Raw genomic sequence first — 121,896 nt, forward strand, 5'->3', positions numbered from 1 at the left:
ATCGTATTAGTTATCTACCAGTAGTCTGGTACGCGCTACCATCTCCTGTCAACTGGCACGTCATAATGATCATTTCTGGAGGAAAGTCTTAGAATTATAAAAAAAAAAAATTAACTAACTAATAACTAACTAACTAATTTGTTGATACAGACGTTTATGCGTCTTTTCTTGTCCCTTTTGTAAACTTGGTCGTAGTGATAATGCCTTCATGGAAACTTCTCGGTAAAGAGTGAAACGTGGACATGACTCTCGACAACGGCTCTAACGATTTTCCTAGAAATTTGAAAGTTGCTGTATATCATTGGTAAAAGAATTACCAGCTCGTTGGCCACACTGGGAAAACTCTAGTTTGACCTTTATTATTTTTCAAAGTATAAAAAGAAATTAAATTTTGCTAGAGAAATAGAAAATATTTTTCTTGAACTGACCACACGCCATCGGGTATTTCCGCATGTTCAATTCTTTGATAAAGTCTAGTAAGAATAAAGTCTAGTAGATTTAGACATTTGCTTTACCAGGTTTGTTTGTTGTTGTTGTTTTTATTAAAAGGGGGGGGGGGGGGTTGGGCGGGGGTAAAAAGATGTTCCAATCTTTTTTCAAAATCTAATATTCATTAGTTATTAATATCAAAATAATCGCTCTGTAAGTTGTATGAGGGAGGTATTTTCTTTTTTGTTTTCAAGTATTATTTAAAAATGTTTTTCTTGGTAGCACTGCAGAGTTAAACTTTCCACGTTCTCTCATTGAAGCTCAAAAGGGATTACATTAACTCCTTCACTCTATGACCTCAAACTTGTTTCAAAATAAATAGACGAAGAACTAGCTGCGATAAAAGAAGGTTGAGATGAAGAACACTGCCACACATTGGGTTAGGGTTAAAGATAGAGCTCAATACTTTTTTTTTTTAATTTCAAATGTGACGTTCTATTTAGCGTCCTTGACATTGACAATTAAAATCAAATTACCAATCACTTACTTATTGTGTCAAATTTCGTACAAGCCGAAACCCCCACCCCCTCCAATTAAGACCTCCTTCCGCTTTCGTTGTAAAATGAGAGAATGTCCTTGAATGGAACAATTTGAAAATAAAATGGTTCCTGCCAACTGAAGAGTTCTACTCGTAAATCGGTCAGCTGTGGATTCGGTTTTATAGTCTTGTTGTTTTTTCTTAAGTTTTATTTTCTGTCCTCCCTTCAGCACACACCCACACACACACACACACATCGCTCCAAGACCGCTTTGCTACGGCTTGGCTAACTTACAAGGGGGCTCCCAGATATCCCTTCCTCAGTGGGACAGCATCCATGGCGCGAGGGTGGTTCAATGAAACCGGGCACACAACCATTAGGGACTCACAACCAGTGACGTATCAACCATCGCTAGAGGTCTTTTTTTTTTTATAACGTTCAAGTCCATAGCTCGTGCCCAGTTGGAGATGCACTTTGTACAATCCGATTTAAAACTACTCGCATTGGAATGTCTTTTGGTCAATATACAGACTACACGATTTTTGTCGCATTAAATTTGTTTTATTGGGAGGGGATTGGGGAGAGGCCCAACAACATATTTTTCGAACCCGGGCCCACGGGTAAAATGTTACGCCACTGCCTTTCCCCGCAAGTCCACAGAAGAGATTGGACCAGAGCTAACTGAGCATGTTGTAAGTATGAAAGCTGCACTTTATAATGCATACATCTTGCTCACTTCCACACCAAGTCTCTCATTTCAGCTTTTTTATTTATTTATTTTAAAAAAATCGAATAAATCTATTGCTATCGTTTTGATACGTTGAAAATGTTACAACAAATATTGATAGAACTGATAATAGTCAGCTCATGCGTGGGCATCAATAGACTAGATGTCTTCAACTGAATTTTTTCATAAGAATGTCTCTAAGAGAATATCTTCAGATACATGTTTTTTACAGAATGTCCTCAGATGAATGTCTTTAATGGAAAAGTTTCAGAAAAATGTCTTAATTTGAATGTCTTCATATGAATGGCTTTAACGGAATGTTTTCAGATAAATGTTTGTATCGGGATATCTTCAGATAAATGCACTTTACATAAAATCAAATACATGTCTTTACGGAATATCTTCAGATGACTGTCTTTGACGCAATGTCCTCGGAAGAATGTCTTTAAAATTGAATATCTTCAAGTCGTTTTTAGCCAAATGCATTTAACGAAATATTTTCAATAGAATGTCTTTAAATGTCTTTAAATGTCTTAAAACGAAAAGCACATGAAATACTTGTGTGATAGAGGACATTTAAAATTAATACTATTTGATAACTTTTTGAAAGTATCGAATATTTTATTGACCTGTTCAACAACACGTATAATACAGTTGAAGAATCAACAAGAACACGTGACTGGTACAAAGCAGTCACGTGTAACTTCCAAAACTATTTTTTATATCTTGTCTTGTCTTAAAAATGACAGACGTTCTTGAAAGAAAAAAACAACTCTTATTTGGGTTTAAAGTCTGCTAAGTCATTGACTTTCCTAGCTGATTCAGGCAATCCATTCTATACTCTAGTGACACAAGGGAAGAAAAAACACTTGTATGTATTTGTTCCAGCATATGGAATAAGAAAAATGCTTTGAACTTTGTGTCCAATTCCTTTTTCCTGCCAAAACATTACTTGAAATCTGACTTCTTTCATCTAGTCTTTTCTTCTGTTGCGGATTTCCACGATCAATGCTCAATTCTAAACAGTGTCAAAGACATTAGATTAAAAGATCATTAAGTAAAATAAGTAAAGTTCCGCTTTCAGACCTTGTGGTCTATAGTACAGATGATGTAAAGGTCATCTGATTCTGTGGCCTACGGTTAACGAGGGTGTCATGTGGCCAGCACAACGACCAACCGCCTTTACTTTTCCCCAACTAATGTCAGGTACTCATTAGAGCTGGATGGACTCAGAGGCGCCCAAGGATCCCGAAACAAAAATACCAGTCTTCACCAGGATTCGAACCCGGGACCCCCGGCTCAGCCACCGCGCCTCATTGCTGCCATCTAAATTATATACAAGTGGTTAGTGCAATCAGAAAAAGAGTAGAAATTTTAAGTTCCCCTTACAGACCTTGCGCTCTATGGGGTAAAGGTCAACTGTTTCTGTGGCTCGCGGTTAACGAGGGTGTCATTTTGGCTAGCTCAGCTACCAACCGCCTTTACGTTTTCCCCAACTAAACAATGTCAGGTTAGAGTTGGGTGGAACCAGAGGCTCCGTAAAGATCCCGGAAGTAAAAATCTCTCAGTCTTCACCAGGATTCGTACCCGGGACTCCCGGTTCGGAATCCAAGCGCTTTACTACTCATCCACCGCGTCTCCATCGTAAAGGTAAAACATAGAAATGAAACAGCTTTTAAAAACTTCCTAGTTTCTGCACACCGGATACACCAGATAGCTAGTTTTTAATAGTTATCCCCCCAAAATGAAAATCTATACATTTTAGTTAAGAAATGTTTTTTTACGCGGTGTCCATAAATAGAATGTGTTTCTTCGTACACAATAAAAGATTTTGAAGTATTTTCCTTATTGCTTTTAGCACCACTGATAAGATATGCGATATTTGTTTTATAAATGGATTTGGCTTAAGTCTATCCCTTATCAATAAATTACATGGCGTTTGAAATAAGATTATTAAAAACATGCATAGTTACAATTATATTTTACACTTAAAGTAAATATAAATGTGTTACTTAACTATAAGGTACACGTTTGTTTTTGAATGACTTATGTTATTACAAATAATCAGTGCTGTGGCTTATGACGTTTTGGGGGAGGGTATTTTCACATTCCAGAGTGACCTTTCCATTGCTGGGGGAAAGCCTGAGTGGTAAATTTAGATGTTGACCGTATCCAAAGGGCTGGCACACCATGACAATTTGGGGTCAGGTTAACATTAAACGTAGAGGTGGATGAGTGGTAAGGCGTTTGGCTTCCCGGTTAGAGTTCAAATCTCGGGGAAGACTGGGATTTTGAATTTGAGTTCACCTAACCATAATGGGTACCTGGCATTATACTAATAAAGGCTGTTAGCCGTGAGTGAACAGTTGGCTATAGAAACCATAGCTAAGGATCGAAAAATCTGAAAAGTGGTACTTTTTACTTACTGTCAATAAATATAGCAAAATCGGAGAATGGAAATGATTTAAAAGAGAATCGAGTGACAGAGAAATGTAAAAAAAAAACAAAGAAATGATAATCGATTTTCGTAGGGAAAAGAAGGAACATGAAATTGTTTCTGTAGCTGGAGAGACCATTGAAATTGTGCAAACCTTTAAATACCTTGGTACTCTCCTAGACAAAAAACTAAATTTTACTGCAAATACTGATTATATCAGCAAAAAAGGGCAGCAAAAATTACGATTACTAAGAAAACTGTCCTCTTTTAGTGTTAGCGAAAAGGCCTTGGCTATGTTTTATCACGCTCATATCTGCAACATTTTAAGTTTCAATATCACTGCCTGGAATGGCAATCTGATCATTAAAAATAAGAATAAACTTTATAGAATCCTAAATGCTGCTGGTAAAATCATTGGTAAAAAACAAACCCCATTAGGGCAGTTGTTTGAGACAAACATCTATAAAAAAGCTAACAAGATCCTCGAAATAAAGAATCACCCTTTGTGTCAGGATTTTGTGATTTTTTCATCACAAAAGAGACACAAGACACCGATAGCAAAGACAAACAGACACAAACACTCTTTCGTTCCCCTGGCAATCAAATCATTAAATAAGAACAATCTGATATAAACTTTGTCTCATGTAAATTATGAGTGCGTCTGGTGTGAATGTACACTTTGGTTTCTTATAGTTATAATGTTTTTGGTTTGATGTAATGCACAAATTGTAAGACAAATTTCCATACGGACAATAAAGATTATTATTATTATTATTATTATTATTATTATTATTATTATTATTATTATTATCAACACAAAAGTTGTCGACATAATGAAAGAAAACTAAAACAAAGAAGACAACTAGAACAAAGAAGATTACTCGAACATATAAAAGAAAGAAGTAGAACAAACAAAAGAAGTTGCAAGTCTTTATTTTAAAAAAAAAATTAATTAGAGTAACTAGGCCTAGTCCCAAGACTGTGTACGCCTTCAAGCTCCATTCCCTCTTGGTTTCTTACATTACCTCAAGCTCGTGTCTTCTGAGTTTGTTGAAGTCTATGGCCACATAAAAGCGCATCCATTCCCTCTGAACCAGGCGTGACGTCAAGTTTCCAGAGACCGTCCAAGAAAGGTAATCCGGCCTCAATTGTCCTCCACGCCTTCTCTCCCCTACTTCCGACATCTCTTGCTACAGTGCACATTTAGAGGAATATAGCACTATCAGATTACAAGGTGACCTCAAAAAAACAAAAAAAGTTTTTATGACAATGTCACCTGGTTCCAAGACCGCCACCATTTTGAAAATATTAATTTTTCTCTGGTTTTATATAAAAATGTTGAATGACTTTACGACCAACTATTTATAAAGCCTTGAAATCTATTTTTACCTTTCTAAAAAGTTCATCTAGCGGCAATCTAGCCTAGTGAGTGTGCGTGTGTGTGTAATGTGTTTTTGTGTGTGCTGTCCAAAGTGTTGTGTGTTGTAGATGTAGTTGAAAACCAAACATATGAGTCTGTATTACAAATCATGTATTCGTGCTCATTCCTTCCAAACATATACAGCTAAATCACGTAGAGACTTGCTAACAGTTTCAAGGCTTTAATTACCCAGTGGCCTCCATGACTGAGGGAGGGAGTGATGGTTGAGTGATAAAACGCTTGACTTCTGAACCGACCAGTCTCGGGTTTGAATCTTGGTGAAGGCTGGGATTTCGAATTTTGGTTTTTTAGGTCGTGCCTGAGTCCACCAAGCTCTATGTTGGTAGTTGTGCAGGTCACAGAAGACCCAGTGGCGTACCTAGGGTGGGAGGAGGAAGGAGGAGAATTTAAAAACTTGAGGGGGCCCCCAAATAAGTGTTTTTACATTAAATATTATATATATATATATATATTTTACTTTAACTTAATTGGTGTAATTGTCCACGCCATCGGCAGTCGAGAACCGTTTCCAGGTTTTAGGTTCTGCCGATGAAGTAGCAAGCTAAATATAGGAATTGTAAAATTACAAATGTTACTTTGGTCAAAATTTGATTTCTTTCGTTTAAATTAGCAGTTTATTATTGTTGTTTTTATTAAGAAGCGATTCCTCTTTTGAAGTTTAAAATTAAATTGAATCGTTGGTTCCATTTCCATTTAAGTTATGACAATTATGGAGCTTCTACGAGAGTGCTAATATAAATACAAAAGTTATACCCCAAGGGCGATTATTACATTCCTGGTGTATACTAAGGCGGATGTATTTTTAAAATGGTGCCATGCTAATAAATATTAGCTGATGAGGTTCTGTCTTTATTCTTTATATTGGTCGATATGGTCTAATTACCTTGTAAGAAACCTGTAGGCGCGTGATGACACCAAGGTCGCTACATAACAAAACATGTGGATCACACGTGTCCTTGTAATGGCGAACTGTGAATACATTGTTCCGTTAGCTGAAAGCGTGATGTCACGTGCGGTCACCTGGGGTTTGATAGGATCAAACACTTTTTCAAAGAAGTGAGAGGGGAGGTAACTAGGTGAACATTCAGGACACCTCAATAGCTTAACTCTTTCTCTCCGTAATTATTTACCACATTCTGGTGGAATCAACGCTGGTATCGTCAGTTAGGAGAGAAAGAGTTAACAACCTTGCGGGATTTAGAAACGCTCTACGGCGTGCATTGTGGTAAATAACACTGTACCACTGGAAAGCAGCATAATATTTTGGAATCTTCTGTGCGGTAACAGGCTTAGTAACCTGCATGATTACGAAACACCCTTGGAAGTGCATTATGGGAGAATGCTGACCTCCTTCAGTAGTAGAACGACTATAAATCATCTCGTAGAAAACGAGAAATAAGCCTGGGCTCTTGTAAACCTTAACATCAACAGCAATGAAACTGTTCTTCCATGGATTTCAGCACACATTGAATTAGAAGGCAATGAAAAAGCAGACATACTGACCCAAGATGGTAGATCAAACAATTTAAAATCTCTCTTTATCCAGAAGAAATGATGAAAATAATAGAGTGTAGAATTAATGAGAATTGGACCAGCTCACATCCCAATTACAAGAAAAAGGACGCCTATATAAGCTATCTCGACATGACCAACGCATACCCTAATTTTTAGGCTCAGAGCCGGACACTACAGAATGAGACAACATATGCTCCGGAAGCTTAAAGTCTGCTCTTGTAGAGCACCATCAGAGAATGCAGACCATGTCCTTACTATATCGAGGCCCGAACATTACTCTGGCCTCAAAACCCTCCTATAGAGCAAAAACTATACGGAGAACTGACTGATCTGGAAACCATTGCGCGGTTCATCTCAGATATAGGATTACTGATCTGAACTCTCCGACATGTGAAATGAGAACGAAGAAGAAGAACGGCAAGTACCGATACAGTTTGGGATCAGTAGCGTCGCAGGTTCTGGTTGTAGTACTGAAAGCCGCAAGCTGCTAAAGGTTCATAAGCTTCTGATTTTTCCTCGGGGTTGTCTCCCGAAACCTTCCCGATGTTTGGGTTCATCCGCAAGGCAGCGAAGATTTGAATTCAGAGTTTACCTAACGAGCTTCTCCTACCAGAAGCTTGCTGGTTAAGGCGCGAGTTAGTCGCCCTTGTCCCTTCTCCTGTCATTGGTAACAGTTCCGCCGGGTTCAATATCAGAACCGTACGAGAAGTCCAGGAGTTGGTTGTCAGAGGTTGAGACGCATGCTATTGGATGTATTTTAGGGTCCATAGATAACGGTGCCCTTTAAGCCAGTATCACTTCTGGCGATACCAATAACCAATTGGGAGAATAAAGGGGTAACAAAAGTAGATTGATATTAAACTACCTTTTATTTGGAGAACTACTGTGAATCAAAATGCTTCACAAGTCACATGCACCGGCACTGTACTATAGTTCCTAAGCCCCATCCATCCCCCCCCCCCCACACACACACCTTCTGGAGGACTTAATTGTGAGCGACTTATGCAATCACTTGAAATAGAATGACGTTGCTTATCATTTTCATATAGTTGATGTTCCAAAGAAAAAATTGTCTTACATGGCGGCAAATCCGTAAATAGCTTTTTGGAGTATCCTGTGTGCAGAATAAAGGACGTGCTGATGAGCTATGTTGTTGTTTTTTTTTCAAGTTAAATTATCTGTAAGTCATGTACAAAGGCCGCCGGATACACATTTGAGACCAAAAGACAATCCGCTGCCGAGGAAAGACGTAGACGTCGAAACGAAAATCTAAATCGACCACTGGCGAACAATGGTTATGCCTGCGCTAGTTGTGGCGAAATATGTAGGTCACAATGGGGCTGCGTAGCCACGGCAAATACTGCATTCGTCATTAATCTTTAAACTCGAAGACCAGCCTTATTATTACTATTATCTATTGGGCAGGTGATGGGCAGATGATGTGTAGATCTGTTTCTGTATTCCACGGTTAACGAGGATGTCATTTGGCCAGCACAACGACCAACCGCCTTTACTTTTCCCAACTTTCAGGTACCAATCAGAGTTAGGTGGACGCTCTAAAAATCCCAAAATTTAAAATCATTGCACTGGGATTCGAATGTGAGACTCCTTGATCTGGAAGCAAAGCGCTTTATCACTCAGCCACCACGACCTACACCACCCTTACACGAAGAATGTACTGACCTACAAATTATAATAATTTTTAACGCTTTTCCGATTTAATCTATTTGATTATTAGCACCTTTGATTCAGCATGTTTCCCTTTGGCGTCCTGATTCCGACTGGTCTATTTAACACATTCATTCTAAATGTCTAGTCGAGTCAGGTCATCCGTTGAATCGTGACACAAATAAAAGACGTATATATCATTCTATCTATACTAAGCAAGCCTTCACGTCTGTGCTAAACACACTCTCTGTTCTGGAAGTGTGTATGCAATATAGACAGTTAAGTCGTAAATGTTGTCTGTGCTTGAACATAAATATAATATTTATTTATTACTTTACAGTGCATAGGTCAAAAGTTCTGTGTGAACTTTGAATTTCGTAGGACGGATGTTCGAAACGATGTCCAGAAAGTCAAACGGAGGAAAAGATAACCATTTACTGTAAGTTTATAAATAGGTTATAAATAGGTTACCTATAGGTTAAATATAGGTTATATATATTCTTCTTCTGGTATTATGTAAAATGGTAAAGTAATCCTTTCGGCCCAAGCGATCTTTAGGGCAGTTGGCAGATGATGTGATGTCAAGGTTATCTGTTTCTATGGCCAACTCTTAATAAGGATGTCATGTGGCCAGCACAACGACCAACCGCTTTACTTTACCCCACTTAAGTCACGTTCCCGTTAGAGGTGGGTGGACTGGGCATCCTTAAAATTCCAACATTCAAAATCGTCCTCTTCACCGAGATGTGAACCCTGGACCTGTCTGTTCGGAAGCCAAGTGCTTTACCACTCTGCCACCAGGCCCCCTCTGCTAAAATGTAGGATATAACTGCGAGTTAAAAATAACTATAGCCTACTGTTTGTTGTTTTTATACAAACATCTGGTTGATGTGTAGATAAAATAACCAATTCGTCTGTTAGTAAGAGCAGTTTTACTGAGATTAAAAGTCTATATGATCAGACCAGGTCTAGGACTTAGAAGAATCTAGTTGTAAAACCAATATAAGACTCATGCCATTTCGTAGTATTTTCTAGACAATGAGATTTTATCCCTAATGACATCACCGGCTTTAAATACCAATCTTGGAACCACACACAATTCATCACAGGATGACAAACACGGCTTTTTCTTTCCAAACACATGTTTGTAAGTAGCCCATAACTAGATTTCGATTAGGACTTTCAGGACTTTAGGACTTATATACTATAGCTCATATACTATAGCTCATATACTATAGCTCATATACTATAGCTCATATACTATAGCTCATATACTATAGCTCATATACTTATAGCTCATATACTATAGCTCATATACTTATAGCTCATATACTAAAGCTCATATACTATAGCTCATATACTATAGCTCATATACTTATAGCTCATATACTTATAGCTCATATACTATAGCTCATATACTATAGCTCATATACTATAGCTCATATACTTATAGCTCATATACTATAGCTCATATACTATAGCTCATATACTATAGCTCATATACAATAGCTCATATACTATAGCTCATATACTATAGCTCATATACTATAGCTCATATACTATTATATGGCTGAGTGGTAAAGCGCTTGGCTTCATAATCAAGCGTCTCGGGCTCGAATCTCGGTAAAAGCTGGGATTTCGGATTTGGGATTTATAGGACCTCCCTTATCCCAATTAACCGTTAGCCAAAGAAACATAATCTGCCCTATATATATTCCCAAGGTCTAAAAGGGGTACGTTACGTTTCAATATACTATTTTTCTTTAGATAGTAAAAAAAAAACTAGGTCACTTGGAGAATTTCGTTTCAGAAAACTCAATAGTTTTCCTCATTGCTCAACGCTCATATCATTACTATCCTTTACCTACAGTGATAAATCGTGGACAGGAACGCAGCACCACTATTCTATGCTTTTAGGGAGCTGGAGGCTTGGAGCGTAGATGAATCTTTAGGTCTACTACATAGGATTACATATTTGCCTCAAGTATCAATATTGTTAGCAACAATGTTAATAATTTTACTTTTCAAATATTAGAAATGTTCAAATATGTCGAGAAAAAACTCTAAATAACCAACTGTTTTTATTATGTATATTCGATGTTTAGGAAGTCTTGATAAGCTACGTTTGAACAGTTATATTTTCATTTATTTGCACACTTCAGCACAGAAGAATCCAAATTTCTAATTTGTTCCTTTTGTAACTCAATTTATTTTTAGTGAAGTTCAGCGTCCTTGACATTGTTTATCCTAAAACATCTCCATAAAGGACTTTTAAAAGAAAAAGGAAAATAACTAAGCATGTATTTCCATATTTCTTTTTTCAATATAAAACAATATTAATACCACTATACCACTTTATTGATTCATTAGCTGTCATCGACAATAAATAATATATAATAATGAATAAATAATAATAATAATGAATAATATATATTATATAATAATGAATATTAATAATAAAGAATATTGTGCGAAATTTCAACTTGATTCGAGAAAGGAAAATGTAAGAAAATGCAGTGGCGTCGCTAGGGATTTGGGGCCGGGGTTCTTGACAACTTTAAGAACCCCTCCATTTTGACTTTGATATCATGACATGAGATAATATTTCATATTTAATGTAAAACAAATTTCGGACACTCTTTTGGGGGCCACTCTCTAGTGGGGGACGGGGGGATCTTCACATTTGGACACCCCCTCTCCATCATTCTAGCTACGCCACTGGGCCTATGCCTAAAAATATTCCTGTAGGAAGGTTTGCTTTGTGTGGACTATGCAGTTGAATTTTTAGATTTTTTACTATTTTTATCAACGCTTTACACCAATTAAACTTAAAAACAGCATTACGTATAGATGAAAAAAAAGTAGTTTCTTTTCTTAGTAACATCGTGTAACTACAGACGTTTTGCAAAGAACCGCAAATCTTTATGGATCATGTTATCAGGTCTTGGCTATTGACCTTGCTGACCCGTGACTATTTTGGACTCGTGGACCTAAAGTCTACTTCATTGTGTCTGCAAATCAATTAGTCATGCTTTAAATCAATTTAGAACCGCTATAGTGCATGTCTTTAGTAGCGCTAAAAAAAAGGTTCATTCATTAGAAACTACTATTTTCAAACTAATTTAATCAGCAGTTTTTATGTATATCAATAAATTGGCACTTTATTCTAGATTCATATGGCTAATGTATAATAGATGGGAAAGTTAAAGCGATTGGTTATTGTACTTGACATACAACTCCATCGTAGCTATCAGATGCCATGTTGACCGCTAGTTTGAAAAAGTAATATTACTCGCTTTGTAAATAATTTGTGCTTTGTCAGCATTAGATGTGGAAAAATATATAGGTCACAACTGGGTATTCGCATTCGTGAGAAGCACTGCACCCATCATTAATATTCGGAATTGAAGACATTGTCATTGACAAAAAAAAAATATTGCATATTTTCTTTAATTGCATTATAAACCAAAATATTTCACTTTCACATTCATTTTTATTTCACGGACATCTATGTTTTTAAATTCTATCTGACATCTATAACATTTACTTCTATCTGACTGACATCTATGTCTTTAAATTCTATTTGACATCTATGACATTCACTTCTATCTGACTGACATCTATGTCTTTAAATTCTATCTGACATCTTTGACATTCACTTCTATATGTCTGTCTTTAAATTCTGACATCTATGACATTTACTTTTATCTGGTTGTCTTTAAATTGTATTTGACATCTATGACATTCTCTTTTATCTGACTGACAGCTGTCTTTTAATTCTATCTGACTGACTTCTTTGACATTTAAGTCGGTGACATCTAAGTCGTTTGTGCTGTCAATTTAGTTGATTTAGTTTGAAAAAAATAAAAACTTCACTAAATCCAGTGAGTAAAAGTACTCTGTTCTATAGATACATATGTTGTGGTTGTTATCAGTCCCAAGTTAATCGTACACACCATTGTTATCGGTACAAGTGTATTTCAAGGCACGGGTTTACTGATGTCTCCAACTCACTGCACAACATGCCTGTGCCTGGTCAAGCTCCTAATCTTCATAAGTGCAGCGATAATGTCCCGATATTTCTATTATCTCCAGCCACGACGATCGTCTTTGTGATTTGTGAATTATGACTACAGTATTAAGTATATTTGCCAAGATCATATAGCTATGATCATAGGAGTTATGTCTTGTGAATAGTTTTCAATAGTCGTTGGTAGACGTCGATTATCATTTCTAGAAATCTATTAATATCATTAAAGTTTATGGGTTGCATTATCTTAGACGACCTTATAATGAAACAGATGTTGAGCTATCTTTTGTCTGCCATGGCTATAGCAAAATTATTAGGCTGCAGCTAGGTCTGCATAATCAGGTAAATGTATGCACTCTTCCCTAATTTTTGAACTCAACTATTATAAGTTACTTTTGAGGCCTTATTATTACAAATCTTCAAATCGAAGATAAACATTGAAATGTAAAATTATATAGGCTACACTTTCGTCCCCTTTAACATATGAAGTAAATATAATCGGACAGAACTTAGATTTAGACGAAAAGAACAAATTCAGTTGAAATTAGGACAAATTAGGCGCTTACATTCAAGGTTCAAGTTCTGTTAATGAATGCCAAAATTACAGTTAAGGTCTAGTCTTTTTCTGCAAAGGTTTCTGTCAAACTTGTTTGACGCTGGTTTATTAAAAGCCATTGCCTAATTGAGGCCACATAGAAATATGGACTTGGTTAAATCTGCCTAAAACTAGGTTTTCAATCCCGAGAACAAATTCTAGTATATTCACTAGGGTATCAACCCAAAGGGGGATATAGTGGCTGAGCGATAAAGCGCTTGGCTTCCGAACCTGGATCGCGGGTTCGAGTCCTAGTGAAGACTGTGATTTTTAATTCCGGGATCTTTGGGCTCTTCTGAGTTCACCCAGCTCTAATAGGCACATGACATTATTTGGGGAAAAGTAAAGGTGGTTGGTCGTTGTGATAGCCACGTGACACCCTCGTTAACCGTAGGCCACAGAAACAGATGACCTTTACATCATCTGCCTTTACCTTTACATCATCTGCCTTTGCCTTTACATCATCTGCCTTTACCTTTACGTCATCTGCCTTTACCTTTACATCATCTGCCTTTACCTTTACATCATCTGCCTTTACCTTTACATCATCTGCCTTTACCTTTACATCATCTGCCTTTACCTTTACGTCATCTGCCTTTACCTTTACATCATCTGCCTTTACCTTTACATCGTCTGCCTTTACCTTTACATCATCTGCCTTTACCTTTACATCATCTGCCTTTACCTTTACATCATCTGCCTTTGCCTTTACGTCATCTGCATTTACATCATCTGCCTTTACATCATCTGCCTTTACCTTTACATCATCTGCCCCATAGATCGCAAGTTCTGAAAGGGGAACTTTACTCTATTAGCCCAAAGCATTTCGAACAGCAACTGAACACTTCAAATAGCTGAGTGACTTATTTATTTATTTATTTGGTTTTAATTATAGTACATGCGTACACTTATAATGAACGCAAATGTTACTATTATAGACTAGTGACACTGTAGACGCAATGGTACCAAGTTCAAATCTTTTTATACAAAGCTTATATCAACTTACTTTGGCTGTCTGGTACAAATTTCAACACATTATTTCTCCCTTATCCATTATTGTATGAAAATTAAACTTTGCACAATTATTCATTAATGAAGACAATAAAAAACGTAACCAATTAGTCAATTAATTACTTGTATTTAATTATTTTGTTTGAAACATTCATATATATCCATATATATATATATATATGTGTGTGTGTGTGTGGCTAAATATGTTGGCTTTAGTCCCCCCTTAGATAATTGTAGACGTTATTTCTCCCACACCCATTCTCTGATCAAGTTGAAACTTCAAACAATTATTTATTGTACCTAACGAAATATGAAACCATTAAAAAAAGATACCAATCAGTCAATTAATTATCGGTAAATAACTATTTTGTTTGGTATTGGAAAGGGAAATATCTTCTACATTATTGTGTGGAGTTCTTCCCATTGTTTTTTTTTTTTTTTTAAATACATTATATGGACCTACCATATCGTCCGCAAGTGGTTGTAGCTATTAGATCTACGTAGGCCAATTAATTGTCTTTCTCAAAAGAAACATTGCCAACTGTTACATTTTATTGCACGAATTGAACTTAACTCTTTGATAAGAAGCTCTTGTCTGGATATTACGATAAATGAGAGTAAGTAAAATCTGTTAAGCTCCATGGTCTAGTTCAACAAATAAAGATGTAATCAGTTCAACGATAAGCGTATCATTCCATTAAGCTTTCAAGTTATCTATGATGGCTACTTCATTAATGCACATTTGTAATTGTACTAATAGTTAAACTATGCTTTGTCTGCGTCTATGATGGCTACTTCATTAATGCACATGTGTAATTGTACTAATAGTTAAACTATGCTTTGTCTGCGTCGGATGTGGCTAAAATTTGCAGGTCGAAACTTGGTCACGTGAACTTTTGTCCTGTAATCATGCTTTTGAGGTTTAGAGGGTCACGTGGTGGGATTTTGAATTTCGAGATTTTTAAGACACCCCTGAGTACACCCAACTCTAATAGGTACCTGAAATAGTTGGGGAAAGTAAAGGCGGTTGGTCATTGTATTGGCCACATGACACCCTCGTTAACCGTCGGACATATAATCAGATGACCTTTACATCATCTGCAATATAGATTGCAAGGTCTGGCTTATGTTTACTTTAAAAACATAACGTATCAATACTGCCTTTAGTTCTGTACACATGATACACCAAAAAGATAGTTATTTTTAGTTTTTTTCCGCCATTGAAAATCCTCGGTAGCAGGATCGTTTTACATCTTTCCGATGTTCCTTCAAACTTGAAGATAATCTACTTACTAGTCCAAACCTCCCGCAGGACGACAGGGGATGGCATCTGGCAGGGTAAAAACCCAGGACCATCGAGAACTCCGAACGACAGTCCAGCTCGTACCGCACGACCAGGCAACCTTCCGATTGTCTGCTTAGGTTTTTTAATGGCTGTTGACACTTTAGGGATAATATGCTACAGTTTTTTTTTTCCTGTTAGCATGCCTAATGTTATATACACATAATTATTTTGTTTAATTATCATTATTTGATCTTTAACTTTATAACGACGTAAGACTAATCACTCATGAATGACGACTTATTGAAAATCCATGGAAAAGGACTTGATCTGGTGGTCGTGTGTCAAATAGATCTGCTTGGTCGACTCGCCCTTGACATTCAACTACGTACGTTTTGTGACGCACAAACTTTATTGTTCGAAATCTAGGAATCTAAAAAAAAAAAAAAAACTTGCATGTCGAACAAACGTCTTAACGTACACGGGAAAAAAACAGGTCGATGCGATACTTGGCCTTTTTTTTTTCTGGAGGTGTGTCCAGGGGGTGTGTCTTTGAGAGAGAGAGAGAGAGAGAGAGAGAAAAAAAAAGTAGGTGAAATAATTTACGTTTTCTGTATTCGAACGCAAGAGAGTAGTGGTTTAATAGAGTTATAGTTCCTTAGGTGTAAGAAAAACGAATTCCAGTAATGAAATACCAGAAATATATTTTAAATGTTTAACATGAAGACATTGTCTATAACAAAGAAGTAGGCCTTATAATAGTGTTGTATTCGATCTGGACTGTCTTCATGGTCCCGGGTTCGAACCCTGCCCACCTTCATCCCCCGCCGTCCGAGGGAGGTTTGGACTGAGGGGGGGGAGGCATAATCTTCAATTCTGAAATATAGCCGAAATGTGCAAGTAGAAGAACAAAATGTTCTATAGTAAGTCTCCATGAAGGAAGGCTGACTTGTTAGCCACTTAGCTATATAAGTATTTACAAATATAAAACTATATAGTGTAAAAAAAAACAAACTATAGTTTAATTATTTTTTTAACGAACGACCTTTTATATGATTCTATTTTGTTACAAACGAAAGAACTTAGAACATTTGATTCCGCAGTGCTAAATAGTTCACACGAAACTATCTGATATAGTTGACTATAAATAGCTCATCAACATTTTCTTCTGTACATCGGATACACCAGAAAGTTTGTTTCTATTTATAGTTTTTACCCGCCATGAATGGAACTCTCCACTACACGAGAATGAGATTGCGAAGGTGGAGATACATAGTAACAAATAGCCAAGCAATAAGTCAACTAAAAAGTCTACTGACTTCTATAGTTATACCAGTATGTTGCTAGGCTTCTTTTTTCATCATAAATCCTTCGTACTAAAAGTTTTTGTCTTAAACATATATTGACCTTACTGCGCAGTGGTGCGTATCGTCATGTCACACCTACGACGACGGTCAATGTTCTCATAAGCTAGGACGGGAGGGGTATTTTCGTATATTTTACTTACATTCTTTAAAGTATGTATATCCCCATCTATACCGTAAAGCTTTACTAAACCGAGATTATACCACTAAAATTCTGAATGACCTTTTATATATACTTAAAGTACTATTATATTGCTTCGACCAAAAGTATGAGTATCAATGCAATATCTTGTAAAAGTCCAAAATACTAAAATACAGTAGGCCCCTATAAACCAAAGTGTGGGTATCAATGCAATATTTAACAAATGTCCAAAATACTAAAATACAGTATAGACCTAAAGTGTGGGTATCAATTCAATATCTAACAAATGTCCAAAATACTAAAATACAGTATAGACCTAAAGTGTGGATATCAATGCAATATCTAACAAATGTCCAAAATTCTATAGGTTTACTATACAATAGACCCAAAAGTGTGAACATCAAGTCAATCAAATCAATAGCTAAAAAATGCTATACTATAGCATAGAGTATAGACCCGAAGTGTGGGTATCAATGCAATATGTAGTAAATGTCCAAAATACTAAAATATTGCATAGACCCAATGTGTGGGTATCAATGCAATAGCTAACAAATGTCCAAAATACTATAGGCATACTATATTATAGACCCAAAGTGTGGGTATCAAATCAATAGCTAAAAAATACTATACTATAGCATAGAGTATAGACCCAAAGTGTGAGTATCAATGCAAGAGCTAGTAAAGGTCTAAATACTAAAATACATCATAAACCCAAAGAGTAGGTTCCAATGTTTAACAATGAGAACCACTTCAGTCTGCCTTCATTCTGAGCCACCTCAGTAACCTCCCGGTATCCTCTGTCTTATCGCTGCCTCATTTCATGCTTCAGTGATTGGAGCCGCAGTAACTTGACCTTAAACAGAAAGGAGTTTGTCCTTGTTCAACAACTTCATATCTCGAACTACCAATGAGATAGTCGATTGCACATCGCTGAGAGATATCTTTCAACAGAGCCACTTCCCGCGATGTCATAGTCATCGATGACCTTTCTAGTTCGCAATACAGTGATAGATACACGAGTCTAGGAGTCAGTGCTCAAAAGTAATCCAGTTCAAAGCCTAATTCACATTGGGAAGGATTTAACAGTGCATTCGAATATAAACGGATTATCAATTCTAATTGTTTCAATTAGTTTCTCTGTACAAGAAAAAAAAATTTGATTTTTTTTTTCCTTAAGGAAAAGTAGATTTTCAAATTGCATGTACTTCATTGAAGAGTGTGCATCTTTAAATTTAAAATTTCATTATTAAGGTAGAGTTTTTTTTTTAAACACATTTTTTTTTTTGCAAAGGCAGATAACTTCTTAGTTTTCACCATAGACATAAATAGATGTAGACTGGCCGATGAAAGAGTTTTATGAAACGAAAATTTGTGACTTGCAATTTTGTGTACTTTATTATACAGCAGTGTAGTTTTGTTTAATCTCTAAGACTGAAGATCATGCAACTTTTCAGAATTCGGAAATCCGACAACAATAGATATACATGTTTTCAAGTTACATGAAGTTATTTCCTTTTTCCAGTCTCTATTTATGTATGTCTATGGTTTTCTCATTTCTTTATAAAGATAGATAACATCTAAGTTTAGGGTAACGTGGGGCAAAAAGCCCCCCCCTAATCTTCTATGGCCTGTACAAGCTAGCTTATTAATATAATTTTATCTTAAATTTGGTTTTCAATTAGTGTTATATGTCTAATTTACAAATTAGTTTTTAAAATAATTTTATTTCAATGTATCTAAAAATTATTGCATGAAATTAAAAAAAATTTTTTAGGGACATTTTACCCCCACACTTGGGGCGTTACTGTTCAAAAGTAGTTGACGTCTTTATTGATGCAAACGAGGCATGTTTATAATCAGGGTTCTAGGGTAATTCAAATGTCTTATTTAAATTGTAAGCAGTCAAAAAGGAACCAAGGTGGATAAAAATAGTAAAAAGTACAAGCTTCCCTTTCAGACCTTGCGATCTATAGGGCAATTAAATGATGTAAAGGTCATCTGTTTCTGTGGCCCGCGATAAACGAGGATGTCATTTGATCAGTAAAACGACCAACCGCCTTTACTTTTCCCCAATTAATGACAGGTACCCATTAGACTCGGAGGCGCTCAAGATCCCGAAATTAAAAATCCCTGTCTTTTCCAGGATTCGAACCCGGGACCATTGGCGAAGCACTTAACTACTCAGCCACCGCGTCTCCGGGTAAAAATGACGCATCTTATATTAGATCAGTGCCGTACTCTAGTAAGGTATTTTTGTGCAAACCCCAACCCTCATCAAGCTTTAATAGAAATAATTAATAAAAGATAAAAGCATGTCATATTGGTTAAAAAAAAATTATAATATTTGTAATAATAATCTCATGTACCTTATTTTTTTGTACTTAGGCCCAATATGCATATTTTGTTCAAATATTATACTGTATTTTGAAATGTAGATGCCTCATTTAAGGGTGAAGCGCTTGGCAGCCGCACAGCCTTGCGCAGTCGTAAATCCGGCCTTGTATTAGATTCATTAGAATTAGATACATGACTAATGCATTGTCTCCGAGTAGAAAATTACGGTAGAGTGCACTATTTTACATATCTACGCAGTTCCAACTCCAATACCTTCAGTATTTGTCAAATGTGACGCAGACTATGTTAGAACATTAGTTCTTTCCATTAAAACTCAAAACTTGTGTTATTGAAGTGTTTTGGCCTAGTCTACTAAATATGTCAATGGTACACCTTCTAAGCATTGTCTTCACAGGTGCCATTACCTTTATGTTCTTGTGTTACTCTGTTCAGGCTGGGGATACGGGACCATCATATCATACCCTACTTAAGCGACTAAACCCACCTGACAGAAATGATTAGAATGGTCAAACTAGCTCCAATTTTCTAAAAATCCCTTTGCATTTTTTTTTTCTGTGTGTGGAGCTAACTGGTGTGGTGGACAATTTTAGGGTATGTGACGTTGTTTCCCGCCTCGCCGTTGTTAAATCCATAAAGAGGACACGTTTAGGCGGAACAAAACTATCTGTCGACTTCTTCAGTACTGGGTACACTGTACCTTGTTGTGAAGATCAACCATGCCGTTTCTCATTAGGGCAAGGTTTTGCATTTCAGACAAGGGCCTTGGTGAAAATTAACCTCTCATCCCTAGTTTATATGTCACGGAGACACCTTTATTTATTATATTTAGTGCCCATCTATGTATTAGTAGAGTTTGGGTAAGCCTATATAATAAAAAAAAACTGGGAATAACCGCAGGCAAGTTCAGCAATTTTATATGCAATTACTACTTCACTAAATCTAGCATCCAAATATGGAACACAAAGACAATAGTTTTTTCCCCCAAAGTACTGAAGTAGGAATATAAATAGAGCCATCCCTAAATAATTGGAGGCCCCAAATGAAGTAGAAAATACAAGTAAACAGTGAAAAAAACACACCAAAATTACGTATTTTATTAAAAACACAGTGTACTAGTGTAGCCTACTTTAACAATAATATTGAGGACAAGTTTGTCTATTTCTTCTCTAAAATAGGCCCATTGTTTTCAGTCTTGTGCGAGATCCCACCAATCTGAGGTCCTAGGCGGCCGCCTAGTTTGTCTATGGCACAACGATAATAATTGTTCAGCAAAGTTTAACTCTAATCTTCTGTGAGGCTCCTTCATACGAATGATTAGTCATCTCAGCTGATTTAGTGTTTTTTCGACTTTTAAATAACGTCCCTTTTCAGAGGCGTTACCTGCTATGCAGTCACGGTGTCACCCTGTGGAGAGTTAGCTCATGGTTTCACCCCTTTGGCATATCCACCGTCTCAACTGCTTGAACAGTGGGCATTTATTTTGCAGGTCGATATCAATTGAACCGATAAGCACAAAGTTAAATTAAGTTAATTTTAATCCCTTGAAGCTTGACTCGCGTAATTACACCTCGTTTGTCAAGTGTGTAGGAAAAAATATAGGCCTACATGAATGTAACAATATAGGCCTACAGAAGTCTAGTTAATGTGGCAAACTAGCGAGATAATGACATCAGTATGATAAATTGTGTAGTTTCATAGCTTAATTATCTAATCGTAACTAGTCAGAGAGTAGAGCTTTTAAAGAAGCCTAATTTTTTAATGCGACGGCCAGAAATTTTGGTTATAGGCCTATGTATCGTATCATCGTATGAATAGGACATATCTAACAGATAGGTCAAAATGCTACAACTAATGATAGAGTGTGCTTATAAGATTATATTTAGATCTATTAGAGACTCATGTGAATACCATATAATAATTTGCACAGTTTTGGTAGTCTTTATAGATTCTAGAACTAGTTTTTAATTAGAAAATTGTTCTATTTGTTTGTTTGTTTGATAAAACAATGCTTAATTTTTTCTCCAGATATTACTCTTGGCATGATAACCAACATTTTGAGCAATGTAAAATAAATAAAATGTATTAAAGTCTAGATCTTATTGTCGACACAGAAGTCATTTGGAGACTATTTTTAATTACAAAAAAAATATTTGAAAATGGCCAAAAAGAAAGAAAAAGCAGCTGATAAAGTCAAATTTCGAAAACCGGATTCGAAAAATGATTTGAAAAATAATGACAAAAATGCGAATGCTATTGATAGGAGCGACGATGAAGAGTCTATTTTACAGTCTCAAATAAAGAAAACCATATCACAGACATTTCATGTTCCAGATGGCGGGTAAGTAGATCTTATAGGCCTATAGAATCTAGGCTTAAACTACTTTTAAAAAAAAAAAAAAAGCAGTGCAGTGTAGACGTAGATCTATATACATACATACTTTACATAGGTCTAGATCGATCATCAATGCACTTAAACTTGAACTATTGAATTTTAGTGCGGAACCAATATTTACCAATATTTATATTCATTGCCTTTTTATTTATATTATTAGATTCTATATTATAGAGTAGATAGTAGATACTCACTTGAGACCAAAAGAAAATCTGCTGCTAAGGGCAGACGTAGATGGCGGAAAAAAATCTAAAACAACCACCGGTGGACTTTGGTTATGCCTGCGCTAGATGTGGCAAAATATGTAGGTCACAGCTGGGGCTGCATAGTAGCATAGCATCGTGAAATACTGCATTCCTTATTAATTTTCCGACCCGAAGAATAGCCTTATTATTATTATTTTAGCTACAGTGTCTACAGATAGATCTAGATGTACATAAATCAGATCATTTTTTATAGTCTAAATAAATACAGTTTTTTTTTCTACTTAATATCAGCATTAATTTTTAACTTTCAGTTTGAAAGGAACTTTGTTTGTAAGGGAAACAAATTGGATTATAGAAAAAGGGAAAGAGTTTTGCTTTTAACTTTTAATGAGAATATTACTGAATAATATGATTATTTACATATGAAAACTGACCTTGACATTCTCATGTTTCAGTTATGGTTGGGTGATAGTACTGAGTGGACTTATCATAAGTTTTATTGTTGATGGAGTCACTTATACATTTGGTGTCTTTCTGGGCAAGTTTGAGGAGGCCTTTCAGCAGCCTAAAAGTGTGATAGCATTAGCAAGCTCATTACAAGTTGGAGTATATCTTATGGTTGGTAAGTTATGATTTAAGATGTAAATGTTAACAAATCTTAACTTTCATATGTAGGGTAAAGTAGAGTATCTTTTATAATGCAAGTGAAGTCAAATATAGGGATTAACATGGATATCAAGTAATAACCATGGATCCACAAGAGTAGCATTAGAAAACAACTTTTTTTTGTCCCAGCATTATAATATAGAAATTTGAATCAACAATTTTTAGTGAGAAAGACTATAAAGAGTACTAATTTTGGAATTGGGCTATGAGTGTTGGAGTTAATGCTTTTGAAACAAAGAAAATAAACTACCTTTTACAAATAATTGTTTGCAATTGTATGTGAAGCTAGCTTTATGTCATGAATTTGTAAATTTTGAAGTTTTATTTTAAAGAATTGTGATATGAACAGGCCAGATATAGATCAGTTTTTTTTTGTTTTTTTTTACATTTATCATTTTAATCACACAATTTTTGAATACTTATTTTCTATAATATTTAGTTAGTTTCATGGATTTTGTTAATTTGGGCATCCTGCTATCTTGCCAGTTAACACCAAGTGTTAACATTTTTTTTTTCTTCATGGCCCTCTGTGACAGGTGGGGAAATGTGACGTGTGTTTGGCACGTTTTATGTCTAGGGGATGATTATTTTTAAAGCTATCACACCCCCCACTTATCAGCATATGAATCGGGAGCAGACACGCAACGAGACAAAGCAATGAAAGATAGATACAAAAGTTAAAATAAAGGATATTTATTTACATAAATATACATATAATAATAAAAAGGGGGAGGGTTTGCATCTATCTCTGGTATATTCTATGTTTAATCATCACTCTTGCACATAATAAGAGAGTATGTCACTTTGTCCTCTGACTTAGCTGGTTGTCCTGTTGATGTCGTAGCTGGCTGGGTCCTGGCTTGAGGTTCTGCAGCTGGAGGTGGCGCTCTAGCGGATAGAGGGACGCCGGCGATATAGCTCTTGTGGAGTCTCAGTCCCAAGTTCTAGTATCTGTAGTGGGCACAGTATGGCGGGTGGCCGGATACCGTGGGCACAAGGTTACTGCGGGCAGAGCTGATCTGCCGTGGGCAGTGTGAGTAACAGGATATGTCCAGTGAGTTGCAGAGGGTTGGCGTAGCTATGACGTCTCGCACAGATCTGACTCTATAGGGACGTCGCGCCTAATAGCTTGACAGGTGGGCTGTCGAATAGGCGGGCAATGCCGATAGCGCCAAGTAGTAGAGTTGGGTAGATCTCAGTAGGCAAATGCAGCGCTGAATAGCACTAAGCACAACTGCAGGTAAATGGATCGTTGATCCAGTAACTAGGCAATAGGTGATTCTTGATAGCAACTAGGCAAGTGCAGCGCTGATTAGCACTAAGCACATAGATAGGCCAGTAGGCAAATAGGCAGGTAAGTGATCCGATAAATAGGCAGACACCTGAGGGAGGCTGCGGATAAATAAAGACAAGTTAGGACATGTCTCTCATGCATCTTATCGATGCCCTCGACTGAGGTGCATTCGTCAGATTGGTAAAATTGCTTTAGAGCATAATTGGGAGAAGATGACAAATGGGGTTTGGAATAATAGATGGCTGATAGTAGCAATATAAAAATGTACATAAAAGGGAAAGTAATAATATAAAAATGTACATAGCAGGGGAAATAATAATCTCAAATAAACACCACAGGTGGATAGAGAAAGAAAAGGGGGGGGGGTGAGTTGGGCGGTGGTCAGTGACCGAGACGCTTTGTTTGCATATGACCGTGGGTCGAGAACAATGGGGTGCGCTTGAATGGTGTGTCCGTTCAAGCGGCGCAACTCTCATAAGAGTAAAATGAGTAAAGGGGAGATAATCCATTACAGGGAAGATAATTCATATCTCTTTTCTAGACGCAGTATCAGTGCGCTAGTAAGATTATCAAGGCTGTCAACCGAGATAAAAGAAATAAAATAAGATGTACAAATATATACATGGTTGCATCAACGATCAATTGAGCAACGTAGCCTTAATAGATTAATGCAATACATAAATAAATACATAGCACAAGTTTATGTTTTCTACTTACGCCAGTGAGAAATACACAATGCACTAATTAAATATAAATGAACTAAGCAAAATACACATGATAAAATCCAATGGAAATATACACAGAGTAATTAAGATGGACTTGTGATTAAGTTCGGCTTACCACCAGGTATTCCTCTAGGAGAGAGAATAAGTGATATAGTCCAGACTCGATAGCTCAGCTCGTATGAGAATGAAAAAGGGTCTGGCCCGATTTAATTTACTTTATATATGCCTGGGAAATGTGGGCGGACACAGGAAACGTCCTAGGCTAAGAATTAGCTTACACGTGGGTGAAGTCCGACAAGCGACGCACCTTGGTGTATCACGCGGTATGTTGACCCGTGTAATCTCTTAGATCAAAGAGAGACGTGAGAGAAAGGGGGGGGGGGAGAAGGATTAGTTTGCATTCAAACCAAGGCGGTGTCAACCGCGACCGTCCTTCAGACATCCGGCGGGCAAGACAAAAGAGATTGGGTGTTTACCTTTCCCCGATCAAGGGCAGATAAATGAAAGGACGCGCCTTGGCTATCTCCAAGGTGGTCAACTAAGTCTAGCCTGGAGCGGAAAAGGTGGCGCGGGTGAAGAAATTGGGGTTAGGACGGGGAAATAATTGAAATAAAATAAATAAATAAGGAAAAATAATAATTAATGCTGTGATAATTTAGAGTGACTCTGACAGCGAGTTTTTGACTTGTCACATACGCCGCCGCCAAGATGGATCTATCGCAGAAAGATCCATAAAGTGCGAGCAGACTGATGTCACTCTAACTTTAAGATCAGTTGTTATCACAGCATTAGAAAAAAAATCTGGAAAAATAAAGGGGTAGCCATGCCAGGAGGAGAGTCTGTCCAAGTCTGTCCGTGGTCTACTTTCCGTCCCTGATTATGTAGTCACCTGGGTGAAACATGTGGGGCTGCGGGGGAGAGTAGATTGGGCGATTGGATGGGTTATATTTCCTTCCTGGGGCGGATTGGGGAGGGTGATTGGGGCTTAGGCGGGGTGCCCAAGGCACGTGTGCTCGTTGGGGCTTACTTCCGAAGCCGTTGTGAGGCGCTTCTTCACGAGAGTAAGTAGTCAGCTTACCTCGGTATCGTCTGACACGATCAATGTCAGGGAAGAGTGGCCTGATAAAGAATGTGGAGTTCTGCCGGAGAACGTCCCCACGAGTGCGATAATCTGGCTTACATCGTGGCTTCCTGACATGGTCAATGCCAGGGGAAGGTCGATATTGAACGGTGGCTGAGGTGCCATGGTGAGAAGTGTTTTCACGGGCGCGAGGGTTCGGCTTATCTCGTGACTTCCTGACACTATCAATGCCATAGGGAGGTTGACTTGGAATGGTGGCTGAGGAGCCATGGAGAGGAGTGAGTCCACGAGAGCAAGGGTTAATCTTACCTCGGGACATTCTGACACAGTCAATGTCAGAGGAATGTTGCTTAATTTTGGCTGAGTAGCCTGGGTCAAGTAGACCCTTATGAGTGCGCGGGCACACTTTAACTCGTGACTTCCTAGCAGTGTCAATGCCAGGGCAAAGTGGTTTGAGCTTGGCTGATGAGTCGGGACTAGGCGTATTAGTGTGGCGACCAGGGCTTCCAACCGGCTGGTTGCTGCCACGTTTCTGCTTCGTCGATCTACCGACGGGCAGAGAAAAGTATGGCTTGTTGACTTCTCCAAGAGGGACATATTTGGAGCCTAGAATGAAGTCATATACTGGCGTGTCCATGACGGCGGCGTCGATGGTGCCATGTACGTATCTGCACTCCACGTGCACCCTCGCGACAGGTAGAACCTGCGGAGGAGTGCCACGGTCTATAGACTGGATTGTCACTGTTCCACCAGTGAGATCCGATGGGTCAATCAGCGCCCTATTGATTACCGCGCCAAACGAACAACCTGAGTCGTATAGGCCCAAGACTTCAACACCGTTGGCCATAATGTTCTCTACTCCCGGAGGAGAGGAGATGGGGTGAGGTAGAACTGGTGGGAGTTCCGGTTGGCCGAGATCAAAGGCAGTAGGTTGAGGAGCCACGGCCATCGTGGAGACGAAGTATGTGTCCTCCTCCGGTTGGTCAGAAGGATCGATCGCGGAGGGTTGAGAGACTGGCGTCACCGTAGATAGGGTCCGTGGGGCCTGCTGCTGCCGTTGTGGAGTGGGTCTACTGTCACGCGCGCCATGACGTGAGTCACGCTGAGAGTAGTTAGCCTGGTTATAGCGAGACAGGTGGTTGGGGCGGTTACTGTGGTTATTAGGGGCTGATTGCCGGCCTGGTGCCTGGTTGTGCTGGGGGGTTTTAGGAGCAAGGTTGGATCGAGCAGGAGAAGTTGGTTGGTCTGTTTGCTGGTCTGTCGCGGTTGCTTTACCTTTTAAGTCCTTTCGGGCGTTCAAGTACCGGTCAGCGGCGGAAGCTATGTCAGCGGGTGCAGTTGCTTGTTGCTCCTTGACATAAACTCTGACCTCTGGGGACATGCATTCTAACAGCTGCTCAGAGAGTACGAGGCATGCTAGGCCATCAAAAGTCTCTGGCAATTGGCTGAGAGCGTGCCACCTGATAAGGTACTTGTCCAGCCTTTCGCAGAGGTTGCCGTAGGTCTCTCTGCGTTCGAGGCGGGAACTTCTGAACTTTTTGTGGTAGGCCTCGGCGGTCAACTCGAACTGGACGAGTAGCGCCTGCTTGAGGGCTGGGTAGTCCTCTCGCCGGCCGGAGGGAAGGTTGGAGTAAACCTCGTAGGCTTTGCCTCGGAGGCATTGGGATAGCCGGAAGCACCATTTCTCCTCTGGCAGACCGTAGAAGCGTGCTACTTCCTCAAAGCGGACAAGATAAACTTCGATGTTCTCTGTCTTGTCGTCGAAGTGCTCCATGGGCATGTGGGGTAGACCGTTCAAGGAACTTTGAAAGGATGCTGGGCTAGCCGGGCGAGACTCGGAAGAAGCCTGGCGGGCGGCCTCGTTCTCTTTGTCCGCGGCTATCTTTTCTCTCGCCGTTATTTGTTGCTCTCTTTCTCGCTCTGTGACTTCTCTTTCTTTAGCTATAGCTATTTCCGCTTCCTTTCTTTCTCTTTCTTTAGCTATAGCTATTTCATTATCCTTTTCCTTCATTGCTAGCTCATGCTCCCTTGCTAATCTTCGTTCTTCCTTTTCGTCTTCCTTTCTTTTTTCTTCCTTTTCGTCTTCCTTTCTTTTTTCTTCCTTTTCGTCTTCCTTTCTTTTTTCTTCTTCTCTTTTATGTGCCTCAAATTGTGCTCTCACGTATTCTTTCCGTTCTGCCTCATCGTCAAATAAGGTGGCTGCGAAATCCTTCAATTCAGCTATTTTCTGCTTCAGGTCAGAGTCCGCTTTCGAGCGTGTGCCGCTGGCCATAATGATGAGGGGTGGGTAATGAGAGGTACTAGGATGGTGGAAGGGCAGATAGAATGGATAATAGGATTGAGCTAGAATTAAAAAAAGTGGGTTAGTGAGAGTGAGTCGCTGGATATAGGAAAGAGTGTAAAAGGAATGTGGTGTCTGCCTACGTTAATCACAAAATTCCTGCAAGAAAATATTACACATGAAATGCAATAATAATAAGTAAATAAAATATGACAGAAGTGACACTCTTGATAATGCGAAGTGATGATACTTGTAAATAATTTTTAGAAACAATATTGATATGAAATTTAGTTATTGCTGCCTGTTCGTGCCTGCTGTACTAATGGGTTAAATCCACGGACGGGCTCGCCAAAATGTGACAGGTGGGGAAATGTGACGTGTGTTTGGCACGTTTTATGTCTAGGGGATGATTATTTTTAAAGCTATCACACCCCCCACTTATCAGCATATGAATCGGGAGCAGACACGCAACGAGACAAAGCAATGAAAGATAGATACAAAAGTTAAAATAAAGGATATCTATTTACATAAATATACATATAATAATAAAAAGGGGGAGGGTTTGCATCTATCTCTGGTATATTCTATGTTTAATCATCACTCTTGCACATAATAAGAGAGTATGTCACTTTGTCCTCTGACTTAGCTGGTTGTCCTGTTGATGTCGTAGCTGGCTGGGTCCTGGCTTGAGGTTCTGCAGCTGGAGGTGGCGCTCTAGCGGATAGAGGGACGCCGGCGATATAGCTCTTGTGGAGTCTCAGTCCCAAGTTCTAGTATCTGTAGTGGGCACAGTATGGCGGGTGGCCGGATACCGTGGGCACAAGGTTACTGCGGGCAGAGCTGATCTGCCGTGGGCAGTGTGAGTAACAGGATATGTCCAGTGAGTTGCAGAGGGTTGGCGTAGCTATGACGTCTCGCACAGATCTGACTCTATAGGGACGTCGCGCCTAATAGCTTGACAGGTGGGCTGTCGAATAGGCGGGCAATGCCGATAGCGCCAAGTAGTAGAGTTGGGTAGATCTCAGTAGGCAAATGCAGCGCTGAATAGCACTAAGCACAACTGCAGGTAAATGGATCGTTGATCCAGTAACTAGGCAATAGGTGATTCTTGATAGCAACTAGGCAAGTGCAGCGCTGATTAGCACTAAGCACATAGATAGGCCAGTAGGCAAATAGGCAGGTAAGTGATCCGATAAATAGGCAGACACCTGAGGGAGGCTGCGGATAAATAAAGACAAGTTAGGACATGTCTCTCATGCATCTTATCGATGCCCTCGACTGAGGTGCATTCGTCAGATTGGTAAAATTGCTTTAGAGCATAATTGGGAGAAGATGACAAATGGGGTTTGGAATAATAGATGGCTGATAGTAGCAATATAAAAATGTACATAAAAGGGAAAGTAATAATATAAAAATGTACATAGCAGGGGAAATAATAATCTCAAATAAACACCACAGGTGGATAGAGAAAGAAAAGGGGGGGGGGGGGTGAGTTGGGCGGTGGTCAGTGACCGAGACGCTTTGTTTGCATATGACCGTGGGTCGAGAACAATGGGGTGCGCTTGAATGGTGTGTCCGTTCAAGCGGCGCAACTCTCATAAGAGTAAAATGAGTAAAGGGGAGATAATCCATTACAGGGAAGATAATTCATATCTCTTTTCTAGACGCAGTATCAGTGCGCTAGTAAGATTATCAAGGCTGTCAACCGAGATAAAAGAAATAAAATAAGATGTACAAATATATACATGGTTGCATCAACGATCAATTGAGCAACGTAGCCTTAATAGATTAATGCAATACATAAATAAATACATAGCACAAGTTTATGTTTTCTACTTACGCCAGTGAGAAATACACAATGCACTAATTAAATATAAATGAACTAAGCAAAATACACATGATAAAATCCAATGGAAATATACACAGAGTAATTAAGATGGACTTGTGATTAAGTTCGGCTTACCACCAGGTATTCCTCTAGGAGAGAGAATAAGTGATATAGTCCAGACTCGATAGCTCAGCTCGTATGAGAATGAAAAAGGGTCTGGCCCGATTTAATTTACTTTATATATGCCTGGGAAATGTGGGCGGACACAGGAAACGTCCTAGGCTAAGAATTAGCTTACACGTGGGTGAAGTCCGACAAGCGACGCACCTTGGTGTATCACGCGGTATGTTGACCCGTGTAATCTCTTAGATCAAAGAGAGACGTGAGAGAAAGGGGGGGGGGAGAAGGATTAGTTTGCATTCAAACCAAGGCGGTGTCAACCGCGACCGTCCTTCAGACATCCGGCGGGCAAGACAAAAGAGATTGGGTGTTTACCTTTCCCCGATCAAGGGCAGATAAATGAAAGGACGCGCCTTGGCTATCTCCAAGGTGGTCAACTAAGTCTAGCCTGGAGCGGAAAAGGTGGCGCGGGTGAAGAAATTGGGGTTAGGACGGGGAAATAATTGAAATAAAATAAATAAATAAGGAAAAATAATAATTAATGCTGTGATAATTTAGAGTGACTCTGACAGCGAGTTTTTGACTTGTCACACCCTCCAGTTTATCATTAATTGTCATTTTGTCTTTTTTTTTTTTGGCCATTGGCTATAGATCATGCATGTTAGAGTCAATAAGACTTAAAGTTCTTCTCAGACTTTTAATGAAGCAGTTATTTCATTAATCTACATATTTTTGCTTTCCTACATGTTTCACCAACTGGGCAGTCAGAGTATAAGGTCCATTTGTTTTTTTTTGTAGCAAGATCTATTGTTTTCATAGACCAAATGATATGTCCCCTTAGAGACCTTACACTCTCTGGTCTTATATTGTAAAGTTAATCTGAAATTTAACAAAGGCTGTCATGATGGCAACATATTTACTAACTACCTTTATTTTTCCCATATAATTAGAATTGCATGAATTCAGGGACATTGAAAATATTTAATGGGATTCAAACTTGTAATGCCTTAGTCAAGAAGCCAAGTACCTTACTTGGCCACCATGCCCCCAATTGATGTTTAGACTGTCAAAAAAAAACTTTTACATAGGACAAAAATCATAAGAACCTTATATAACAGATGTGTGTGTTAAATAATGTGGAACAATATTTCTGATTAATACATTGACAGGTCCTATAGTGAGTGTGCTAACAAATAGGTTTGGCTGTCGTCCAGTCATCATTGTCGGGTCACTGATAGCTAGCGCTGCATTCATTGGTAGTGCCTTCAGTAACAATGTCACCACACTTATAGTTGTATATGGTTTTATTGGAGGTAAGTTCAACTTTATGCATGTTTTTACTTGTATACCTCACTATATATCAGCTTTGAAGGAATGTAAATGTTACATTGAATTTCAAGCTATTCATTTTTATCAGTACATTTATCATTATATATATTTTTTGCACAGACTAGCCTGAATTACTCAGTTAAGTTCTTTATAACATGCTTCGAATTATTTAAAAAATGTAACATTGATATTTAACAATAAATATATTTTAATCAGCAAGCTATCAAAGTCTGAGACTCAGTTAAGAACTTTGTAGTTATGTCACTGAAAAAAATATGAGTTTATTGGCATTATACATAGTTTAGCAAACAGCTTTTAGATTATTATTGCCACAAACCACCTCTATATATGTGTTGCCTTTGATGGTTGTGAAGGCTCATTGTCTAGAGGTTGGACCAGAGTGCACTGATCATGTCATTGGTTGAAAAATGTAGTTTTATTTAATTATTATTCTCCAATAATAAGATTATTTTACTTTATTAGCTATTATTTCTCTGTATAGAATCATGATTATTTCTATTGTTAATAAAATGATATTCTCATATTTCAGGTTTTGGTTTTGGTATGATGTACCTTCCATCTGTTGTGGCAGTCAGTATTTATTTTGAAAGTAAAAGAGCTTTGGCTACTGGAATCTGTGTGTGTGGCTCTGGAATAGGCACATTTGTCTTGGCCCCTGTCTCTGAGCTTCTCTTGAATGAATACAACTGGAGCTGGGCGCTGCTCATTCTCGGAGCCATCATCCTAAATGGTGTTGTGTTTGGAGGGTTAGTGCGCCCCCTGGAACTTATTCCCAGCACTAAGATAATAACTCAAGAGAATGGAGATGCCTCTAAAGGAAAAAAGAAGAAATCTGTGGAGGACTCTAAAGAACTTGTGCCCTTGATCACTGTGACAGATGACAAAGAGGAGACCACTGTCATGTTCAAAAATGCTGCAAAGGACACTTCTAAAATCAATCCAGCAGAACCTGTGGATACTGATACCCCACTGAATGTAAAGGTAATAATTTTTTATTTTACCTGTTACCTTTCATTTTTGGATACTGATCTCCTCCATGTTTGCTCTGGTCTACCTGCCTTTCTCCTCCCCTGTTGGTTCCAGTCTAGAACCTGTTTTTGGCAATGTTTTTCTGCTGCTCACCTCTTGATACACTCTTTGAGTTGTTGTTTTTAACTCCAGAATTGTTGAAAAATTATTTTCTCCTATTACTTTTATAAAAGCTTATATATTTTATTTATATATATTACTATGAAATGTGTAACAAGAAATATTCTGTTTGTTATATGCTGGAAAGGACACTTATAAAATATAAGAATTATGTTTCACCCTTACTTTCTTAGGAGGCAGAATTTACATTACACAAAAACTTAATTTTGTTGTAAGTTAATTTATGTATGTAAACAAAATAATATTTATGTTTTAAAAATGTATTTTTACATATTCATACCAAAGCAAATATTAACATTAGAGCTTTGAAATGTTCACACTTGGTGTCTGACATACAAAACAACAATAATTAATAAATGTAAAGCCTAGTGCTGAAACAATGAACGATATGTGATATGTATGTAGACACCATTTGTTTAATATCTAGTAGTGATTAAGGGGCATTGGTTTAAAATTATCTGCTAACTATTAATTCAGTACATGGTGTTATGGTTACTGCCAGTTTGGCAATGGTCATTTTGATGCTAGGAATTTTGCCAGTGTTTTAACTTTTAGAAAACACAAAACTTTTTCTAATTAACATCTTTTTTTTTATATCATAGAAAACTACCTGAACATTTAAAAGAAAGAGGAAAACAAATTCCTTTTTTAAAAACATAAGACAAAGTTTAAATGTTTATCAAATAAATAGAGCCATGTTAGCTTCATACCCAAGAATATATTGAATGGACAATGTATGTAAACAATTGACATGAAGTAATGATATAATGTTACAACAAACTATAATTCTAAATCTGATGGAAAAATGTTTACACAAAAATATACATAATTTGAACAGAAACATACTTACAAAACAGAAACATATATTAATCTTTTGCAAGACATATTTAAATGAATTATAAGATATGTCTACAATATTTAGGGTAAAAACTTTGCAAGACATATTTAAATTACATATAAGATATGTCTACAATATTTAGTGCATCACTTATAATTATGGAGGTAAAATTTAATCTAGTTGCTGGTATGTCTAGACAATGTTTATACATTAAATCAATTTATTTTTTAGTTTTACTAAACTTAAGAAATAAACAAATTGAGTTGTTTGATTCAATTAACTGTTACTTTTTATTCTAGAATGATGATGGCAAAAACAATCGAAAAAACTCAGCACCTAGTGTTACTATAGAGATGGATGAAATCATGCCCAGAATGAGATCCAATACATTTGACGTCTCCCAGCCACAGCAGTCATCGGATTCTGCTGAGCCAATTAGCAAGTCTCAAACTGGCCTGAACAAATCTCTCACATCTGGGCTGAACAAGTCGCACAACTCTGGCATCAACAAATCTCACATGAGCATTCATTCCAACAAGAGCCAGTCTCATGCTCCCTTAGGTATGCATGGCAGTTGTTTTGTACTTTTTTAATTATCTCAGTGGTTCTCAAACTTTATTTGAATCAGTGTCTTTATTTGTAGTGACCTATGAAATTATAAAATAGAAGCATTTAAACTGTGTCACAGATGTCTTGGATGACACAATGACAAATTTTGTCTGAAAACACTTGTAAGGATTTATGATATAAAACAAAAGTGACTCAGTCTTTGATAAAACAATGACAGTTTTTGTCAGAAAACACTTATTTTCATATTCTATTCATATTCTACCAATATTGAGGGCATGTTGACTTTGATAAAGTGCTTGGCTTCCAATCAAGGGCACCTGGGTTTGAATTCAGGTGAAGACTTGGTTTTTTAATTAGATTTTCAGGGAGATCCGGAGCTACCCAACTTTAATGGGTACCTTACACTAGTTGGGAAAAGAAAAGGCTGTGGGTCATTGACAACCTTCATTTATCATTGAACATAGAAACAGATGAATTTTACATCATCTGCCCTATAGATTGCAAGGTTTGAAAATGGTACTTTACTTTACTACCAATGTTGTAGAGTTTTGTCACATATGTATTGATTTCATATGATCACTGTTCCATAGGTTTGGCTTTTGTCAGTATGTCTGATGTTCAGTTAAACAAAATCCGTGATGAAGTTCATTTACCAATAGCTAGAAAGGACATTCACCTGGCTGGTTCACTAGCAGAACCTGAATGGGATTACTCCAAATCACCAGAAGGACAACAGCCACTGGACCTTGTTGTACAGAGTATTGAGTAAGTGTAGACATAAGTAGAGGGGTCACACCATTAGTAAGTTTAGCCATCAATAGATAAGTCACATCATTAGTAACTTAAGTCATCAATAGATGAGCCACACTATTAGTAAGTTTAGCCATCAATAGATAAGTCACATCATTAGTAACTTAAGTCATCAATAGATGAGCCACACTATTAGTAAGTTTAGACATCAATAGATGAGTCACATCATTAGTAACTTAAGTCATCAGTAGATAAGTCTCATCATTTGTAAGCTTAGACATCAGTAGATAAGTCACATCATTAGTAAACTTAGACATCAACAGATAAGTCACATCATTAGTAAGCTTAGACATCAATAGATGTCACATCATTAGTAAGCTTAGACATCAATAGATAAGTCACATCATTAGTAAGTTTAGACATCAATAGATAAGTCACATCATTAGTAAGTTTAGGCATTGCTGGATGATTGACCTCATCAGTAAGCTAAGCCATCATTAAATGAGTTACTTCATTTGAAAACACATTGCAGACATAAACTAAATTGAAATGGAAAATTTCTCTTCCAAGCCTATTATTGGACAGAAAAGTTTTAGCAAAGGCAAAGTTACTTTTACTTTTGTTTGAAGTTAATAGGTCAGAGATCTGAAATACAGTTTTATAACAAGATTCCTTATGAAAAAAAGTTTTGTTTTTTCTAAAATTCATATGAATTGAATATAATGGCAAATTTTTAAGTTCTCCCTTTCACTTCATGTCATCTTCATCCTTATTCTGCTGAACCTTTGGGGCACCACACATGATAAGTTGACCATCTTTACTTTTCTTTGCTTTGACTAGATTCTTTTTCTGGTGCTGGCCCATCCATTCTTTGATGTTGTCTTCCCATTGCTTTTTCTGTCTGCCTCATCTTTTTCCTGGAATTGTTCTCTGCAGGAAGGTCTTTGCGAGCCCTTTGAACATCATGATATGGCCATGCAGTTTATGTTTGCACTTTTTTACAGTGGTCCTGTTTCAAATTTTCTCATTTGTTATGTGGTCTTTGTAGATGATATGTAGGATCTTTCTGGAGCATCTTGATTCTATGGCTAGGATCCTCTTCTCTGATTCTGCAGTTAGCATCCAAGATTCAGAAGCATGCAAATAATGTTGCCATGACTAAGAAGTACATCAGTCAGACTTTCCAGATTGTCTTGAGCTTTGCTGCTGTGGACTGTGCAGTTCTAGCCAGTAGTTCAGGTTTAATTCCTAGGTCTGAAACAATAGTCTCGAGATATTTAAAACTTCCTACTCTTGCCAGTTTTTTTGCCTCCCAATTTGTAAATTTTAAATCCATGTTTGATATTGGTTATAATGTTTGTTTTTTTACATTGATTTGCATTCCAAAAGTTTCGAAAGTCTTGCCTATGTGCATCACCTAGTCAGTCAGTTCTTCCTGTTCCTGCCTCACCATGTATGTCATCTGCAAGCACTCGTTTACTTTTCTTAAAACTTAAATTTAAGACTTTATTTTTGAATTTTTTAAAAAGCATTTCCACTTGTAATAGTTCTGCTCTTTAACATTATGTGTAATATCTATTCTGTTCTGATTTTATTTCTTTAGGTCTTTGTCCAGTGTAGGTTCCAGAAAAGGTATATGGGCCTGTTTGCCAGACTCTGCAAGGGAGACAATTGAAGAAATGCTTAGTCTCAGTATTCTAAAGGTTTGGATTTGTTATAATTTGTTTAGTACCTGTATATTTTGTTTTCATTACTTTTAGCAGAAAAAAAGGAAATTTCTTTTTAGATCATATAATTATTTTTAGCCTATTCTAGCTTGTACTCTTGAGTGTTCATTCTATTCTCTTATTTATTAAAGAACCATATAGAGATTAAATTTAGGAATAATACAGTAGTATCATAATTATTACTAATCATATATAGTAGCATCAACAATTGTTATGATTAGGCAAACCATAATTAAAAAACCTGAACAAAATATTTGATCTGTATATTTGAAAATGTAGCATGAATGTCCTAATTCTTTATATATGAAGATCTTGTAAATAACTGTTCAGTATAAATAATACAGGGGCGTAGTGGCTGAATGGTTAAGCGCTTGCCTTCTGAAGCTGGAGGTCCTGGGTTGGTTCAAATCTCGGTGAGGACTGGGATTTTGAATTTCAGGATTTTTAGGTAGCCACTGAGTCTATCCAACTCTAATGAGTACCTGACTTTAGTTAGGGAAAGTAAAGGCGATTGGTAGTTGTGCTGGCCACAACACCCTGCGTGTTAACAGTTGGCCAAAGAAACAAATAGCCTTAACATCATCTCCCCTATAGACTGCATGGTCTGAAAGGGAAACTTTACTCTTTTACTTTATAAATAATCAAGTTTAATGGAAGACAGTTTGTCTTTAGAAAGAGTTGAACATGTTTTCATTGTTAGTACTAAATTAATTAAGCATTAAGTCTGTTCCTCTATTCCAGGGGTTCTCAACCTGTGGGTCGTGATCTCCTTGGGGGTCGATTGACCATTTGCCAGGGGTCACCTAAGACCATCGAAAATATGGATTGGTATTGTCTACTCTTCTATTGCTGTATGAGTGTTTGGGGGGGGGGTCGCGGCAGAGTGGGGGGATTGTAAAAAGGGTCGCCGAGCTTAAAAGGTTGAGAACCGCTGCTCTATTCATATATGTAATATATTCCAAGTAGTAATAAAGCTGTTTCATAATGTAGTAGGCAATCTTTTCCATTGTGTTGGTGGACTGGAAGCTCAATACATTGTGTCAGGCAGATGTACTAGCAGTTTTATCTTATGTAAATTGTACTACAATTAATAAGTTATTTTATTTTCAATGCAGTAAGTTACATTGTTTAGTAGAACTCTTAACAGGACAAGCGCTACTGGTTTGTACTGGCTGGCAATTTTAGTTGTATGATTGGATTCTATGTGCCTTTTGTGTATGTCCCAGAGAGAGCTACTTTACTAGGGATTGAGAAGGAACAGGCAGCATTTCTTTTATCAATCATTGGTAAGTAAAAATACATTGTGATATCCATCATTGGTTAATAAAATACATTGTGACTTTACAATTAAACAATTTTTTTTTTTCACATTGAGTGAGAACTACAAAGTCAAACATTTGTGTTAGTTTACTAATGGATACTGAAGTAAAGCAAAATATGATATGAAGTTTCATTTGCATTTCTTATAAATCTGACTACATTTACTATTTCATATAAATCACTGCTTTTATTTTCTGCAGTGACATTACCTATTATTTTTAGATAAAAATCTCCTTTGGTTCAATCTAGTCCTTGAATAATTTTTAGCTACATCTAAACATGATGACCCAGTGCCGCAATGGGATTGAACAGGTTAATATTTAAATATTACATTATATGCTGTTTTTATAAAGGCATGTGTTCATTATGGTTTCATGTTTACGAGCCCTTCATTCTATTTATTTTCAGGTATAACCAATCTAGTTGGTCGAGTACTTACTGGGATAGTCATAACCTTCTCAAGGATAGATCCCATCTTGGTGACCATTGTGGCTTTAATAATCTGTGGTATTATGACCATTGTGTGCCCTTTCTGTTACAGCTTTGGAGCTTTGGCTGCAGTCTCTGCCATATTTGGTCTTGGAGTTGGTAAGAAATTCATAATGGAGAGTTCTTAGTTGTTTTGTTTTTTCTTTACATCTCTTAACCCCTTAAAAGTGATTTAGAGGCATTTTTTGGGGGGTTTGAAACTTTTGTTTAATTTAAATAAGGCACCTTGTAAAAGTTGATTATATAAAATGTACTTTTTGTTAGGGCTGAACCAGTTGATCTTATAAGTTGTAGCTTTGCAAATAGACTAGTCAGGATTTTTTAAAAGCATTTTTGTAACAAAGTAAAATACACCTAAATAATGTAATTATATACAAGTATGATTTATTTTATTGAGCCATTATGGTGTAAAAAAAATTAGTAAAAATTAGTAATTAATCAATCATGTGCTATTACAAAAAAAATTGTAAAAGAAATCTTTTTACAGATGTCACATTTCTGAAAAATTAGAGCTGTCTGAATAAACCAGGAAAACTATGAAATTAAAACCAAATTTGAATATTTAACTTCATTTATTGCACTGATATGCCAGAGTGAGAAATCTTTTCTGAATTTAGACAATATAGCTTTATTTAAATATGTCTTAAATCAAATGTAAAATAAAATGAAAGGCTACTGTCAAAATGTTTGATTACAATGCTTAAACATCAGATCCTCAGAAAATATTGTTATTTTATTTCTACAGCTGCCTACATCTCAATGTGCTCTATTCTTTTGTGTGAATTGCTGGGAGTCAACAAACTGACTAATGCCTTTGGTTTTGTCATTCTCTTTAGAGGTATCGCCTGTATCATTGGTCCACCTATGGCAGGTGTGTATAACCTTTACAAAAAATATGGTTTCTGTCAGTATCAGATTATAAAAGTTTGTGGATTCCATTTTTTTTTAAATTGCTTTTGTAATGTGCATCTTTAATGCTATAGTGCTCAGTGTACTATGGATCAACTACTTCTGTACTATGGATCAACTACTTCTGTAGACATATGGGGGAAAGGAGGTATATGGGAGAGTGTCTGTGTGCTCCCTTTAGATTCTCAGCTAGAGTTCAGGATTCAAACTCATGCCCCCTTTATAGGTAGCCTAGTGGGTTTTACCACTCCTCAAGTTTTTTTTTATTAATTGCTTTTGTATAGTGCATCTTTCATCTATCCCATGCTCAGTGCGATATGGTCCAAACACTTTTCTGAACATGTGGTGCAGGTGGTATTTGGGATAAGTGTTCCATGCTATTCACATCCCATATTTAAAAATGCTTATAAAATTTAATTCTCTATTGCAAAGTAGTAAAATTAGAAAATATTTTATTGAGTCAGTCCTAACTGGAACTATCATAGGTTGAGTATATAATAATTTGTTTCAATTAATTTTTTTAAGGTGCTATCATTGACAGTACAGGAGTGTTTGATGAGGCTTTCTTTGTGGGCGGTGCCTTCATAGTATTAGGAGGTCTGTGGCACCTAATGCTGTATGCCCCCTGTTACAGAAAGAAATCTGAAGATTAATAGTGACATTTTTAGTCAATTGTGATTCAGTTCATCTGTGATGCAAGAAATGACAGATACACATAGACAAACATTTTAATGACATTGGAGTTGATAGAAATATAATCAACATAAATCTATGTTTGACTTGGAACTACAAAGGATCCTGATTTGTTTTAGTTCCTTGGCATTGTTTACTTGGGTTTATAGAGGTATTAGATATCAGTGCCAGCCAGCGATGTGATGTGGAAGGGCCTGAGAACCATTGAGTGATTCAATAGGAAACTGCAGGTTAATTTTGATGAGTGATTCAAATTCAATAAGAAATAGTGTATGAACAGTTTAAATATGGTGAGTGATTCAATAAGAAATAGTCTTAGTACAGATAAAGTGTGATGAGTGATTCAATAAGCAATACAGTTAAAATGGGATAAGTGATTCAATAAAAAAAAATACTCTTTAAGTTACAGTTTAAATTGACTTATGTATTAGTTCTGAAAAGTCTGGTGTGTGCTAACACACGGGGGATGGGAATGTGGGAGTTAAAAAAAAACTACTGCCAGAAATAAAATTATAGATTTTATGCCAGAAAAAAAGTGCTAAATTCTACTGCCAGAAATAAAATGCTAAATTCTACTGCCATGGAATTGAATCATCAGACTTCATGTTTGCTTTATGTTTGTTTTTGACTACATTCTTGGGTATTCTTTGATTGCTTAAAAAAAGACTTTTTGAACTCATTCTTAGTGTACTTGAAGTGTTGATTTTTTTTTTATTTTAAATTATCTGTAACTACTATAAATATCCTTTTAAAAAAATGTGTAATTTGTTTTCTTTCTTCATCAGCTTTTTTTTTTTTTCGTTAGAAGTAAAGCTATTTTTATATCAGCTGTGTATGAAATGTTGGCTAAAATGTGAAATCAGGACTTTTGAATGATGCACTGTATAAGCAAATTTTCTAGTAAACAATTTATTTTGACTTGTGTAAAATATGTTGAGAACATTTCTAGAAGCTTAAAAAATTGAAAAATCATAATAAATGACAAATCTTATTGATTTTATAATGGAAAGAAATAGTGTCCAGGGAAGCAACATTCTAGCCATAGACTGAAAAACTTTTTAACTGGTGTACACTACCTGAATTCAAAATTATTTTTCTCTAACCTACCTTACTTCAGTGAGCAGAAAGTCTTGAGCTACTTTTGTATGATTATCAAATGGTGAAGTTAATAAAAAAAAATGTGTAACATTGATGGGGATCGATTCCATTGTCCAAGGAAACTTAGTGCTGAGTCAATCTGACACTTATATGCTAACGTACATACAGATATCTTACATTATATCCTACATTATAACTATTTGAATTAGCTAGTAAGTGAATAATGACCTTTATAGGTCCGAGTTTAGCAGCTGTAATGGTCTATTAAGAAAGGACAAAATTGGAAATCCTTTTCTGGTATGAGAAACAAAGAACAAAAGCAAGTTTCAAAAGCTTTATATCAACCCAATCAAAAATGTAAATTTGACTTGGATTCTGTTAACTTCATGGATGAGTGTGATGTCACTGTTGTAAATATTAAACTTCATTTCCTCAGTTGATGTCATTTGTATATTGTTGTAGCTTGTGCTTGAAAATATAAATATTTATGTCTTAAAGAGTGGCGGTGTATCAGAAGCAACTTAAAGAAAAGGTGAGATTATACTGTAATAGAAAGATAACAATAATGCAGTGAATATGTTTTTTTTTGTCTTTCAGATGTTTTAAGTGCCTTTGATGAATTATTTCATTCATGTCTATATCTGAATGAGACATGTTGTTTTATTATATGTTTAAATGTTATTAATTAGATTTATCAAACATTTTGAAAATGTGCAGTATTGATTACTGTAATTCAGGTCAAATATCTTAGAATGTTTCACTGGCTCAGATCAACTTACACTTACATTAGTTAATTGTTAAAGTTTTTTGTCATGTATGTACTAAGCTACCCCAAGTCAATTATTTTGTCTTGGTTAATGCCTGGTCACAATTTATAATCACTGTCTTACATTCCACATTGGATGTCCACATATGACTGCACAGTTACATTTCTTTTGTTTTTTACATACCGGTACCAAATTTTAATGTATATTTTTTGTGAGTAATATTTTTGTTTGCAACTGTTAGTGATGGTGTGTTTGTTTTTGAATACTTTTGTATTCAATTATGGGTAGTTGTTGCTATTTTTCTTTTGTTTTTTTTAAAAATAGATTAGAATTAATAATGATGGTTTAAAGTGTGAAAAAAAAATGTTTATAAAGAATATTATCACAATGAAGTAGTTAGAACTAGCTACAGTTTTGGGTTTAGGTAATATGCATTTGACATCTTTTTTATGATCATTCTTGTAAAAAATTAATACGGTTGTTTTAAATCACATGTTTATGGCTCAAGTGGAACCCAATGTGATATGCTGTTGAGAGATTATATGAACTGCTCATTTAATCACATATGTATGTGGTGACTCATATGCATGTATATTTTATATGTATTCCTATTGAGACCAGTGTATGCTGGTGTTAAATTCAAATCATTTCATTTCCAAGTATTATCAACATATTTTATGATGTTTATAGTTTCAATTAAGATCCATGTAAGATATATATTCATAGGCTATAATTATACATATTTTTTGTAAGTTACAGCACTGATCAATATAAACAATGAAGAGAGCCAATCCACTAACATGAACTGCCAAAGATAGATAAAATCCTAAATAAAGTTTTTCTTTTTATACAAAGATTCACTCTATATCAAAATAAAATTGGTATTTTATTTATTGTTTGTTTTTAATACTATAAAAATGTTGTCATTGAAAGAAATGTTTGTGTGTAAATATAGATGTAAGAAGCATCACATCACATATTCTAAATAGGTGGAAAACAATATAGTATTATGAAATAATTATTTCCTCAACACTAGAATTTGTAATGTACAACTGAATTTTATTAAACATTAAAAACAAATACATTTTCTACAATGAAAACAACTTTATTAATCAATTTATTGTGTAAAAGGGCATGCATGGATGAACATGGCGACTCTAGATAAACGTGTTGTCAGGAAAAATAAAACAAAATAAATCTTATTGATTATTATGTATAATTACTTATTAATTACTACCATAGTGCTTATTATCTTAAAGATTACTTTCAATGTTTGAAAAAACAGATAACAATCAGATGTAATTAAAATTAGCACTCATACATTACAAAAGTGGAGAGTACAGATTCACCATTCATCCCTTTGTCCATGTAGTTCATAATCTTGGATTTTCTCTGACTCAATGTCTTTATACCCACACATAAGTCAGCACTGCAAGGGTGTCTATCTGCAGCTGTGTAGATTAGGCCAGATCAAACCATGGTTGACAGCTTTAAAAGCCAGATGTGGCATTATTAATTTCTCGCCTTCACTACTATAATGCCATTCTAAATCATTAGTCTAATCTGCAGCAAATAGTTCTACGCAAAACACCATTCTGCTACTTCTTACCTGAGTGCACTGCATTGACTTCCTGTGAAAGCAAGAATCGACTACAAGTTAGCCACACTTTGTCATCAGTACATCTACAACAAAGAAAAGCCTTCATACGTTAGAGAACTAATCATTAATAGGTCCCTCAGAAACCTTGCGCTCGATGGACTTAACACTTGTGCAGTATGTTCTCCTAAACAATAAAGGCTTGCATGCTTTTTCCAATTATTTGTAACTCACTACTTTTAAGAAAAACATTAATACCTAGATCTGTGTGTTAAAAACTGATTTAGATTAGTTTGCCATTTTAACTATGGTACTTATTTGTTTTGTTAAAAGCGCCTTAAGCCTACATTATTATAACTTGCACAGAGAGCTGTTGTGACTTTTATACTTAGATTAATTATTAGAAGTCTTAGCTATGACTTCTCTCATTAAAGAAGAAATCAGCTCTTGAATGCACAGGCAGATCTGTATATTTATTCTGTTAAATAAAATAGAAAAACTTCTTGAAAGCTTTCATCTATGTCTTAATAAATTTATTGAATAAAATAACTATAATTGGTTTGTTTTGTAATATGCCTGGTCATGCAGTTTGCGCGCTGGACTGTCGTTTGGATTTATCGATCGTCCCGGGTTCAAACCCTGCCCGCTCACATCCCTTGTCGTCCTGCTGGAGGTTTGGACTAGGAAGTAAACTATCTTCAACATCCGAAACATGTAAAACATTTTACAAACAAAACATTTTACAAATAACTATAATTGTACTAAAATGGCATTACTTTTCACAAAAGATATATCCTACACAAAATGCAAGATGGCTTTTAAATATATTTCTTCAGCAGATAACTTCCTGCCCTCTTACCTATATAATTCTCTTGTTTCTTAATCAATTGCATATAGTCACCTCTTTGTACATCTATAACTCTGTGATTACTTTTTATTACCATTCTTAAATAAATACAGTTATGTCACTCTAACAAATAATCTAATTAATAATCAACTACTGCTAATAACTATACTTATTGTTACAATTATGTTTTTTAACAGCACTACGGAAATTAAATAATCATTATTATTAGTCATTATGGATCTTATTTGCAATTGATACTGACTTTAATACTTTTGATATGAAAATTATGATTGTGTTTAAAGAATAGGCTACAGTTGCTAGCTTTAAAGTGTTCAAGAAGTGAAGAACAATGAAAGGTGTGTAGTTTTTATTAATTAAATTTATTAAAATATGCTCTTTTAGATCTTGGCACTTCTGGCCAAGGAGATGTAGTGGCTGAGTGGTAAAGTGCTTAGCTTCCAAACCAAGGGATCTCGGGTGTGAATCGCAGCAAAGACTGGGATTTTTAATTTCTGGATTTTAGGACAAATCTCTAATGGGTACCTGAAATTTATTTGTTGGGGAAAGTAAAGGTGGTTGGTCGTTGTACAATTCACAGACAATCATAAGCCATCTGCCTTAAAAAGATCGAGATTATCTTTACATCATCTGCCCTATTTATCGCAAGGTCTGAAAGTGATACTACTTGTCCCACTAGTGATGCTCATGCACCTTGACTATAGAAATGGAAGAGAAATTATTTTATAACACGTACAAAGTTGTTCCTTTATCTTATATTATATATTAGGCCTACAGTGTAAAATTTATATAATATAATAATCTTCATAAATCCCCAAACAGACTATGATTTGACAACTTATACAAAAACAGGTAGGCCTATAATATACGCCTCCCTTTCTGCTTTATGGTCGAGAACCCAGACTGCCCATAGACATAGATTATAGCCCATTTGTAATTTATTTTACTGACTATTGGGAGTGTGACGTTACTTTCATACTGGGCTAACCAGATGCCTAGATCTAATTATTATGAATTATCTTGACGATATATGAAAGTAGGTTGATACAAATTTGCATTATTTCTAATTTAATGGCTAATTATATAAATTACAAAACTATTTTGTGCCACATTTAAAATTGCTAGAGCTGCACAAATATGCTAGACCTAAACGTCCTCTGTAATCTCTATAATAATACTCCAGCTGCTACTAGACTACTTCTATGAACGCGTTTTTTTTAAGTGAAAATGGGTCAAATAATAATTGCGTCTGTTAATTATGTCCTATTACACTCAACCTGTTGATCTATTTCGAAATGTTGAAGATTACATTAATAGATTAAATTCCATTTAGACTGTATCACTAATTAAGTCTGGTTATACTGGTTATTCGATTGCCGCATTGGCACTAGATCTAGCTCTAAGTATTTTTACATATTTTATTAACATTGTACTTTCTTAAGCTCTAGTGTCTACATTTGTTAATGAAGTATTATTTTTTTATTATCAACAATGTATAATGGAGATAATGTTATCAGTTATGCTACTAACATTAATATTAGTCCAATTTTAGGTCTATATAATAGTTAGATCTTTGATTTTCATAATTTAGGCCAACAACCATGAACTCTGAACTAAATCAGGTGGCCTTGACTGAACTAGACTCGACCACTGACCTACAAATTAAAATGAAAACTAACATTCGCTCTATCATTAAAAATATTTTAAACTTAAAAAAAAAATCGATCTATGTCCTAGATGATGCCTAGATCTATTTCTTAATCTAAGCAATTTAATTTAAAAAGCAATAAATTGGATTTATTTTAAACAGTTACATTTGTCCCTATATGCCCTAGTGCACGACTACGCAAAGATAATACATATATACTATATACAGGCCCTAGAAAATAGATATAGTTTAAGTTTAAGGTAGCTAGGCCTACTGACACGAATCTTTATAATATGCCTAATATGGTAATGGGTCTATCGAATTTAAATTATCAACGAAATTTGAATGGATATCTTAGCATTTCAATTGGGTTATAGGCCTATATCGGAGCGCTCGCCAAACGTCCTCATTGACTGTTTAGGCTGCCTGGTCGTACCGAATGTTCGCTGAATCGTTTAGTCGTCTCGGGTTCAAATCCTGCCCGCTGCCGTCTCCGGTGTACAGTAGGAGGTTTGCGCTATAATAGGATGTAGTAGATTATCTTCAACTATGAAGAAACATCAATAACATTTGAGCAAATGAGCAAGATTGATTGACGATTGACGCCATACTTATTAGCGCCATAGAAAAAAAAATCTAGATTTAATTCATAGTCTAAAAAGAAAAATTAACTCGGCTCACAATCGCGAGCTACAGAATATAGAATAGTGTAGTTCACATCCAGATAAAGATCTAATCTCAAATTTAGATTTTGTATAGGCCTAAATTAATTTAGATCAAATGTATACGTCATTGTGATAAACTGTAATATTAAATAATAATTAAATTTATTTTTCAGGTAAAATTTAAAAAAAAAGATAGCCTATCTAGATTCTAGATCTTAAAGAGTCCATTAATAAATTCTGGTTATGGTTGGAAAATGAAGCGTAACACTGACATAGACTACAATTGACAGAAAATCTGGCTTTGCTGGAAATGGATGTGAAAAGAATCGAAAAGCACGAAATTGTTAATGAAAATCAGATAAAGTTCAATCATAAAAGTAAAAAGCTTGGTGACGGTGACAGTAAAGATGTTTCAGGAATTACAGACTTTGACACCACAGTCGAAGAAGCAAGATCAACATTTTATGAAAAATATTCTCCAGCAGCACCAGACGGAGGTTGGGCTTGGGTTGTTTGTTTAGGTGAGCTCATGACTGTGTCATATATTATATAATTAATCATTAGTCATTTGTGTCATGACATGAGGGTAAATCAGTAAATGTGAGATAAGTCATGATAACTCTACACATTCATCACATTGCAATCACATAGTATAGTATAGTCAAAATATAGATCTATACAGTATACAGTATACTTCTATACAATAGTCAATATTAATATATTTTAGATCTAGACAGACCTTGCTTTAGACTTATGAGTCTTATCTTTAGATCTAGTCTAGACTCTCTAGATTTATTATTCATAGACTCTAATTTATGAATTAGATCTAGATATCATTTTCTTTGTCTGCCTGAATTATATAATATTTTCGATATGTTAATTATGATTTTAACTTTTTTTCTAATGAATGATTCAGGGTTTGTATGTAGAATCTAGCTTTGATAACTGGGTAATGTCAGTAATGTTGAATCTAGATCTCTAGCTAGTCATAATTTAGTAATTAGATCTAGATCTATATTCATTATATTGTTTCTAATATGAATATCTGTAAGTAAGTGTAAGATCTTCTTATATAATACAGACGTTACTTCAAAAAAGAAGATGATTACGTCCTACGCGTCATGCATTCAGTCTACAAGGTCAATGATTTATAAAGGAATCAACATCTACTCTACAGACTACAATTTTTTTTTGTTTCACAAGTTTCTTACAATTTCATGTCAGACAATGTTTCTCTGATCTTTTATATTCAAAGTGACTTGAACTTACTTGAAGCTTATCTGAATCTAATTATATTGTCTAGCAAATGGTTGAACATTTCTATATAACTGCTTTTTTAAACAGTGTTACATAAATGTTAAATTAAGCTTTGCATTAAAGGTATCTCACTTTCTTAGGCCCCTTACTAAAAGAGATGAAAAAACAAAAAACTACCTAGTTTTAAAGAGAAGACCTTGATTCCTTTATAAATCATTGACCTTGTAGACTGATGATCTTTAACACCTTCAGCCCATTAGACCAGGTGAAAGTGAAATTCAACTTTTTAAAGTGCAAATTAATAATTATTAAAATAATTTAGGTCATCATCATCACAGCTAAGACTGCGTGGCTTTGTGAAACACTGTACTCCTTAAATCTTTGGACTCGAAGACAAGCCTTATATCATCATCAAACTCCATTTGAGTGAGAGCCAGAGAGGCTCATGTGCTCCCAGACTCTGCAGGCTTTTTCGGACTCGTCCCATCAGTCAAATTGTTCCATTTCTATCATTAGGATTTTTGTCAGAGCATGATGGAAACTCAAAGGCTGTTCTGTATGTGTTGTTGGTATTGTTAGCCCTCTGTGGTGGGCCAAAGAATCAGCAACAGTTTGTCAGTCACTCCTATGTTAACAGGGTGCCATAGTGTTGGGTTATGCCTTGTGAGGCCATGATGACAGTGTCAATATGGGGGTGGGGGGCATAGTCCAGGGCTTTGCAAAGCCTGTAGTATAGGTTTTGAGTCAGTATGGTGTTTTGGTATCATAATTTAATTATATAAATAATAATACAAGATAAATGCTGTTAACTATCATATCATCATATTTTCAAGGTTCTTTTATTGTTAACTTCATACTGGATGGAACTATGTTTTCTTTTGGTATACTGATGTTGGCTTTACTTGATGACCTTGGCTATGACAAGTACATGACTGCTTGGATAGGCAGTGCACAAATGGGACTTTCTATGGCTATGGGTAAGTAAATCGCATACCTAATATGTAAAGTAGAATGTAACGAGTATCGGAGTATGCTACGGGGGATGGTAGCAGGCAGGATATGAACCTGGGACCATCAAGACATCCGAATAACAGTCCAGCACTTTTACCACATAACCAGGCAGCCACACATGAGTCATGCTTACATCTGTTTTAAAGAAAAAGCTATATGTTGCCATGTGTGAGAAAGAAATTTCTCCCTTTTTCTTATCTGTTAACAGTAAAGTTCCCTTTTCAGACCTTGTAGCAGGGCAGATGATGTTAAGGTAATTTGATTCTTTGACAATGGTCAATGAGCAGGGTGTCATGTGGCCAGCACAATCCCCAACTAAAGTCAGGTACCCATTAAAGTTGGGTGGACTCAGGAATGCCCTTAAAATCCCAAAACTAAAAATCCCAGTCTTCAACAAGATTCGAACCCAGGACCTCAAGTTTGAAATTCAAGCGCTTAATCACTTAGCCACCCCTCCACGATTTGTTAACAGTACATCAACATATAAGAAATTCTTCTTTTTACTCATTATCAATATTAATGGGTTTAAATAACCAGTCCTATATCTGACCTCCAGTAGTTCACAAATCAAGCATGTTACCAGGGGTATCAAAATTGGTACTGACATTACCATTCAATCCGGTCCACAAAATACATGTCACATGATAGGTATCCATTAATACTTATCCTTTTAATGTGTAAAGTTTGATAATGCATTGAAAAATGAATACATGGGTTTTATTTAACATCTTTTATTGTATTTCTGTAGGCTGGTAATCATCATGTTCAACCCCTTTACTACGGAAATAAAAATCAAAAGCAAACAATTTTTCAGTTAGTCTTTAATAATAGAGAATATTCTAAAAATCTTTTTGTGGGCTACTGAGTATTCGTCCTATTGGCCATAAAGCACCCCTGCAGTTCTACATACAGTTTTTCTTTCAAAAGGGGTTCTAGGGAGCTATAGTATCTTGATAAGCACCTTGATAAAAGTGTGCAGGTTAAGTAAGAAGTAAACATACCAATTGAAATAACTCGATACAGATAAAAAAACAAGTGAATATATTGACAATGATGATATTTCTTTACCACCAGGTCCTGTGATCAGTTTAATTCTACAGTATTTCTCTATACGTCAAGTAACAATGGTTGGAACTGTCATAGCCTCTACTGGGTTCATTACCAGTGCTTTCGCTCCAAATATTTATGTTCTTATTTTCACATACGGAGTTGTTGGTGGTTAAGTATATTTAGTTTACTTGAATATTCACTTGGAGTATTTTAAAAAATTACAAACATTAATTTTGTCTTTTTTTTCTCTCTTTCAATTGTTTAGACTTCACATGGTATTTTACTTTCTTTATTAAGGTGTTGGAATTGGAATGGTGTTCCTGCCAGCCATTATTGTAGTTGGTCTTTACTTCAACAAGAAGAGAGCTATAGCTACAGGAATAGCTACCAGTGGATCAGGTATTTTTCTAGATTCTCATATATGACTCATATAATCTCAGTGAGATGCTTAAAACTAGATTGCATCCACAAAAAGAAACTCATGCTGCACACTATTTCCCAGGATTTCAAACAGAAAACATCCCCGACTTCTATTAGTACTATTAAAACAAAAGTCACTTTGCATCAGACTTAAATCAGACACACTTTCCTCATTACTAAACTCCAACTAACTAATTTCAAACTTAAACATTCTCGCTTCCCATATCATCATCATCACTCCTTTGAGTTCCTCATGGAACATAGGGCCTCGACAAAAACACGCCACTCTCCACGGTCTCTTGCTAGCTTTTTGATGGTGTCCCAGCTCTTCCCGGTCTTCTCTGCTTCTTCAAGTACACTGCGTCGCCATGTTCTTTTTGGTCTTCCTCTGCGTCTTGTTCCCTGGGGGTTCCACTCTTAAGGCCTGCCTCGCTCTGTTGCTGGTACGTTTTCTAAGGGTGTGACCAATCCATCTCCACTTCCTCTCTAAGATCTGTACTTCTATATTTTTCTGTCCACTCATCTCCCACAGTTTGGTGTTTTCTACTTTGTCATACCAGTGTATTTTTTAGGATATTTCTCAGGCATCTGTTGATGAAGGTCTGTATTTTTTTTGTTGGTGCTTCAGTTGTTCTCCATGTTTCAGAACCATACAGTAGGACAGCCTTTACATTAGAGTTAAAGATTCTTAGTTTAGTCTTGTTTGAGATGTAAGGAGATTTCCAGGTTGGTTTTAGCTGTGTAAATGTCTGACGTGCTAGATTTATACAGCGTTTAATGTCTTCATCTGTTCCACCTGATATACTGACTACACTCCCAAGGTATATAAAATTTTCTACTTGGCCTATTGTCTGAGAATCCAATACTATGTCTCCACTTTGTTTATTGTTTACTTTAAGTACTTTAGTTTTTTGGTGGTTTATTTTGAGGCCTACTCTTTTTCCTACTTCACTTAAAGCTGTGACCTTTTCTTGCATATCCTGTAGTCTGTGTGATAATAGGGCTATGTCATCAGCGAATTCCAGATCTTCCAGCTTTTGTGTGAGAGTCCATTGGATTCCTTTCCCTGCGTTAGAGTAGGCTTCTTTTGTGACCCAATCCAGTACTAGAAGGAACAGGAGTGGTGAAAGAAGACATCCCTGTTTGACTCCTGTTGTGACTTGAAATTCCTCTGACAGCTTGCCACAGTGGGTTACTTGGCAGGTGAAACCATCATAAAGGTTCTTGATTATGGTTATTATTTTATTGGGGATCCCATAATGTCTCATTACAGTCCAGATAGATTCTCTGTCGACACTATCAAAAGCTTTTTCAAAGTCAACAAAAGTTGCATAGAGAGGAGATTGCCATTCGACACATTGTTCTACAATTATCCTGAGTGTAGCTATTTGGTCAGCACAAGATCTCCCTTTTCTGAATCCGGCCTGTTCTTCCCTTAGGTGTTCATCACATGCTCCCTTTATTCTGTTTAGTAGGATTCCGCTTCCCATATGATCATAGTTTACAATTCTTTTATTTATTCATCTATTTATAATGTTTTTATTTCACATGTTTTGGATGTTCCTTTAAAATTGAAGATCATTAATAATAATTATGATAATTTAATTTATAGATCACTGTTAACTCTTTCTCTCCGTAATTATTTACCACATTCTGGTGGAATCAATGCTGGTATCGTCAGTTAGGAGAGAAAAAGTTATTAAACAAAATGTAGGCTTAAGGCATAAACACAAGAGCTAAAATGACAAACTAATCTAAAAAAAGTTTTAAACAGATAGGTCTTAATGTTTTTCTTGAATGTGGTGAAGCATGTTGTCTGTCTGAGATCAATGGGGAGTGAGTTCCAAACCTTTGGTCCATGCACTTAAAAAGCAAACAGGCTGTAGCTTTTGAGCGAGAAATGTGGAACCACTAGAAGCTTTGAATGCTGGGCTCTCTGGTGTACATATGTTGTGATCAGTTCGCTAAGGTAGATACAGTGATGACAAAGTGTACAATGGTGACTGTTCCTTAAAAATTGATGATCATTACATGCTAGTTCAAACCATTGAGATAACAGTTTAGAGCGCATAATACACAACCACTATTTCTGTTCCGGTGACAAGATGTTTGTATATGCATTGGTGAAACACATGGTTGAACTTGAATTTGACTTGGTGTGGGTTTATTTAGAGTTGATGTATATTGTTATTTGTATTGCCTCTCTTTCAAACAGTAACACATGGGTTGGTTAAGCTTCACACTTAAATCCACAGAACAACAACACTATAGCCTAAACCCAAAAATAAAAAAAAAAATTAGAAATCAGTAATAAATACAAACACAACTGACAAGAAGGAAACAGAAGTTACTGAAAAAAGCTGAACTAAGACTGTCCTCTATATGCCACATTAAGTATATAACCTTTCTTAAAATATTCTCTCCTATTGGCTAGTCTGACCTATTTACAAGGTTTTGACCTTACATGTCCCAAAACTTCTCAGATATTTTTTCCTTAATGCAAAGTTAGAGTTTTTACAATGTGCATACCAAAGGGAAACGGGTTGATAATGCATTCCTTTATACTTTAAATCATGCCTACAAACATCTTGACTGATCCAAGACATATGGAAAGAAGGTGTTTTTAATTGTTTTTTATCAGCGTTCAGTGCTTTGCAAATTCATATTCTTATTGAAAACACTAAAACTATTAACAGGAGCCCACAAATAATGCTATGAGCCAATACATTTTTGACACAGAGGTTCAGGTAAACTACACAACATCTTATTTACTTATATTTACCACATGGGTGTCCCTAAGGGCAGTGACATCTCCACTATGGTACATTGTATACACTAAAGATTTTTCGTAACAAAGTTTACAGAAGACACAGCTCTCCTTACCCTGCTTTCAGTGACTTCAGACATAACTAATGACGTAAATCAGAGAAACATTGAGAAATACTGTAATGAAAATCTTTCAATAATAAATGTGAAGAAACATGATAAACAACTTAAGTAAGGAATATAAGGAAAACTGAATTGTTTCAGTAGCTGGAGAGAACATTGAAATAGTCCAGACTTTAAAATACTTTGGTTCTATCTTTGATGATGAATTAAATTTCAATGCAAACACAGAGTATATCACCAAATAAGAGCATCAAAGATTAAGACTAGTAAGGACAATGTCCCCATTTAGTGTTAGCAAAATGCATTGTTAATTCTTACCATTTTACCATCACAGAGAAAAACAGACATCATAGCTCTTTTGTTCCCTTGGCATTTAATTGTTAAATAAAAGCCAGTTTCACTTGTAATGTTACAGTAATACTGATATGAATGGACATTTCTTTTGATATCATTGTAACATTTTGTTATTTGTAATGCACAATCTTTTTGTAGCACACATTTCATCAAGGATAAGAAAGATATATTAATATTTTTATTATCAACGTATGTATTAATACTACTTGATGGAAGGATTGTGTTTGCATTGATTATTTTGTATTTTTTCCAGGTGTTGGGACTTTTGTGTATGCCTATGTTACGAACCTCTTACTAAATTACTTCAGTTGGCGGGGCACAGTGCTCATTCATGGTGGACTTATCTTGAATTGTCTGGTGTGTGCTATGTGTTTTAGGCCACTTTCATTAATGAAAAAAGTTTGGAGAGTAAGTAAGACTAATGAATATGTACATTTTAGTACTAATTAAAAACCACATCCGTGGGTAGATCTTTTACAATAACATGATTTCAAACCAGGAAAATATGCCTAGCATAAGTAATTAATTGTGGTGGCTTAAGAAGTAGAGTAGACTATTTCTCACTTCAGATCCTAGTGGAAACAAGAATTTAAGAATTTTAATTTTTTTTTACTCCAACAGATGTCTATATAGGAATATTCCTTGGAGCAATAGAGATGCTATTATATTCTTAGATTTCAATGATCATACTCTAAATATTAACTCTGCTTTCCTGCCATGGAGATAATTAAAAGTATAAATCAATAATTGTTACTTAGTCTGCAAAATGATACTGTCATAATTCACAATTTTATCTACTTCTGAATCAGGAAAAAAATTTAAAAATCATTGAGGTTTGATTTATTGCTTGTTCAGGTGGTACCATGACAAATTGAATTAAAAATAAATCACTGAACTAGACAATGTAAAGGGGTATTAGCAAGAATCCATGTTCTTTTTGGGTATTTAACATTCACAACTTGGCTTGATTTAAATCTCATTGTGTAGCTTATATTAGGAGTCAAATCCAAGTTAGGCAAGCAGTCTGTGACACTCTGCTATACATACCACATTTATAGTATATGAACAAGTTAAAAGAAGCTATATACAACCAGCTGAATCTTTGCATGTTTTAAGTTGTTTTTTTTTAATGCATTTTTTGGTAAAATAGACATAAATAGTATGTTTAAGAAAATAAATACATATTTAACCCTTAAAGTGCTGAGCTGCTTTACAATGAGTGCATACAAAATGGAATTACAATGCTGATGTTTAGACGCTAAAGTACCACACGCGTTTTAAGGGTTAAAAAAATCAAGGTCCTATTCAGTGACACAGAAGATGATTTTGAATAATAATAATAATAAAGCACAAAGTAAAACATGAGAAACAGAGCATTGTCTTTAATTTTATGTCATGTCACTTTTATTTCTGTCTATAATTTTTTTTTTTGAACAGTCTCAACAAGAGTGTAACACAATAGATGCAACAGCATGCTCTATCTCAAAACCACTTATAGATGAGAATTACTCTAACACTTGTAAAGATTTGTCCAACCGTAGCACTAAAACTGACCATGTCGGCACACTTACTAGTCCTTGTCACAACCATGATTCAGAGAACAAGGATGAGGGGCTGTCAGACAACCAGGATAAAATACTATCTGATCATTTGCAAAAGGAACTTACTGACCTGGGAGATAAAAAGCTTAAAGTTAAGGAACCTTGTGAACTAGGCATGGATGAATATGATGTGAGTGCCAGTACTTACCCAATAGATTCGGAGAGTAAAATGAAAGATCAACATATTGAATCTCGTATCCTCAACACTGTAAAACCAGATTCTTCTTTATTGAAACATATACATTCAGAAAACAAGGATGTCATATGCTTGCCTTTAGCTGACCACGCTTCAGCCAAGCGCTATCAGAGTTTAGACTACCTACAGCTGATAGGCAGCTGCTCTGAAGACAAATCTGTTGCAATGTTGCCTAAACATTGCGCTCAAAGTGAGCCAGAGTTGAATGGCCAGTTAGGTTTCTGTCAAGAAACATTCATGCCTCAGCCTGGTTTGAGAGACCTATCAACAACTATTACACATGAGACTGTTGGGGACTGTCATGAAGTTTGTCCTGGTTCGGCCAGTATTTCTAAGGCATTGACGAGGACACCAAACAGGAACTTATCACTTTTGAAACTGATGACCAACAAAGTATTTCTATTGTTACTCCTAACATTTTCTATGTGGACAGGTCTGTATATAGTGTTAATATTCTCAATCTAGACTGTGTTGATATCCTATAAGTTTACAAAGTTTACTACCTTATATGTATTTATTGTTTCTATACATATATATATATATATATACATATATATATATATATATATACATATATATATATATATATACATATATATATATATATCATATACATCAATGATTCTTCCACTTAGAGCTGATGAAAAAATACAAAAATTTAACCTGTTGTTACTTAATGTGCATGTGAAAAAATAAGCCCTGTTAACAAGAGATGAACTCTATTTTTCCAAAACAATATTTTTTCGCAGTTTTGTCCCAACATGTATTCATAAAGCCAACAAAGGAATGTTTAATAGTCCAAAATTATACTTCTTTTTTTAACACTGAATTACCCTCTTATTTTTTTTGGGCGCCTAATTTTCGTATTCTCCAGTTTGTATGTTTGATTTAGCTGTTTTCATGTCTTTCCACCTAACAATGTCTGGTCTTCGATTAAAAACTGATATAATACAATATTTTAGAATCTTTCTTCATTTCTAAAAGTATTATTGAAATAGTGTACACAATCAATGATGAAGTAAAGTATTGCTTTGATGATTTATAAGCTATGCTGTTATTTTTCTTTTAATGTTAACCTTTAAATGAATCATAGGTTACTTTGATAATAATTAATAATAATAATTATAGCTTTTATATAGCGCATAGGTTACTTTGATAATAATTAATAATAATAATTATAGCTTTTATATAGCGTATAGGTTACTTTGATAATAATTAATAATAATAATTATAGCTTTTATATAGCGCTACATTCATGTATATAGCATGCTCAAAGCGCTTTAGTCCAATCTCATTTATGGACCATTTGTTTTTAATTTTATATCCAAAATTCTTCAATATGTTTACATTTTATAGAACATGATTTTAAACACCTTTTTAAAAATTGATTTTGTATAGTGTAATTTTCTTGCTTATTATTATAGCATGCTCAGTGCACAATAGTCCAATGGGTATCAGGGTTTCTTTGCTGCCTTTAGGTGCTCAGCAATCACAACTTAGCTTGATTCAGGTTTCAAACTCCTTGATAGGTGGCCAAGTGGTTTAAGCCTCTCAGAAACACATCCCACTGATATGTTAATGTTTAAACTTTTTCCTTAAATAGGGTATAATTTTTAAAATAGAATTTCTAGTTTTTACTTGTCAAAATTATTTTGAAAACTGTACACTTACTATTATCTATCATTAATCATGTTCACAGCAATTAACTGACTTTGTTTTTCTTATAACTAAGTCTTTCAGCATGGGCTATATTTTTTTGTAAGTCAGACTGATATTCTCACTAGCATGAAGCCAATTGACCCAAATTTCATGATCATGTATTTGTTGTCCAGTATTACAATACAGTTTCAAATGCTTTAAAGTTGATTGATTTTATTGCACATCTCACCCACAGCACAATCTATCACACTGACCTATCTACCTGACTTGGCAGTGTCTCTTCACATTCAACAGTCAGATGCTGCATTTCTTATCTCTATCATTGGAATAGCTAATGTTTTGGGGCGTCTCTTAGCTGGTAAGATGCTTTTGTTTTTGCTTGCTACATGTTTCTGACCTTACTAAAGTGTTCAGTGCATTCCAAAAACTAGCACTGTTAATATTTTGCATGCTAATACTTTTATTGTATATCTTCTTTACTATATTTAAGACATTCTGAAGCAATAAAAAGCAATAAATACATAATACTATCATATATTGTTATGACACATTTTTTTAGATTGATTATTTGAAGCTTGCAAGTGGACAAAGATTTTACAGTCAGGACACATCTTACCTTAGACTGACAGTTTATACAAATTTTACCATAGACTGACAGTTTATACAAATCTTACCTTAGACTGACAGTTTATACAAATCTTACCTTAGACTGACAGTTTATACAAATCTTACCTTAGACTGACAGCTTATATAAATCTTACCTTAGACTGACAGTTTACACGCATCTTACCTTAGACTGACAGTTTATACAAATCTTACCTTAGACTGACAGTTTATACAAATCTTACCTTAGACTGACAGCTTATATAAATCTTACCTTAGACTGACAGTTTACACACATCTTACCTTAGACTGACAGTTTATACAAATCTTACCTTAGACTGACAGTTTATACAAATCTTATCTTAGACTGACAGCTTATATAAATCTTACCTTAGACTGACAGTTTACACACATCTTACCTTAGACTGACAGTTTACACACATCTTACCTTAGACTGACAGTTTTTATACAACTTACCTTAGACTGACAGTTTATACACATCTTAAATAAGCTTAGATGGACAGTTCTCTTACAAAACAAAGTAATAAAAAGAATTCAAAATATATTTTGAATCTTATTAAAAGTCCAGTAGCTATTTAACTGTCATTGTCCATTATTTGGATCCTGATTGTGACTAATTTCCTATAATACATTTATGAGAATTAGTTTTAGACAGTATTATTACAAGTAATTTAAATTAAAAATGGTACAGCTAATTTAAATATACTATTTTATAGTTATTGTTATCATCACTACTATCCCACTTTGTATGTTACCAGGTTTTGTGACAGATTGTTTCCATGTGCCAAGTGTTTGGCTGTATTTTGCTGCTCTGGCTCTGGCTTCTGGTATCAATCTAATCATCTCCTTCACCCCATTCTTATCTCACACATTGCCAGTGCTTCAGATGTGTTCTGCCATTTTTGGTTTGTGTATGGGTAAGTTTGTATATGTTCTTGATCAAGTTGGACCTTTTCAGAATGTTGATTGCTAATAAAGTTGATTTTTTGTTTTAATGCTTGACTACCATACAGTCATAGGTTTGAATTCTGACAGAGGCTGGAGTTTGAGGAATCAAAATATTTCTTGCAAAGTTTTAGAGAGTAAAGGCTTTCATCGCTGCTTTGTAGGCAGGTGCATTGCCATGGTGGAATCCTACCTATGAAATCTGTTAAAGAAAACTTTAAGCAGATATTTCTTGTAATACCAGTTAGCAGCCTCTGGTTTCTTGAGGTTTAGAAGCTCAGCAGAAATAATGCCTTTTTGGCTTTTGAAGCACTGGGCCTTAACCAAGTAAACCAGTCCCAAACATTGGGCTGTATCTTATTTCTTCAGGGTTGAAAATATAAGCTTTATCAAAGCCTTGAAATGTTTAAAACACTTAATTTTTAATTTAATTTTTTTTGTAATGAATATTAAGTCATGGACTTAATTAGAAAAATTAAAGTAAAGTTCCCCTTTCAGATGTTAAGGTCATCTGTTTCTTTGGCCAATGGTTAATGAGCAGAATGTCATGGGGCCAGCATATGACCAACTGCCTTTACTTTTCCCAACTAATGTCATGTACCCATTAGAGTTGGGTGGACTCAGGGGCACCCTAAAAATCCAGAAATTCGAAATCCCAGTCTTCACAGAGATTCTGCCCCAGGTTTGAAAGCCAAGTGCTTAACCACTCAACTTTAATTAATACAAAGTCATGGACTTAGTGAAGCATATGCTTTAAGCCTAATTAACATTTCTAAATTTCTTGGTCATGCTTTAAGCCTAATTAACATTTCTAAATTTCTTGGTCCATAAACAAATAAAAATCTGTTGAGTAATATAGATAAAGTTTGGCTGTCTGAGAATGCAATAAAAAAAAACAACTATTGACTAAAGCAAGTAATATCATTCCTAGTTTTATAAATTGTGAATCACTTCCATGAATGTTGACTTCTTTCTTTCTACCAGCTGTAGCTGTCTCCATGAGGACTATAGTACTAGCAGACCAACTGGGTATTGAAGCATTGACTGTTTCCTTTGGAGTTGTAGCAATGTTTCAAGGTGTGGCTTTTAGTCTGGACCCACCCATTGCAGGTAGATAATATTACACTATTAGCTTCATGGATAGAATGACTGAGTCATTGCTGGGAAACAAAGTGTGAAGGATTGCAAATGTAATAACTTATAATTCAAAATGATTTTTTTTAGTACCTTCCTGTAAACAGTTAGCTTTCAATATTTTAAAAATTATGCTGGCAACGTTGGTGACTTAAAAAATAAACAAAAATTTTTTCATAAAAATATCTCTAAATTTAACATGCACTTGGCCTTTGTAGTGCGAATGTTAGATGGGGCAGGCTTATACTCTTATTTCTGATGCAGCCTTCAAAGCATTGTTACAATTCTCATTAGTGTATTGTATACTGCATTCCTCACTAATCTTCAAACTCGAAGACAAGCCTTATTATTGTATCAGACAATAATTTCACAATATTGTAAATATACTATAGTTTTAGGAGGCGCGGTGGTTGAGAAGTAAAGCGCTTGGCTTCTGAACCAGTGGTCCTGGGTTCGAATCCTGGAAAATTTCGGGATCTTTGGGCGTCTCTGAGTCCACCCAGCTCTAATGGGTACCTGACATTAGTTAAGGAAAAGTAAAGGCGGTTGGTCATTGTGCTGGCCACATGACACCCTCGTAAACCGTAAGCCACAGAATCAGATGACCTTTTACATCATCTGCCCTATAGACCACAAGGTCTGAAAGGGGAACTTTTACTACAGTTTTACTGTTACAGCAGCTTTAAACACATCCAACCATTTTACAAGCTGTAAGTAGCTTCTTCAGCTCTTTTGCAGCCATTGCGAAATAGTGTAATGTTTTATTTTCAGAGTGTTGTTTATGTTAAGTTGTGGTAGTGAGGTCTGCTCTACTACAAAATACCTTTATATTAGCTTTTTTTTAAAAAAAAAAAAAGATCGACCAGATTCTAATTACTTGTGTATTTTATGCCTCCATAGGTCAGCTGATTGAGGACTTGGATTCCTTCCGTCCTCCATTTGTGATGGCCTCGCTGATGTATGCGGTGTCTGCTGCTGCTGTTCTGGTGGTTGGTTGTCTTAGTTGTAGACAGTCACACCGGAGAAAGGAAGAAGCAGCCTTCCTGTCAGGGCCCAGTGAATGTTGACCTGACACATATTGGTTTTTCATCTATTGACGTTTTGACTGTGATTTGTTGTAGAAATATCTGGCATAACAGATTTTTTTAGATATAAGGTGACATACCAAAGTAGAAATTTCAATCTTGTCACATAGACTTGAGGTAATAAAGATCAGATTATAATGATCATTTGTTCTACCTCTAGTCAAAACTACCGTGGTAAAGAAACTCAACTAACTTGGGTGATGGCATTTTAAAATACAAAGAACTCTCATGAATGTTATTCCAAAACTAAAGTAGATATGCACTTGAGGACTCATTTTTAAATATAGGTATTTATTGGGATATCGCTAATAGGTTTTAGGAGGAAGCATATTGTGTTGTTCTTGGTTTTAAGTCATTTATAAACCAGGATTTCATGTTACACAATCTAAATCACTTTGATTCCAGGAACCCATGTTATACAATTGAAATCACTTAGATCCTGGGATTCAATGTTATACAATTAAAATCACTTAGATCCCAAGATCCCATGTTATACAATCTAAGTCACTTTGATCCCAATACATTTTAAAGTTAACTTGGTGTAGTTATGAATTCCATGTGAATGAATTTTTTCTTTTGACTTTCTGCCTTTGCTTCAACTGAAAACATAACAGAGAATTTCTTAGGATATACTATTATTGGCTATTATTTGGTAGCATATAGGCTGAGATGTCAAACATTTGGCTTCCCAACCGACTCCCCTGAGTCCTAATGCAAACCTGACATATTTTGTGAAAGTAAAGGCTGTTAGTCATTGTACTAACTATACATCATCTATCCCCATAGATTGCAATGTCTGAATGGGTTACTTTACCCATAGTATTATTTGTGCATTAACTAATGCAATTTAAGAGTATCTTTTAGACTTCAAAGTTTCACTTACATTTTTAGAGCTTTTCTCTAAACAAAAAAAAATCAAGACATTAAAAGTCAGGTAAATTAATAGGATCGAAAGTGCAATGAAGCTGTGAAGCATTCTCACTTGTTTTAAGAGCTAGTCAGCAGATGTTATAGTTCAGGTGAATGATTGATACATGACTGATAACATTTTATTGACCATGTGATATGTTCAAGTTTTATATTATTATTTTTTGTTTGTTTTTTTAAAGTTATATTTTCTGTGGGTTTTTTTTTCCCACATCATTGTTAAAAGTTTTTTCAACTTGTGACAAGAAATTAAATGGCAATTTAAACATGATTGTGAATTTATATCATAAATTGGTTACACATTTCGTTGTTAAATATTATTTTAAGGATAAAATAGATCACCTCAGTTTATGTTTTATTAAAATTAAATCTACTACTGTCAACAAACAGTACATGACTATCCATTCAGTACTTAAATTAAATATATATAAATTTTACATAGTAAGACAAACATGCTGTGTATACAAAGAGGCCAACTTACTTTGGCTGCATGATTAACATGTAACAAGAAGTATTACAAGAAATGTATCATGAATTTTTGATGTTATGAATTTCACCTAGATGGCTGTTGTCTTGGTTTACAGCTTCTTTTAGGATGCACTTGTTTAATTGGAATAAATATGGCAGCTGCCTTCTTTTAAAGTGTCTGAAGAGACATTGATTCTTGTTGAATTATAAATTGTGGTCATGTTTTGTAAGTCTCATTTTTTTTTATTTAAGTTTTGTTCCAACAGCAATTATAATGACATTTGTTACCTTCCTTGACACTTTGTATTTGACATTATAATGATGTTTGTTACCTTTCTTGACACTTTCTATTTGACATTATAATGATGTTTGTTACCTTCCTTGACACTTTGTATTTGACATTATAATGATGTTTGTTACCTTCCTTGACACTTTGTATTTGACATTATTATGATGTTTGTTACCTTCCTTGACACTTTGTATTTGACATTATAATGATGTTTGTTACCTTCCTTGACACTTTGTATTTGACATTATAAAGATGTTTGTTACCCTCCTTGACACTTTGTATTTGACATTATAATGATGTTTGTTACCTTCCTTGACACTTTGTATTTGACATTATAATGATGTTTGTTACCTACCTTGACACTTTGTATTTGACATTATAATGATGTTTGTTACCTTCCTTGACACTTTGTATTTGACATTATAATGATGTTTGTTACCTTCCTTGACACTTTGTATTTGACATTATAATGATGTTTGTTACCTACCTTGACACTTTGTATTTGACATTATAATGATGTTTGTTACCTTCCTTGACACTTTGTATTTGACATTATAATGATGTTTGTTACCTTCCTTGACACTTTGTATTTGACATTATAATGATGTTTGTTACCCTCCTTGACACTTTGTATTTGATATTATAATGATGTTTGTTACCTTCCTTGACACTTTGTATTTGACATTATAATGATGTTTGTTACCTTCCTTGACACTTTGTATTTGACATTATAATGATGTTTGTTACCTTCCTTGACACTTTGTATTTGACATTATAATGATGTTTGTTACCTTTCTTGACACTTTGTATTTGACATTATAATGATGTTTGTTACCTTCCTTGACACTTTGTATTTGACATTATAATGATGTTTGTTACCTTCCTTGACACTTTGTATTTGACATTATAATGATGTTTGTTACCTTTCTTGACACTTTGTATTTGACATTATAATGATGTTTGTTACCTTCCTTGACACTTTGTATTTGACATTATAATGATGTTTGTTACCTTCCTTGACACTTTGTATTTGACATTATAATGATGTTTGTATACATTCGCCTTTTTTTCCCTCCTATAACAAAATATGAGTTCATTCTGAACAGTCTAAATTTGACAAAATCATAACTGTAATCTCTAATTAAAAGCCTGTTCAAACCAGATTTTCATTTGTTATTTGTGTGAAGCCAAATTAAGTTTTAGATCTAAGAGATGAAATCCGTATGAACCAGTGTCATTCAGCATTGTCAAACAGCTTTCTTAAAATATGAACCTTACTTACAAGTCTGTCATTGTCAAACATGTAAATACAATATAGTTTGAAAAAAGCATTAGAGCAAGTAGAGTGTGTTGTGACTTGCAACTGCAACAAGCTTGTGACTAGCAAACTTTTGTTGTAGGGTGTACAAATTAGTATTTCCTTAACATTTGCTTCTCTTTCTTTTAGGTACATGTTAGTTACATCGACATATCTATATAAACATAATTACATAACCTATTCATGTTAGGCAATTTTCCATTATGTTGCCAAAAAGGAAATGCTGAAATACTAAAAGTAATGTCTTTGATTTCGATGATTAAGGATGAGTGCAGTGTTTCACATGATTATGCAAGCCCAATTGTGACCTGCATATTTTTTTCGCACATAGTGCAGGCAAAGCTGTTTGCTGGCAGAATTTCTATTGCACACAAAAATCACATAACATTTTGTTGTCTTGTAGATTAAATAAATTAATATTTAGCTGTGTTATTTTCTTCACAAATCCTAAGATTACATGGTTTTGAGATGATGTCATAAAAGTTCAAACAAGTCAATGTCCAGAATATTACAATTAGAATAGTGACTTGTTTCATTTTGATGAGATTTGCTTCATGATATCAATAATGGCCATTTTGTAATGAGCACTGAAGCTACTACACAATAGTGGCCAAGCCAAATCACTAAGTTGCCTGTAAAGGTTTTTTGAATGCTGATGACATTATTATATTTAAAACTGACTTAGGAAGTCTTTAGAACATATTGAAGCTCTATACCTATAGGTTGAGTTAGATATAAACTTTCAGAATATTTTGAAAAAAAAAAACTATCCCGAGCAGTGACAAATCTAGCAGCCACCAGAAAGCCAGCTGGTACATCTGACCACTATGACTGTCACTTCCACATTCACCATTACCTCCTCCCCCCATTTTGACTGTTGTCATAAAGAAAGGTAAAGGAATATTTTGAAAACTCATTCTACATCACAATTCAGTATCACTAGCTGTCATTCTGTTTTTGTTGCTTTTCTCCTAATGTAAACTAGAAATAAAATAGATTATTGTACTTTCAAGTGAAAAATATCACTCAAAAGGTTTTCTTTTTAAAAAAAAAAAAATTTATGCAAACTTGAAATTATTTTTTTTTAAACAAATGTGTATATGGACAAGTCATTCCAAGAAGGTGATTAAATCTGAAGCTGTACTAACTCCAGAGTTTAATTGTTCAACTTAACTTGTATTTACTGTACACACAAGAGTATTGAAAGGACAGACAAATGACACACTAAGTCATGAAATTGATGGTTCCTGTTGATTCAACTGTTTATTTGAAATGAGAATAAAACAATAAACACAAAAATATGTTGGCCTGCACCAACAGACTTCATCCATTGGCTATAAATGACATGATGTACACGCTGCTCTATGTACACAACCTGATCCTAGAGAATGAACATTTCTAGATGGAGCTAGTGAAGTCTTTAGAGACCACATAAAAACTAATGTTGCAGACAAATGAAACATCTTTCACTGGTTTTTAATGTGGATTGGAAAATGAGGCTATGAACACCATAGTGTTAAAGATATACAAGCTGTGTGGACATCCTCAATGTCCAACCATGACATTGGTGGACAGTAGCTAAGATGGCACAGTGCACTGAACTATGTTACTAACGATTCTGATGCTAACAGAAATACATTGAACTATGGCCAGTTTCTTACGGTCAGACAATGAGAAATCATACTAAAGGATGTTTGATTATAGTGTTTTTAAAAGTACAACTAATAACTTATTTGTATATTTATATTTTTTAAAGTATAAACCATATAGTACAAAGACTATAGAAATTGCAAAATATGAACTAATAAAACATCTTAGTACCAGAGAAAACTTGTTAAAAACATTCATTTTTCTTCACTATTTTATGAAGCAAAAAATATCTACACCATCCTTACATTAGATCTAGAGGGTCACATTGAATTCACACAATTTTCATCCAGTGGCACAAAAAAACAAAACATTTATTCCACTCACAAAACAGTTAAGACTTTTGGTCCACCATTGCTAGACATTAAACACAAGCCTCTACAGTTTCACACTCAACACATGAACCGCACTTCAAACAAAGTTAATATTTAGCATCTGTGTTTTGCTTGCAAAAAATATTTATCAGATATTTTAATAATAGAAGGATAAAAAAAAATATTTTTAAAATGTAATGCTATTTCCATCATGAAAACAAAACAAAATCTATCACAAAATCTTGGAAAATAGAAATGCTCTTGGGCTGAACGCACTGCTAGTTTGAAAGATCTTGGAGAACCCAGACACATCACATCCAAGTTTTTATCTGACACATTCATGGCTTTGGTGTTCTCTGGGTTTAGGAGACAATGCTAGATGGAAGTTGGATATTAAGGTCTCGAGCAACCTTTACCTAAACACAAAGAGAGAAAAAATTATTTTGATGAAATTAATAAACATTGACATTAGGATTGAACAATATTAGTTTAGTTTACATGTGTCTTTGACCTCTGTGAACATGGACCAAAAAAGATTCACATTCCCTTAACATATATTCTAACTTTATACTAAAATATGAAAGCAAGCCACTTAGTATGCCTGAAAGTTATTTTATTAATTTTTTGTTCCATGGAAAGGTGTGCCAATTGGGTATGTTAGACTAATGTGTCAAATACTATACACCCCATCCCACCTACAAAGATAAAAAAAAATATAATAAATCTGCAACTTAAAAAGGACATGTAGAAAAAAAATTATTCATCATTAATCAGTTGTTTAAGAGCAAATGTTATTAAGCATGTAGGTTACTGCTACATCTTCACTGCCACACAACTTAAAGCCTTCTCTCAAAGATCTTACTCAAGAACATGTTTAATACAAACACATAGTATGATTAATTTGCTTCAAACTTCTATAAAAAATATAGACCCGGCACCTGTATATCAGTAACAGAGATGCCTTCAACACAAAACTTTGCTACAGGATTAGGTTTAGATTTATTAAGGACTTATTATACACCTTCAATAAAAAAGTTTTAGAATGAAAGAAAGTTTAGTGATTGGGATAAGTTGACAATTAATACATTACTAAAAGTAATGATGATAATGAGAACTCAATAGATTTTTTTTAAAACATTGATCATTCATTGCACTGAAACTTCACTGGATTTCATACACAATTTGATAACTGAAAATTTGCTTTACTAAGGAGAAAAAAAAATACTATTTAAAAAACAAAGCCTATATAAGGTCTAATGGTATTACTTTGGATCAGTCATGTATGTATATGTATGACTGACCTAGACATAATAAATCTGTGTGATTAGAAATATTTTTACCAATTGTTTTTGCCTAGCTTTTAGCTTTTTCAATGCGAATGATCCTATTACTGGTCTGGACCAGTTGTGAAAGGGAAGGGGGAGCGAAGAAGAGTGTATCTTTGTGAATGTTTACATGATCGTTTTTTAAATGCATTAAAAAATGTTCACTCAGGGCTCTAGTCCTCAAGGGGACTAGATCAGCTTATATCACCACATCTGTCAAGTACAGTTCCCTTGTTCAAGATACCAACTAACTAACTGGTTAATTTTTTTTTTTATTGATTCTTGTGTTGTCAGGTAAAAGATAATCGTGCAAAATTTCCGCTTAATCTGAGATTGGGTGTGGGAGAAATAACGTGTTATAACTTTATACCATAAAGAAAGAGTTAGTTGATATAAACTTTGTAAAAATGTGATACCCTTGGATAGAGGTATGTGGCTGAATATCAAAACCTCTTAGTTATCCATTAAGAGTTTGAATCCCAAATCCAGATGACCTGTGTTGGCTGAGCACTTAAAGGCAGCACCTTCTAGATTTCCCCTTCCCCACCTGGTAGACTAAAGAGATTGGAGCATAACAATCTTACCCTATGAACATGCTTTAAGCATAAAAGTTGGGTTATTAAAAAAAGGCCCTCAACTTGATCTAAAAATACTTTTAAAATTGTCCCACTAACATTGACCATGAATATAATCAGGAAACATCTACAAGTAAACGCTAAATTTGTAAAATGTAGTCTACATAAACAAGATCAACAAGTGCATTTAAATTAATTTTTTAAAAATTATGGATTAATCTTTAATTATTATTTTTTAAACCAAGTGTAAGTTGTTTTTGTTTTTCAATTTGAAAGTCATTTTTTATTGCTTTTAAGTCATTACAAGATAATTTTTACTGTATTAGTTTTTTTTTTCACTTCTATGTTAATGTTGAGTTCCATTTTCTAACTGGTATTCAAAAGTGTCAATCGATACTACTATCTCATGAATTCATATATGTTTGGGTTGTCATGCCAATTTTCCATTTTGATCCAAGTCAACACCAATTAATTCAGGACAGCAGCTGTCAAAATAGAAGAAAAGCGTGGATGCATTTATTGTGTAATAAAACAAAACATACCTGGACTTCTGCAGCCTCCATTAAAGAAAACAAATGTGCCATTTCTCCTTCAGAGTTGGATAATTCAATGGCTTTCTTGAAGGCTTTCACAGCTTCTGGTAAGTTGCCTCTGTACACAACATATACATCACACTTGTAAACATCATTTGAAAAATCATTTCTACCACTACAATTCACAACTTCAATACAAAGTTAACGAGAACTCACCTCTGAACCTCAATAGTTCCCCTAATTTCATAAGCATACTGACAAGTTGGATCTATTCTGAGCGCTTCGTTCAGTAACTCCAATGTCTTATCTACTTTGCCATCCCACTGCAGCATCATTAGCCTGAAAAAGAAAACACCATCAGCAGAACTTCAATAGTGAGGTGACAATGGTTTTATTACTGACATGAACTAGTGCAATTGAAACCTAGTGGGGAATAGATTTCTTAATTATGTGAGCTTAACGCTTCAGAGTCACAATACAAAACAAACTTATCTTGATAAGCAATGAATTTGTAAGAATTAGATTAACTAATGTTATTTCTATTATTTGTCATTATCTGATTTTTGCCTTTGCATGTTTCTATGCTATATAAACATATTATGTGCATTTTATCTTATCTTATATAATACAGACGTTACTTCATGCATATTAACCAATGACTTAACCAATGATTTTCCTGGCTAGCTAAGGCAACCCATTCCATTTTAACCCAACTCCTTCTCATATAAAAATAGTTTTTCATGAAAAGATTATATATATATCTATATATAATAATGTATAATGTATATAATAATGTAATAATGAATATAATACAGCTCCAGATAAATTTCTGCCACTATCTTCATTTCAACGCTCAGTTCAGAGGGGGTGAAGGATCTAACATCTTTGTAGTGTGTCTTATTTCTCCTGTGGTCAAGGGCATCTTGGTTCTGTGTAAGTCTCTCCAATTGTCATGTCTTGCCCATCTGTTTGGCATATGCATCCAAATCTCTGCGCTATGTATTGCTTGGCTGTCTCTTTTTCCTTTGGAGTGCCAGGTGAGAGTTTGTCTTGTGTTGGATGAAGGCTTGTGAAGGAAGTGACCCAGACATGTCTAACCGCAAGACCCCGCACAGAATTTAGAAGCCCTTTACGACTGGCAGAAATTTTTATACAGTATGCCTTTATGATACTAGAGCCTGTTTTACTGCTTTAGTTCCATTTTAATTGTAAGTTACTAAACAAGAAAACAAAGTTCTTGTATTTATGCAATCTTTGCTATGACTATTGTAATGACATCAATGGCATGTTTATGAAATGTCCCTTACCCTCTGTGAACTACATTGTTAGCATTGCGTGGTTGAACATCCTGAGCCTTCTTGAAATATTTCTCTGCTTCCTCAAACTTTCCTTGATCGCTCAAAGCCTACCAGATGAAAAGTTATCAGGCAAGATGAATACAATAAGTAAGCAGGAAAATTGAAAAACAATGTAGCAAACATGTTAATGTCAATAGCAAGCATTAAAACAAGAACGTAAATGTAATCAGTAGACCTTGCTTTACTGGATGCATTTAAAAGAATAAAACAATTTTTAAAACGGAAATATAATTTGTATTGTAAAATAAGGTCAGTCTTTAATTCCGAACATTTAGAATGAGTTTAGTATTTCTCATGACCACACAAACCCAGTTGCGATCTGCATATTTTGCCACATCAGATGTAGTCAAAGCCAAAGTTTTCTTTTCGGTGTTTGCGCCAGTCTTTGGGCAAGGGCTCTGAGGCTATCTGCTGCCCTCTGAGCGGGTCAATAGCACCTGATGCTCACACTTAGAATTACGTATTTTATTCAATGGAAAAAGTAAATTTGAAATTGACTTACCTGAGCATACAGGATCAAAGCATCACTACAATCTGGAAACTTTTCAATTGTTTTCTCAAACCCAGTTTTAGCATCAGAAAGACAGGAAAGGTTTTCACTGACTATTGCCTTTCGGTGGACTGAAATGAATCAAGCAGTCACTAGATTACAGTTAAGAACATAAGAAATTCATATAGAAATTGTTAAAACAAGATTTAGTTACATACCCTGAATCTCTTGATAAGTTTTTTTTATATATTTTTCACAATAAGGTAAAGAAAAAAAAAAGAAAGGGATTTTTTTTAAATGAAACAAAAAAGTGTTTCCACAGTAAAATACAAAAGTTTTATTTACTTTAAATTGTAAACAAAATGTGATGGAGAGGGTAAGGTAAAGTTTAAAATATCTTTCCCAAATGTAGTTTGCACAAGTAATTAGAATGAGGCATCAGGTTTTACTAAAGCTTACACTTATGTAAATCTAATTTAAATTCAAAACTAAACAAAAGACTAATCAATAAAAGCACTTATCAAATTTCAAACATATGAAAGAAAAAAAAAGTATTTTCAGATTGAAAGCCTTGCACTTACTTGCATAGTATTTCTGCACATAGGAAGTGGGAAAGTTGGGGGACAGTTTGATACTCCTGTCAAACTTAGCAATAGCTTCATCAATTTTCTCTAGCTGAAGAAGTTGCTGAAATGAATACAGTTACGATCAGTCACATTGTTTTATTTAGTAACAGCGGATTGGAATCCCCAACAAGAAAGCAGGAACACCAAAATACCTTATAATAAGAGGTCAGCCATTGCCACATGTAACTTAATTTCAATTGTTTAGAAAAATAAAAAAAATATTCAAAAAGAGACAGTAATATATTAATCTTCTAGATCTCAAGTGAAATATGTGGTGGCTTCATTTGATTGGCCAGCTAGTGCAAATAACTTGGAGGCTGATAGACCATCTAAACTTTGCAGTTGACCTGGCTCTTCCCTCCCACACCCAACAAAATATGCATAAAAGATTAAGTGTTGCAGACACCTAGAATGGTTCTTGCATTAATCAGAGGGATGAGCAAGGTGCTCTACAACAAGGTATCCAATGGCAGACCATCAAAGTCCAAGGCCATGTGCACAACTACCAAGATAAGGCTCTTCAACACCATAGTGAATCCAAGACTACAGTATGGAGCAGAACTGGAGAACTGCAGTTACCACCACGGTAAAATTCAAGACATTCATCACCCATTCTTGACTCAGAAAGACTTATAAGACCAATATTAAAGAACTGAGGCAAAAGAACAAAGCAGCAGCCCATTTTAGAAAATATTCTATATAGACCCAAGCCTGCACCCAACATCACAAGCCCAAACTTGAAACCTCCACAGAAAGAGAGAACAGTTTAGAAATATATGGCACTGAGATATGGGCAAGACATGGGGACGATTGGAGAGACTAGCAAACTAGTTGGTGGTCTATGGCCCAAAAGGGACTTCAGGCAGAGATGAAATCATGATATACTATTAAGGCTTCCGCGCAGTGTTGATTCTTGGAAATATATCTAGTGTAGATCTACATCTGACTGGAAGTAATGCGTAACTCAAATTACTTCAGTAACACCGGCGAGAGGCCGAAACAATCAAATATGTAGTCGACGCTGATGTTGTTCTACAAATATATTTAATAATCAAGAAGGGAATCGTCCGATGTCAGCTATGTCCGTAAATCTGTATCTATTCTACTGCTCTACAAGAAGCGTCTTCCTTTTAGCGTCACTTAAGAGCGTTCTTGTTTTTTAACACACTTTACGTCATCGTCGCTAAGTAAAACTTTACCCTATTCCCGAAACAAATAACTAATTCCAAATCATGTCATAACAATACACAAACTGAAACAAGAATTCTGTCAATGCCAACAATAAACCAAGCTAGTGCATTTATTGAGAAGTCCCAGCCACCTAAAATTATATTCTAAGATTTAACTGGTCTGGCTAAGTAAGGGTTGTGACTTATAACATAAAAAGAACTACAGTAGCAGATAAGGATATCAGGATTCTAGGAAGACAGGGCACTAAAAAGTAACAGAGACTTTGTCTCTGTCTAGTTACATAAGACTGCCAATAAAACAAAGACATTGGCTTATATTTAGAATGCCAACACAAAAACTTAACACAATATGTTAAATCTGGCATTTTACAATTTGATATTTGAGGAATAAAGTGCTCTCAGCCTCTGTATACTACAGCTTATTCAATCCCATTCATAGCAAATTTACATTTAATACTGTTATACTTCAGTGGTAAATATTGCTCTAGTAGAGAATTGTGGATTTGTGCTTACATCAGATTAATTAAATACATCAGCTTAAGCACTATCTATTAACTTAAATCAATTATAGAATATATAAATCATATATGCTATAGGTGATAAATTAAAAATCAGAAAGCTGGGCTTTTGCCTTAGCTTAATTAACATAGATAGCTATTTATATTTTCCCCAACTTTTTTTTTAATATGTAGAAGTGCTATATATACAAATATAAATGTAAAATGAAAAAAAAACCTGGCCATGATGATGGTAGACATCAGAATTTTCAGGATCCAATTTTTCAGCTTTATCAAAATATGCCAGGGCTTCTTCCGATGTCTCTCGCTGAATACGTAGGCTTCCAGCTCGGATGAATGCTGTGGCCCGCAGCTGAAACAAAAAATTTGCCAAGTTAATTAAGAGGACCAAGAGAAAAAGAAAAGACTAAATTGACATAAAGTCTCTCCCAAAAACAGAAGAAATGAATTTGCAAATTACAGTATCCTGATCTTAGATCACAAATCAAAATATATAGCCTGAATTTAGTTATAAAAACTTTTTTTTTTTTACATTTGTGGATTTACTTCTTTTAAATGAAAGTTTGGTATAATAAATGTCTAAATATTAATCTAAGAGTTAACTTTCATTTACATTAAATGTAGTTGAAATATTAGACCAAATTATGGTACCAATAATTACTATCACAATGATAAACTTTACAAAAACACCACCAAGATTACCCCTACAAACACAAAACCAAATAATTTGGATTCACACCACTGACATAGACTTACAGTTTTATCTGCCTGCTCCATATTGGCTGCACGTTCAAGATCTGCAAGAGCATCGTTAGTCACGCCTTGCAACAAGCGCATTGTCCCACGGAGAAGCAGTGCCTCAGAAACATGATTTGAAGTGGCCTCATTTTTCAGCTCCTCATCACAAAGTCCTATTATTTTGTCATATTCGTGTTTTACCAGGCACTCTTTAGCTCTATCAAATGCACTAAAAGAATAAATACAGCAAGGTCTTCAGTTAATAGATTTGAAAAGTTTTCTTAACACCAAGACTTTATAATAAAATGACAAATAAATGTTATGGATGTTATGGAGACTGTGTCTGTGTTGCCTGAGGATTTCTGAAGTAACTAACTTGAATCATAATAGAATCAATGCAAATGAGTTTATAAAATAGGGTAAAGGCCTGATGAAAAAGAGGAGTTGAGTTGCGACAAGAGACAGAATGCCCTACATCGAAAATTTAAAAAAAATGAAGTGAGTTTTATTTTATTAGTTTTATTTCAAATCCTTTGACACGCTGACAAATTTGTGTTTTTACATGTATTTACATTGAAATTGAGAGCTGTGTATAATTGTCAATTAAAGTTCAAGTTTATTTTGTTTTTCAAGATTTTTGTGTCAATTTATGTATACACCTTCAAATAATCTTCTATATTCAATAAGACAAGTTAGACTGAATTGTTTAGTCAATCTACAATGATATTGCACTCAGGACACTTTTGTATAAAATTTTGCAACAAACTAAAAGTCAATCATCAATAAGAATTTTTCTATTAACTTATAATGTTAACCTTTTATTTGTGGATTTATATTTAGATTTTGCATTTTATGGCACAATTAAGGCCATGCTGTGCCCTTATCTGTGGGTTTACTTTAGAAAACTGGTAATCAGTTGAACATTATTATCAAGATAATTATAAATTAATTTTTTAACTTTCCTTAAAAATGAAGACTATCAGCAGGGGATGTCAGTGGGCAGAGTTGAATTCAGAACCTTTGTGATCACAGTCCAAAGCGCATACCACATTAACAAGTAGGGTTGCTAGTCTTGTTAAAATATCTAACCTGCCCTTAGCTACATCTATTAAAGCAAACCTGCCTACCTAAAAAAGTCCATATATGTAATACTGATGGTCAAAATGTGTATTTTGGCAGCAGAATGTGTAACACGTGTGATCGAACATTTTATATATATATATATATATTTACATTTTAAAAGCAAAATAACATTTTTATATCTAGATATATATTGTTATAAACTTGGTGGTGGCACAGAGAGGGGTAGTGGTGTGAGTGTAGTCAGCCGACGCAAATCGCCCCAGGCCAGCGCTAGACGAGCGGTCAACCGTGATGAGTTACGACTGTCAGCCGAGACGAGTGTCAACACGGCAGTTCGGGAAGGATCGACGGCGGTCCGGGAAGGATCGACGTCGTGAACAGAGCTCAGGAGCGTCACGAGAGTTGTAGTCATCTGACCACCTAGAAACGTCGAGCGGCGTTCTGTCCGGTTCGAGAAGGCCAGTAGGGACCCTATATAAGAGCGGAGGTGACGCAGTCAAGACGGGTTGAGAAAGCGGGTTCACGACAGGAGTTCAGAACACGGTCGACTACAGCACAGTTCAACGGTGTGGTTCTGTACGGAGCATTACGACGGTTCAGTGCTGTCAAGTACAGTTGAGACGAACGGCGTCTTGATCTTGGTCTGTGATCGAGTCCGACACAACGAGCCCAAGTGTGTGAAGTCAGTCCTGAACTGTTGAACCCAGTGCAAGCCCGGAACGAGACGGAGAGGCCAGTGCAAGACTTGATACGGCGGAACGGTGTTATCGGAGAGATATTTGTTATCGCAGAGCTATTTGTACTGTTCTACGTGCTGCCAATTGTACAGTATTGCAGACATGCCTACCCCCAAGACCCAGAATGTGGAACACTCAGGTTGAAAATGTGGAATTTTGAGCCCCAATGTGGAACATAAACGCGTTTGTTAGCAATACTGTATGCAATATAAATAAAACTTCAATTATATTACTTTAAAAACAACAATAGCATGCTTCTTATAAATTAGATGTAAATATTATAATTAAAAGTAAGAAAACCTTTAATTCATAATTATGTCCTTTGTTTGAAATCAATAGTTCTTAACTCCTAAATGATGAATTCTAACTAAAATGTATTCTAATGACCTAGACTCAAATGTTACTATATCTATTTTTATTTGTTACTACTAGATATAAATCTACTGACTAGATCTAGATTATTCTAGATCTACTTGATTATCTATCCTTTTCTAGGGCTCTACTCTAATCACTCTAATAACCCTAGATGTTGTCTCTAGTTCTAGATCTAACTAAAATAATTTAAGAGTCTACTAGTGACTTACCTAGTCTAGACCTACATCTAATAAGTCCTAATAAGTCTAAGAACACAGATTATAAAAATAATATTATAGATTATAGATCTAAATTCTAAATATTAATGTCTAGTCAGTCTAGATCTATACTAATCTATAGACTTATTCAACTTATTGAGAACTAGATCTAAATAAATAGTAAATTTATTACATAATAAACTAGAATCTAATCTATCACCTTCTAAGTCTATTTCTAGACAGATCTCTAGAGATTTAGCAGAAGTGCTAGTCCTACTTTTACTTTTAGATATAGATCTAGAAACTAAACTAATAATTAATTTAGACTATAAGATGTAATAATACTAATAAGTAGAATAGTAGATCTAACTGTAGCCTTATTTAGGCCTTAGCCTTACTGTGTCTAATAAAATTAATTACATTTATAGGTCTAGACCTAGGCCTAGATCTTTAATAACGTATTTTTTTTAAAAAATCCTTTTCTAGATTAATTAGGACTTAGAAACCTAAGAAACCAGTTGAGTTAGTGTTAGTTACTGTTAGAATAGTGACAATACTCTGATTATACTAATTATAGACTCCAATAGTGGCAATACGGCAAATGCAATTCCAATTGCCAATAGTCTAGAGATAGAGTAGTCTATAGGATCTAGATTTCTAGATCTAGTCTAGACTAGTAGTAATAAGTAGTAAGTACTAGTAAGTAGACTAAGTAGTATAGCCATTGTCGGGAAAAGAAAGGGATTTGAATGAAACATTTGGCTTATTAGCATAATTAGCACTTACTAGATTCTAAGAATAAATCTAGATCTAGTATCTAGACCTAGAGTACTAGATCTATGTCTAGATCTAGCTCAACCTTATCTTCGTAAATTTAGGACACACCGGGTCCGGGAGAAGATGAAATGTAAACAATAAACACAGACCTATATATATTTTATTTTGCATTCAGTATTTTAATTTCGCATTATTAATAAATAATGAAAAATCGGCGTTTTTTTTTTTTTTTGGTGTCGGAATTCAGACTTGGCGGAACAAAAAATTGTGAATGCGGAACGGCGGAACATGTGAGCTTTTTTGATGCTTTTGCGGGACGGTTCCGCATAATGCGGGACTGTAGGCATGTCTGGTACTATTGGCTGTTATTTATGGACATTAAACCTTTACGTTATTTTGGAGCTCTGAGTTGAAAAGTTCTTTAAGTTGGTGGTGTATGGTGCAGTTTGCAGAGAGCCTGGATAGTGAGATTCGTAACAATATGATAAAGAAGACTATTTCCTTTTTAATTAATATAGGCCATCAAATTTGTATCACAACTGCCACTAGTAAATTTAGATTTAGATATATATAATGATTTATAATCTATTAATCTAGTTATAATCTAGTAGTTGCAGAGCTCTAGATCTAAAATCTAAATCTACCTAACTAATACATTAATTTATATAATATTAATTTCTAATACTATAGTAGAAGCTTTAAAATAGATTAGATGTCATGATGTAGATCTAGATCTATATGAGATAATATCTAGATCTGGACTCAAGAGTGTTACCTATCCCATAGATCCACTACAAGCATAGGCCTACCTTCAACCTTGATCTAAGAAATAGAATCTAGATTGAGATCATACTAGATTAGATCTAGAATGTAGAGAATTGTAACGTAATATCTATCTAGACTTTATAGGGTTATAGTCTAGACTGTAGATCTATCAGAATCTTTCCCTGTATAATAAGTAATCTAGATGATAGATCTAGACTAGATCTGGATCTACAATGTGTTTTGAATCAATATCGCTTCAATATTTTTTTTTATTAAAATGAATTGGGGAATCAGGGATTATTTTTTTTTGCATTTGACTCTTTTCAAGCTCCAAAACAATTTCTACTAATAAACTTACAGCTATCAGCTAACTGACAGTACCAACCCATCACTCCAGCACTTTTGCCTTCATTTCTAGACAAAATGTAGATCTAATTGCTATCAAGAACCAATCAACGTATAGATCTGGGCACAATGTATTCACCCCGCCTTTTCTGTTCCCTCCCCCTCCATAGGACGGCTTAGCATGACCTCCGTGATGGCCCATAAGCTAGTCTAGAGAGAGCAAAATAAAGGATATGAAATGTGTAATGCAACGGGTTAAATTCGTATTTGCGTACTGGTTGTCATTTTTTGGGAGATTTTGCGTAACGAATACGCATTTTGCTAAACGGTAGGCAGGTCTGTAAAAGGTTGGCACATAACAACAATTATATACAAACATTTTTTCAAACTTATCATTGTTTGCATGGAAAATGACATTTTATAAACAGTTCCATGTATGTGGACATCTATAATAGTATATATACTCTCTCTCTCTCTCTCTCTCTCTCTCTCTCTATATATATATATATATATATATATATATATATATTACATATACTATATGTTAACTCTTCCACAAAAAAAAAAAAAAAAACCTACAAGATTTCATATTACTTACGATGATTTTTCCTGAATGACAGCACCATTTTCTCCTATATAATCTGGCTTGATTTTCACACCTAACTCATCAAACTTAGTTGAGTTTTGGATATGTGTAAAATTAAGGGCGACAGGATCATTGACAAAACCTGCCAGATAGTTTTCTACATAGAACTCAGAAGGACGAGTGGGTTTCTTAGTCTGTTGAAAGAACAACATTTATCTTTAGAGCTTCATAGAGAAAATCTAGGAAATATTTCAATTACATGCTTTACATCTAAAATAGAAAATGAAATAAATTGTGGGCTAATGCAAAATTTATTTTCTAGAATGTATTGTGTCAAAATTAGTAAGATTTTAATTTTCAATTCTTACTTTTTAAATTGTAAACAGACTAACCTTGTACTCTTCAGATGCCTTGAATTTTCCTAATGTCTTTAGCACTCTATCTGCAGCCTGAAGATATGCACTATTCTGAAAACCTTCTATCAGACATGCCTTGGTAATATCTGGAAAACCACAATATTAAATGTATAAATACAAAGTTTACCTGTCACTAACATGCTCACTGAAGGAAAAAAAAATATAAGGACCATCACAATGTGTTCACTTGTCTAATCAACTTACCTTCTAAAGCCTCTCTGTACTTCTCTAAGACTTCATAAGCCTTTGAACGTCTAGCTAGTGCTTTGGAATATTTAGAGTTCAATTGTAAAGCTGATGTACAATCTTGGATTACATTCTCAAATTTTTTCTAAAAATAAAATTAGAAAAAAAAAATCAACATTTTGTATTTTTTTTTTCTAATTAAAAATTAGTATTACCAATAAGATAAACACTGAAAATAATAATTCTGAATCACAATTAGTTTATCTTTTATAAAGTGAATATATCTTTATTGTAATAAGTTTCATAGCAAGTAGCTTAATTTAAATAAAACAATTATTAAATTTAAACTCTGTATCATTAGGTTATAGCGTATTAATATCTTAAGAGATATCCTGATAGAAGGCATTTTAAAAGATGAGTTACACAAACCTGATTTTCAAACGCTGCCGCTCTATTCTGATAAAAGGTGGACATATCAGATTTGATGTCAGGTGGGCAGGTCTTGATGGCCTCTGTGTAACATGCAATGGCTTCATCATAGTTCCCATCTTTGAAAAATTTATTACCTTTGTTTTTGGCAGCTTGAGCAAGGTCTTGGCGACTCTATCAAAACATAAAATAAAAAACACAAAGTCAAAATTTTGATTGCAAAGAATCTATTATTTGTTTTATTTTGAATTAATTCACTCCTTCAGAAATGAGTATATATTACATCCAGTACAAATTTCCTGCGGAACGGCAGGTGTTGGAAGTATGAAAGATTACAACTTGGAATACCTGTGACGATATTCCCAAGCCCATGGATACCAAGCCATGACCAGGCACCCATTACTGGTATTAGTGGAAGCGAGGTCGAGAGGCTAAGTAGGCTTGAACTTGGCTTGCCTACCAATGAAGGGGGCTCGAGGTTCAACACACAACTCAGGCTAAGTTGTGTTTAAGAGTAGCAAGGAAAACCTTCACCTGGGTAAACCCCCCCCCACCCACCCAACCGGTCCACAAATAAGATTGGACCTGACCAGAGCGCTTTGAGCATGCTATAAGCATGAAAGTAGCGTTATATAAAAGCTCTTTACTAATTTATTTTAGTTTATTTATTAATTATTATTATAATAAAACATTTTTTATGATTAATTGCAAAAAATTATGTTTCATTTTATTAAATTCCAAAATTCCAAATTTACAAGGACATTTCAAGGTTCTGAAATTTAATGTCAATAAAAAAAGTAATCTTGAGACTTGAGACCCTCTAGACCAGGGGTTCTCAACCTGTGGGTCGCGACCCCCTTGGGGGTCGATTGACATTTTGCCAGGGGTCGCCAGAGACCATAAAAAAAAAATGAATAGTTTTGTCTATTCTTCTATTGCTGTGTGTCTGAGCGGAAAAGGGGGGGGGGGGGTCGCAGCAGAGTGTGGGATTGAAAAGAGGGGTCGCTGAGCTTAAAAGGTTGAGAACCGCTACTCTAGACTACTAGAGTTAGAGTCTAGATCTAGAGAGATATTTTAAATTTAAAAAAAAAATTAATTTATATTTAAAGCACCTAGACCTAGTGAACCATTTTACATTTATTTAAATTAGAATCTTGATTTTACATAGATCTAGATCTAGCATAAATCACATGCTTTCATATGTCAGTGCAATTTTGGAACTAGGCTAACCCTCTAAACTCTAAATGATAATAGATCTAGATCTAGAGTTAAAACTATCAGTCTAAAAAAAGTAAGTCTAAGTCTAGACTGAATGAAAGTGAATGCATTCATTTTTGTAGTCTATGGCTAAAAACTGTGGAAAGGAAACCAACAACTTTGCATTAACGGAAATAATTATAAGAATAACCTGGTCCTAATAGCATAACAATAAAAACATCAAAACATGGAATGATGGATCTAGAAATCTAGTACAACCTGTGGCTGGTGCTCTTTGGTCTTGGAATCTTTCGCTAACGACTTTTGTAATGTGTTTTCACTACTAACACCTTCTCCTTGACCTTTATCGTCTTCATTACTTGAGTGTTTTCCACGTGAATAAAACCATAATCCGGCAACACCAAGTGCAATGGGCGCTCCGACGTATAAAGCAATATCCCATTTGGACCAGCCTTCCGTTAACTCTTTCAGTTGGTCGGTGTACTTCGTGAAAGTCGCCATCTTTCTTGCATGTTCTCGCCGACAACGAGAGTCCGTCACGTGGTTACCATGACGAACTACTATAGAAAACGTCCACGACCTTTATGGTACACGTCGAGAGTAATTTGAATTTAATAAATATTTAATATAATCTCAAAGACGGAATACTAAAAATGTTTATTTAACTGCGTTTCGACGCACTGTCAAATGATTTAGAATACAGTTTAAAAATTTAAAAAAAAATAGATTAGATTACGATCTTTAATTTATTCTAAAATTATTTTATTTTTACCATTATTTTAAAAGTAACAATATCCTGCTATTCTCGGGTCAAATATCAAATTTGCTATTACTTCACTTTATTAATGGAGCACAGGGGCGTAGATAGGAATTTTCCATCGTTTGGGGGCCCGGAGGGGGACTTGACCTCTTGCATTTTGCGTAATATTTAATTTGTAATGTAAAAAAAAAATACTCATTTGGGCCCCCCCCCCTCAAGTGGGGGCTCAGAGGATTTTCAAATTCTCCCCCACCCTAGCTACGCCACTGATGGAGCCCAGCGAGTGACAGAAAAACAGATCAATGTGTGAAATGTTTATTTATGGGTGGGGGCGTTGAACTTCATAACCCCCAGTACGCCCATGACATTGGGTTGCTTGAATTTGTAAAAAAAAAAAATATTTTTGGAGCGGAGGGTGTGGTGTAGACCCTCAATACCCTCATTGGCAACGCTCTTAGTTTAACCTTGTTTTTTTTTTTCTTCAGGCTGTTGCTTGAATTTCGTAGACTTACTTCGTTAATGTTGGCATAATAGGTTAACGTGTGAAGTATATTTTTATTTCTGGTGGGGGGGGGGCGATGGTTGAACCCCCAAAGTGTCACAGAGCCCCCCGGATACACTCATAGATCTGGCTTAGCCATGCAGCCAGGTCCATGAGTTTGATGTGATAATAATAATACGAAGAAATATCTCATTACCCATGAGGAGGTCTTATGGAAACGCCCAGTGCATGAACATGAATAGGTTATCAGAGAAAATGAAAAAGGTCTTCCATGGGTCTAAAAGGCTTCGAAAACCATCCACATCTGCCAACTCTCGTTTTTCAAAGGGTCGTCTGCCACTAGGCGATTCTAAAGTGGTAGCAATTTATTGGATGAATTAGAGAAAAGGTCGATGATTTTTGTTGTCATTAGCTGTTTTTCAAGGCATGTGTCTATCTAGCATAGGTCCTAGACACTAGTACTTTTATAAAATCTTGGTTTTGAACCGGCTTCAAGTTTTAGTTAGGTTATTTCCTTCCCCACTCAGAAAATGTTAGAACTTTAATCAGGAGTCTTGCTATTAAACAGTGACCTATACATTTTTATAGCTGTATGAACGGAGGAAACAATAATAACAACCAAAAGAAATTAGTAAGACATAATAAAATAGTATATAACCAATGGAGTGAAAAACAATGACGTCATTCCTATAATTTCATAGTGCATCCGGAAAAAAAATGAGTTGTATCTATGGCAACGAGCTCATGTTTATGTGATGTAACAGTATGGAAGGTTAACGACAAGTACACAAGTGCAAGTAAGACAAAAACAAATCGATATTTTTGGACTGATAAATATCATGGCTCCACCAGTGCAGCAACCCAAAAAGCCAAAGAAAGCTTCGGCGTCCCACATCGACCCGTTTATCAACTCTCGTCTTGTGGAAGGTCTGAAAGAGTCCGTTTTCTTCGACTTCTTATCTTCCAAGGATGTTGCCTTGGTTATGTTCTATGACGCCAAGGAACCTCAGTGCGAATGGTCCAAGAAGCACTTTTTGAAAGTAAGTGACTAAATGCTCATTACAATTTTTACATAGATCTAGGCATCTAGATCTATCTAGATTTAAATTTTGGTCTCGATCTTGAGACTTGAGATCTAGATCTAGTCTATCTTTCCGAATTCAGATAGATTTAGTGGGAAGCGTGGTCGATAGGTTAAGTAGGCCTGAACTTGGCTTGGCTACCTATGAGTATGACTATGAAGGGGGGCTTGGGCAGAGTTGTGTTTACTGAGCGCCTAATGGGCCACAAATGAGATAGGACCATATATATAGCGCTCTGAGCTTGCTATAAGCATGAAAGTAGCGCTATATAAAAGCGATAATAATAATTATTATTATTATATTTAACAATTTAATGTAGGCTTAGGCATAGATCTATAGAGATCTGGATCTAAAAAGTAAGTTGTCGCTGTATAGGTTGCACTCCAGATGTGGATCTAGATCTGTAGAATATTAGAGATCTTCTAGTATAGGCCTAGATTATAATAGATCTTTAGATGTAGATCTAACACTCTTGTGAAAATGTGAAAAAAAAATGTAGATTCTAGATCTAGGTTAGGATGTGGCATATATGGCTACCTATCAATACGGCTCGTGTTCGATTCCGACTCGAATTGCCGAACTCCCCACGGATCCACAAGAGTGTGACAAGAGATTAGACCAGGCCGTAGTGAGCATGCAATTAAAACTTAGATGTAGATCTAGTATGAAAAAGCAATTTTAAAAATGTATTGTCATTAGAAAAAAAAAATGTTTCTTATAAACCTCGTAACCTGACTGAAACCCCGACTTGAGTTGAGTTTGCTGAGGGCTAATTAAGGGCGGCACATATCCTCCAACTGGTCCACGAAAGAGATTTGACCGTAGCGCTGTGAGCAAGCTAGATCTATAAGCTATGCAAAATTAACTTAAACAAAATGATCTTGTCTAGGTTTCAATTGATTGTGTGTAGTCACTATAAATAGGCCACTACACTGTACTCTTCCTTATTATTGGGCTTAATTTGGGACTTGAAGAAAACCAGACCTTTAGTCGAATTACTAAGCCGATATCTAGATCTAGAAATATCTTATCTTATCTTATATAATACAGACGTTACTTCAAAAAAAAAAAAAAAAGATGATTACGTACTAAGCGTCATGCATTTAGTCATGCATGTTAACCGATGAGTTAAATTCTACCAAGTCAACTAGACTAGATTTTATCTTTTAGTTTTGAGAATTGAAACAGAGCCTACTATTGGTATGGAACATGTTCATCACTAAACTTGTCACAGTAAGCGATATAAATATTAGGCCTATAATGCCCTGTGAAACACTCGAAGGACGCTTAAAAGCTAGGTCTTAGTATAATACTAGGTTGTGCTTAAAGCCGACTACCAAAGCCAATGGTCTACCTCGCTTCTAGAACTGGTAACTTGGCCTAGAGCTATATGTAAAATCTAGATCACGAATTAGATGAATGAAATTTAAATCTCCGATCAGATCGTCCCTATTTTTATTGGGCCCAAAAGTTTGGATCTATATGGGCCTAATCAGGCATATAGGCCCATATATCTAGTTTGTATAACTAAAGAAAAAAAAATCAAGAAACATTAAGAAATAATTACTAATTTTTAAGTTCACGGTCCTGTTTTAGATTCACACGAGCATGTTATCCGACTAGCTCGACTTCTATAGGACTATAAAAAATATATAGGTCTTAAGTTCTTTGCTAAATCTCTTAGTGTGTAGAGAATTAAAACTCGCAAAAGCACGGGTTATGGGTTTAAGCGAATATTGTACTACACTATTAAGTATGTAAAGATCTTTTACAAAAGGTAAGACGAGGCTAGTCACGTTGACAGGAAACTGACATTTAATGTTGCCTATTTGTCAGCCCCACCGGCCCACTTGAGTACCGTCCCCATCGGGTATTTTCCCGGTTGCCCATATAGCCAGTCCGCCCTTAGTACTGATGCTTGTAAATGATAAAGACAAATTAATCATGAGTTGACTACCGGTATTGTTTTTTTTTTTCAGGCGGCTAAAATCACTGAGCGAGAGAACCACGCGTATGCCGCCGTGGACTGTGTCAAGGAGCAGGAACTCTGCAACGCCGAAGGTGTCACCTCGCTCCCCTACTTCAAGATGTACTCCAAGGGGAAAATGTTTGCCGCCTACTCCAACCCAACGACCTTCACCTACCACACCATGGCGAGGTTTGTGGAGAACGCGCCCGTCCTGCAGGAAGCCGGCCGGCCCAAGCGGCCATGTGACATTGACGTCCCTGCCGAAGAGGCTCCCAAGAAACCGATTTCCGGCAAGAAATGAAAGCGAGAATAACTTCTTCACCAACACATTTTTGTTTTGTTTTTCTATATCATTTTTTAATACCAAACACGAAATACATTGCGCAGATTTAATATGTATGTTTTACACTTAGAATCAACACAAGTTTTGTAGTGATTATATTTTTTCCCCAAACATTTAAAGGTGCTAATTGTTGCACGTGGAAACGTTTTATTAAGAGGCTATTGCTAAGCTTTTTGTATCAATGTTCTTTTAAGCAAAATAGCTTTATAATAAATTGTTTTTCATTTAAAATGAAATAGATTGTTTCACATCTTTCTTTACATTTTTTTAGTTATTTCGTCTCTGTGCTATTTATAGAGTTGGTGTAAATTGTGATGCACATATCTTGCATATAAGATACATAATCCAGGGCCGCCTTAGGCATAGGCAAAGTAGGCGGCCGGGTAGGGCCTAAGACCTAAGTCGCACAGGACTCTAAACATTATGAAATTTGTGCCCAATGTTGTTGTCGTTGTACACTAGATACAGTGTTTAATTTTATTTTTTTTTTTTTACTATTTTTTTATATTTTTCTAATTCATTTGGGGTCCCCAAATTTTTTTCGCCTAGAGCCTCCAATTATCTAAGGTCGGCCCTGCATACACATACATAGGCTTATGGTATATGTCGATGGTTGGTCTCAAGAGCTACAAACACAGCGAAGCCTAAGTTAAATTTGTTTTGTCATGAGCTGGAATGAACAGCTAGTTTGCTGTAGGCTCACATAGAGTTGGTGTGTAGCTCAGCACATTCATTGTATATTTACGTAGGTAAATGTTACACGCCCACATCCGGCACGGGGCTAATTAATCAGAGGAGGAGAGGTCATTTCCATTAAATTTCAATATTTTCATATCCTAGTTACTAGTCTAGTCTGACTAGTACAACAATGAAGTGCAGTAGGCTTACTATTTTGGCCATATTTACAATTTTTCCTGGACACTGGTAGAAATTGGTCTAGGGTCGGTGATAGCTTCAATCACTTTAAACAAGTCTCCAGCTAGCTTTCCTTGGAATTTTTCTGTCTCATCTACGGTAATATTGTTTTGAATAATAAGCAAAGAATTCAAATGCTTTATGTTGATTACATGGGCCCCCATAGCTCATGTCTAAATCCGCTCCTGACGTTATGGTTTCTATAATGCAATAATACATCCATATAACCTACTAAGAAGAACAGGCAAATGCTTTGACTTAAGGTATTTCAAGTTTTAGACAAAAGAAAGTGCCGTTTGTTTCTCTGTGACAGGTTCTTATTTAGCAAATTTTTAAAAACGGCTTTTGAAATCTTGCCATTAACATAACAAAACAACTTAGAGATTCCAAACTTGTTTCAATATAAGGGTCAGATACATTTCCGAGACGTGTCACATTGCTGCAGAACAATTGTCACGTGCAACTTAACTGATCGTCTGCGGCTTCATCATGCACTGCTGGCAGACGTCCTCTCTCTCTCAAACACACAATAAGTCATTTTTAGATATTTTTTTTCAAAAGATCTCACTTTACATCCCCACTGTTGAACCGTTGGGGCGTCACACATGATCAGTCGATCATCTTTAACTTTCCTGTATTTTGTCTTGAATATAATCTCTATCTATCACAGGTTATTCCATTCTTTAATGTTGTCTTCCTATCACATTCTCTGTCTGCCTCTTCTTCTTCTTTTAACGTACTGTTTCTTAAAGAACGACCTTTGTGAGCTATGAGGACCTCTTGATATGGCCATAAAGTTTTAATTTGTGTTTTTTTTTTACAGTGGTCAGCAGGTCATCGTGGGGCTCAATCGCCATAGCGATCCTGTTTCGAATCTCCTCTTTGTGATGTGGTCTATTTTAATACATTCCTAGAACTTTTAATGTATTTTTTTTTTAAATCTCTGAGATAAATGATAGGCAACAAAAATATTCTTTGACTTTCTTTAATTATTTCAGTCTGTATACAAATCTTAACACGTGAGAGCCTTCCAAAAAAAAAAAAAAAATAGCGTACCGTAACCTCGCTAACTTCTGCTAACAAAGTCACAAATCAGCCTGTATAACTTGCACTGCTGTTGAGGTTTTCTTCACCTGTAGCGGCGCGTTGTAGACATTGGTTTATTACCCGTACTGTACCGTGACATGGGTTTAACTGGGAAAACAATAAGATTGAAGGCCCCCTCGCAAAATATTCAGGCAACATACCACCTGCCTAGGAACAAATACTTTTTAGTTTACGGCTGAATTTAGCGTCATTTATTGGGACTACAGGATGGCTCGCATATACCAGAATTGTAGGCCTACAATTAACAATTAAAATAGAATGTCATTCGTGTGAAAAGTGGAGATCTTCCAATGGATATTACAGTTTCGTATTTTTAGGCAAATTCAGGCTAGTAAAATTCAACATGTTTTGTGGTTATTGCTTGCAGATCTATGTTTTAAGACCATCAAAGTTGCTAGAAAAGATAAGCCTTTTAAACTTTTCATTGTCTGAAATGGACAGATGTAGTCAGAGATTGACTAGTATCAGTATGTACTATTAGATACATTCGGTGGTACTGTGTGGATAACATTGACATGTTTTAGTGAACTAGAAACCGATTCATTTTTAAGTCGTTAAAGGTAAGTCATTAAATGTAATTTAACGAATCTTTGCAAAAAAATTTTTTAAAGAGTCCTTTTTTTTTTGCTTCAATCATTTCATTAATAAAGTAATGGAAAGTTCCCCTATCAGACATGGCAATATATGGGGCAAGTGATGTAAAGATCATCATTTTCAGTGTTTCACGGTTGACGAGGGTATTATGTGACCAGCAGACTCAGCCTCAACGCTCTTCATTTCATTAAGCCGGGTGGTAAAGTTTCTAGCCGAACTACATTTCAAAATTCCCAATCCTAGTAATAATGTAGAATGGCTGGCTGGTCGTGTGGTTTGCGCTCCGGGCTGTCGTTAAGTGGTCTCCATGTCCCGGATTCAAACCCTGCCCCCTGCAATCGCCCTTCGTCCTGCGGGAAATTGGGCTACAATGTAATTAGCTTCAGAATCTGAAGGAACATCCGAATCATGTAAAGCAAGCAAACGAGGCTTGGGAAGAGCTATTTACATCAGCTTACACCGAGTAGGTGTAGCATGCCCTATCATGGGGAAAGTAAAGAATGTTGACCAATATGATAACCACGTTACACTCAGCTGAGTTATGAGCCCAAGAAACATAAAAAGTCACATGTCTACCTCTAGAATAAAAATGTTTTCACATAGGTAAGTAGATTTATAGTTTGAATCAGTGGCGTAGCAACTATGGAGCGAAGGGGTTCATTGCGTCCGGCCCGGACTAAGAGGGCCACAACAGACCTTACAAAATCGAATGAAACATTTGACTTATTTAATGTAAATGTATCGAATGTATGTCATATAGTACTTGTTAGAATCGTGACTGAATTGAGTGTAATGGCGCTAATATTTGTAAAGGCAATCTCTGTACAGGAAAGCCTTTTTTTTTTTTTTTAGATTTACCAATACTTAGGTCTACAGGACGACTTGATTTGGTTTTGTTATTCAAAACTACTTCTTCTTCTTCTTCTTCGTTCTCATTGTTATGTTGGAGTGTTCAGATGACTAGGCCAATACATGAGATGAACTGCGCAGTGGTTTCCAAATCAGGGAGCTCTCCATATATGTTTCTTTCTATTGGGGTGATTTGGGGCCAATGTCTTATACGGGCCTCTTGGTAGAGAGAGCAGTTTTGGAGGACGTGGTCGGCATTTTCTGGTGATACTCCACATGGGCAGATTTCACTGGTTCCAATTTTGAGCTTCCGGTACATGTGTTGTCGCATTCTGTTGTGTCCGGTCCTGAGTCGAAAGATTAGACGTTGGTCTTGTCGGGATAGCTTATAGTAAAACTACGAAGACCTTGTAATATGGCCATAGATTTTTAGCTTGCGTTTTTTTTTTTACGATAGTTAGCAAGTTATCATGGGGTCCAATCGCTGCAGTAACCCTGTCTCTAATGTCTTGGTTTGTGATGCGGTCTTTAAATGTGATACATAGGATCCTTCTGTAGCATCTCAATTCCATTGCTAGGATCCTCCTCTCTAGCTCTGCAGTCAGCGTCCAAGACCCACAAGCATATAAGAATGTATGGTACCAAAATGCAGGTTATCTTTCGTACTAACATTTTGTTTATCATTCCATTAAGTGATGGCGCTGTTCTGCTGTTCTTATAGCGCTCAGCCAACTGTCTCTGTCCCGTGTGATGTTTTCAGACCTCAATTCTTGTTTAAAACAAGTCTCTTTAGCCGTAAGAAGAAAGACTTCTCTAACACAGGTCTCTATAGCCGTAAGAAGAAAGACTTCTCTAACACAGGTCTCTATAGCCGTAAGAAGAAAGACTTCTCTAAAATAAGTCTCTATAGCCGTACGAAGAAAGACTTCTTTAAAACAGGTCTCTATAGCCGCAAAAAGGAAGACTTCTCTAAAACAGGACTCCATAGCCGCAAGAAGAAAGACTTTTTTTTTACGAAAAAAGCCGTATTCGTTTTACGACTGAATCCGTCCTAATTGGCTAGTAAAATATTCAAAAAAAAAAATAGATTTTAAAGCAAAGCTTGTATTGAGTGAATTTGCATCAATTATTTTGAATCAATCGTGTAATTAATTTCTCATACATCAACAGTTTCTACACAAACAATAATACATTTGTGCGATTGCAAATAGTTTTATTAATTGTTTTTGTATAGCGCAACTTTCACGCTTATAAGAAAACGTGTGCATTAAATTCCAATCACTTTTGTGAAACAGTGTTTGTGTATGTGTGTGTGTGTGAGTATGTGTGTGTGTGTGTGTTGGGGAGGGGACTATCTGGGAAGTTTCTTTGCTGCTCTTCCCAAAGCCATTTAAAAAAAAAAAAGTTGCTGGAGTTTGAATTTGAACTCGCGGTCTCGAGCTTCCAGAATGGAAGGCCGACATCTAGCCACTGAGCTTTTTAGACCTTATAAAAACAGAACGTTTTACATTCTAAAAAATCTAAAGGGTAAAATTTTTAGAGAACGACCTAATTCCCTACGCATCGTAGGGACATTTCTATATAAAACAAAATTAATTAATAACCACTAATTAATTAAACTAGTAAAGTAAAGTTACCCTGTCGGACCATGCGGTCTATAGGGCAGATAATGTAAAGGTAATCTGTTTCTGTGAACCACAGTTAATTTGGATGTCATGTAGCCAGAACAACGACCAACCGCCTTTTTACTTTTCCCCAACTTATGTAAGGTACCCATTATAGCTGGGTGGACTCAGTGGCGCATAAAGATCCTGATATTAAAAATCCCATTCTTAACCAGGATTCGAACCAGGGACCACCGAGTTGGAAGCCAAGCGCTTTACCGCTATTTTTTTTTTTTATTATTTCATGTGTTGTCATTGACAATGAATAATTGTGCAAACTTTTAATTTGAGAAAACTGAAAACGTGTAAAAGATTCCACCTAGACAGACAGACAGACACAGTGAGTTGAAAAAACTTTGTAATGAAGAGAATATTGACCTCTCTACGACACACTACGTACACAGTCACACACAGACACGCACACACAAGCATCTTTAATAATAATAAAAAAAAAAAAAACAGTGAAGAGAGAGAAAGATAAAAAAAAACACTTTTTTTTTTAAACTGACACACAGTTTAATGACAGGGGCTCTATTGAGAGGGACTGGGGGGTGGGGGATGGTGGGGGGAGGTAATCCTTTACTATAAATTCCATTCATTCTCTCCCTTAGTTGTCTTACTTATTTTTAGTTCATCGTGATATGACAGAGTCAACTCACAGGAAACCACCATACGCTCTCTCTCTCTCATAGCTCTTTCTCCACCCACCTCTCTCTACCTCTCCTCTCTCTGAGTTCCTTGTGAATGGGTGGGTATATCATAGGGGCACTAAAGCTAATTCTATAACAAGTTAATAGCATTAGCCACGCATCTCTGCTCTCATTATAATTCTATGATGGATAGACCTTCCCAAATCATTGATATTATTCCCCCATCCTTAATTATTATTTTCTTTTCTTCTACGTCAGGGGCGTTTTAGGCTTAGCATACAAACAAGACTAAAATAAGAATCTTTGACTTGAGTGTCAAGGCGGTCGTACTGTATGGTTTTAAAACATGGAGAACAACTGAAGCAATGTCAAAACTAGCAAAATAAAAAAAAAAACCTTTTTTTTTTACAAATTGTTTTGTATAGCGCAATTTCATGCTTTTAGCGTTCTCAATACGTTATGATCCTATCACTTGTTTGGACCAGTTGGAAAAGGAGAGAAAGAACGGGGTACCTGGGTGATCACTTTTTAAATCTATTAAAAAAAACTACAACTAACGACCTGAATTAGAACTTATGGGCTAAAGCCTTCTCATGCTTCTCAAACTAACGCGGTAACCACTCTACTAGGATAGAGTCTATGAACATGTAAGATTGTATAAGATTGTAAAGTTCTCTATTGTTTCTATTTCATGTTTGTGTTCACTAAGCCTGAGACGGCAGCCTAATATAAAGGAACTAATTCAGCTTATACCACCACTTCAGTCAAGTACTATTTCTTTCCCTTGTTTGAGATACCAAACAAAGTAATTTATTACCAATTGTTAATGAACTAATTGTTGTTTTTTTTTATTGATTCTTGTATTGTCAGGTAAAAGAAATAATTGTGCAAAATTTCAACTTGATCCGAGATTGTCCTGCAGCTGTCCTTTTGCAGAATATTAAGAAAGATCAGTTTATTATATCACGTTTTCCAGCAAGCTTTTCTTTGGATGACCCATTCTGCGTGCCCCCTTCGCTGTACCTTGAAGGACGATTTTTGAAAATAAGATCATGTCTCAAAATATTTTATCTATTAAAATAAAGGCGCTACTTCAAAAAGAATAATAATCTTTATTGTCCGTAAGGAACTTTGTCTTACAATTTGTGCATTACACCAAACAAGACATTGTAACTAGAAAAAAAAAACAAAGTGTACATTCACACCAGACTCACTCATAATTTACATGTAAAAAAGTTTATATCTAATTGTTTCTATTTAATGCTTTATTACCAGGGGTACAACAGAGTTTTTGTGTCTGTTTGTCTTTGCTATCGGTGTCTTGTATCTCTTTTGTGATGGTAAAATCACAAAATCCTGACACAAAGGGTGATTTTTTATTTATAGAATCCTTTTAGCTTAAAAAGAAGATACTTACATCCTACGCGTGTTCCTAGGTCAATCTAGTCATGCTTGTTAACCAATGACTTAAATTTTGACAAGTCATTGGTTTTCCTGGCTGGCTCAGGCAACCCATTCCATGCTCCAATAGCACTAGAGAAGAAGGAGCTTTTGTACAAATTTGTCCTAGAATATGGAACGAGGAATGTGCCTTTATCTTTTTGATAAATATGACCAATCCAGCTCAAATTTCTTTTCTTTACAATGTTCAGAAGTTGTTGTTTGCAAGGGAAAACTATTGTACGAACACACATTTCTTTTCCTATAATTTTTGTTATGTGCAACGGAAAATGTAAGACAACGTGCCTCAAGGATAATAAAGATATTATTATTAACATTATTGTTATTAGTGTATGTTTATTATTTTTATTTTATTTTCTGCCTATCAACAACGGATTTACGTAGTATTATTAATAATTATGCATTTTGAAAGCGTCTAATGAGTCATTTTCTTTGTTCCTTTATCCGGACGGGATTAACAGCTAGTACATTTACAATGATTAAGTTGCACAGTTTAGTGCGCATTAAGGTTTATGGATAAAACTGACTTGAAATCTAGATCTAGTTCTGGGTGTTGTGTCTGGGAGTAAATAGATCTATGTTTTGTCGAACTTAACGCTTTGAAAGTGATAGCCTTGTTGACGTTGAACATACTGCAAAGGTAAGGTTTTAGGGAAGATTTCGCAAGGTTTCAAATTGCAGCTTGTGTGTAGTGATAGACCCAACAGTTCAAACATATATTTTCATTTAGATCTATTTGACTATTTCCAGACGTAGGCCTAATCTAGAATCTAGCCAACATATAAATATCTTGATGTAGATATATAATTTATAATAATATAATATACTCTAGGTAGTCTAGCCAAAATTCTATATCAAATAGAATTAAGTTACATAGATCTATATTCTAAAGATCTTGAATTAATAGGATTTGCCTAGGACAGAATTCAACTCAAGAAAACATTAAGAAACTGGAACAGACACAAAATAGAGCAGTAAGATTCATAACAAACGAATATTCACATTTGACTAGAGTAACACCTTTAGTAAAATCACTAAATTTAGAAAGCCTTCAGGAGAGAAGACTTAAAAGTAAAGTAGCAATTATACCTAATACACTGAACCATAAGCTTCAAATACAAAAACAAAATCTAATAAAATACTCAGAAAGACACAAAGATAAAGGCACACTCCTCGTCCCATTTGCTATGACAAATTTGTACAAATACTCCTTCTTCCCTAGTGCTATTAGACAATGGAATGGGTTGCCTGAGCCAGCCAGAAAAACCAGCGGACAAAATCTTAGAGGGCCGGATAGTAAAGCGTCACGGACTGGATGTGGTCCGCGTTTGGACATCACTATGAAGATATCTCGATCTTAAAATGTGACTAGTGAGGCCAGGTGGCTGAGTGGTAGAGCGCTTGGCTTCTGAACTGGGGATCCCGGGTTCGAATCCTGGTGAAGACTGGGTTTTTTTAATTTCGGGATTTGAGCCCACCCAAGTTAACATTAGAAAACGTAAAAGGTGGGAAAAGTAAAGGTGGTTTGTCGTTGTACTGATCACATGACACCTTCGTTAGTCTTGGGCTACAAATGACCCTTCGTTAATCTTGGGCTACAAATGACCCTTCGTTAATCTTGGGCTACAAATGACCCTTCGTTAATCTTGGGCTACAAGTGACCCTATAGATCGCAAACTCTGAAAGAGGAACTTTTATTTACTTCAATGATCAGTTTATCTCTTAATTAAATAGTGATGAACAAGTAACGGAATGGAATAATACAGTCTGCTATACAAGGAATAAGTGAGAAGTTTTTATATATTTAACAGAAGTAGAATAATGAGCTAAGATCCTCTTCCCTACAAGGCGTGGGCAGGAGGAAGACAGGTTCAACTAGAGGAAGGGGACACAATGGCCTAGGCCTACATGTATTCCTTTTCCTATTGGCCTCATCCAGGCCAACGCGTGTAGGCAAAAATGTGCTTTCCCTTTGCATTAAGGACTTGTTGTTAAGACCAAAGAAATGAATGAATAATATTTTCTTAATACTGAACTTGAAAAAGACTAGACTAAACTTTCTGTTTCACAAAAATAGACATAACGTATATTGTCAGTGTATATAAAGGCCTACAATTTTTCAACTTTATTGTAGAAGTTTGTAGAAACACAAAATGTTTGACAATTTAAACAAAATAGAAAAACCTTTCTAAACTAGAATGAACATCAAAATATGAGTATCTCAGTCTCATGCTTCTATCTCCATTCATAGCTTTTACTTCAACTGACTTTTATCTGCCTTTCAACCTTATTTAAAACTTATGACTCTACTCGGGGTTACATCAGAACCTATTCAGCCGATATAGAAGGCCTCAACACTGACCTTCAATGTCTCAGTCTGTGGGCAGATTAGACCAATAGCTCGTTGCCATGTCGTACAAACCTGTGACGAGGCAACGAGCTATTGGTCTATACTGCCCACAGGTTGTGACGTTGCAGGTCAGTGTTCAGGCCTTCCATAACGATTGGTCAGTGTTCAGGCCTTCTATAACGATTGGTCAGTGTTCATGCCTTCTATAACGATTGGTCAGTGTTCAGGCCGTCTATAACGATTGGTCAGTGTTCAGGCCTTCTATAACGATTGGTCTGTGGGCAGGCCTTCTATAACGATTGGTCAGTGTTCAGGCCTTCTATAACGATTGGTCAGTGTTCAGGCCTTCTATAACGATTGGTCTGTGGGCAGGCCTTCTATAACGATTGGTCAGTGTTCAGGCCTTCTATAACGATTTGTCTGTGGGCAGGCCTTCCATAATGATTGGTCAGTGTTCAGGCCTTCTATAACGATTGGTCAGTGTTCAGGCCTTCTATAACGATTGGTCTGTGGGCAGGCCTTCTATAACGATTGGTCTGTGGGCAGGCCTTCTTTAACGATTGGTCTGTGGGCAGGCCTTCCATAACGATTGGTCAGTGTTCAGGCCTTCTATAACGATTGGTCTGTGGGCAGGCCTTCTATAACGATTGGTCTGTGGGCAGGCCTTCCATAACGATTGGTCTGTGGGCAGGCCTTCTATAACGATTGGTCTGTGGGCAGGCCTTCCATAACGATTGGTCTGTGGGCAGGCCTTCTATAACGATTGGTCTGTGGGCAGGCCTTCCATAACGATTGGTCAGTGTTCAGGCCTTCTATACCGATTGGTCTGTGGGCAGGCCTTCTATAACGATTGGTCAGTGTTCAGGCCTTCTATAACGATTGGTCAGTGTTCAGGCCTTCTATATAGATTGGTCAGTGTTCAGGCCTTCTATAACGATTGGTCAGTGTTCAGGCCTTCTATATAGATTGGTCTCGGTTCAGCCAATCCGAACAAGCAAGCATACAGAGTACATAGCACCTTTGTTCGAGATTTACCAAAATAAAGATACTTATTTATAAAACAAATATCATATGTAACAAATAACATAATCCTCCCGTCACATTTTACCGCTTTTCCCCAATACTCTCCATACTTAAAAATAAGTATAGTGTTGTTGTTTTTCTAATGACGGTACGTTATAGCTTGCCTAATTACATAGGGCTTTAGACCAGTGTTTCTCAAACTGGGGTACGCGACCCCAGGAATCCGCAAGACGACCGACAAGGGTCCTCAGAAAGATGAAAGTTGTATGCAATTAAAATTAAAAGACTGTTAATCCAATAGTATAACTTGAATCATCTCGTCCATCACTACTGTTTAATATGTCTATTACGTACTCTTCTATGACGACCTAAATCGAAGATTTGAGGACCCCCTCTAATATACCCGCCTTAGAGTTGAACCCTTTTGCGCGAGAACATACTCACTTGAAATATCTACAAACAAGGATCTTTAACCAAGGATACCAAAAATTCTGCATTACGGGGTCATTGTAAAGAAGTTCCCGGCTTCTTGTTTGCTACAACGTGGATTCATGGACGTAAAGAGCCTCATCACAAACAAAAGAGTCCGACTCGAAATTATTTTTTTAAATTTTATTTTAAACAAAAGTTATAATCTCAATAAACACTTCTTCAACAAATTTTTTTTTTTCAAGTTTTGTTTACTTATATAGAATTTACGTAGCTTTTCATTTAGGGGTCCGAGGGCATGTTTGACTATATAATAACGTCTTCTTTTGACTATATACTCAGAAGTATCATTACATTCACCCACTGTGTTAGAAAGAAAACAAATCTGCGTAAGCTGTATGTACGTAGTATTTATGTTTGTAGCTGTAGTCTCACAAGTTGAATAGAATGACGATTTTAAATTCGCTAGTTTGTATGTGCTTCGTTTTAAAAGGACAAAATATGAGGCCCCAGACAGACTAATTGATATAGGCATGAATCCCATGGGACATTTGATAACAGAGAATATGAGATATCACCAAGTCTGGTCTAAGACAGTGGTGCCAACCTCTTTCTTCTTGTGGGACCATAATACTACATTTCTCAAGTGCCTGTGACAGGCATCACGGCAACAAATGGTAGAGTCTAATAGAACTCCTCTGCGGCTTCATTATCTATTGCGGGTAGAAATTTCTTATCTATTGTGATTAGAAATTTCTTATCTAGTGGGGGTAGAAATTTCTTATCTAGTGCGGGTAGAAATTTCTTATCTACTGTGGGTAGAAATTTCTTATCTACTGTGGGTAGAAATTTCTTAACTAGTGTGGGTAGAAATTTCTTATCTATTGCGGGTAGAAATTTCTTATCTATTGTGGGTAGAAATTTCTTATCTAGTGTGGGTAGAAATTTCTAATCTATTGCGGGTAGAAATTTCTTATCTAGTGTGGGTAGAAATTTCTTATCTAGTGTGGGTATAAATTTCTTATCTAGTGTGGGTAGACATTTCTTATCTAGTGTGGGTAGACATTTCTTATCTAGTGTGGGTAGAAATTTCTTATCTAGTGTGGGTAGAAATTTCTTATCTAGTGTGGGTAGAAATTTCTTATCTAGTGTGGGTAGAAATTTCTTATCTAGTGTGGGTAGACATTTCTTATCTAGTGTGGGTAGACATTTCTTATCTAGTGTGGGTAGAAATTTCTTATCTAGTGTGGGTAGAAATTTCTTATCTAGTGTGGGTAGAAATTTCTTATCTAGTGTGGGTAGAAATTTCTTATCTAGTGTGGGTAGAAATTTCTTATCTATTGTGGGTAGAAATTTCTTATCTAGTGTGGGTAGAAATTTCTTATCTAGTGTGGGTATAAATTTCTTATCTAGTGTGGATAGAAATTTCTTATCTATTGTGGGTAAAAGTATCGAGGGTAGCACCATGTCACGCGCCGGATGTAGCCCACGGATCGTAGTTTGGGCACCCCTGGTTTAAGGTAATTACCGACATGATGTTATCTTCATTATTACAATTATCTTCCAGGATCTACAGTAGAATCACCTAACCTACAACTACAGCCTTTGTGCTTGTGTCCGTCTGTCTGTCTTGTATCAGTCTGTCTTAGACTTACTTCCATATGTCGGCCTGCCCTTCACGTGTGGGTGTGTGGTTTGTGTGTGTATGTGGGGAGAGACAGCATCTATAGGTCTAACAAAAATTGTCTTTTTTTTTTTTTTTGTTTTGAAGTTTATAAGCGCAAGACCTCGTTTTCGATCTAAGAATTTATATAGCTAATTATTTCATATTTATGCCTACATTTTCCATTTTCCTCAATTTGGGATTGTGGCCGAATGGTGAAGCGCTTTGCTTCCGAACCACAGAGGTCTCTCTGGTTCGAATCCCGATGAAGACAAGGTTTATAATACTGTTTTTTTTAGGAGGCCCCTGAGTTTACCCTACTCTACTAGGTACCTGACATTAGTTGGGAAAAGTAGAGATCGGTTGGTGGTTCACATGGCACCCCCACGACGCCTGTGTGTAGTCTGCCAATGAACTCTCTATGCTTGTGTCTGTTCTATTGATCTGAATGTTGTTATTGTTGTTGTTTTGTATTGTTGAGAAAACAGTCCTTGACCTTGTAATCACAACGAAGTTTCATACGGATCATTAAAGCAGCCTTAGTCGTTAACCGTCGCCAAAGAAACAGTAAACCTTTACAATAACTGTTCCATAGATCGGAAGGACAATTATAGTGTCAATTAAAGTTGTTTTTAAATTTTTATTCTGTTTTTATCAGAAAGTTACAATTGCTATTGAAACGTAATTACAGGCGGCTATCTAATTTGATTTCGTAGCTCAAACTCCCTCATATACGAAGTGCTAACAACGTTAGACACCCACACCCAGGGCCGGTTTTAAGGGAGGGCAGGCGGGGCTAAAGTCTCCGGAACAAAAAAGCGGCCTCCATAAAGGAAATAAAAATATATCCGAATTTCGATGGGTCATAAAGTTTTTTTTCTAACCTTTTTCTTTTGCATTTTTACGTCTGGCAAAAATGTCGTGATTAAGAAGTGTACTCTAGTAGCATGCTCGGAATGAAAAATACAGCTCCGGATTTACGACAGTGCGTCTACCAAGGGACTTACCCTCCACAAACTCAAAAAATATACACTTTTTGAAACTAAAATATGCATATTAAATATTTGTATTAAAAGGAAATTAAGATTAAATTTACAAGAACTTTATTTCTTTCTTCTAAATCATATCATGCTTTTAGATCCCTAAGTATTTTCATTCATAAGTGGATCTTTATTAAAGCCTTCTAAAATTTTGTGTGGCTTCCTCAAAACTCCTGGCCCGCGGCCTCCACGTACTTGAATCCGGCCCTGGGTACAAGTAGCATAGAAACGTATTTACAGTCGTCTATTTTATTTTGATATCATAGCTCAAACTTTACCATATAAAGTGCCCCTTTCAGAATTTGCGATTTATAGGGCAGATGATGTTAAGGTCATCTGTTCCTTTGGCCAGCGGTTAACGAGGGTGTCATGTGGCCAGCACAACGACCAACTGTCTTAACTTCCCCCAACTTAAGACATGTACCTATTAGAGTTGGTTGGACTCAGGGGAGACATAAAAATCCAGAAATTAAAAACCCCAGTCTTCACCGGGATTCGACCCCAGGTTCGAAAGCCAAGCGCTTAACCCCCCCCCCCCCCCCAGCCACCGTGCCACCAAACCCATACACAAAGAGCTTAAGTTAGACATCCCCCCTCCTTTCCCGTGAGAAGGAATTTCTTGCTTCCAATGTGTCAGCTACTTTCGTCATTTCTAAACTACATCACTGGTACGTTCCGCGAAGAAATGTCATTGTGATCTACAACACTGGTACGTTCCGCGAAGAAATTTTATTGGGATCGGTCCAGTCAAATCTCGATGTTCCTCATTGTTTCTGCATGAAGAGGGAGGGGTGAAAGACTTACTGATTGACAACAAGGAACACAAACGAAAGTGTGGGGGGGGGGGGGGAGGTGTCTCTTTAAGCATAAAAACTTAGTTTAATATACTGTCTCGTTGTCCAATGTTATATCAACATATATACAGTGTTCCGAGCAAGAAGTTGAAATAAAAAAATTGATCAAAATATCTTGATAAGGCATTCGCGTTGTACAAATACTTTTGTGTGTTATCAGTTAAGTCCTCATCACACCCCAAAGAAATACCAATTGTTACCAAACTGTGGATAATTTATCCAGTTGGTTGACACCTGCTTTAGATAACAACCCCAAGTTCAGAATATGGAGATACGGCTTTGCTTGTCGCTAACTGAAATTGAAATGAAAATATTTATTAACGCAAATAAAATGTTATTATTAATATATTGGTAATATTCATATGTATTCAATGAACTGATAGTTATGAAGATATAGTTCAATGTGAGCTGTAAAACATTCAACTTTTTTTATTAGCAGTGAAACATTCAAACTTTATACTAGCGGTAAAACATTTACACTTTATAATTGCAGTGAAACATTCAAAATTTATACTAGCGGTAAAACATTTACACTTTATAATTGCAGTGAAACATTCAAAATTTATACTAGCGGTAAAACATTCAAACTTTATACTAGCGGTAAAACATTTAACTTTATAGTAGCGGTGAAACATTTAACTTTATTAGTAGCGGTGAAACATTTAACTTTATAGTAGCGGTGAAACATTTAACTTTATAGTAGCGGTGAAACATTTAACTTTATAGTAGCGGTGAAACATTTAACTTTATACTAGCAGTGAAACATTACAACTTTTTATTTTATTATGGCTTTTTATCTCGATGGTGCCGGGTTCGAAACCTGCCCGCCGAGACGCCGCCATCCCTCGCCTTTCTGTGTGAGGTAATAATTTCAAATGCGAAGAAACATCTGAATCATGTAAAACAAACATTAAACCAACGACCCTATCTGCACCCTATCTGCACCCTATCTGCACCAGATGTGTCAAAATGTGCTGGTCACATCTGAGCCAGCAGGGTGACGTGAAATGCTGTTAAATCTTCTAACATTTCCTTTGTTACATTTCAGCAGATCTCCATTTCTGTAGGACTTCCGGTAGACCATGACGCTTCCATGCAGGGGCCGCTTGAGGTGGATGTTCGGAGTCGTCTGCTGCGTAGCCATATTGTTCGTTATGGGGTTAGCTGTTTGGATTAATCAACACATGCCTGTCAAGCGACATGGCGGAATAATTTTTGAAATTGACGAATACAGTTTGGAAGGTAGATCTACATCTTAGAAAATTAAGCCCGACCAAGGCCTACTAAAGACAGATTTATAGATCTAGATCTAGTTGTAAAATTATAACTCCAAAGTTGCTATTATCAATGCATTTGTTGTTTAGTAAATGAATTCAATCTGTAAGTCGAAATTAGATTGTAGTATCTAATAATATTCTTTTTTCTTTCCATAGGGGGCGTGTAGGCTGAGGCTTGCATACCAAGGGATACCGAGTTCGAGTCTCGGGGGATACTGGGGAATCCGATATTCGCGATTTTTTAGAACTCACATGAGTCCGCACAACTCTAATGGTACCTGGCATATGTTAAGAAAGTAAAGGCTGTTGGTCGCTGTGCTAGCCATATGACACCCTCGTTAACATAGAAACATGATCGCCCCCATTGCCCCCATAGGTCGCAAGGTCTGAAAGGGTGACTTTTATCCTTTATTTTTCTTTTCAAATTATTAATAACAGTTTGTAAAAATAAAAACAATACATTACAAGTTATATAAAAAAAAAAGTCCACTGGAGCAGATGTTTTAATGAGTTAAATCTCTAATCAAACTTTAATCATGGCTTTTCTTTACTTGGAAGCCGATGGTTTGTTGTTAGCTTTGAATTAGCCTACAATGAAGTGTAAGACCTTTTAGTAGAGCTGTTGTTTCATACACCTTTTATTTAATGTTCCACTTGCCTTAGTATAATATCTAGTGATATGCAGAGGCGTAGTGATAGGGGGGCACGATGCCCCGGGCGCCATCCTCAGGGGACCGCCACATGCTGAGAGGCGCAAAACAAAAACCCAGTAAAATTATTGTAGATATTTTAATTAGGTAAAACATTTTAAGGTTATTTGTATTATATTTTATCAATTATTTTTTGTTTATAAGCCTTTAATTTCTATGTGATATTCATGGAAAAAGAGGTGGGGGACGCCAATATTTGTTTTTGCCCCGGGCGCACGTTTTGCTTACTACGCCTCTGGTGATATGCTAGTTGAGGTTGAAGGCCTTAAAGCAACACTGCATAGATCATCCTAAAATTGTGACGGTACTTTAGCACCCTTAACTATTCTATATAATTATAATATATTTATGTACGCTTATTATATCATTAGTTTTAGAGTTGTGCATTGTAAATCAACATTTAACATTTACGCAATAAATACAACAAGAAAAATATATAAAAAATACTTAAAAAAAACAGGGCTTATGTTGAGCGTAATTGTATCGATTAGTTTTTGATATACTTAATAAAAGCTTTGATGTTGTTGTTTTAAAGTATCGTTTTGTAATTTGCTTGTTTCATATTTATCTAGTAAGTAAAAGTAAAGTTCCCCTTTCAGACCTTGCGATCTATGCGGCGGATGATGTAAAGGTCTTCTTTGTCATGTGGCCAGCACAAGGACCAACCGCCTTTTATTTTCCCCAACAAATGTCAGGTACCCGTTAGAGTTGGGTGGACTCAAAGGCGCCCAAGGATACCGAAATTAAAAATCCCAGTCATCACCAGGATTCGAACTCCGGACCCCCGGCTTTACCTCTCAGCTACCGCGCCTCCTTATATTTATCTAATACAATTTTAATTATTTTTTTTAATTTACTTTTTTCTTTTAGAAAAAGGCAAAAAAGTGAATATTAGCGACACAAAAGTTATGACCAGTGAACGCCGTCACTCCCAGGAGACAACTTTAGGAAACACCTATGCCATTACTTTAAAAGCATCGGAGAAGTTAAATAATTTAAACTCCTCTTCGTTGAATCTAAGGGAGGCTACACATGATAAAAATGGAACCTTAAAGTTCTGTTCCTTGAGTCCTACTGATTTAGGTGAGCACTTTCTCTAGTCGAAATTGTAATAGCAATGTTATAATCGATCTTTTAAAATAGAATCTAAGACTTAAGATATAGGTTCTGTACGTTTGAGGTAGTTTGTTAAAAAAAATAATAAAAGATCCCCTTTCAGACCTGGCGATCTGTGGGGCAGATGGTGTAAAGGTCTTTACTTTTCCCAACTAATGTCAGGTACCCATTAATGCTGGATGGACTCAGAGGCGCCCTAAAGATCCTGAAACTAAAAATCCCTGTCTTCACTAGGATTTGAACCCAGGACCCTAAGCTACGGAAGCCAAGCGTTTAACCACTCAGCCACCGAGCCTCCAGGAAGTTTTTAGCAAATCGTTTAATTTCATTTACCGATGTAAGGACTGGACCATGAATATGGCCTGTTACCTGTCGTTTGGGCATTGTTGTTAGTTCATGGATGAAACCCTACTGGAAGCCATGCAAAGGAAATAATGTATGACACCCTACTGATGTGAACTCTGGCCCTACTGACATGGATACATAACGTATGTAATTCAACAATTCAAAGAAACACCCGGAATGTATCAAGAACAGAATATATATTTAATAAAGCAATTGGAATTACTATAACTGTAGATAACACCAACAAAAGTTGAACTATTAAATTAACAACTATGAAAACTGCCTCATACTGTACTTCTACTATTAATTACAATCCTTAGGCCTCTGACAACAATAACAGTATTTCAAGAGCCGTCACTCCACTTTGACTAATAGACTAACGAAATAAGAATAAATAAACATAGCATTCCTTAAATCTTACACCCTAAATTCCATCGCGTGTTGTTTATAGTAATATATACAAATACAATCATCACACATAACGCATATCCATGTGTTAATCCAGTCCTGCATGTTAGTTAGAGATTTTACTCGTTGGTTTTCCTGACTAATTCAAGCAAACCATTCCATGCTCTAATGGTAATAGTGAAGAGGGGGTACTTGTATGAATCTTTCCTAGCATATGGAACAAGAAATGTCCTTTATCTTTGTGTCTTTATGAGTATTTTATCAGATTGTGTTTTTCTATATGTAAGTTACGGGTCAGTGTTTTATGTATCATTGTTACTTTACTTTATAGTCTTCTATCCTGAAATATTTCTGAATTTAGTACTTTTACTAAAGCTGTTTGATTGGCTTGTCCAACTGATTCTAACCAAGGGTAATGTTATACAATCTTAATAGAGCACAGCAAAGAGTAATGTGTACGGCATGAATTGCTCGTTTGAATTACTCTTCGAATAAAACGTTTTAGAGAAAAAGTAAGCAAAATTTAAAATATATATGTATACATGTATATGTCAGTGCCGGCGTTTAGCAAGTGGAGTCCTCACTTAACAGAACTAATATATCTAAAAGCTTGCGAATTTGTGAAGAAAGAAATGTAGTAACTGTACATTCAGTCACGTGTTGTATATATTCGTATAATTAAAATACTTACTTTGTTTCATGTGTCAATCTAGTCCTGCATGTTAATCAATGACTTGTTTTCTTGGCTGGCTCAGCTGTACGTTCAGTTTGTGTTGTGTTTTGGTTTTCAGTTGGTAATCTCGCCTGCAAGTGCAATGAAACGACACCAGAGGAAATTCTTCGCGACAATGCTGGACTTATAAAAGAAGGAAGGGTTCAACCGCTGGATTGCATCGCCATGGAGAAGGTCGCCATCGTCATTCCTTACAGGTGAGCTCTATTGCATGAACACCCAGCGAGCTGATGCTGGCAAGCAAACAAACAATATTTTAGTACTAGCCGGATATGACCCGCGGCCTGCGAGCCTCAGTTTGGACATTTCTGATCTACTGGATTGAATTTAGATCTATGTCAAACTTGGAGAATGTTCCCTTCACATTTTTCTTTATTTTGCCACGAAAATAAAAGTAGGGAGTATGAAAATGGGTTTAACCGTTCAGCCGATATATTCATATCCAATACAAATTACTGTGAAAACGGGTGTACCCGATTTGTTAAAAAGTTCTTTAATAGAGATACAATTAGGTACGTTTTGTCTATTTTTAGGGCTATCCGGTTATCTGAGGGGCATTAAACATACACTGCGGTCTCCGCCATGATCTAAGGAACATTTATGCCACGTTTTATCAAGATTGGTCAAATAGTTTTGATTTTTATTATATATACATGCATACCTTACTTTCTGCTTTATATTAAAGATTTCAGCATGTGCTAAAAAACTGACATCTCCGGGCTTTATGTGGAGTTCAGGAAATTGATTTAAATATTGTTAAATTGTAGGCTACTCTTAATAGTTTCGTATTTCTGAATGTGTATTGCAGGATAGAACTTTTTCCAGTATTAAAAGAATGTACTACGCAAAAAGTAAATTATGTCAGTCATTGTGTTGGTCACACAATTTCCTCTTTAACCCTTCAACCTATAACCGGTCCAACTAACTGCAACAAATTGATGTGTAATAGATGATGTCAATTCGGACTTAATATTATCGATACATTCTCCTTGTCCACTAGCACTTTATTCAAATTATAACAATAATCACTTGTATCGTTTCCGTTAATTGTAAAAAAATAAGATTACGATATCAGGAATCGAATTTATTACATTATCGATATTACCTAAACGCCAATGAAGACATTTATTGTGGTCTTTATTTCAGGGACAGGTATAAGCACCTCCACCAGCTGCTGTCCATGCTAATACCGATACTTAGTCGTCAGAAAGTTGATGCAACTATCTTCGTTGTTGAACAGGTTGGTGCTTACGTTGATTCTCAGGGTTAACGAGGGTGTCATGTGGCCAGCATAATGACCAACTGTCTTTACTTTTACTGAACTAATGTCAGATAGTCATTACAGCCACCGCTCTTCCTATCTCCTTCATAAGGATATATGTGTAATGTCCTAACTGTCAAGACGTACAATTAAAAAAAAAAGCCATAACAACATTGTTCTTAGGCTCCTAACCTCGGGATATTAAATGAAATACGAGAGAGAAAAGAAAGGTATTAACAGACTCAATGTATTTCATAATGATAATAATAATAGTTAATATTGGCATCCAAACTGGAGACAATGGTCGAAGAAAACGCGTCGCTTTTTAAAGGGAAATAAGTCAGTATAAAATTACTAATAATTACAAGAAAAGTTATCACGCTTGCATATATATTTGTTGATAAGGATTCTGACCTCGTCGCTGCGGTCTATATGTGTAAATGTTTACATTTTAAAAAGAAAAATAGCAATGAGGGATCAGAGATCTACCTTGTAGCCCAAGAGTCATTGAGGGTAGTTAAATTGTCTGAGAGTCTCAGAAGAGATGGTCCTTTTTATAACCTGCCAGCATGTTCCTCGCTCGCAACTCTTTCATACTGAGGTTCCTGGCACACTATTGTTGATACATCAGGATACATCACATATACAATTAGAAATCTTTCAGTCCCACTCTGAAGAAAATAACATCAAATTTTAAGGAAAATCGTTAGAGCCGCTTTCGAGATCCGTGTTCACCCAACCAGGCTTGCCAATAAATTTGCAAGATTAAGGCCTATAGGGCCACGGTCAAAATAAAAAAAGCTTAGAGCCAATCAAATATTTCGATAATAAACTGAAGAAAAAAGAATAGTGAGGTATTGTAAATAAGACCATTTATTATAACTAAGACCAAGACTGCATAATTAATCCTTATGGAAATTTGTTGTGATTAGAAAGGACTCTTTTCTCATATAAAAACAACACAACAGAAACATACACATAAATAAAACAGACAACATAAAGAGTTCATTCAGCGACTACACACGGGCATCTTGGCGTTGATTTGAATAGTCGGACCGAGTAAGGAACGAACGAGTTTTTGTACCGCTCTGTTCTTGTCTTGATTGACAGAAGTCGCTCACTTCGCGACGACTTGACGTAGTTATGATGGAGCGGGTGGCTGTTGTCTTCCAAGATTAGTGCGATTTTCCTTAGACATATCTGTTCAAAAAGTTCCTTTAAATATACTAATGTTGTGTGTGTGATTTTTTATGCCCTTTTAATAATGTTTTCTAGGCGGCGCAACGTTTAGATGAAGCGTTGCCTTTGCCAACAACTTATTCCGTATGTTTGCAGATTTTTATATAGTCGCGCCGTAATAATTCTTTCTTTCGACCCACTCATAAATCAGCTCTGCAAAGGTCTTTATCTGCAGCTGCGCAGATTAGGCCAGATCCGACCATATTTAACAACGGAGTCAACAAAAACGCTAGCTGTGGCATTCATACTCTCCCGCCTTGACTACTGCAACGCCGTGCTAGCAGGTATACCTGATGACAAAATAGCCAAGCTGCAACGTATACAGAACAACGCCGCTCGAATAGTCCTTAAAAAAACTAGACAAGATTCTGCTACTACGCTCTTGCGCACGCTCCATTGGCTTCCCGTGAAAGCGAGAATCGATTACAAGGTCGCCACACTTTGTCATCAGTGTATATATAACAATGAGATGCCCTTGTACCTTAGCGAACTGATTACTCCATATGTCCCCCAGAGAACCCTGCGCTCAATGGACTCAACGCTTTTAGTAGTGCCACGTTTCTCCCTCAAAAGCTACGGTCTGCGTGCTTTTTCAGTTCACGGACCAAAGGTTTGGAACTCACTCCCCATTGATCTCAGACAGACAACATGCTATACCACTTTTAAGAAGAACATTAAGACCTACTTGTTTAAAACTTTTTTAGATTAACTGTTATACTAGCAGTTGTGTTTATGTTTGTAATGTTGTTACAGCGCCTTGAGCCTACATTTTGTTTGTTAACAGCGCTTTATAAATAAAATTATTATTATTATTATTATTAATTATCTAGGATCTTGTTTATTAACTCTTTCTCTCCTAACTGACGATACCAGCGTTGATTCCACCAGAATGTGTTAAATAATTACGGAGATAAAGAGCTAAGACTGAGATTGGGTAAAGGATTCAACGCAATAGGTAATAGAATTCGTGGGTCTTTCTTTTATCATTATAAAAAAGAAAAGAAAACGGAAGGGCGCCTAGCAAAATAAACAATATATAGCCTGGAGATAACTCGACTGGCTTAGCCGATGGGTAATGCTAGTATAATAATATAACATTTACTTATACAAGATATTATAATATTAATAGCCTAGTATATCTCTATCAAGATATAGTATTCTAGTTTAGTTAGTTTAGATTACTGTCTTTTAATGTTTCAAAGCCTTGATCTTTATAACCAAATAGAATATTCTATACCATTTCTCGACAATCAGGACCGGCCTATCGGTTATGTCAACTAGGTAGCTGGATAGGGCCTGCTATTGGTGAGGGCCTCACATATGAATCAATGATATTTTTTAAAAGAGAAACAAAAAAGTGAAACGGATCAAATCTGAAACATAGCAGAACCCTATCACTATATGTCCACTAGCCTATCTCTAAGTCTCTTCTATGATTGTCCACTAGCCTATCTCTAAGTCTCTTCTATGATTGTCCACTAGCCTATCTCTAAGTCTCTTCTATGATTGTCCACTAGCCTATCTCTAAGTCTCTTCTACGATTGTCCACTAGCCTATCTCTAAGTCTCTTCTATGATTGTCCACTAGCCTATCTCAAAGTCTCTTCTATGATTGTCCACTAGCCTATCTCTAAGTCTCTTCTATGATTGTAAACAAGCCTATCTCTAAGTCTCTTCTACGATTGTCCACTAGCCTATCTCTAAGTCTCTTCTATGATTGTCCACTAGCCTATCTCTAAGTCTCTTCTATGATTGTCCACTAGCCTGTCTCGAAGTCTCTTCTATGATTGTCCATTAGCCTGTCTCGAAGTCTTTTCTATAATTGTCCACTAGCCTATCTTTAAGTCTCTTCTATGATTGTCCACTAGCCTATCTCTAAGTCTCTTCTATGATTGTCCACTAGCCTATCTCTAAGTCTCTTCTATGATTGTCCATTAGCCTATCTCTAAGTCTCTTCTATGATTGTCCACTAGCCTATCTCTAAGTCTCTTCTATGATTGTCCACTAGCCTATCTCTAAGTCTCTTCCATGATTCAAGGTTGATTCACAAATGTTTAGATCTACTTGTTAGACACGCTAGAAGACCATTGTTTCTTCCTTTTGGTGAAATGTCGAAAGATTATTTCTAGTCTGGGGATCATGAGTCGTCTTTGAGAAACATTTGTGCTATTTAAATTATTTTGTTACTGTAGATCTAGATACAGCCATTATACAGGAAGTATTTTTTTAATACATTGTGGATTTTTCGGTCTTAAAGTTTGTGTTTTTCTATTTCATTTAGGGCCACCCTATTTACTTCGCCTAGGGCCTCCAGTTACCTGAGGCCGGCCATGATCTACTAATCTAGTCTTTTAATGTTTCTAAGTCTTGATCTTTTTTTTCACCAAACTTTATTTATACATGGACGTATTCAGGATTTTGTTTTTCGAGGGGGTGGGTGTTGCTATTGAGGCGGGTAACATTTTCCCATTTTTTTTCTTAATTAATTATACATTAGTTACTAAGATTGAAATAATCGATGAATTAAATAAAATGTTTTTTTTTTTTATACACAGGTTGGTCCAGTATTGTTTAACCGCGGAGCCTTACATAACGTCGGATTTCTAGAAGCGGAGAAATTGGGCAAGTTTGATTGCTACATATTTCACGATGTGGACTTGGTGCCTCTGAATGACCAACAAGTGTACTCATGTGGCGACAACCCGATACACTTCTCAGTCGCCATCAAATATGGCTTATCACAGCATTTCAGGCAAGTCATTGCTACTTTACTGCTTAGCTTATACATGACAGACTTACTTAGACTTAGATCCTCCCGCGAGTTTGGCCCTTTGGGCGGCACTCTGTCTTCACAAAGATCTGTCATTGGCTATGTATTTGGGTGGCAAGCTGTCTCAACAAAGATCTGTCACTGGCAATGTCTTTGGGTGGCAAGCTGTCTCCACAAAGATCTGTCACTGGCAATGTCTCTTCCCACCTGGTGTCCACTGCTCTGAGGTCCTGCATGAAAGTGTGGCGCCAAGTTATACTGGAACGTCCCGTTTGCGCTTTTCTAGTGTTGGCCTCCATGTCATCGCAACTCTTGGTATGCGTAATCGGAGAACATGTCCAGCAAACCTACTGCGAAGCTCTGTCACAACCTTCCTTCAAAAGATAATTACCCCCTTACGTGTATCCAGGTCCAAATTTAAGCAAATGGAGGCCATGGGGCAGGAAAGCTTTCCAAAGCTTCAATTAAACTACACTTAATAATAATGCTTATGTCATAAAATATACTAGTAAATTCAAACTAATTTTTCTTCTTTAAAGAAATATTTAATACGCATATTTTAGTAAAAAAATAATAACAATTTTTTTTGCTTTGTGGAGGGTAAGATCCTGGGTTAAGGCAGTGCCGTAAATCTGGAGCTGAATTCATTTCTTACGCTACAGACGGACACCTCTTAACCAAGACAGCGTTGCCAACTGGAAGATTTAAAGCATGGTCGAAAAAAAATGCGAAAAAAGATAAATTTGAAATTTAAAGCGTAAAAGTTCCTGATTAGTTGAAATTGGGATATTTTTTTTTTCATTTCTTTTGTGGTGTTCCCTCTCATGTGTCCTCCTTTCAATCTGTATTAATTAGAGAATTAAACTCTACTAAGTCATTGGTTTTCTTGATTGACTCAGGCAACCCGTTACATGCTCTAATGAAGAAGATATGAATAAATGTGCCTTTATCTTGTGTCTTTCTTACATTTGTAAAAAAATTTATAATCTATGATATTTTTTTTTGCGAAGGTATGATTTTTTCCAGTCTAATTTAAACACAAAAGTGAAAAAAAAATTATGAACATCCTAAAAATCTCATATTCGGAAGCCGATCACCCTTGGCGGCTGTCTAGTTTCATTATGTCTTAGGCCGGCTGAGAGATGAAGCGCTTGGCTTCCGAGTTTTGAGCCTCGAGATTTCTAGGCTATCCATGACTCCACCTCTGCTCTAATGAGTGCCCTACATACACCGAAAGGAAAGTCAGTTGTTCGTCGTGCTTACTATCAAAGCTTTAATTTTGAAAGTTTATTATATATATATATATATATATATATATATATATATATATATATATATATATATATATATATATATATATATATATTTGCCCTCTTTTTTAAAACTCTTTCTCTCCGTAATTATTTTTCCACGCTTCGACGGAATTCTTCATTTTGCTTTTTACTATTTCACTCCAGTGTTATGATTAAGCTTCAATAGCTTTGTCGTTTGTTATCAGAAAATGTTGTATTTGGTATCGAATTAAAGGAGAATTAAACATTAATTGAATTTAGGGAGGTAAAATAACGAAGGTATCGTCAATTAGGTGAGAAAAAGTTAATGCTTTGTTCTCCTTTTATTGTTCTGTGTCTGATAATCCTATTCTAGAATATTTTATTGAACCGCTGCACCGTTTTTTTTTTAACTTACATGCTGTTCCCTTTTGTTTTAATTTTTCTTTTTGTGTAATTCACAGAATTATGTACAAAGCGAATTTTGGCGGAGTTGTAGGACTGACTCGTGACCAATATCTGGCCCTCAACGGCAACTCAAATCTGTATTTCGGATGGGGTGGTGAGGATGATGACTTGGCTGCAAGGTTGGGAAAACAAAATAGTTACCAATATATTTATATACGGTGCTGTCAACTCTGAACGCTTGATTCGGTCATTTATACCTTGTCTTAATCGAGGAAATCTCACAAATCTATAAATATCACAGTTGTAACGTTTTGGAAACAATATATTTCTTAGAAGCTGAAAAAGTTTGATTGCAGATCTATGTGCGGAGAGTCTGATAGAGTCGGGAGAGTCTAAGGCAGACAGTCTAGAATAGATGGATATAGAAACTCACGTAATAGTCAAGAGTTGATAGTTGTAGGTTCGACAGAGTAAGCCAGTGAGAGAGAGTCAATTGCAGCTATTAGTCTTTAAATTTTAAGTTTGAAAGTTTTAGTTTAATATATCTCTATATATACATATTTCTACGTGTGAACCCGCTATATATCAAAGAAATTTCATCTTCATCTATCTCTTAGTCCAGTGTTTCCCAAACTGTGTTCCGCGTGGCCCTAGTGTTCCGCGAGGCCTGTGTAGGAGTTCCACGAACTACTAGAATAATTAACTAGTAGACCTACATATGAATTAATGATTAAACTTATTTGTTTTATAACAACATGACTATGAACGTTGAACTGATCTATATTCTGACTCTTTATTGAAATAAAGAAACGAAGATCCACCATTAAATGATCTCTGGTCGAGTTTGTCTGAAGAGTACCAGAACATTTCAAACAAGCTATCGTTACTTAAGTTTCCTTGCAGCAAAGTGAAAGTCTATAAACAGGCCCGTAGGCCACACGACATTGTAGAAGTCATCTTACCACTATCGTGTCATATATCACAAAGTTCTGATCTTAAAGCTCACTATGTCATCAAAGTTAATTAACCTTTTTTTTTCCATACATTGTTTTATGTATTTCATTATAGGTCTATATGCTTGAAAATAAATAATAAAGCTAAATTTAGAATATGGTTTCAATCAAAAAGTTGGAATTAATGTGAAAAAAATCATCCTAAAAATAAGAAACGTGTTCCGTTAAATTCTCCAATTGTGCCAAGTGTTCCGTTAATGAAAAGTTTGGCAAGCACTGCTTTAGTCTTTTGTACCGTTGGGGCACAACACATGATCATGGACAGTCTTTCTTCATTCTTCTCTGTCTTTCACCTTGACAAGAATCTCTTACAATAATAAGCCGGTCCATAGAAACTTGCTCACCAACAAATATCTAGAGAATCATTTCGAATCTGTGAAGTGTGAAGACTTGAATTGGGAATTGGGGGGATTTTCAGGGCGCCCCAAAGTCCATACAACTCAAATGATTACCTGACATACACTGGGAAGTAAAGGCTGTTGGTCATTGTACTGGCTACATGACACCCTCGTTAACAGGAAGCATAGAAACAGACGATCGCAAGGTCTGAAAGGATTATCTTTTCTAGATTTGTACTTAATTAGCTTGATATACAGTGGCGTAGCTAGGATATTTGATGCCCTGTGCGGCAGCACATTTTAATGCCCTCGAAAAAACAAAAAAAAAAAGAGGAGAAAGATGTTATTTTCCCATAAAATAATGAGTATTCATTGTTAAACCATTGCTAATTAATAAACATTTTTAAAAATATATACAAAGATACCACAATGATTTGTTTTTTTTTGTTGTGTGTTTTTGTTGGCAAGTTTGATGCCGCTTAACACTTGATGCCCCGTGCGGTCTGCACCACTCCCACATTGCTAGCTACGCCTCTGTTGCTATATTATATTAATTTGTGGTATTATCACATTAGCTGTTAGTAGAAGCTAAAAATGTATTGTGACATTACTCTCAAGATATGTACATTCTCTACTTCATCTTTGTTTTCCTGACTAGACTCAATTTTCACAACATGACCAAGCTCAGACGGTCACTGTCTATCACTCGATACGCCATGCTGGGGCATCAGCGACAAAATATCGTCAATGGGAATCCAGCCAGGTGCGTGACACCTTGTGTAGATCCGCTGCACCTATTACACTTTTAATCAGTCTTTAAACAAGAAGTCTCTGTAGTTCATTAAAATGAAACGAATTAAAGTAATAACAGAAATTAATAACATCTTATCTTATAAAATACAGACGTTGCTAAAAACAAAAAGAAGATGATTACGTCCTACGCGTCATGCATCTTATCATGCATGTTAACCAAGTCATTGGTTTTCCTTGCTGGCTCAGGCTACCTATTCTATTTATCTATTTATCTGTCTGCCTATCTATCTATTTATCTCTCTCTCTCTATCTATCTATCTATTTATCTATCTATCTATCTATCTATCTATCTATCTATCTATCTATCTATCTATCTATCTATCTATCTATCTATCTATCTATCGCTCTTATAGTATATAAATAAAGTTTTAGCATTTGGTCAAGAGCTCAGCCAAAAAACCTAATTAAAACATTTTTTTCTATCATTTGGACCTAGAACATATCATTGATAGCCTCGAGTTCCTTAACACCTAGGTCTGGTCTGTTGAATCCATTTCAATTTCAATTAACCCACATTTTCCTTCATAAATTTGCCGTCCAAGAAATAATATAAAAGTATAATCTCATTTCCAAAGAACTCGAAGATGGCTATGAAGTTTAGTATTGAATAGGCGCACACAAGAAGGGAAGCCTGGGAAGGTTGGGTCTATTTTCTTTTACCGGTCTTTGTTCTTCGCTGATGGTTGTCCTCTTTTCCCCGTAGCACGAAACACTTAAATTCATGCTTCATACGTGAAAGGTGATCTAGAGCTAGCAATTCTCGAATAATGTGTGTCAATTCCGAATTCCCTGAAGTTTCTATAAGACTGTTTATAGACGAGGTCTTCAATTTGTCTCTTTTCGAGTAAAAGAATCAATTATGCAAAGTTTTGAGAATCTTGTCTTAATGTTAGCACAAATTTGATTGTATAATTTATTGTAAGTAGCCCCAAAGCTGCCATGAATGCGGCAGGTATTTAAAAAAAAAGTTTCTTGAAGAAAAGCTTTTTTTATAACATTGAATAAATTTAATTGAAAAAGTGCTATCTTTTACACAGAAATAATATTCTGAAGACAGCCAAACAGCGAATGAAGATTGATGGTCTGAACACGATAGAGTATGTGCTGCACAATCTGAACATTCACCCGTTGTACGTATGGTTTAATGTGACACTGCTGATGAAAGAAATGTTTCAGGTATGGTGAAGATCTATTCGTTCATTTCTTTTATTACAAGATGCATATTGTGATGATTTCTGTTTCTTTATGCGCCTGATAGTTCTTCTTATATTACCAATGGCTCAACAGAATCATCTTCACGGAAGAAACATCTGTTTTCTTTTATTTCTTCTTTATTCTTCAAACTTAACCTATACGTAGACTTTCAATTCAATACCAACATGACTTGAATCTCTTGATAATATTAAGCTTTTCACTTATACAACTTCAACTGATATAGCTTATCACTTAAACAACTTAATGATACACCTTAAACTAGTGGACCCAGTACAACAGAAGAATCAGTTAGAATGGAAGGAACAGTTACTACGCAAGGACCCCGACTAACTTGCTTTCCCCTAATTTATACATTTTTTAAGCCGTACTTTCCAGAATCTTAGAAACTTCTTTTCTAAATATTTTATTAACTATGAACTTCTAGAAAATGACGTATGCTATTTTTTCCCTTACCTCTTTCCATGATTGAATGATTATAATTAACGTGTGTTTGTTCTGCTTGTTCTTTGACCTGACCCTGGCTTCTAGAAACAGGTCGAATTAGGTCACAGTTTCGATTCGTGACACATAACTAGCCAAAGTGGTATGATAAATCTTAGAAACGCATTCTCTTAGGAAAAATAAGATGACTTCTAATTGAATTAAAACGATCATCTGGTTAAGCATTTCTTCTTGAGGCTATTAAGCCCTTATTTCGGAGAGGCATTTTACCTCGAATTCTTCACGTATAAAAGTAGAGCCTTCTCTGTGCGTTCGATGAGCCAGTCTTTTGACAAAGCTTATGTTAACTATCTTTCTGTCTTGTAGAAAATTTCAACACTTTATTTGCCCCACAAATATTCTCTGATCAAGTTGATACTTTGCCCAATTATTCATTGGCGTAGACATTGCAGGAATCAATTAAAAAAAAATGAACCCATTAGTCAATGAATTACTGGTCATTAATTATTTTGTTTGAAATTGAAAAAGGGAAATAACGTCTACATTCTTGAGTGATGAAAAAATTATCTTATCTTAACTCTTGTATAATTGTAAGTGCGGAGTTCGTCCATAGATAATCCTTTTTTTTAAAAAAAAAAAGGTTTTTGTTAAAATATTTTTTTCTTGTTTTTCTGTTCTGCACGTATTTTTGTCGGCAGATTTCGTTGTTACTCGCTGTCCCTTGTTAATCCTATGGCAAGACAGAATACATAACGCTCTGAATACTTGCTTGGCGAATTCTCACCGGTATATCTCACAGTTGGATAGCCAGCAAAGACTTAACGAGCCCCTCCTGCTCCACTTGGTCCCGTTTTACTGTCAGTATTAACAGTTCTGCGAGTTGGTCTGATTGTCAGAGACTATTTGAGACCCTTTGATATCATCATATAGTTAGTGAAGAGCTGATTACCCATTACCACAATAACAACCTTAGAGCCTGTAACCCAAACTATCAACTTTATTTTCCCCCAATAAACCTTTGTAATGAAGTGTAGTAAATGTTAAAAAAAAATGAAATCAAAATAATTACAGACTACTAAATACAATTTAATTGGGGCGCGGTGGCTGAGTGGTCAAGCGTGTGGCTTCCGAACCTGGCGTCTTAGGTTCAAAGCTTATTGAATTTCTGGATTTTCTGGTCGCCCCTGAGTCCACACAAATCTAATGGGTACCTAGAGATTCATGTAAAGTCTCTTACATGCGCGACTAAATACGTGTAGAAAGTAATTATTCTCTCCTTTGAAATGATTTATGTAATTAATAAAAAAAATAATATTTAAATAAAGTTCCCCTTTCAGACCTTTCCGTCTATAGGACACATGATGTACAGTTCATGTGAAGGGTGTCATGTTGCCATCACAACGACCAACCGCTTTTACTTTTCCCAACTAATGTCAGGTACAAATTAGAGCTGGTTGGACTCAGAGACGCCTTAAAGATCCCTAAATTGAGAATTCCAGTCTTTTCCAAGGATTCGAACCAGGGACCCCCTCGGTTCGGGAAGCCAAGTGCTTTATCACTCAGCCACCACATCTCCTCTATTAAACTTATCAATGATTTTTTTTCTCAATATATTCAAAATTTCAACATATATCATTCTCATCTTATCATTTTCTTTTTGGCTTTGCCTTTAAATTCAAAATTTTGCACTTTTCTCCAGAGCGCTCCAGACTTCCTACAAAATGAGATTGCAATGATGACTCAGCTGGAAGAAAAGAAAGCAAGAGCCTTGCTCATCAAGTCGCCATCAAGGCAAATACATTAACCAAGAAACTGTCAGTGTTGTGTCTTAGGCCTTAGCTCGTTTTAGGGCCCTTGACATTCAACAGGCAACCCGTTGCTTGAAATAAATAATTGACTAGATGTTAACATATCAATTTAATGAGATGAAATTATGTACAACGAATACAATGGTAAGGTAATCGATTATTGGATTTAACAAGGTCACGAATGATTATATTATAGATATTATGCTTATACTCAAAGTAAGCATTCTGCAACTTGCGGTCCCATAATACCAACACAACACATTAGTACGTATATGGCCTCTACACAACAAACGCACAACACTGACCCACTGCTGGCTCTAGTGTAGACTCAACCTACAGTCCCATCACTAACTTCCTGTAGAGAAATAAGAAAAATAAATTGAAAGATCTTGTCTAATACTCGTAAGTTGTGCACCTAACTAGAATTGGTGCAAGAATTATAGAACCAATGCACCAACAAAACCACTGGAAGAAACAAACAGAGGATCTAGATGACAAGTAAACATTGACTTCAGCATCGTCAAGGCAACGGCTGCGTCGGGGATTGCTTGTGGTATTCATTGGGTATGTCGTCACTTAAAGTGGATGCTTGATGTATTTATAAATAAGTTTAAAAGCGACAACTTGCATCCGTTTTTTTGTTGTTCATTTATTAAGTATCAGCCCCCTCCCTCTTCACTCATGACACCCATGTTGATTTGATCACATTCAGGAGAATGACCACTAGCACCACAGAATCAGTTTCTTGAGTGGACATTAAAAGGCATAAATACTTACCTGCTCTGTTCTTAGAATAATCGCATCACCCGACTCGACACCAAAAAGTGGACATTTATTATCTTGTATTTCTCAGAGACCTAGCGTCCCTTGTTCGTGCCTAGAGAGTGGACATTAAAAGAAATACATCCTTTCCTTCGTCCTGTGAGCAGTTTTAGAACACAATAAAAACAGCATATTGAAAATGTACATTTTGATATGATTGCACAATTGTATTATACTTGAAGACGATTCCTTATCATGTCTTTTCTAGATTTTAATAAAATGTCTTATGAATGCTTGCCTGCTTGCCGAATAGTTTTATATTTAAACTTGACCTATTTTTCACTCTTGCGAAGTTTTTAGAACATTTGGCCTCCCTCTCCAACGTTAAGAATGCCTGTTGAATGCTTTGATGTAATTATCTTGACCTTTATGTTATACATATGCGTGGCCGTGTATTTATTGATATTTTGTGTGACTGTATATCCTCAGAGAGACAGAGTGCATTTTTATTAGCATTGAAATTATGTTTCCATTCGTATTTATCCATTAAAAAAAATGAAATGAAATAATAATTTTTTTTATTCCATTTATTTGTACACTTCGGAAATGTAAGGACACTTTCCATTTATGCAGTTTTTAGCTTGCAGATGATGTCAAATCTGGCCAGTTTACTCTTCACCTGCTCAATTGACTCTAAAAAGATTTCAGTCGAATACTTCATATCTAATATACAGTGTTGTCATCTTTTCACGACGTTACATACACATTTTGTTAATAGTGGATTCATTGAAATGCAAAATGAAGTTTACCTATTACTATGCATAATGTGAACTAGATAAATGAAAGTGATACATTGTGTTCCATAACGGCGATACATTCACAAAACCACTCAAGTAGTAAAACGAACTACACTTGGAACGATATTTTATTTTTTATGCAAATAAGCCGTACCTGTGCTAAAGATTGAGTGGAAACTGTCAAATATGTGCTTAAGATTTTGTCAAATGTGCAACGTAAACATAGATTCCTGTAAACCTAAGATACGATTGCTTTATTCATCTTTACCGTACATTTGTAGTGATTACCAGGACCTTTTCCCCATCCTTAAGTAAGAATGTACCAAGCTTTGAAAGTCTGAATAAAATTTCATCCATTAATTGTTAGCTTCCCCATTCTTAAGTAAGAATGTACCAAGCTTTGAAAGTCTGAATAAAATTTCATCCATTAATTGTTGGCTTCCCCATTCTTAAGTAAGAATGTACCAAGCTTTGAAAGTCTGAATAAAATTTCATCCATTAATTGTTGGCTTCGCTTGTTTTTTGAATGTTTTTAATTCATCTCTTTTGTTTTGTGACATACCAGGAAAAAAAGTTCTCCGGTCTCCACTTTCCCCCAGCCAGCTGGGCATTGTGTCAACTCTCCCAGCACGAGTAAGGTCCACGACATAGTCTTTCCTACTCTGTAAAACAAAGCTTATAACTCACTCTGTCTGTCTGGTAAAAACTGTGTACACGTTATTTCTCCCACACTCATTCTCGTATCTAGCTGAAACTTTGCACAATTATTGATATAGACACGACATGAATCAATTTTAAAAAGTAACCAATTGGACAATTGATTACTGGCAATTTATTATTTTGTTTGATAGCTACAGGAGAAACTACTACTTCAGTATTCACATATATCATAAGTAGTGAGAGGTATGACAATGAAACGGTTCCATGTAGACGGTAAAACCAGTCAACTTTTTATATCAAAGAAGAAGATTGGGATAAACCAATACAGCTAGCTACTGTGCTGCGCCTTTCTTGCAGACACTGAACGGTAGCTTCAACTAGCTGTCCTTGAATTTGTTGAGGCTGTTACCTCATTTTGTCAGTACATAAACCTAAAAAAAAAGACAGCAGAGGTCATTTTTCTAAAAGTCCCCAGCCGGAACTACTCCTGCTCACAAATCAATGTAAATGGCCATCTCCTTAATGTTGTTGACTACTTGACCTACCTGGACCGTCTTTCTCCATTCCTCTCTTGTCTTTTGCATTGAAGAGAATCTCTTTCACTAGCAGCTTGTAGACATACTACCAATAAACTTCTAATCAAGTTGCATGATAAAGCGGACATAATCTCATATGACCTACTGATGTGATATAAAGCCACACCCATAATACTAATACATTCCAGATATGAACATCCAAACAATGGAGAGTGTTTAATAATTCAAAGCTGAACTAAATGACAATTAGACTCTGTCTATAAAACCTAGGCGTGCTTGGGATAGAAAGCAATAAAGCCTTCCAGTGTGTTTTACGTACAAGCAATTCTCCCAAAAATGTATGTTGAATTCAAAATGTTTTATATTTGTATCTTTGTTGTCGTAGGTGAGTATCTATAGAACTTATACTTTCTTTGTTGTAATACAATTTATTTGCATTAGGCCTATCGGTAGTTATAGATCTAGATCTTGTAATTATTTTAATATAGAGAGATTACCTAAAACTATTGTGATGTTGCTTATTCAGGCTGTCTTGAAGTCAACCAATTACTCTGCAAGCGTTTGGGTGTAATTGTTCGGGTGTATTCCGTGTAGTTGAACAACAATACATATAGAATAAAACAACACCTGTTTTAACAAGTGAAGAGATGTAGTCAAACTCTGATGAACAAGTTCACATGGATTTATTCTGATAAAAGGCCACAATAGAAGTCTCTGTCACTAAACAGGTCGTTACCCTGGAGTATTCTATTGCTAACTGATTTTCCGGTCTCTAACCCAACATATCCCAAACGTCACTAGTCCCGTTCAATATGCGTCTTCTTTGGTGCGTCGCTAAATAACTAACCTATATAAATAAGGTGTCTAACACTATATATATTCGTTAGGGCGCATGAGGCATGATGCCCATTCATTGTCTTTAGAGGCATAAGAAGACATTTTATTAATGGCAACTTTGTCGTGATTAAGATGTGCCCTTTTGTAATGTGCCCGTAATATACAAATTCAGTTTCTGATTTACGACAGTGGGTCACCCATAATCTTTTTTTTTGGGGGGGGGGGCAAAAAAAAGTTGCATACTAAATTATTTTAATTTTTTTAAAGTAGGAAAATTAGATAAAATCTTAAATTAATCGATTTCTTTCTTCTAAAAATGGCTTGCTATTAGATACCAGTAGGATTATAAGTGTTAAAAATTATTTTTTTAAAAAATCAAACCTCTCGAAGAAGTGTAGGGTCCTCAAAAAAAATTTCTGTCCCGAGGTCTCCAATGACTAAACTGGTGCTGAGTCTGTTAATTAGTCAGTCAAAGTGTCAGCTAGGGATAATCATTTGTACATATATATATATATATAAAGGAGATCATGCTTCAAAAGTCCGCATTGTGAACTTATCCAGCTCCACTGATCAATCTGAATTGCCATCTCCTTAATGTTGTTGACCACTTGACCTACATAGGCAGCGAAATGTCTAACGAAGCATCACTGACCAGATAAATAGACGAACGTCTCGCAAGTGCAAACAGCTCTTTTCGTCGCCTCAGACTAAGAATATGGTGGAATAGGTCTCTTCATCTGACAACCAAATACATGTTTGTAAAGCAATGGTTCTCACGACACTTTTGTATGGCTCTGAGACCTGGGTGCTCTATCTAATGCATTACGACTTTTCGAAACCTTTCATCAAAGGTGCCTTCGCTCATGATGGACATACGCTAGCAAGACTACAATAAAAATAACTATGTTCTGCTAGAGGCCGGTGTGGGCAGTATAAAAGCATTAATTACCATTCGACAGCTGCGCTGGGTTGGACACTTATCCCTCATGGGAGACCATGCCAAATTCGATCTTCTTTTGCTTAAAGGAAAACGGCGTAACCCTTCGTAAGTGCTATACAGAAAAACTCAGGCGTTATCTCGCCCTCACTGGCATAGAGGAAAATAGCTGGCAGCAGATGGCCTCTGAAAAAGACAGTTGGCGGGGGGGCTCTCTTAAATTCATCGGGACATACATTTGAGAAAATCCATGATTGAAGACAGGTGCAGAAGACGGAAAGAAAACATAAATAGACCGCCAGGTCGCAACTGGGTCTGCATTGTCACGTGAAACACTGCACTCATCATTAATCTTTGGAATCGATGACATTGCCATTTTTATATTGTTTATTTCGCAATGGATTTCATTTTCTTTTTTTACTTATACCATAAACCGGCCCATAAATTCAAGAACCCCTCTACACACAAATTTCCCACCTTAAAAAACGTTATTTATACTCTTTGAATTTTCTGTAATACACTTATATGGCTTTTAAAAAAAAAAATGTCAATTTTACTTTTTGCAAATTTTTGTGCTGTACCCTCCCCCCTCTTTCTTTTACACTTTCACTACAACAGCCCGCTTTTCAACTATCCCCTTTTGCCTGTATATTCTAATATATTTCAAGTTTAATTAGTACAGCCAGCCTTAAACGCCCTCTCAAAGACATTCACTCTTCTCTCCCCTCC

General features: G+C 35.8%; 5 protein-coding genes and 1 long non-coding RNA gene across 11 annotated transcripts; 4 read left to right on the forward strand and 2 right to left on the reverse strand.

Moving 5' to 3' along the window:
• The first annotated feature begins 8,948 nt into the window (after positions 1 to 8,948).
• On the forward strand, positions 8,949 to 42,681 carry LOC106055274 (monocarboxylate transporter 2-like). Of its 2 annotated transcripts, none has more exons than XM_056009483.1 (12): positions 8,949 to 9,195; positions 21,561 to 21,873; positions 22,589 to 22,755; positions 31,298 to 31,441; positions 32,008 to 32,459; positions 33,765 to 34,026; positions 34,626 to 34,800; positions 36,389 to 36,488; positions 37,660 to 37,798; positions 38,241 to 38,420; positions 39,067 to 39,192; positions 39,756 to 42,681. In XM_056009483.1, exons 2-12 carry the CDS (start codon positions 21,692 to 21,694, stop codon positions 39,881 to 39,883), a joined length of 2,055 nt encoding a protein of 684 aa, XP_055865458.1. In that variant the 5' UTR covers positions 8,949 to 9,195; positions 21,561 to 21,691; the 3' UTR covers positions 39,884 to 42,681. The 2 variants fall into 2 exon arrangements, with proteins under 2 accessions (XP_055865458.1, XP_055865457.1); XM_056009482.1 differs by lacking the exon at positions 8,949 to 9,195 and adding an exon at positions 18,078 to 18,431.
• On the reverse strand, positions 42,114 to 45,624 carry LOC129922690 (uncharacterized). Its single transcript, XR_008774589.1, has 2 exons — positions 45,528 to 45,624; positions 42,114 to 43,419 (listed from the first exon to the last, which is right to left on the reverse strand). It is a non-coding gene; the product is annotated as an uncharacterized LOC129922690 (long non-coding RNA).
• A 4-nt stretch (positions 45,625 to 45,628) lies between these two features.
• Positions 45,629 to 65,748, forward strand: LOC106055278 (monocarboxylate transporter 9-like). Its single transcript, XM_056009481.1, has 11 exons — positions 45,629 to 45,653; positions 46,737 to 47,084; positions 48,654 to 48,797; positions 49,906 to 50,049; positions 50,179 to 50,280; positions 53,798 to 53,952; positions 54,982 to 55,774; positions 57,236 to 57,358; positions 58,383 to 58,541; positions 59,554 to 59,679; positions 60,604 to 65,748. The coding sequence occupies exons 2-11, from the start codon at positions 46,874 to 46,876 to the stop codon at positions 60,768 to 60,770; spliced, it is 2,124 nt and encodes a 707-aa protein (XP_055865456.1). The 5' UTR covers positions 45,629 to 45,653; positions 46,737 to 46,873; the 3' UTR covers positions 60,771 to 65,748.
• Positions 65,028 to 80,763, reverse strand: LOC106055282 (mitochondrial import receptor subunit TOM70-like). The gene is made up of 13 exons (XM_013211471.2): positions 80,477 to 80,763; positions 79,001 to 79,174; positions 78,590 to 78,716; positions 78,362 to 78,471; positions 77,982 to 78,163; positions 73,123 to 73,333; positions 72,584 to 72,718; positions 70,614 to 70,719; positions 70,045 to 70,163; positions 69,492 to 69,589; positions 68,401 to 68,523; positions 68,194 to 68,302; positions 65,028 to 66,167 (listed from the first exon to the last, which is right to left on the reverse strand). Exons 1-13 carry the CDS (start codon positions 80,717 to 80,719, stop codon positions 66,114 to 66,116), a joined length of 1,791 nt encoding a protein of 596 aa, XP_013066925.2. The 5' UTR covers positions 80,720 to 80,763; the 3' UTR covers positions 65,028 to 66,113.
• A 1,444-nt stretch (positions 80,764 to 82,207) lies between these two features.
• Positions 82,208 to 85,110, forward strand: LOC106055303 (uncharacterized). Its single transcript, XM_013211507.2, has 2 exons — positions 82,208 to 82,520; positions 84,542 to 85,110. Exons 1-2 carry the CDS (start codon positions 82,320 to 82,322, stop codon positions 84,830 to 84,832), a joined length of 492 nt encoding a protein of 163 aa, XP_013066961.1. The 5' UTR covers positions 82,208 to 82,319; the 3' UTR covers positions 84,833 to 85,110.
• Positions 85,111 to 86,950: 1,840 nt separating this feature from the next.
• LOC106061861 (beta-1,4-galactosyltransferase 4-like) lies at positions 86,951 to 118,699 on the forward strand. 5 transcript variants are annotated; one of them, XM_056011339.1, is made up of 10 exons: positions 86,951 to 87,456; positions 100,522 to 100,715; positions 102,331 to 102,543; positions 104,121 to 104,259; positions 105,209 to 105,302; positions 109,117 to 109,313; positions 111,067 to 111,189; positions 113,020 to 113,124; positions 114,212 to 114,350; positions 116,530 to 118,699. In XM_056011339.1, the coding sequence occupies exons 2-10, from the start codon at positions 100,556 to 100,558 to the stop codon at positions 116,632 to 116,634; spliced, it is 1,275 nt and encodes a 424-aa protein (XP_055867314.1). In that variant the 5' UTR covers positions 86,951 to 87,456; positions 100,522 to 100,555; the 3' UTR covers positions 116,635 to 118,699. The 5 variants fall into 5 exon arrangements, with proteins under 5 accessions (XP_055867314.1, XP_055867315.1, XP_013075530.2 ...); XM_056011340.1 differs by having other exon boundaries at positions 100,525 to 100,715; XM_013220076.2 differs by lacking the exon at positions 86,951 to 87,456 and adding an exon at positions 92,643 to 92,754.
• The last annotated feature ends 3,197 nt before the right edge of the window (positions 118,700 to 121,896 follow it).

Source organism: Biomphalaria glabrata, chromosome 14 (assembly GCF_947242115.1).
Source record: "Biomphalaria glabrata chromosome 14, xgBioGlab47.1, whole genome shotgun sequence".
NCBI lineage: Eukaryota > Metazoa > Mollusca > Gastropoda > Planorbidae > Biomphalaria > Biomphalaria glabrata.

Excerpts from the sequence above, each read along its gene's own strand:
- LOC106055282 (XM_013211471.2), bottom strand. The coding sequence starts at position 80,719 with ATGGCGACTTTCACGAAGTACACCGACCAACTGAAAGAGTTAACGGAA. Across the intron at positions 78,717-79,000 it reads CGGCAGCGTTTGAAAATCAG|AAAAAATTTGAGAATGTAAT; the intron begins GTTTGTGTAACT and ends TTTTATTTTTAG. Across the intron at positions 78,164-78,361 it reads AGGCATCTGAAGAGTACAAG|ACTAAGAAACCCACTCGTCC; the intron begins GTTAGTCTGTTT and ends TTCTTTCAACAG.
- LOC106061861 (XM_056011339.1), top strand. The coding sequence starts at position 100,556 with ATGACGCTTCCATGCAGGGGCCGCTTGAGGTGGATGTTCGGAGTCGTC. Across the intron at positions 100,716-102,330 it reads TGACGAATACAGTTTGGAAG|AAAAAGGCAAAAAAGTGAAT; the intron begins GTAGATCTACAT and ends TTTTTCTTTTAG. Across the intron at positions 102,544-104,120 it reads CTTGAGTCCTACTGATTTAG|TTGGTAATCTCGCCTGCAAG; the intron begins GTGAGCACTTTC and ends TTTGGTTTTCAG.
- LOC106055303 (XM_013211507.2), top strand. The coding sequence starts at position 82,320 with ATGGCTCCACCAGTGCAGCAACCCAAAAAGCCAAAGAAAGCTTCGGCG. Across the intron at positions 82,521-84,541 it reads CCAAGAAGCACTTTTTGAAA|GCGGCTAAAATCACTGAGCG; the intron begins GTAAGTGACTAA and ends TTTTTTTTTCAG.
- LOC106055278 (XM_056009481.1), top strand. The coding sequence starts at position 46,874 with ATGGATGTGAAAAGAATCGAAAAGCACGAAATTGTTAATGAAAATCAG. Across the intron at positions 50,050-50,178 it reads CACATACGGAGTTGTTGGTG|GTGTTGGAATTGGAATGGTG; the intron begins GTTAAGTATATT and ends TTCTTTATTAAG. Across the intron at positions 59,680-60,603 it reads TCTGGACCCACCCATTGCAG|GTCAGCTGATTGAGGACTTG; the intron begins GTAGATAATATT and ends ATGCCTCCATAG.
- LOC106055274 (XM_056009483.1), top strand. The coding sequence starts at position 21,692 with ATGGCCAAAAAGAAAGAAAAAGCAGCTGATAAAGTCAAATTTCGAAAA. Across the intron at positions 22,756-31,297 it reads TGGAGTATATCTTATGGTTG|GTCCTATAGTGAGTGTGCTA; the intron begins GTAAGTTATGAT and ends ATACATTGACAG. Across the intron at positions 32,460-33,764 it reads ATACCCCACTGAATGTAAAG|AATGATGATGGCAAAAACAA; the intron begins GTAATAATTTTT and ends TTTTTATTCTAG.